The sequence below is a fragment of the Miniopterus natalensis genome, chromosome X (genome assembly GCF_054644295.1).
Source record: "Miniopterus natalensis isolate mMinNat1 chromosome X, mMinNat1.hap1, whole genome shotgun sequence".
Classification (NCBI taxonomy): Eukaryota; Metazoa; Chordata; class Mammalia; order Chiroptera; family Miniopteridae; genus Miniopterus; species Miniopterus natalensis.
In genome coordinates this window covers 215978-360156 of record NC_142103.1, presented here as the reverse complement: position 1 = coordinate 360156, position 144179 = coordinate 215978, and the positions used below count along the sequence as shown (strand labels likewise).

Sequence of the window (144179 nt, the reverse complement as noted above, 5' to 3'; positions counted from 1 at the left end):
TCTCCTGACTGAGCCAAGTAGAAAAGAGCCAGGAAGGAGCTGGGAGTGTAAGATTCTGATGGCCAGCCAGGCAGATCTGTGGGCCAGCCCCTGCACATCAGTGAATATCCTCTAGCCCACCTCTCACCATAATTAACAAAAAGGGGACTGGGCTGATAAGACAGAGGGAAATGAGAACACTCTCTCAACTTTAGATCCCCATTTTTGAGCAAAAACAGAGCAAAACTCAGTCCAAAGAGACAATGATCATGAGCCCCTCACTGAGCCTCATGTTTCCCTTCTGTGAAATTGGACTGAATGCTCCACTTTGCTTGTATCTCACAGATCATAGGTCCTTACTCTGAACTGGGCTCATTCAGGTGGTTTGAGACTGAAGAAGGCAATGAATGATGTCATTTTTCTTTCAGCCCACTCTTGGCCAAGCCTCAGCCTCCACCTGCAGTGCAAGCCAGTGGTGGATCCGGCAGCTCCAGTGACTCAGAGAGCAGCTCAGAGTCAGACTCGGACACTGAAAGCAGCACCACGGACAGCGAATCCAGTGAGGTGCCTCGTGTGGCCACTCCAGAGGTGGGTGAAGTGGCCAGTGCAGCAACCATCACTTGCCTGTCACCGAGGCTGCACCCCAAACACCCAGACATGCACACACACTTTCAGCACAGTAATTATTTTAACACAATGAATACTTCAGAATAGTATTCAGGTATTTGATAGCATTTTTTACTTCTGAATTGTATGCATCGTTTCCATGGCTTAACAGCAAATGCTAACATCGGCATGCATGCCCCCATACACCAAGGAAAGTGCAGTGGTTTTTCAGAAGTCAAATCTTTACATCCTTCAGTAAAAATACAAAAGACCTATTCTTTTTGCAGTGAATTACAGTATCATATAGGAGGCACTGGCACTTTGGCAGATAGAAAACTTTTTCTTTTGAATTATGCTTGAGGCATGCTTACATTTATTTTCAGGACCAGAGATCATTACCTCTGCCTCCTCGTAATAGGTTAAGTAATGAGTCTCACAAAAGGATTTGGGGACTAGTACCCACAACCCCAGCCCAGGTCTCCCTACAGACTCTTTGAAAAAACCCTCTGTGAATAATTATTTCCTTCCTGGCCAGAATGGATAATATTTTCAGAAGAGTGGAAATTAGTTTAAATGAGTAGATCTGGGCTGACTTGTGGTGTATTTGGCTCTCTAAGTAATTTGACTAAAGTGGATTCTGTGTGTACATTTGTAAATGTATAAATGGTCACTTAACATCCAAAGCTTTTACCAGCAGTCAGTGTACAGAGGGTCCTCCTGAATCTTTCCCAGATGTGAAATTCATTCTTGCTGCTATTTCTCAATCTGTAGCCTGAGCCTCCCTCAACCAACAAGTGGCAGTTGGATAAGTGGCTTAACAAGGTGACATCCCAGAACAAATCATTTATTTGTGGCCAAAATGAGACCCCCATGGAGACGATTTCTGTGCCTCATCCAATCATCCAACCAATGGAAGTCCAGGTCAAAGTAAAGACAACCCCCAGCCAGATCCTGGCTGAACCCAAAGAGAGGCCTCTCCTCAGTCTCATCAGGGAGAAAGCCCGTCCACGGCCCACCCAGAAAACTCTAGAAACAAAGGCTTTGAAGCATAAGTTGTCAGAAACTATTGAGACAGCTTCTCAAAGGACAATTGGGAAAAAACAGCCCAAAAAGGTCGAGAAGAACACCAGCTTTGATGAATTTACCTGGCCCAAACCAAATACTACCAGCAGCATTCCCAAAGAAAAAGGAAGTGTGGAGCTTCCTGACCCACCAAGAAGCCGCAACAAAGCCACTGCCCACAAACCAATCCCTAGGAAAGAACCAAGGCCTAACATCCCATTGGCTGCCGAGAAGAAGAAATATAGAGGGACTGGCAAAATTGTGCCAAAATCCCGGGAATTCATTGAAACAGATTCATCTACATCTGATTCTAACACAGATCAGGAAGAAACCCTTCAGATCAAAGTCCTGCCTCCTTGCACTGCTTCTGGGGGCAATTTTGCCAAATCCAAGGAAACCTGTGGTGCTGACCTGACCCTCAGCACCTTAATCAGTGGCAGCAGCAATAACAATTTATCCATCAATAATGATGAGCCAACTTTTTCACCCATCCTTGGCATGCAAACTGACCTTCCATCCCCTCTAAGAGAGCAAGAGAATCCAAAAAATCTCTGGGTAAAGATTGACCTTGACTTACTATCTAGAGTACCTGGCCACAACTCACTCCAAGCAGCACCAGCCAAGCCAGAGCACAAGGAGACTTCTTCAAAACCCAAGCGTCAGATTGCTGCTGCAGCTGTGGAAAAACTCACTCCTAAGGGCAAGAGGAAGCACAAGGTAAGCTTTATAATGTGATCATGAGCAGTGACTGTCCTTTGGCTAACTTGATCTTGAGTCTCATTTTTAAGGACACCAATGGCAGTGTATTGAAGTCTTTGGTGAAGGCAATGATGCTTTCCATGTGAAATGCAGTCTTTGACACAACCAGAGAGGAAGTGTTAGAAATGATCAGGCTTTGGCAGCCAATGTCAAGAGTATCCAATATGTTACATGGAGGATTATGACATTTCGGAAAGAAGACTATGAAGAGAGTCTCCTTCCCCAGGCTGTCAGTCACTGGGGCCAGCTTCTTAAGCAATTCCTGCTTTCATGGATTCATGGGTCATTACTCTACAGTCCTCCACCCCAGCAGCAAAAGGGAACCCAAGTGTTTCTAAAGTCAAAGGGCATTCTCTGGGCCTGGTTAATTTATCTGAACAAACATCAGCATCCTTACAACCCAGTCACAATTTATTTTGGCTCCTGCTAGACATATGTTCTGCCCAGATCACTGGACACCCTGAGCTGTATGAGTGGCTTGGTTTGTGAAAATCTCTCCTACATAAGGTTAGGGCCGAATTCCAGGGCTACAAATTGTAGGTGAAATGCTCAATAGCCTTTTTGATTTCAAATACATCTAGGGAAGTGAGTTTGCATGTAATAGATTCTTCATTAGGGAACAGCCTTACCAGTGGCCAAGCCATACTGCTGAAATGTATGATTTACTGCACAAATGATTTAAGTTTTCATTTAACATTAGCAGTTCAAAAACAGAGGGCATTATCTCTGAGCTGTGCACCAACTTATCCAAAAAGAGTACTCCAAAATAGGGTCCAAAGTCTGCGGTCCTTGCCCTATCACTGTTTCCTCACTCTTAGTGACAACAACAGTACAACCAGGGGTAAAGATATACCTTCACAACAAGCACATGCAAAGGTCAAAAGGCCTTGCACGTGGTTAATTTCCTTGCATGTTGTTGATTGTAAAAGTGACCTTTATAAATTATTGATTTGTTGATGGGAGAAGTATCTGAAAAGTATAGATTCTCTTTACTTTTAGTATGAGATTCCTGTGTACCCAGTCTTTAATCAGAGGTTCACATCACAGCTCAACTATCTCAAATTACAACTTTTGGCTGGTATGACTCAGTTGGTTAGAGCATCATCCCTTACACCAGAAGGCGGCAGGTTCTGTCCCAGTCAGGGCACATACCTGATTTGTAAGTTTGATCCCCGATTGGGGCATGTGCAGAAGCAACTGATTGATCTCTCTCTCCTTCCTTCCCTTTTTCTCTTCTTTCCTCTCTCTAAAAAATCAATTTTAAAAATTCTAATTTTTGGTAGGAGTAAGCTAGTCAAAGGTGCATATTTAACTCCCCTATCTAATATAGCTGTTGAAAGAGAAACAAACTGTCTACCTTGCTCATTGTTTTTAAAAGTCTGCATGTGCCACATATTTTAAACTGTGCATTTTTTTCCTGTTAAAGCCAACAGAAGTAGCAGAGAAAATTCCTGAGAAGAAACAACGCCTGGAAGAGGCCACCACTATCTGCTTGCTCCCCCCTTGTATCTCACCAGCCCCACCCCACAAGCCTCCCTACACTAAAGAGTGAGTTTTCCCTGTCTTTGTATGATACTTCCATTGTTCAGAATCTTAAAAAAAACTTTTTTTGGGGGGGGGTAGGTCTTGTCCCAAAGAAATGTTAGGTAAAATATAAGAGTTGCTAAGTCCAGTTTTGACAGCTGTCCCTGGTGTAACAAGGGTAGGCTAAGGGGTGGAATATAGACGGCCAGATTTTGGGTGACACCATAAGCTTTTTAGCAACATTTCTTTAGTCTAAGTTAGATTGATTATCAAAATTGGCCAACAAGAAGTTTTAGCATTAAGTGGAGGATAAAAGAAAGTAAATGAATTAAAAATGGGCTGCATCAAGAGACTACTATCACTTGAACCAAATCACCTGATTCTGGGCATCTCCAGTTCTGATGGTGATTAAACAATTTCCCTGGAAAGCAACCCCTTGGGATTCACAGGATAACCCAGCTGCTGCTTCCTCTATGGTGTCATTATTTAACCTTAATATGAAGCTTGAGGATCAGTAGCTATATCCTGAACTCCTCAGAGGCTAGGGGAATGACATGTCTGGGAGGGCCAGAGATGAGCAATCTGGGAGTGGCCTTCCCCTACACAGTTCTGTGTTTGGGAAAGCCAGTTAAGAATAGATAGGTTAATTCCAATCAGCTGGTACCTCTTCACCCTTCTCCTTTCTTGTGGAAGGTGCCAGAGCCAGACAGGAGGCTCTCTTTGTTTCTTCCTCACTCAAATAGCATTATGACTGTTCTTCTGTCTTATAAATATCGCTTAACTAACAGTTATATCAGTTACTGGAACCATTCCGTCTGGATAATTATTGCCATAAATTCATTCAAAATTAGTGATTACTTCCATCAGAGATCAGTTTTGGAGCCTATTAGCAGCCCAGAGCAGAGAGGCAATCTGGCTAACTGCTGCTAACAATTGATTTCACAGATTATTGTTTAACATCAGTGATATGGCATCAATCTGCCACAGATAAGATATCAGAAAGAAATTATTGGTTTACATTTGCTTGGGTCCTTGTTGTTTTGAGATTAAAGGTAAGAAAAGACCAATTACCATTAGATTCATTCAGTATAATAAGGTGATTTGGGCCATGGGCTGCCCCTCTCCCTGAACATCTGAAGCTCTTTGTGAAGTGAGTCTGTATTCTCTGGTATAATTTTGATCTGAAGCATCTCTTCACATACTTGGAATGCTCATAACTAGAAACTCTTACAGTGGAACAAGCCAATGCTCTCTACTCCAGGATCGACCAGGCATGTAGGGAAACGTGATTCTTCTCTAGTGGTTAAACATGGTCATCATATGGCCTTCCTCCTTTCCAAGGAAGAAGGACTACAATGGCAGTTCCCAAGCTTTGACCAGCTCAGGCCACCTGAAGGCAAAAGGAAAAGGCAGGGGACAGTGGGAAATTATCACACCATCAGTCCCCATTGCTAATCTCCTTAAATGACCCAATGACCTGTTGCTATTTTCATTTCATGGAAGAAAGATGATCACATATTAAGTAAATGTCTAAAAATTTGAATATGTTCTTATAAAATGATGATTTTTAATTCAGGATCATACAGTGTTTCTGCTTTGGTTATAGGTAGGAACGCAGTGTTTACCTAGTAGCATTTTTTATTTAGGAAGGCCTGAGTCAGGTTCTCATGCTCATCTAAAAAACTCAAGTCTGTGAAAAAGTCTTGAGTTGAGGGAGAATGAAGCATGGACTGGCCTCTCAGAGGTCTTCTCCTGGGTACCTCTCCTCAAGCTTTGTCTGCTCCTTTGTGCTTTGTTGACCCTTCAAACTAAATCCTTGGAAGTTTCTATCAGACCACATTCACTTCTCTAAATGAATATTCTAAACCTAGCAAAGAATACCACACCAGACTACGATAGCTGGAGTTCCCTTTCATTCAACAAAAGGGTCCTGCTGAGTTCCTCCTCACTTCTTTGGAACCTAAACCATTAGCAAGGCTTATGAGACACAGAGGAGGGGTGGGAATACAATTCTCTTGTCTGCTGTCCTCCTCTAGCCTACAATGAGACATGCAGAAAGTAGCAAAAGTTGTTCTTGTAGTAAGAAGCTGTAATGCTGACAGAGTGGTCTCCAGAAAATGCTCCCTGGGTATTTTTCACCAGTAAAGTTATTAAAGGCTCCATGATTCTAGGTAACTACAAAACAGAAGGAAAGGGGACCAGGTGACTCGTGCCCACTGCACAGAATGTACTGTACTGTATGCAATATATTGTTTACAATGGCAGATTATAAGGCCTAGCATGACTGTAGTAGCCAATGGCTAGTGAATCATTCACCTCCTATAGACGCCAATACTTAACATCTTTGTACATAAATTCCCCCAAATCTGATACCTCTGCAATGATTGTACTTAGTGTAGGCTGATGTTTGTGGATCTTCCTCATGAGCACAAATCTTAATCCTTATGGTCACCATTATTTTAATCAGGCATCACAACTCTCTTAAAATTGTTCTATACATCAACTCAACCTTAGAAATCCATTGACAAATATTTTAATTAATTTTAACCAATTAAGTTAATGGCAAAAACAGTTAAATTTTTAAAAATTTTGCCACATAACAAGAATTGACATAGAGCCATGTAGAAGAAGTGGAACAAGGAGACTGCATTGACTTCTACCACTTCAGAAAATCAAACTACTTGAATGCTTGTTCATCTTCGATTTGTTGCTTTGAGATTTTGTAAATCTATATTTCTAGACACTTACTGAAATTGACCAAGAAGAAAACATAAATCCTTGTTGACTTAATTTGCTATTCAAAATTGTAGTTGATAATCATGAAAAGTAAATGGCTGCACAGTGCAATATAGTTGTCTAAGAAAAGATTAAAATTCAAGTAATCTACATTGATTAGTCTAAAGAAAGTAACTAAAATGAAAATCCATTATCCGATTACCATGTCAAACAGCTGGCATAAGGGTTTAGTTGTACTATTTCATTTGAAGTCTCAGTCTATTTGATGGTGCTCATTTAATAAGCAGATAAATAAGTTTGAATGCACAGAAGTACCCTAGGACTGCAGGTGTCTTGTGGCAATATGACAAAATATTTTCCAAATGGAGTTTGGTATAGTGGAGTACATCATCAGTACTTCAATGTAAGAACTTAAGGTGAGGGGCTTGTTATGCCTTACCATTGGGGGAGAACATTTTGAACATGCAACTTGCAATGTACCACTAAAGTATTTAATGCAAAGAACATATATGCATAACCCGTAGACACAGACAACAGTGTGGTGATGATCAGAGGGAAGGAGGACTGGGGGTTGGGTGGAGGTGGGCAAAGGAGGGGCGGGGGACGGGGACATCTTTAATAGTGTCAACAATAAAAACAAAGTTAAAGTCTTTGCTAATACCCAAATTTAAAAATAAAATATTTATTCCATTACTTATTTCTAAGTAATCTATAAGTATAGTATTTCTTAATAAAATATCCTTCTACTAATTGTTTATTGTAACATTTAGTGTATGATTGTGCAATTAAGTCGTAAGGCCAAATAAATAGGAACTATTCCAAAAAATGAAGATTAAAGTATACATTGGATTTTCCATTAAAAATCTAATTATTAGTGATCTTGAAAGGTTACCAATATCACACTGAAGCACACAGCATTAGACACATATTTATCAGAGTTCAGCTTCAAACACGTTTTTATTCTTGTATACATGTTTGCATTTATCTATAGCTATATCTATAGAGAGGGACATCTCTCTATCTATATGTGTTTTTATATATATTCTTTATCACACATAAAGAGTCATTAACTAATACATTACTTCAGCTGAAAGTACCAGCATCATAGAAAAATTCAGAATAAAGACAGACAAAATTTTATGACACCCTATACTCTTTGTTTTAACAGAAATAATTCATCCAGGAGAGCAATTAGAAGAAAAGAAGAAAAGCTGTTCCCTCCTTCACTTTCCCCACTGCCAGAGGACCCTCCACGCCGTAGAAACATCAGTGGGAATAATGGTCCCTTCGGTCAAGACAAAAACATCCCTATGATTGGACAGATCACCTCTGCCAAACCTAAGAGGAATGAAGGCAAATTCTGTGCTACTTTCAAAGGGATATCTGTAAATGTAAGCATCTTGGGAGAAATATTATGATCGTCAGGTGGAAACAAGTTGATTTAGCTTATCTAACTAGCTAGACTTAACCACATGGGGATGTTGCAGGGGGATGGGAGGAAGAGGCAGAGAATAACTATAAGTGTGTGAACACACAAATACACAAACTCTCCATTATTTCAAATTTCAGTTATTCTACTTTAGGACGAATTTTTCATTTCAGCCTTACTGCTCCAAACAGATTATTATGCAGAGACTTGGGACTTTAGACATCCTTTGGTCCAAGCCTTTCATATTTTGGGGGTGGAGGACACTTCCAAAATACTGACCACAGCATCTGGTAAATTCATACCCACTAAACTGGGTGATGGAAAGATGTAACTTGGAGTTCCAGCCCCATTTCGGTGACTTTGGGCAATCCCATTCCATCTACTTGTTCTTTCATTCACTAAATGATCAGTGCCTACCGTGTGGCATTCACTCAGCTGGAAATCAGTCAAGTTCCTCATGTGAATGACAAGGCTGCTTTGGCCTTGGTCCCTGGGTAATAACTATTGCAATACAATGTCTGGTATTTTACTGCACTGGATCTGGCATTTTGCAGTGACCTTAATACTTGCCTTAGTGAAAATTCTGGCCTGGTTTACTTATCAACAATATACACATCAGGGTCATCTCTGCTTTACCCTTTCCCCCTCCTGTCCTCCCTTTCCCATTCCTTCCCTCTCCAAATCACCAAACTACTCAGGTGCTGGGATTACATAACGACATCATGGTTATTCACAGAATTCATAAAATGTACCAAGGTCACCTATTTATCCTCAAACTGTGTCCTTTGTCTTGTTTCTTTTTAAATTAAATTTATTGGGGTAACAGTGATTAAGATCATATAGATTTCAGGTGTGAATTTCTATGTTACAAGAAGTGATTTCTCCTCCTTTTTCCCAGGAGGGAGACACTACAAAAAAGGCAACTTCTGCCACCGTTACTGTCACCAACGCTGCTATTTCCACTGCCACTGCTACTGCCATGGTCACCACCCCTGTCATGGCCACTGCTACTGCCACGGCTACTACCACAAGCACTACCACTACCATTTCCACCACCACCTCTACCATCACTACTGGCCTAATGGGTAGCAGTCACCTGGAGATGACGTCCTGGGCAGCCCTGCCCCTTCTTTCCACCAGCACCACCTGTGTCCGGAGACCAAAGCTCACTTTTGATGACTCGTATGTTGTCCCCAGATTATTCGTGACCCTGTTTGAGAGTAGTGAATGGGGGGGAGAGCGGTGTGACTTTTCTAGCACCATGCAATATGTCACCCAAAATAAGACCTTAGCAGCAGTTTCTATAGCTTTAAAAGTATATCCCTCCTCCCCACATACTCCTATCCTAACCAAGAAATGTCTTTGGTCCATTTTAATTGTTACTGTTTCAAAAGGCAGTTGCTTAATTCTAGGTTTTTTTGTCTTTCTTTGCTATTCCTGTCTTCAAATAGAACTGTGTACCAACAAAGAGGTTTACAGCTAGGTTTTGTTGAATCTGTTTGGATAACTGGAATGGTGGGAGTCAGAGGATGTAGTTATTTATCCTAATGAGCCACTTACAGAATTATTTCAAATTTAGTTATTATATGAATGGTTAACATTCATTTATCTGTCCTTCTTAAAGTGTTATATAGGAATGGATTTATAGTAAAAAACATTTTTGTCTATTCAGTTTTTAATGAAAAGATGAACCATTGGTTTCTGAAAGAGGTCATTTTTGTTGTTGTTGTTTAGTCTCCACAATGCAGATTATTACATGCAAGAGGCCAAGAAGCTGAAGCACAAAGCTGATGCACTGGTAGGTTTGCTTCCTCTCATTGCCTAGTTACCATTAAGGTATTATGCTTTGAAGGAAAACAAAGAAGGCACTTTACAAATAATTCAAACTTTCTCATTGGTGCTCTAACATAGGGAGATTGGAGCTGGTTAATTCCTTAACACTGTAATTCACAAAGTTCTTTGCACTGTGATACCCTGGCATTCATGTATTTGTTTATTCACTGTTCTTTCCCTTACCCCAACTTCAGAAGGTAAATGGAATATACTATCATCATTATCTTTCAAGTGGATTTGAACTGACTTTTGAGACTGCTCTAGAGAAGTTGGGGGCTTTCTTTGAGTCTGGTAAACCAGAAACTAGTGTGGGCAAGAAGAGGGCTATGGAGAGCTAATAAAGTAGCTTCAAAAATTGGCTTTGCAAAACTCAGGTATGTAGAAAAAACTTAACTCCTTGCTGCATTTGATTACATGTTTCCAGAGTGAGGCCCACACTGAGGCTAGGACCCTGTACAAAGAGAGGAAGTTCTGTCATTTGGATTTTTTAGTCACCTAGAACAGCAATGAGCTCAGGCCATTGACTTGTTTGGTTTGATTGATCCTCCTACCATGGGATCTCAACTCTGAAGTACTGCAGAAAGGCTCTGGAGTTTTTCCTCTGTCAAAATCAGGACAAGGGACCACATAACTATTTCTTTGACAAGCTACTCCATAAGCTGGTGAAGATTGGAACACACCTGTGAGACCATATAGGTGAAAAGTTAAAAGAACTGAGAAAAATCAAAGCCACAGAAATACATATACATATGATTAAGAATAAACATCCCACCCTGGCTGGTATTGCTCAGTGGTCAGAGCATCAGCCTGAGGACTGAAGGGTCCCAGGTACAATTCCAGTCAAGGGCACCTATGTCAGTTGCTGGCTTGATCCCCAGCCCTGGTCAGGGTGCATGTGGGAGGCAACCAATCAGTGTGTTTCTCTCACATCAATCTCTTTCTTCCTCTCTCTCTCTCTCTCTCTCTCTCTCTCTCTTACCCCCCCCTTCTACTCTCTCTGAAAGCAATGGAAAAAATATCCTCAGGTGAGGATTAAAAAACTAAATAAGCATCCCTCTCTGTCATCCATGGTCTGTTCATACGTTCCCCCTATACCACCTTTGGTCTAATCCATTTAGACAATGCATTTTCAGTTAGGGAGATTCTGTCCTCATGAGGGCAAAAATGGTTCTTGGAGTGAGGTGAAACAGTCTTAGATATTTCAATGGTGTGTGACGCTTCAAAGGGCTATAGTACATAAAGAGATCATCAGAATATCATTGGTATTAAAGTTTCAGTGGGTGGGTGTGAAAAATTATCTAAAAAAGTTCCATCTGGAAGTGGTGATAATGACAAAAGAATGAGAAATGTTCATTTACAATATGATATCTTTCCTAGGTTTATGTCTATTCTAGAATTGGAAGCCCCCTTGTAGTTCAAACTCGTTATTTTATAGATGGAGAAATTGAGGCTCAGAAAGGGGATGTGATCTGACCACTAAATGGCACCATGGTCTTGAAATTTCTCTGGACTTCTGGACTTCAGTTTCTCCTTTTTGAAAAGGGGGGTGGGATGAGGTTAAGAGGTCTTTAAGGATTCTTCCAGCTATGAATTTGTGAATGAAGTCACACTTTGAAAAATCAGGATGTAAAGATTAATCTCCAAATGGGAGAGCTATTTGGAACCAGGTGACCTCAGGAGATTATTTTGTAAGGCAAGAGAAGAAGATAGTTTGCATATAAATAGGTGTTCAGAAAATCACTTTGAATTTGGTTGAAAACAATATTTTCCACAGCATCTCACAGAAAGGAAACCACAGAATTCCTGCAGTACTTAAAAGCTGAAAAACACTTATTGTAAAAGGAGTCATTTACAACAAGAGATTTTGCAGCACCTGTAACTCATCATTTTATAGTTGTACTTAATCCTTTCCTAGAGACAGCTACTCTGCCATTTTGAGAATTGAAGCCTGCACAGTTGCATAGAAAATATTTTGATAAAAGGTATACAAGAAAATTAAAATAGCTATATGTCCACTATATTGGTTCTTTTACATAAAATTCTGTTTTAGTGGAATTCTTACATCCAGCTATCAAAAATTGAAAATGTTAAATACTGTATAATATACTCACTATAAAAATGTCATAGCCCAGCCAGGCATGGCTCAGTGGTTGAGCATCAACCTAGTATCCAGGCAATTGGGGTTCGATTCCCGGTCAGGGCACATGCCCGTGTTCGGGGTTGGATCCCCAGTCGGGGGCGTGCAGGAAGCAGCCCATCAATGACTCTCTCATCATTGATGTTTCTATCTCTCTCTCTCCCTTTCCTTTCCTCTCTCTGAAATCAATAAAGATATATTTTTTAAAATGTCATATATAATATTCATTACACATAAAAAAGAAATCAGTATGTCTAAGTCACTAATCGTAACCATTATCAAGGCTTGCAATAAAACTAAATATATTTTTACTATATAATTTTACTTTTTGATACCCTATTTCAGATCATTATTTACAATGAAAGTGATGTGATTATTGTTAATAGTCACACTATAGCTTCCCACTTTTCATTACAATAGCATCAATTTCTTTCTCTTCTCTTTGGGGTAAGGTTGATGAGCTCACAAAGAATTCCAAGCAAAGACTATATATGTTAGTTTTCCAAGAAACTACAAAAAGCAGAGTTTTATTGCAAGCAGGTCTATAGGATACTACAATGACCAGTCTAGTAAATTTAATGAATAGAAACTAGTCAAGGCAGTGATTAGAATTCTGGTCTATCAAAAAGATAATATCAAAATAATACAACCACACATGATACCTTAGCTGCAGTTTTCTTTTCTCAACCAGTCTTAATGTGATGAAAATAGAACCTTAAATTAGTTACATTATTGTCAATATAAATTCATACATTCTACATCAAGATTTCTCAACCTTTACACTCTTAGGCTGGCTAATTCTCCATTTTGGAGGCTGCCCTGTGCATTGTGGAATGTGTAGCTGCATCTCTGGCCTCTGCCCATTAGATATCCCCTGTCCCTGGTTGCAACAAACAAAAATGTCTCCAGACATTGCCAAATGTTCCCTGGGGGAGGGGTGAAAAATTGTCCCAGTTTAAGAACCCTTCCTTTATATGAAGGAAAGAAGGGAATATATTGATGAGTCTTATTCCTGTTTTAGTTTGAGAAATTTGGCAAAGCTGTGAATTATGCCGATGCAGCCCTGTCTTTCACTGAATGTGGCAATGCCATGGAGCGTGACCCTCTGGAAGCTAAGTCTCCATATACCATGTACTCTGAGACTGTGGAGCTCCTCAGGTAAATGGCCTTTCTGCAACCAACTTCCTAAACTCATTTCAGTCATAATTAGAAGTTGCTATTTTTTAAAATAGCATTTCTACATAGTAATGATTTATCCAAGGCATCTTGTTAGAAATCATGATAATTAGTTCTTGCCATTTTATTAATGTGATATAAATTTTATAATTGATGGACACTGCTTTTATAAATTATCCCCTTCAGAGTTTATAATACGTTGTAAATTACAATATTCATAAAATTAAAATGGAGACATAGTATAATAATTTCACTGTTTAGCATTGACACTTGTATTTTCAAAGTGCAGTTTTATAATTCAAAAAAAATGGTGTTGGAATTTCTGTAATAAACTATGTTTTGTAAGAATTTTTCTGCATTGATTATTAAAAAGTGAGATTACACACATGTTTCCATGTGTGAACATTGCTGACTGGTCACGAGTTAACCAGTGTCTGCACTTACATTAATTTAAGTAATTTTAAACACCTTGCTGACTGATCACAAGGATTCAAGTGCCCGCTGCACGGGCGAATTCTGGCTCGAAATAGTCAGCAAGGTGTTTTAACTGCATAGATTATTGGTTTCACTTGTATTTTAAATGAAAATTTCTGGCCTGTTGGTCTTGGAAGAGTAGAATTTATGGGTAATCAAAAAATTCCTGAGAGAAGGAGAAAGAGAAGTGATATCCAATTAGTATTTTCTAGTAACTTGCAGATATCTGGAAAATAATCCACCTCTGAATAGTGGATAAGCACGATCATTTGCTGGAATGACTAAATATTTGCTTTTGATTGAGCAAACAGTTTTTAACCTAATAGGCCCTTATATTCTGGTCACCTCTGACTTGATTAATCAATAATGCCAGGCCTGGGTTTTAGGTTTTTACTATGTTGCTTACAAATCTGAGGACACTTATACGTAAACCTTTAGAAACATTGAACAAATTTAGCATGCATATTTTCACAGGAAAGCATTTTAAAATATCTGAAGAATGTGAACTATTATAAAGAAAAAAGTATGCTCACATAGAATAAGGATATTTAGTTAAAGCCACAAAAGTAAGGAGATTGTGAGGAAGGATCCAGCCTTGCGTTGCTAGACCAAGCAGCCACCTTTGGCTATTCTCTGTTCTGGGAATCATGTAAAGTACCTCTCTGACTTCATGCATGGCAAAAGCCACCACTGACATTCTGTAACTTTTAAGGGGAAATTGATTTTTTAGTGTCTATTCAAGGCTGCCTGTGATTTTCAAAGTGCACAAGATGAAAATTCTGGCAAAAATGATGAGCATTCAAAATTCAGTAAAAACAATGAACAAACATGGAGAAAATTCATGTTCTCTGTTCAACCAAAATGGAAATTTTTGAAAAGGCACTTTTTAAATTAACAAGAAAATGTAAAAGTGTCAATACCTGGTGTTAGCATGCACACACACAAATATGGGTGAACTAGGACTGTCCTATGCTGGTGATGTGAGTAGAAATTGATCATTGTAAATTGAGGAAAATTTGGCATTGTGTAGGAAAACCTATTGAAATGAGCATTTATATATTTTGAGTCAGTAACTCAACGTCTGGAAATCTGAATTTCCTCTGCTGAAGAAAATAATTGTAGGAATAGAACAAGTTATCTCTATGGTGTTCTGTTTGGCATAAATTGTAGCACACAATTAGAAGCAAACCAAAAACTCAGTAATAGAAGATTAATTAATTACATTGCAGTACACCCAACAGAATACTTTCCAGCCATTGAATTGCAACAATGATGAAGACTATGTAGCTGCATGAAAATGTTTATAACATGATGCTTAAAAAAAGAAAGTTTCAGAATTATTTATACATTACATTTCTGACCATGAAAACCATGTTCCTGCATGTGAACCAACCTGGAAAGGAAATGAGTTCATAGTTGTAATGGGGTGAAATTATGCATGTTTTCTCTATACATATAGTTTCCTTCCTTGTTAATTTTCTTTTAGGAAAATACATGCACTCTTTTGTGTGTCCTTTGTCTATATATATATATATATATATATATATATATATATATATATATATATATGTTTTACATTTGCTGTAGTATGTGTGTATAATTTTTTTATAGAAAAATTTCAGTTGGGAATAAAAAGACCTAAAGCAACTAGGTCTTCTGATCCATTTAAGCAATTGAAGCTCCACTAAGAAGTCACTTCAAAAGTGGTTGCAATTACAGGGTGACTGTAATACGAACATAGTTTTTAGTAGTGTAATATTATGTTGAAGAGATTTTTATTACTTTATCCCCAACAGTATGCTGGCTGCAGAGAGAGCCTCATTTTCTTCATTCAAGTAATTATAGTTGCTCTGAGCCTTGGGAATCTGCAGTGGAAATATATTTGTGAAAACAAGTGGGACATCACAGTAACTTGACATTTCAGTGATCCAACTGTTCAAGACAGATTTATTACATAATAAAGATCCTTTTGCTTAATATTGCAGCAATAGGAGGGACCCACATCAACTGCACAGGTCCTTTTGTTGAAAAATGTTCACTGAACAGAACTGGAGCAATAAGTGGGAGAGCAGGAGCATAGAGTATGCTGAGGGATTGCAGAGTCTTGGGGGGCAAGCCCAGGGGTGCTGCTGTTCTAAGGAGGCTGCTGAAAATGAGTTCTTGGTGAAAGCACAGAGTACTTGCTGGTTGTCCATCGCCTTCTCGTAAATGAGAACTAGTCCAGGCTGCTTGCACACTTTCAACTTCCTTCTGCAACACTAAACTTATTCCACCACAAGTACCTATGAAATTGCATAAAGCTCAGACAATGATTTTATGCAATGAATTGATTTTCAAAAATCTAAACGCCCACAATGTAATAGGCTCAACCAGAAGAAAAATAAGAATTACTGAAGCTTTGATCACCCCAGTGTGGAAAGTAACAACTAAAGAGAATGGAAAGACAAAATATATAAGCACCATAAATTAAGGGTATTTAGGCCATCAAATGCTGTAAAATTGATCTTCCTTTGAAAAAAATAAAACCATTTTCTATAGGAATATATTCCAAATCTGAGCCATTAGAAGAGATCTGAACTGTGTGGTTGCCAAGTCTCCCCACGCTCATGTCAGACATAGTTGCATATTATTTACCTCATATGTCATAAATGCAACTGAGACTGACATTTGTGTCCACCTCCCATTGAAAATCCAATGATATTTAGCTAGGGTATTCCTAGAAACAGCATTTATACACATACCAAACCAATAGTAATTTCATATAGCACTGCCCTAGAACATGGGCTCCAGATTTAGCTGGCTTCTCCAGAGTTAACTTCTGTAAGTCACATCAGTGGCACTCTTGATTATCAGTTATTTATGTTTTCAAGAAAGTGTGTTTTTGTTTACATACCCTAGTCAGTCCTCCTGCCCAGAGCAAATGTGGGGCTAATGCATTCAGAAGATGAGGATACCAATGACTTTGGGACTTTCTGAAGGGTAATACTGATTCCACTTGAGCTTGTCCTTTCTCTTCAAAGGTATGCAATGAGGCTAAAGAACTTTGCAAGCCCCATGGCTTCAGATGGGGACAAAAAGTTGGCAGTATTATGGTAAGTCTCATGGAGGCCAAGAGAAAATGCCAGAAATGTCACAGAACAATTTGAAAACTCCAGATCAACTTTAAGCTACTTAGCCCAGATCATTATTGTTTGCCATTAAACCCTTAAGAGATAATTAATGGATTTCACCAGTCCCTTACTTAAACGTTTACTCCCCTGATTTATATTCTTATCAAGATGGGATTTTAATGCTTACCCCTTCTCTTTTAATTTTTTAATACTTATGTTTCTCAGCAACTGTAGAAAGGTAACTTAAAAATATGAATCAGCATTTTTTTTACAGCTTATCAGTTTCTTTAAGCACTGGCATTAACATAATCCTTTCCTCATCACCACAGCTACCGATGTTTATCACTTCTCTATTTGCGGATGTTTAAACTGAAGAAGGACCATGCTATGAAGTACTCCAGATCCCTGATGGAATATTTTAAGGTAATCCTTATTTTGTATAATTTATAGGTGTTGAGTGATTAAATCACTAATAAGACTGAGAAGTCGTGTTATTAAATATCAAGGTTGTTGCTGATATTTAACCTCCCTCATCCCAGCAGGCCGTAGTCCTCCTACCTCTTTGCATCAGTAGAGACCTTATGTTTGATTTGATTCCGGGGAGAGAAGGTGCAACAATACTGTAATCCCCTGGTTATTCTCTGAACTGACCAAATGGCCTTTGGCGGCTTTCCAGTTACAGTCAGAGGGATGATGTCTTCTGCCCCATCCTGCATGGTGGACCCACCAGAAGACACAACTTATGTCTGTGACTGTGGCCAGTCTTGTGTTAAATGAGAAACTAGTCCAGAAATTTCTCACCCCATGGCCCCTGTGACCATGAGGAGTTTTGAAGTACAGTGGTTGAACTTTAATACAACTGATTGCTTTGGTTACCAAAACCAACAAAAATACAGATAACAAATACATAAATCTACCATCTAGGGAGCTGAAATTTTTAATTTGCAAGGTATATATATCAACCTCAACATGCAATGCCAAAATTTGGGAGTGAACCTGGATGAAAACTGCAAACAGTAGCCTGGTGCTAGGCCTGGCCACTGTAACAGAAATAACTGGCTTGAGCATCCGTGGAGCTTGTGCTGCTTCTGTCCCCCAACACTGGTTATGATATAGAATTGAGGAGACTCAGGGCTCCTGTTGGGCTAGTCTAAAAAGAAAATATCTATCTGTCATCTATCTATCTATATCTATCTATCTACCTATCTAGCTATCATATCTATCTATCATCTATCTATCTATCTATCTATCTATCTATCTATCTATCTATCTATCTATCTATCTATCATCTATCATCATCATTATCTATCTATCTATCTATCTATCTATATCTATATCTATCTATCTATATCTATCTATCTATCTATCATCTATCTATATCTATCTATCTATATCTATCTATCTATCTATCTATCATCTATCTATCTATCATCTATCTATCTATCTATCTATCATCTATCTATCTATCTATCTATCATCTATCATCTATCTATCTATATCTATCTATCATCTATCATGTATATCTATCTATATATCTATCTAATCTATCTATCTATATCTATCTATCTATCTATCTATCTATCTATCTATCTATCTATCTATCTCTATCTATCTATCTATCTATCTATCTATCATCTATATCATCTCTCTATCTATCTATATCTATCTATCTATATCATCTATCTATCTATCATCTATCATTTATCTATCTAATCTATCATCTATCTATCTATATCTATCTATCATCTAACTATATCTATTTATCTATCTACCTCTATCTATCTAATCATCTATCATCTAATCTATTTGCCAACTACATGGGACCATTTGGCTAAATTGCACCAAAGAAGTTGTTTGAAATTGAAATGAGCTAAATCATGACCTTATGTCAATCATCCAAACCCAGTGAGTGGCAGGGCACAGGCAGCTATGTGAGAACACTGACTGGGTTGGGGAAAAGAGCAAGTTCACTAGCTATTATGTGGTGTGGCCATAATGCCATAATGCTAGTGCTTATGTAGGTGGACAGGTTAAAATACAACTGCCTATTCCTTCATATGTATGCAGTTGCTGATGCTCTAGAAAAGTGAGCATCCCAATTCCCTAGAGGGCTCATGAAACCAGAGTACTGGGTCCCATCCCCCAGAGTATCTGATACTGTAGGTCTGAGATGGGGCCTGAGAATTGGCATTTTAACAAGTTCCCAGGTAATGCTGATGCTGCTGGTATTGTGATCACAGTTTGGGAACCAGTGCTGTCCTCTTAAGCCTGTCCTGTGTAACTTTCAGGGCATTGCAAAATACCAAACAGATGTTTAATAACTCATTCCTTTGGCAGTGCATTGACATTCTTTGAGATTAAAACCTGGAGTATGCAGAATGTAACTTAGGCATGGGTCTCTGAGCTCCAGAAAAGTGTTGCATTCTCACCAGGCTCCTGAAAGTGCTGACTCTCTCCCTACCACCCCATTTGCAAAGGGGGCTGGATGCTAACCTGAGAGGCAGAAGAGGAGTGTAACCTGGGCCTTGAGACCAGAAAGGCAGGCCTGAATCAGGCTCAATGCCACAAGTATCCTGGACCTGTGCTACTTGGGCTCCAACCTGGTAAAGTCATTATAATGAATTAGATATGTGTTCTATTGTGGTGATGCTGAGTATCAGGTTTCCCTGTACTCCACATGTGCTTGGCCACTAAAATGCAGCAGACACATTCTTTAAACCAGCCCAGATCCATCAGAGGAAAATAGAATGTTGAACATTCCATTGCAATGCTAAATATTGAACACTGTCAGCCACAAGGATTTGCATGTAAAGATAGCAAATCAGGTCAATTCATGAAAAAAAAACACCCACAAACCATTGCCTGGTCCTAGCACATTCCTAAGATATCAGAAATTACAGCCAATCTTGCATCCTAGGGAATATGTTTGCAATTGGAGCTAAAGGTGAAAAGCTTGCCTATACTCTGAAGAGCTTGTTTTGCAGAATAAATTTCAGATGACGATAATTAAACCACCTCTTGGAGAACTGAGTCTGATTTCACTGGGCCTTTTACTATATAATATCTTTCATCAAGTGACTTTCATGGCCCTGATTGAAGCCCACTAATTATCCTAACAAGCTATTTTCATCGAGTGTGTGTCCTGGTGTGCTGACTTGCACATACATCCCTGCTCTGCTAACGAAACAGGAGGCATCCCAAAATGCTGCAATCAATACTAAAGTACTCTAAATCACACTTCCATCTGTTTGTGAATTAATAAAACACAAATAGGTGTCCTTATTTCCCTCTTTTTCTCTCTTTTTTAGCAAAATGCTTCAAAAGTCACTCAGATACCATCTTCATGGGTAGGCAATGGAAAGTAAGTATCTTATGAAAATTGCTTTTTCAGAAAATCAGTGATGTAATAGACCCCAAATATTTTGTATTGACAACTCAGAAGCAATGGTCAATTTTATGAATACAGTAATTTTTGTACACACAAAATTCTAGTCAGGTTTTAGCTAATGGCAGGACAGAAAAGTTCAACATGATCTGATTCAAAATTTCTTTAACTGTTTAATCTTTAAGCCAAATTATGGCCTTAAAAATATCTGTTAATGAGATGGCAAACCCCAAGCCATTTCAGGGAGGCAGGATAAAAGTTAACTTTAATGTAGTGATTTTTCAATAATTCACTCTAATGAAAGGCCAATGAAATATTTATTGATATATGGTAAGTGCTATTTAATAAAACCAAAGACATAATAATGCTGAAAATATGAAGGCCCTTAGCCAATTACCTGAGCCTTCATGATGATTTTTATATTAATACTAAAATACCCTGACCTAAAATATAAATGCATCTACTGTAATGCTGATTTAAGGCTCAGTGAACTCATCCACTCTTGCAGCCATATTTAGAGCTCTATGTGCTTGGGGCAGCTCAGTCTTCCAGGAGTAGGGTTGGTATCTGGAAATCTGTTGACCTGGTCCTGATGCTGCCCTTAACTTCCAAGGTAAGCTAAGTGAATCTCTTCCTTTTTCTAGATTTGTTTCTCCATCACTAAAATCAAAGGGCTGGACCTAATGACTTCCAGGCCCATCTGAAGAGCTATTTCTTCCAAGAGGGAGATTCTGAGTCCTAGTTCTGGCTCAGCCATGAACTGGCTATGTGCCTGAGCTTACTTGATTGAGCATTAGTTTCTACTCTGATGCCAATACCACCCTCACCACCCCAAGCTAGTAGTAAAATGGTGAAATAGATGACTGTGGACACATACTTTTGAGCAGAATAAATCAAGGGCAAGTTTGGGTAAGCAGCCATTAAAGGATCACTGAGAATATATTTATATATATAAATTCTGAACTGAAAGAACTCAAACATATCTTAAGCTTGTGAAGTCATATGAAAAGCCTCCTGAAATGATTTTTTAAGCAAACTAATGAGTGAGGGAACTCAAAACAATCCCCCAAAGGTTGCATCCTGTTCATTCAGGAAACACTTCAGGTGAAATTCCTTTTGAGGGGCTGAGGACACAACTGAATTCAGTGTGATTCCTGCACTCCAGAAGCACATAGTCCAGTGGAAGGAGGTGACAAGTATGAACAAAGTTATCTGGAAGCCCAAGAAAAAGAGCTCAGGCCTCTCTGTTTAAGGAGGCCTTCATGTCTGCAAGCAAAAGCTGGTTTCCGCAGTGAATGAGGATAGCTGGACCAACACAGGGCCTCTCATAGCATCTTCCAGAAGCAACACCCCTGACCTTGAGGGCTGTAGGGGAAGAAAGAGCAAAAAGCAATTGGAAGAAGATAAATCAACTTGGTAGAGAGCAGAGGTTGGCAAACTTTTTCTGTAAAGGGCCAAATTGTACTTATTTGGGGATTTGCCAACTAAGAGGGAAAACTAAGGTATTATATAAAGGGTTAGAAGAGAATGGATATGCCCATTTGTTTGAGACATTGGTCAGTAAAAGGATTATGAGGAGACTGGTGCTCATTGGGGGAAACATTCACAATAAACAAAACTTGAGCTACTATGCCTGTATGAACATAAATGAGATACCTATGAGCCTGGGGAGAGCAATGGAAATAAGCCAATGTGTACAGTGAAGGGTAAGACTTTTTGGTTACATGGTGGAATGGAAGGAAAGTGGACTTTGAGAAAAACAGACCTGCTTTTTAATTTTTCAATTACTGTTGACATTTAGTACTATTTTGTATTAGTTTCAGATGTATAGCATAGTGGTTAGAAAATCATACTTTACAAAGTGCCCCCCAATACTTCCAGTACCCACCTGGCACCATACAAAGTTATTACAATGTTTTTGACTATATTCCTTATGTTGTACTTTACATCCCTGTGACTATTTTGTAAATTCTGATTTGTACTTCTTAATCCCTTCACCTTTTTTCACCCAGTCCCTGAACTCCCATTCCCTCTGGTGACCATCATTCAAAACTGACTTGCTTTCAAATTCCTGTCCTTGTCAAAGTTACATCCTATTGGAGGAGAAAGACAATAGAAAATATGCAGTATGCTAAATGATGATAAACATCAAAGAGAAAATAGAAACAAGGAAGGGGGATAGAAAGGGCTTCTGGGAATGGGGCAGGGAGCAGTAGAACAATTTTGAATAGGATGAGGAATGCCAAGCACTGGGGAAAGCCAAGTTGGAGTTGGAGTCACAATTTCTCAGGCATGTTATCATTTTTTAATTTCATTAGTACAGTGAGGTATGCAGGCATGCTCATGGGAAGGTCAGCTCATGGAACCTCATGTGAGATCAGCAATAATTGAAAGCAAACCCATGCCCTTACTCTCCTCGACTCCACTACTCATTACTTACAGTAGACAAAAAGCCCTGCAAGTGGAAGAGACTCTCTTAAGAGCACACGGCAATTTATGACAGAGCCCAGGATAGAATTCAGGTCTCATGGAAGTCCATTACTTTCCAAGGACACATGGTTCCCTTTCAACATTTGTGACACCTGAAAGCTTTGCAGTTTTTTCTAGAAATTACAAATGGGGACATATTCTTTTCTTGCTTTAAACTGACATTTAAGAATTAATGACTAACACTGGGGGAAAAGGCTAGAAAATAGCATTTGCAACTTACCATGACAAAGAAATCCAGCATTCTCTGCTTTTTTGTGTATGTCATTAGCTGACTCTTCTGTGCCTAGATCCCTTAGCTTGGACTTCTCTCTACTCCACAGTCTGGATGAAAGAGTATAGTGAGCCCAAGGGTGCACACAGACCTTATCTATGGACACAGGAAGCCACCCATGCCTTTGGAACTATCCCCAGGGAAGTCTGTAGCAGAGCGACTTAATGTCAGGCCTTCCATACTATAAGCAGCCAGCAGGTGACTCCTTGTTGCTAACATTAAAGAACTTTAAAAAATTATCTCCAAACATTAATACTGCCCAAACTAGGAACACCAAAAATTTATCTTTATAAACCAGCATGCGTGTGAATAGTCAGCAATTAATAGCCATTAATAGCCTGTAACATGTCTTAAAGAATACTAAAGAGATCTTCAGAATCTTACTTTTTCCAGCTTGCCTAATACTGCTCCTTGGCAGACTTTTAATAATTGCACTTTACTCATTGTGGTGATTGTATTTGGAGCAATTGGCCATTGTGGTTTCCACAAAACACTTTGATAATAGACCAATATTGTACATCAAATGTTTTCTAGGCACTGATAGCCTTCTGGCAGCAGGTAGAAAAATTGTCATATCTCTGAGCTATTTCTTTCTCTGAAACATCACAACACTTGTTATATATATATTCAAAGTAAGAGCTACATTTATAGGTAGAATTAATGTCAGGAAAATATTTACCAGCTCTTTCTGGTATTTAAAAATGTAGCAATGCGCATGGAGTCATCAATGCTTGTCAAAGGCAGTGCAACTTCAGTGTTTAACATTAGAAAAGTAGAAGGGTTCATTCTACAGTCTGGCATTGTAGCCCTGTGTGGGTTGGTCAGATGAGGCAGGAATGGGGAGATAATAAGCTCTCTCTATGTTGGGGCACCTGGAGAAACCTACTGTGTTGCCAAAACTATAGGATGTCATTCGATAAGAGTCGGTGGGGATGTGGAAACAAGTTCCACTCTACTTGGGCTTCATATGTGTTCGCCATGCTAAACCTCATTGTGGCAAATTGTGTTCTCATGAGGTCCCAGTGTGATGAGGGAGTTCTAGAGCCCATTGTCACTCTTCCCAACCAAACTAACAAAACCTGTCTCTTCCAATTCCCCAGGAACACTCCATCCCCAGTGTCTCTCAACAACATTTCTCCCATCAATGCAATGGGGAATTGTAACAATGGCCCAGTCACCATCCCCCAGCGCATTCACCACATGGCTGCCAGCCATGTCAACATCACTAGTAATGTGTTACGGGGCTACGAACACTGGGACATGGCTGACAAACTGACAAGACAGAATAAAGGTATGCTCATCTCCTCTACCCATTGTTCACAGACTCTGGTGAAGAGAAGAAGGGGTTAACTCTGTGCTAACACAGTGATCAATTTTTTTCTGAAAAGGTGAAAAAAGCCTGGGATTTAAGTCTCTTTTAAAGTTTAAACTAATCGGAACTGGAATGTCTTGGCAAATGACTATTTCAGATTTTCACTCAATGGTAAGGATCAACACAGAAAAGCAGGCAAAGAAAAACATAATGATTTGTAAATTAATTAAGATCCTATTGGCTTCTGTTGTCAACTTTAATCTTTTTGGGGGGAGAGAGGAGGTTCAACTAAGGCCTTCTACCTTCATTATAATTGATAGCTTCAGTGAGTACATGATACTGTATTTTGAATTCAGAAGCAAGGGCCAAAGCTCAGCTAGTATTTTTAATACACTAACAGCTATCTGTTCATGATAACACATAAGGTTTGCTACAAAACAAATGCAAGGAGGATCCTGCTTTACCAGAGAGTGAGTCAGTTGTCTTTAGTAACTCATGCTGCCATCTGTGACTCAGGCTGTCACATAGGTTCACAATGAAGCCTCACTATACTAGTGAAGGTGGAAAATAAAAATAAAAAGCACTTTTGCCCTGGCCATTCATTTGACTTTGCTGAATCTGGCTCAGGAACCATAGACAGTGCAACCCCACTCAAGGTGGGAACAGATGTGGGCCTCTTGGAATCAAACTGCAAAGAGGTGACTAGCAGTTTGGAGTAGTAAAACTGTCTGGTCAAGAATAGGGAGGCATTAGCATCCTGCTTGGTCCAGTGGCTGCTGTTGTTGCGTGATGTGGTACAAGTTGCATGGAGTATACTTGGGTGCTACTACATCTCCATCAGTGAATGATGGGGTTTTCCTGGATTCAGGTTGGGGCTGCAGTCCACCTAGATGCAGATGGAAGTTCTTTTGGGTTTGACTACAAAAGACTTACTGGGATTCCTAGCCCAATTCTCCCAAGCCCCAGAGTCCTCACAGCCCAGGTAGCTCTCCTTTCCTTTCTACTCTGACTCCAGGGTTCTGGTCTGCTTCTCTTCTGTCTGAAAAGCTGCTGTTCTAGTCTCTGGGGTCATACTCTCCAGTGTCTGATTATGAAATGAAGCTCAGCTTTCCCACGCCTCCTCCATGCTGCACCCTTACTACTATTGCTGGGTGTGTGGGGAAACAGTCCTAGTTGAGTAGGGAGGTTACGGATTTTGAAGCCTGATCATTTATGTTTGAATCCTGCCTGGGTCATGCACTGGCTGGGTCACCTCAGGAAGTTATTTAAATCTGTGAGCTACTTCATAGCTTCCATCTCTATAATGGATATAATAATATGATGATGATGAAAATACCCAGAAGGATGATAAAGATGGGTTGAATGAAATAATATGTGTAAAGCAACTAGCATAAAATATCAGATGCAAGGTAAAAATCCTACAAATATTTATTATCTTCCCTTACTCCATAGTATTATACAGGATGGGGCAAAACTAGGTTTACAACTGTTCATATGGAAAATAATATAATAATTAATAAATACTAATACAAGGATAAACTCTGTGTTTTGCTTACTCACAATTGTAAACCTACCTTTGCCACCCTGTATGTCTATGTAACTCAAAGACTCTGTGGCTGTTAAAGCATATTCCATAATTTGAGACTTTGACCCTCAACTCAGCTATAAATTTATACTGACTTCTGGTACTATTTGCAAATATTGGTTACATGTGTTTATGTAGCAATTTCTATATGCTGGTAACTATACTATTTGCTTTATCATTTGTTGACTCTTTTATCCCCATTTCCTAGATGATGAAACTGAGGTTCAGTGAAGTTAAGAAACTTATCCATACAACACAGTTCTTAATGTTAGGATCAGGAATTGAATCTAGAACTGTCCAATATCAGAGTCTGAACTCTTAACCGATAGGCTATACTGCCCATCTAGAGATCAATATTTTTTTTTAATATGTTTTTATTCATTTCAGATCGAGGAAGGGAGGGAGAGAGAGAAACATCAACTTCAGGGATGAGAGAATCATTGATTGGCTGCCTCCTGCACGCCCCCTACAGGGGATGGAGCCCACAACCTAGGCATGTGCCTTGACAGAGAATCGAACCATGGCCTCCTGGTTCATAGATAGATGCTCAACCACTGAACCATCCCAGCCAGGATACAAATCAATATTAATAATGGGTCCTCAGATACCTTCCATGAACTCCTGCTCTCAGTTACCTGAGTAGTGAGCAATTTTTAACTTGTCTACTTTTCTAGGCTTCTGGAAATCCAAAGACAACTGGTCCAGGCAACCAGGCCTAGCCAATGGTTCTAGAATTGCAAACAAAGGCACAAGCATCTTAAAACTTGGCTACCTTGTCTGCCTCCAATACTATCTTATTTTGTATCAGTAACTGGAGGGCAGTTCAATATTTATAGATTTCCTTCATAATTACATCAATTTTCAAAATCTGTTAAGATAATTCCTTTTATGTTTTTATTTTATTTTATTTTATTTTATTTTATTTTTCCATCACCATTTATGCCTTCTTCCACCTCCACTCACTCCCCACCCCCCAATCACCACATTGTTGTTCAATGTGCTGGAGAGAGGGCCTGTTTGGAATTTTCTGTTTGCAGCCTTGATTTTCACACGTGTCATTTCTGAACTACTTAGAGCTGGGGATTTTTCCCACATCTGTCTTGTCCACAAAGAGATAGGGAAACAGAGGCATTAGAGACAACTGTGTACTTCTACCTTTTTCTTTTTAATCATGTAATGGAGATGAGTGAGGTTGGCTTTCTCAGTGTAAGGTCTCCATTTCTGCCCTGTGCTTGCCCACCCATGCAGCTGCAGATGACTTACTGCAGAAGATTCTAATGCTAAAATGAGCCAATAAGGCTGATGCTACTCTCTGGCCTTTGGTCTAGAAGCCCTGTACCCTACCTCCCTAGCTGCTTACTTGAAACAGATATTAAAATGGTGACCTGGATATCTAGTTAAGAAAGTCACAGCAGGCTTTCTATAGAATACCCGTGGGAAATCCTGGCTCATATGCAGCTCACATTCATTCAACAGTTACTAGGTCCTTTAACATTTCCCTTAATATTGTATTGCATAAGAAAGTATTATAGATGCCAACAATAATTTACTCCTTTATCAGCAGAAATTACTTTTATTGTATAGTACATGTTAAAAAGTATCACATAGTCAATGAAGTTGATACCTAGAGAAGGTGCCCATATGCTATGCATAACTTGAGGAATAATTGCACGGTTTAGTGAAATACCATCTGCTAGAAAATCAAGCACATGTAACCCATGCATGGAAATTGCTTTCCAAGAAGGCAAGAGAGCATCCTGACCACTTTAAGACAGTCTCCAGCCTCCCCCCAGATACCTCACCCCCAACCACCATAGGTGTGATTTCTTCATGGCTGAAGCTGCCTCCTCTGTGGGAAGCTAACAAATAACCACGAGAGCCCTCACATAACCACGATCAACAAGTGCTATACAAATCAAGTTAGACATGGAAAGGAGACACCTAGTTAGTTTCCAGACATCACAACCCCCACCCTAAACCCCATCAGAAATTATAATGCTCTGGTTACATTGGTTAGTAGGTGGCCTCAATGTTTCCCTTTCTCCAAGTCAGCTGGGGGAGAATCACCTGGGCATTCTTGCCATCTGTGTCCTGGGGGACAGGGAGAGTTATGTAACACATATTTGAAGGTCATTTTCTTTCCCTGAAGGAATTAATAATAAGTCTTACTTACCAAATCAGATGCCTCCAAGTCGTTTATTTGGCCTCAGATGTTGACGGCTATAATTGCTGTCCATGTTCACTGGCTATGTCTACATCATGCCAAGAAAATTCACTAAACTCAGTTTATTTAGACGAAAAAAAGAGAGAGAATATTTTCAATTCAATACCATATAGAATGACTAACAGCTTGATGTCATATAGACCATAGCTCTCTACCATTTTGTGTATAATGATCCCTTTCCAAATTATAAAACATGAAAATATAAATTTAATACATAATACAAGTATGTAAAATATATTTAAATACATTTTTATTTTATATACATCATTTATGTGTATAGTTTAAATGTATACATAATATAATATATATTTATTATATAAGCATAAATATATAGGCAAGTATATTTTAATTACAATATATGCATATTGTGATATGTGTGTGTATGTGTGTGTGTGTGTATCTCACAAACCTCCACGAGATCGTAATGTACTTTTAGAATTGCTAAGAAAGTATATAGTAATTTGAACAAACTTACTACAAATTAGTAGATTTAAATGAATTCGTGTTTTATTAATCACGATAACACAAACATTATTTATGCTTCAGAGATCTAACTAAAGATTAAAATAATAGTGCTTCATATACATATGGGGTTTTAGTCCCCTAGTAGATACTCTATAAATTTTCATTGAATGAAAAGCAATGAATAACTTTTCCAATGTCCGCATGGTTATGTTGTTGCATGAAGTCAACTTAAGCAATCTGGCGTATATTTTCATGATATAATGTAAAGACCTGACCAAGATCTGCTCTGATTTTCAGAATTCTTTGGCGATCTGGACACATTGATGGGGCCTCTGACCCAACACAGCAGCATGACCAATCTTGTCCGCTATGTTCGCCAGGGACTGTGTTGGCTGCGCATCGATGCCCATTTGTTGTAGTGGGTGCTCCCCCCATCGCCAGTATTACCACCCATCACTCTTCTACCTCTACCAGATTACCAATGGCTACTGGTAGAAATCCACTCATTTGGGAAAGTTCTCTTTATGTTTGTTTTTGTGCTTCTCTTGATATCTGTGAAAAACAGAAATCATTGTAAGTGGACACTACAACTTGAGAACTGTATGTTTTATTACTTAGTCATTTTTAGTATTTTGTATGCATTTCTTAGATTCCACCATCCTTTTGTGCTGGATGGAATGACACAGTCCCTACAGTATTGTTTTAAGTCCACACAACCCAAAACAAAGAATGGAAAGTACTTGTGATAATAACAAGTTTCTGAGAAATATATATATGACACGAAAGACCTACAAGTATTCAAATTTTCAGCAATAGTCATTCCCCAAATTATATTCTTATGTCCAGAAAAGAATGTATTTCAGAATCCATTTTAAACTTTTGTGGTTCCCACAGACTCAGTCTTCAGGTGAGAGTTTTCATTGTCAAAATCCACTAGTTAGATGGTGTAGTAATATCATAAAATCAAGAGTATTAAGAAAATAAATAAATATAGCAATGCCACTCTTAAAATGATACTGTGGCACACCACCATAGGACATTTTTGTTAACATCCCCTTACCTGATTCCCTATTTAAAATTTTTTAATTATGAGAAGGAGTGGCAACATTTACTTCAACAACTTTTAAGGCATCAACTGGCATAAATATTTTTTAACTCCATGATTTTAAGTGTAAATTTTCACCTGGGATTATCTTTGTGTAAAGCTCTCCTCTTGAGGGGCAGTTTAGTGGATGCACTCCCTAGCAGCCAAAGTGCTACACTCCAGTTTTAGAGATGAGAGAGAGGAAGTCTGGTAAACTACCAAGGAATTCATACCTCTGCTTCTTTTGCAGCTGGTAAGCAGGTCCATAACTGGCAAGATATTTTACTACGTTTTGCTCAAATCTCTGGAAACAAAAGTCAAATTATCACTACCTAGAAGTAATAATATATAGTTTGCTTTCTAGGGGTTTTAAAATATGGACTTCCCCAATTATTATCCCTAATCTCTATTTTACAGGGTTTCTTTTTTCTATTCTATTTCTTTTCTTTTCCTTTTTTGGGGGCTCATTAGATTTTGACTGAAATCCAATCACTGATTTTATTTAAGTCTCTATTAGTATGAATCATTTCCATTTAAACTTCAAAGATAAGTTCAAACTTTCTTAGTAGAGCTAGCCTTTTAACAAAACATTATTCTTGGGGCAATGCTTTAACCTACATAATTTTGAAAGAATCCTGAAGTTTAGGGATGGTTCACCTAATTTGGACATTTCCAGATCAGCTGCAATTATCCCCACCCGTTATGTTCGTTTTATGGCCCTAAACATTACAAAGCAAATATCATCTTTGGTGTTCCAGCTCATCAAAGAATCCCCCACATGTACTAGACACTATCCATACATTAGTTCTTTATAACTACCTGTCAGTATATAATTCCTCATAGCCTTTAATTTGCTGAGTTATTGAATTCTGTTCACTGAGTTGTGACAAGTTAAATAATAGATATGTGCACATGAAAGATGTGAAGTTGTATGGCTTTTAAACCAAGTCATGCAAGTTTGTGATTGAAACAGCAAAGGATCACTCTGCACTCTTATTGTCAAGGTTAGATATCTCCACAGTTGCAAAAGAGCCAGACTTAAGTTCTGCTCTCGTCATCTTTGAGTTTAAGGTCCTTTGTTATATAATAATGTTGTGACAGTTTACTCCAATGGCTGAGGCCACATTGTTAAAATGATGTCTGGGAGTGTCCCAGCATCTGAACCCAGAACTTTTTATGCTCCCAGTGTGGTTGAGCCTTATGTTCACAGTTTCAGCAACAACACTAACACATGCAGACACACACACAGTTAAATGAAACCTAAGAGAATCTTTTCTGAGTCTCTTAAATGTGGAAAATAATAATATGAAAGAGTCCAACCACCTAAGGTGGGTGTCACATATACAAATTAAGCTGATGGCTTTGCATTGACTCAAGTTCTCTGTTTTTAATAGCTTACCAGGTAGAGTGCCTGACTATTACTATACAGGGTAGGGCAAAAGTAGTTTTACAGTTGTTTGTATGGAAAATAATACAATAAATAATAAATAAGAATAAACTTTGTATTTCACATACAACTTTAACCCTAATTTTGCCCTACGTGCATAATGAAGTCCACTGGCTTGACTTACAAGTTCAACCTAGACCACATTCCTAGACCATCACGGATTTAGGAGCAGATTCTTCTAGAAATTAAACCTCCAGAAACTAGATGTTAGAATGCTAGAGACAGTTTCCCATAAAAACAATCATATTGACTCATGGATATAAGATTGTAGCTCTAGTTTCAGTGAGTTGCTATGTCTACTTTACATACAACAGGGAGGTAGCAGAGAATCCTGCTGCCTGATGTCACCTCTGGTGACTGAGTGTAGTGTGTGTCAAGTCAGCAGCACAATTATCAAATCTGACAGTTGAGCTCAGGATTACCACCAGATTATTTACTATACCCATTTGTAAAGCAGTTTAGAAACAAATTAAACACGGAAGATGAATTGCCTTCCTGTCTCTGGAAATGAGATATCTTTCACTTTCAGGATTAAGCATTGTTGCTGTTTTCTAGGCACTCTATTCATCACATTGTAAACAATAATGTGTGTTGTAAGTGTGCAGGTATTTGAGGGATTGAGATAGTTTGTCAAGTAAACCTCTTCAGTGTACCAGTTTGTGGACAGGATGCAGGGCATGTGGATGGCAGTGAGATATCCTGCCTTGAGACCTTGCTGGAAGCTTGGTGAGACACATCTCAATAAGCACACGGAGGTAGGGTAATGGACAGAACAAGCAGCTCCACCTGAGCAGTACAAAGAAGGATCTCAGCCCTGCAAAGTGATCCAGGTAGGGCCACCACTATGGCTTCATTTGTCACCCAAGCTCCAACCACAGAGAGTTTGACAAGTTTGTGTTACGACGTTGGCTTGGCTTTGTATGTTTATTTAACTTTGGATTTTTTAGTGGTTTTGTCACATTATTGTCTTAGTTTCATAGGTAGGATTGATTTGAAAAGGTTATAACTAGTATGGTCCTCAGGATAGAATTTAGCCACAAGCATGTTGTTAGCCAGCCTGTAGACTGTTAATTATTTAATAACCTCATTGGGAAAATACTAGTAGTTTATATTTGGATGATATAATTGGAAAAGCAGATTAGCTGCTGTTAAACTTTTGAAAGACTTGAGGTTGGGATGCCTTTTTTCCATATAACGACATAAAAAGATTCAAATCTTCAGTCAATAACCAAGTTGCTAAATTAAGAACCATTTGCTAAAATGTGTTTTGTTGAATTTTCAAGTGAATGGATTTTCATTTGGACATTACATTATTAAATGCATTGGGTTGGATCTACATTGGAAAGATACTTGTTTTATTGTATCTTTCCCAAAGGTTTTTAATTCATATTTTCTTTTGTTTAATGCATCCCAGAGGTTGAAGTTGGGTTATTAAGTGGGAAAGAATTTTTTAAGGCAAAATCAATTTAGCTGTGAGGGTAAAACCCTCATGTACTTGTCAACAGACATGATAAAAGTCATCTGGATGAGTTGGCAGGTGGAAGAACCAAACTGGATCACTGGGTAGGACAACTCAGTAAGGCAATGAACTTCTTGCTTAGAGAAGCATCACCATACCCATTAAGGAAATGTGTGGTGAGGTGATATAGCTACACAATATCAAAGTAATGGGTTGATTCAGTGCCCCTAAATTCAATTCTGTGGGGAAAAATATTGAGCCAGTTGTCACTGCTATGTTATGCAACTGGCAGACTAAATTCTTCTTCTTCCTCCTCCTCTTCTTCTTGTTGTTCTTGTTCTTGTTCTTCTCCTTCTCCCCCTTCTTCTCTTTCTCCTTCTTCTTCTGTTCTTTGTTGTTGTTGTAGTCTCTCATTTCCACTTGCACAGCCTTGTTCTCATAATTAAACTCTGATTCATTTTCTCTTTGGTGTTAATAAACTGCAACAATAGAAATGGCATCTGTGTATTGATAATCAGCATTTACCCTGGCAGGAGGCTAATTGGATAGGCTGGTCTCAGACATTAATGCTACCATCTGATATTTTCTGGGAAAGAAAAAGTATTAATTCCCTTTCCATTCTCCTCCTCACAAATGTAGAGGCCCTCTTTACCAAGACCATCACATTTTCCTCTGTAATCCATTGACTGAAAGAAAATTGCATTGTGGGGAGGGTAGAGGGGGCTGGGGTGGGGGGAAGAGGAGAGGGAAGCCCTTCCAGACCAGGCTGCAGTTCTTGCCCCTTTCTGCTTCTGACATGAGATGTTAATGAATCATTCATCAGGCTAACATTGGGTTAGGGAACACTGAACTGCTTTTCTGATCCATGATCAATCATTATTCTTCTAAGAGATCAGAGCTTTGCTGTTTCATTAACTGTGCAGTGTAGACTAATGGTGTTTAATAAAATTTATTCAAAATTTCAAACTCTTTTGCCAGTGACCTCAGTTTTTTTTTTTGCTCTTTGATTTGTACCAAACTTTGAGGAGGGAAGAGGGAAGCAAAGAAAGCCTGCCTGATACCAGGCCTCTGGCAAGATGCTGCAGTGGCAAACCCATTACATGCCAGCACTTGCAGCAGCAGCATGCAGACTAGCTATGGGAAAACTCCTGAAGAATGTCCCAGTGGATGCTTTCAGCTGGGGATAGCTTGATCCTACTGACGGATTTGTTCTCCAGCCTCTGCAGCAGGAATCCACAGCTGAATAAGAATTGCAAATGCTTAACCTATTTGGTTTTGGCATGCATCACACATGTGGCTCCCCAATAGAAGTGTCTCTGAGAGCAGAGCTCAGTGGGGTGACAATGAATAGCCAAATACACCCCAGATGCTCATGCCTTTCTGTGGCTTTGTAGTACTTGTGAAATTAGTGGAAGAGGAGCCCCCAGGCAGGAGGCAGAATTGGAAAAACTCCCAAAAATGCTGAGTTGGTGCCGTATTGTCCAGATCAAGAGTCAGCTTCTCCTTCGGTGAGCTGGGTATACAACCAGTAGTGAGCTGGTAAAATATTTAACAATCAGCTCTCTGAAAATATAAAACACTTGATTTGTGGCATTTGCCAATTTCTGTGGTATAAATACTCCCACCACAGATTATTTCAAACTGCTGTGCTATCACGGAACACAGAGCTGGGAAGAAATGTACACAACTTGGGAGACTGGGCCTGTCAGCTGTAACACAGTACTGAATATAGCAAGTCAAAGAGGATTTGGATTTCACATTTATGTTAATGTGAACACACACAGAAATACACATTCACACAGGTGCACACACATACCCTTCAATAACAAGCTATTACATCATTTAAAAAAATGAATCAATCTTCTGTAAATGTAGATAGTTTATGATGAGGCCCTAGAGATATGACTTTTAACCAGTGGATAGCTGAAAAGAATGAAGCCCTTTTGGCCTCAAAACACATGTGGATCAGTGGGGGTAGTTTGGCTATCTCCACATCCTGAAGGTAAAATGGAAGTGAGATAAATACTTAGAAAACCCTCATGGGTGGTTTAAAATAAGCATAGAAGAGAATGTTATTATTTTTACGTGTCCAAGTGGTATTTCTAACATTTAAATCTAAATTGGATAAATTATTTACTATTGTTCCTTATAATTGGTAGCCTTTGCGTAGTTAGGGAACATGAGGGCTTCTATGGAAAATAACACAGTCCAAAATGTATTGGGCTGTTTTCTCATAATATGGAACCTCAGTAATTCTCTCCATCTCCCCAGTGTTGTTTAGAAGGTTTTTACATTAGTTATTAGGTATTGAAGTTATTCATTTAACATATGTTTTTAGTTAAAAGTACCTACTTACTGTCCTACCTCTGAATTCAAACCAGAATCTCCTGTATCAATTACATGATTAATATTCAGAAATAATCATCAAAAATAATTCCCTTTTCTACCCAATATAAACAAAACCAAGGTCACTAACAAGAAAGTATAAACTTACATATATTTTCTAAGAGAATGAGGTTTTCATTAAAGACACACACACATCTTTTTTATTAGAGCTCTTCATCATAAATCACCCTGAGAATAGAATAGAAAGTCTCAAAGGACCCTTTCTCCTGGTTCTGTGCATCTTTTGCAGCTAAATAAGAGGTTTACATCTGGAAAGGTTGAAGAACTTGTCCTGAAATCCTATTTTTCTTTACATTTCAGTGTTATGCCCAAGCCTGTGTCCATGGTCAAATGTAATCCCTGGAGGAGATCTGTGTCTTACTTTTTCTGTCTGGCCTTTCTTTTGCCCCTGTGCAATAACAAGGTTTGTGCTGATTGGAGAGTGATAACATCTGGGGCTGATTTAATTGACATTACACTCACACAGGGACTTGGAGTCCGCCTAGGCAATGGACTGGTTTGCATGCATATAGAGAGCTGTGGTTGTGTTTATCATCATCATCCAGTGGTTCCCTAATTCAAAACCATCCTCACTAATCAATCACATTCACCCACAAATATTACAAATAACATTGATTCTGTGTCAAGACGATTTGTCATGTAGTTTTCTTCCTGGATGATTCTACTCTGGATATTTTACAAAGAGGAATGTCTGCGATGAAATCCCTTACGATTATTCAGTTCTACAAATTGCTGTTTTTATTCCTATTTTCATCAGAGTGCTTCTGAAGATTGTTAGATGTAGTAATGTTTTATGATAAAACATCAAAAGTGAGCCCAGGACAGATACCAAGAAGGCTACCTGGCACTGGAAGACACCTAAAATTCTCCCCTTTGCACACTTGGTTAGTTGAGTGACACATCCTTGGGATTCTTCAAAGAAGAGACTGGTTTCTTCTCTGTTCTTGTGGTGATAGTTGTGGTGGTGGTTGTTCTGGTTGTGGCTGAAGTTGCTGTCTCTCTCTCTCTCCCTTCTCCTCTCTCTCTCTCTTTCTCTGGCTCTGGGTTTTGCTTTCCCTCTTGGGTTTTTTCTCTCTCTAAAAAATATAAATAGTTGAATTAAATGTGAGCTTCTGAATTGTACTTGTTCATGCTTTTAAGACATAACAAATTAATTTTAAAAAGCAGATGTGTACTTATTTAAAACATGCCACCTGGAAAGATATGCTGTAATATGAAACCATATTCTAATAACTACATTATTACATGGCAGTATAAATATTAGTCTCTTGAACTCATATGTCCAACTGTATAACTTTGTGAAGCAGTGTTTTTACCTTTATGACATAATTTTGGAGCAAGTGGTGTTGTTGCAGGCAGATGAGAGAGTTTATATCAGGATTTTTCAACCAACTTCAGTTGATTGAAATGGCAATGGCAAGCATCTTCAGATGTTGCTGTAACCATTATAGATATGAAAAACACATTTCTGTTCAAGAAATTTCCCAGAACACTTCAGTCAAGCTGCCGGTTTTTTAGGTTCATCTTTTTCTTTTTTATTCCTTTTCCTTTTTCTTTTCTGAAGGGGTTCCTTACAATTTGACTGAAGAAATAGTTTGATTGATTGCTTTGTGTATTTCTTCTCTCTCTCTCATTAAAATATTGAGATCTGGAGTCTTTGGTTAATCTGCATTAGACCATTCTACAGGCCAGAAATGATAACTGAATATAAGTAAACATTAATGGGTTTTCAAAAAGGAATACCCCATGTTCATGGGGTATTTCTATACCCCACACTGACAAATGCTAAGGACAGACGTAGCTTTTGCAGAGAGGAATATTTATAATATCCTGAGGCCTAATGCAGTTTAACAAATGAGTCCACCTGTTTTTTCAGTAAGTCACTTGAGTGAGACTTGAAAAATATCCCTGAGACTTGCCAGAGCTTTCTTCTGCCTGGTCTGCAGTGTGTGTGTTTGCTTGGTATCTGAGAGGCACATTCATGTCTTGTGTGCTCATTTGAACTATTTCCTAACATTCCCATTAGCTTGTATATAAGAACCAGAAAGATAATCCCAACATGTTATAAATGAAGATGTGACTCTATAAATCTGTTTTGTTCTTAAATAAAAGAAGACATTTTCATGCATATTTTAAACAGAAACTTCATATATTTAAGTGCCATGGAAAATACTTATTGAGTAACCTGGATACAAATGGAAATTTAAATGTCATCATATGCTTTGTGTGAGTGTGTGTGGGGGGGTGCTTGCCAATATTCATGTCACTTGACCATTGTGGCATGCCACAGCTGTACAAATAGAACACGTCATCTGTGTGTATGTGTGTGTGCACATGTGCAACATGTCTGACTTACTGTCCTTCATGGGATTTTGGCTTTCCCTTCCTGAAAAGCATTCTTGTAAGGTTCCAGGAACCATGACTACATTACTATATGAATGCAGTGTTTTAAATGAAAACTCCTTTCCTCTTGGAAGCTTTTATCATAATAATATTATGGTTCAACCACATGGATTCCACTGGCCTTTGTGAGGGAAGAGGCTCTGTTCAAATCCAACTGAGTTTCCAAGAGAAAATTTTAGGTCAAGACACATGGGAGGGAAGATGACGGCCACCTCATCTGCGACAGATGAGCTGAGTTGAGCCCTCAGGGTTGGAGTGAACTTGCCCTGAGCTGCAACTCAAATCCCTGGGGTCAGTTTTCTGGCCTGGGCTCCCTCCGCATCTGTAGACAAGCAGAACCATCAGAAATAGCCTGGCCTGCTTCCTGAGAAGAAAGCTTCCTGAGTCCCTGCCCGCAGTGGAAGACTCTTTTCCACACTGGTGGCACCCCAGGTGGCCTTTAAATGTGATTATTCATAAACTGCCTCCTTTGTTGTACCATAATTCAATTGGCCTTTTAAACCACTTTTTTTGAGGGGTTCAGATTTCCAATATTCATACCCATTGCAGATTCACCAACTGTTACAAGCATGCTTATCTCACCAGAATTTTAGTAAGTTCAGGTGTTCTGTATAGACCAAGGTAGCTGTTCTAACATCAAGCAATGAATGAAATGATATCTGGTTCCTAAAAGCTGGTTTCATGTGCTTTATATGTATAAACCTGTATCTGCCTTTGTTATTTTGCATTTCAAATGTGTGGCACACAAGCATTTTGTTGGTGTTTTGTTGTCAGTAGAGTAAGTCTGTATAAACATTTTAATGTAGTTTTGTTGTTTTCCAATATGATGCCTCTCTAAAAATTATATTGGCTGAGCTAGTGCATTGGTTTTTCTCATAGAGGCATTAACAATACTGCCAATGCACTGAATTATTTAAAAAACGCAAAATAAAATTTTTATGTAAATCTCATTTTAGACATGTAGATTATTTTGCTTACAGACTTTCCATCCATAACTACCTTGTTACCACTCCTTTTGTATTATAGTACATAGTCAATGCTCCCACTTACCTAAACAGCTTTAAAACTGAGGTTCATAAAGAAAATAACTCACAAAGCCAACTCATTTTTTAATAGAGACTTTTGGACCATCATTCAAAACCCATTTAAGAGGAAATCATCAAATTTTTAGTAATCTGGATTCCTATTACACAACACACAAAAAATTTACAAAGTGTAAATTAATAGTTGTACTAGTTGCAGAGTGAAGAACAGAGGAAATAATAAAACTAGACTGAAAACGAAAGCACAGCCAACTGTAGCCATTTACTGCAGGAGCACGAAGCCACTGGCCTGGGAGGGTAGCCTAAGTAATAATTTAGGTCATGCCATATATTTTTAAACAATTTCTTTCAAAATGTTAAACATTTTCCAGGCAGTAAAAGGAGGTTTCAGATATCTAGAATATTCTTTTATATGGAATGTAGTCTGTGGCCATGTGAACTGTGAATTCACAATGCTAAGACATTATACAGCACAGAGCACTTGTAAATGAACACAACATTAACAATCAGCTTACCTGAATTTCCTGTCAACAAATGAACTACATTTGATTTGGCTAGATATTTTGATACTGCATTATTGTAGTCCAAATGTGAACACAAATGTAGCTAAAAGTGGTTGAAACATGGTTGTAGCGCTATCATTAAGAATTCCAAATCCTTCCCAAAATTTTAAGTCTACTATATCTGTAAATATCAACATTTTTCTTATGAGATAATGAAGAAATATTTGATCTGGGTAAATCAAGTTAAATGGATTATAAATTTGTTCTCAAGCAACCAAAAACCAGGTGAATAAATTATGATCATGCCTAGGTAAAAGTATTCATGTGTGCAGATAGGAACTGGGAAGAAATATGCACAATGACATCTTAAAAATTAGAGTGATGGAATTATGCCAGTTTATCAGCTTATGCAGCACTGTGCACCAGGCACTGTTCTAGCACTTTTTCACCTATTAATTTATGTAATTATATGTGTATGGCACTGTGAGATAGGTACTATTATATCCCTGTTCTATAGATAATAAAATAAGGGCACAGAAGGGTTAAACAGTTTGCCTAAGGTCACACAGCCAGGTTTTTGACAGTGTGCCCAAAGGACCTTGTTCTTAAGCACTTCCCTCTACTGCTTCTCACTATTATACAGAATGCAATTTTGGCCATAGCATCATTTCATTTTAGAAACAAAAGTAAAGAAGAAGAGACCTGAACCCTCAGGAAGTGATGTCCTCTTAGTACTTCCAGAAGACTCTAAAGGAAAGGCATCGCTCTAGCCTTCCAGAAACACCTCTTTCCATGAAGACAGAGAGCAGGGCTCAAGTGGAGTCAGCAACTGAGGAAATGTTTGGTGAGGTGGGACCCCTTGTGCTTGGAAGCAGCAAGTAGAAGAGATTGCACCATCTCCTTAGCCTGGCCAGGCGTTCTGGCTAGGGTGATGGTCATGCCTTGGATTGGCAGAGCTTTAAATCAGTTTACTGAGAAAGCTTAACCGCTTGTCTCTGACATGTGAATACCAGTTCAGAAGGGAAGTAGAGCATGCCAGAGGAGTGAATGCCCTGGGTTTTGAGGCAGGATTTTAGAGCAGGTTCTTACTGCCTGACTTGAAGGAAACAACCTTTCCATGGCGTAATTCCTTTCTCTACAAAATGGAGTCAATAATATCAGCTTTCTCCCTGTTTCCCAGCGGTGAGCAAGATGTTCTTATAAACACCCGTGTTTCTCATTTTACATCCCCCTTGGCAATTCTGAGGAGTATGTTGCCCCAAATAATCTCCCCTGACACACTGCCATTATCAAGGCCAATAGTCATCCCATGAGAGCAACTGCAAGGTTGCATTGCTTGCAGGAGATATGCCACAAGTGAGTAGGCAGTGGTAAAGTGTACTTCACGGAGGCCTGGGAGTGCACTGAGCCTCATGCTTTAAACAGAGAAAATGCTTAACTTTATGAGTTTCTGAAGACACATTTTGGGCTTGGGTGTGCTATATTGCTCTCTCTCTTTTTTTTTTTTTTTTTTTTTTTTTTTTTTAGAAAAGGAAATAAAATTGTAAAACCTATAGCTGTGATATTTGTTAAGGGGGATTTTGCCCCTAAGTTTCAGTTATAGTCATTTGAAATTGACATTTTCAGGGACCTTTGCAACTAGTTATGATTAGTTATGATTAGTGATGATTAGTTATGTGCTGATCTCACTGTGAGCTGGAGATCTATTGGGTCTGACAGTAACAGGACCTAGTATGTGAGCTCATGAGGCAAGTGAGAGTCAGGAAATGACCATTAAGCCCTATCTTTGCAGCCCTATGACTCCCCATCCTGGGGAAACACCAGAGGGGTTTTTAAAACTGCTAATACCTCGCTCGGCTGGGTGTGGCTCAGCGGTTGAGTGTCAATCCATGAACCAGGAGATCTCAGTTTGATGCCCAGTCAGGGCACATGCCCCGGATCCATCCCCTGTTGCGGGCATGCAGGAGGCAGCCAATCAATGACCCTCTCATCATTGATGGTTCTCTCCCTCTTCCCCTCTCCCTTCCTCTTTCTGAGGTAAATAAAGATATATTTTAAATAAAAAAATTAAAATGCTAATACCTGGCTCCTTGGAACCCTGAATATTCGTAAAATCCCTCTGGAATCTGTTACCAAGAGAAATAGTCATCCACAAAATAATTGCTAACCCAACTTTGAAGTGCAAGCTGTACCCCTGTATGAGTTAAGACATGCCTTAAAGCAGTGATTTTCAAACTTTTTCTTCTCATGGCACACATAAACTAATTACTAAAATTCTGCAGGACACCAAAAAATATAGTTTTTGCAGTTCTGACAGAAAATAGGTATAATTTTGATTCATTCACATGGGACAGCTATTGCTGTGTTGGCTGTTGTCATTTTTTTAAATGTATCTTTATTGATTTCAGAGAGAGGAAGGGAGAGCGGAGAGAGAGATAGAAACATCAATGATGAGAGAGTCGTTGTTGATCGGCTGCCTCCTGCAACCCCCACTGGGGATCGAGCCTGCAACTCAAGCATGTGGCCTGAATGGGAATCGAACTGCGCGAACTCCTGGATCCTAGGTTGACACTCAACCACTGAGCCACACCTGGCCAGGTTGTCATTTTTTTTATTTGACAATCTAAGGGAAAAGAGGTCAGTGCCCCTAACTGAATAGTTAGGTATTGCACATTTTAGAAATTCTTGCAGAACACTTGTTGAAAATCTGCCTTAGAGTATAACCTTTAGTTGAGGCAAAGAGGAGGCCATCTGAGCTCTGAACAAACTCCCTGGCCACTGACCCTTTTCTAAACCTCAGTGTCCTTTGAGTACAATGAGAATGACAAAAGCTTTGCTTGATGCCCAGTAGAAACAAGGATTAGGACTTGGCATGCAGACTAATATGGGACCTAGGCTGGTTCTTCTCTCTAAGGATGAAGGACACTTAAAATGTACCCTTTTTTCCTACACATCTTCCCCCAAACTCTCAGGCATCACCTAAAGAAACTTTTGAAAGCAGACACTTTCTCTGAAGCCCCTGTTTCATTCTAAAGCTTTTGTGTAGCTTGCATTATGTTCCATAATACCGCATGGCTTCTATATTTGTTTTAATATAAAATTACTTTTTTCACTCTAAAACTTTTAAATATATGTGCCATGAAGATGTTCCTTGTTTATTCAAGGATCATCAACCTTTCAGCATATTGCCTTGAGCTGGATACCTTGCAAGGCTCTTTCTAGTTGAAATGCACGATCAGTTTATGTCTGAGAGTGGCTCTCAAATCTTACCCTTTCACCTCATAGCCCTGGCCACTGCCCCAGTTGAAGTTGTCATCGTCATCATGTAGACAACTTCATCAACTTCCCACCTAGACTTCCTGTATCCCTCAGGTTTTTGGCAGAACTCATTTTCTTGCAGCTATAGAACTCATATTACCTTGCTTTGTCAAGACCAGCAGAAGAGGGATTCTGTCCTCTAGATCCATTTTTAAAGGACTCATCTGATTAGGTCAGGCTTACTCATGATAATCTCCATTTTGATTAACTCAATTTAAACTGATTAGAAGTCTTGTTTCCACAAAATCCTGGCACCTATTCCGTATAATGTACCTTAATTGCACAACTGGTGTTCATTCTATTCATGGTTCCTGCCCACTTTCAAGGGAGCTTGCACAGGGCATGAACACTAGAGGTGGGAATCTTGGGGGCCATCTTGGAATTCTGCCCACCACATGCCTCTTAGGCACCAGAAAAATTCACCTCCTGCCTAGCAGACTTTTCCCCTCCCGATGATCCTTGGAGCAATGGATCTCAAGCTTCTTGAACTGTGGCCCTGACACCAACATTGTCCTTTTCTCCCTGACTTCATTTCTCCAAGCAGAAAATTATTCAAGCAATCTTTACTTCTGTCCTGCTTAAGGAAGCATAAGAAATTAATGAATTAATTGTTAAGCTCATTAGTCAGATGAAAGATGTTATTGAAATGCAAATTATTATTATTTTGAAATCTTGTGGCTGTCATTGCAAAGATTGCACTTAGTTATTAGACACTGTGCCTTTGCCGTCTATTAGCCTCCAGTTCAATAACAATGCTCATATTTTGCTTTAAACCATTAATTTGAAAAGAACCAATCAGAAAGCAAGAGGCACATATTCTCACTTGTTGCCGCTCTTACCTCCCAGCATTTCCCACATCCCCAGGGAGTCCTTGTTTCCTGATAGGCAGGGTTCAGCCCAAGGGCTCTTTCCTTTTGACTGTAGCTACAGCTACCCCAAGATGACTTGGGTCTTCTCACCCCAGTGACTTGTCAAGGGCAACTTCCCTTCCTGGTTAAGCCTTATTCCACTGAGCCTCTTCTCAAGTCAGTGTAAATTTTTGTTCCTTCCTTTTGGGTGGTATATACCTTCCTGAGCTGTTTCCTTGCAACATCTTTTACCCCATTTTGGTCATATGGGCTCTCTCTTCCACAGACTTAGCATTTATCCCTTCAGGAAGCCCCAACCCCATTCTTAGCCAAGCCTCTGCTTCCATAGCAGACTACAGATGGTGCAACATGACAAGATGGGACAAGCAAGTTTTGTCCTGAGGAGAGGGTACCTCCCATCATGGCCAAGGCCAATGGGATGAGGATGTAGTAGCCAAAGGGAAGAAGAAAGGCCAGGCTCCCTCCCCAAGGCACCAGGGAGCTGGTCCTTAGACCTGTCCTCAACCCAAACTGGTCCTGGCCTACCACTTCTGGTCATGTGGCTATATTTCCTTTCTGCTTTTCAGGGACTATAATTTATGGCTTGGCAAATTCTGACTTCTTTGTGGTAGAGCCATGGTGTTTGTTAGCATAATCATTTCTCAGAAAGGATGTCAATAAAGGCTCAGGAGTGAAACACAAAACCCCCCACAACACCAACTGCTAAATAATTTCTGGAATGAGTTGTCAGGAACCTTTTATTTACTGATTTTGCACATTTCATTTATTTCTGGCACAGAGCCAACCTTCTCTGACAGTTAAGATTTATTGATTTAATTGCCTAGGGTAACCATGCAATAAAATCATCTCAAAGATAAATTTTCATGGCACTGTGCAGGATGGAGGTAATTTTTCAAATGCTACAGCTATATTTCTGCAGGTTACAGGTGCAAAATTTGCTTAAAGCAAGGATGTCTCATTATTGCAGTTCAGGTACATCAGGGGCTAGCTCTTTGGTGGAAATTCTTTAGTGAGTGAAAATGCAAGTTAGAGAGAGAGGGAGAGGGAGGAGAGAGAGAGAGAGAGAGAGAGAGAGAGAAACAGAGAGAGAAACAGAGAGAGAAACAGAGAGAGAAACAGAGAGAAACAGAGAGAGACAGAGACAGCAACATAGCTTTTTTAGGAAAGAAATAGTATTTCCTTAATTGGGTCATATATTCAATGCCCATGAGAAAGTGAGATTTCACATTAATTAGAAGTGGGCTTGGAGGTTATTTACAGTGTTCCAAGGAATCATTTGTTTCCAGCTGTGTGAAGCTTTGTACCACATGAGCTTCACAAGGTAGATGATTGCCACTTGTAACATTCACTGTTATTGCTTCTTTAGATACTTTTATTTACCCTGTTAAAGTGCTTATTATGGCTCCGAACAACGGGTTAATGAAAAACTCTGATTAACTCCCAGGTTAACGGTAACATTTTGGGAAGTCAGAAATAGCATAAACTTTTAACAATGTGAAATCTTTTCTTATCTCTCTTGATTTATTTTACTGTGTTTTTGCTTTGATTGCAGGTTTCAGATGGTGCCGTTTAATAGCTTATTAAACTTGCAACCTAGCAGATTTGCTGTTTGGATAAAATTTTATTTTTGCTCAGGTGTAAACTTTTGAAGCAGGCAGGTTTTTTCACCTTATTGAATTTCTGTGGCCAGGGTCTGGCTGGTTTTCTCAGTTGCTCTTTGTGCAACACAGGATGATGCAGGAGCTGCAGTTTTTTCAGATGAACCTGGATGAGGAGCAAAGGTCCACATACTATATTTGAATCCCAGCCCAAGCCCCTCATTGCTCAGATAGGGAAACTGAGGCCCAGGGAGTTAGGAGCAGATATAGGTCTAAAAGCAGATCTCCAAATGTTCCAGTCAGATTTTCCCATTTTCTACTACCTGTGTTGTCCCCTTCCTATTGCTCAATCATACAGTCCAACTATGCATTGACCTGGGAAATTCACTGCCTCTCTCTGTACTTCAATTTCTGTGTTGGAAGATCAAAGGATTTGGAGTAGATGTTCCCTAAGTGCTCACCCACTCTGAAAGTCTGCAGCTCTAGACATGTGCACATCTAGCCAGTCTCACCCTCACCACCTGGCCGTTACTACAACTGAACCTTCCTCAAATGTTGTACCTCATGAATTCAATATCCACACTCTTCTGTCGCCCAAACTCAAGTCATCCAGTGTTCATGGCTACATATTTTCTTCCATTGGGATGGACTTTGTATAGTTTATAGGCTGTGATTTGCAAAACTACAACAAAGTAAAGTTAGACTATGACTAAAGAGGCAGCAATGGGAATATGAAATAACATAAAGTGGTGAGTCCAGATGACTATGTGGACCTGTTGCCCTGCCATAGCCAATGTCTGTGTGGAAACTAATCCAATGAATGGAGTGTCCTTGGCAGTGCATCTGAGGCTCAGTAGCAGGACTGGTTGCTAGGCACAGGGTCTGTGTGTGTGTGTTTGCACATTCACTTAACCAACACAAATGTGTGAAGAATCCATTATTCCCAGAGTCCTCTGCAGGAGAGAATGTGAAGAACAGGAGTGATGTTAGCATTGAGGGTATCAGGCATACACCTGGTTCAGGTAGTCTGACTGGCACCTGCTTGGCAAATTCTAAAGTTCAGAACTCTCCATCCTTGCACTATAGAAGCAGCCTCCTATCTTTACTCTCTGCCTCTGTTCTTGACCCTTCCAATATACTCTGTCCACACAAAAGCCAGAGACATCTTTCTAACATACAAATCTGATCATGCCATCCCCCCACTTAAAATCCTTAAGACTCCACATCAGCCCAGGACAGAGTCTAGAAGACATAGCATGTCTTGACAAGGCTTTGATGACTTGGTTTCTGCCTTGCTCTCCAGCGATCCTCCCTCTTCTCACCCTACCAATTACCAACTCCTTTAGAGCTTTGGTTAATGGGCCACCAATCAACCCAGGTGCTCAAATTACACACACACACACACACACACACACACGCACACACACACGATCCTTGATTTTCTCCTTTCCATAATCTTTTATATCTAATCCATGAGGAAGTCCTTCAATTCTACATTAAATACATATCCATAACCTGTTTCCTTCTCTCCACTTCCACTGCCTCCACCCTAATCTAAGCCACCATCATCTTTTATTTGTATGTTAGCATATTAAAGACTCTTAGAAATCTTTGGAAAATGAAAACTGTTCAACTATGGTTAACACTCAGCTTCCCAGATATACTTGCCAGTGACTTTTGTTGAACAACTATTAGCATCACTCATTCAGCAACTATTGAGTGCTGTCTTTGTGCTGTGAATTGTCTAGGTGTTGAGAATGTATCATTGAAAATGAAAAGAAAATGTCTCTGCCATTATGGAGCTTATGTTCCAGTGAAGAAAGTGCACAAAATAAACCCATATACTTAGAAAATAGGTAGCAAATGCTGCTAAAGTAGGACATAAGGATGCCTGGGGAGGGTTGGTGCTAGGTAGGAGTAGAAATAGCCTATTCTTTGTGACAAAAAGGAAGGCAATGCACATTGGCACACACACCTTAGAATGAAATGTTCTAGTGCTCAGAAACATTATTCAAGAAATGCTACCTAGGGCATAAGTGCCTAACTCAAGAAACGCTTTGTTCCAGTTGAGTCTCTCATCAATCTTAGGTCTCGCCACTAACCCTCCAATTTGCTCCTTTAATACACACTCATACACTTCTCCACTCCTGCCATACCCAAGCACTTCCCATTTTCCCCTACAAAATATCCTGTGACTTTCTTTGTCGATGCTACTCTCTTTACCTGAAATGCCTAGCCCTTGATCCTTGTTTGGCAAATCGAATTCATTTTTGTGCCCCTCATCTCCTTCTTCTTGGCAATTAGTACAAGGCTTTGCTTGGAGTTGATGCTCTGAAAGTGACTTTTACCTTGAATTATTCTACCTTTCCCTTCGTCTAGTTAATGCCTCTCTTCCCAAAACTGCACTACTGCCTTTATTTTTCAAAGGAGAAAACTAAGCTTCCCCAGAAGGTTGCCAAAGCCAACAGGATGTAATGTCCCCTTTGAACATAAATGATATTTTAAGACCTCTGGCCTAGCAGAGCCCCAAATACCCCTCAGAAAAAGTCCTGTATGAGGCATGGGAAGCTCAGAGTTGCTATTCCCCATCCCCTCCACAAATGCTGAGAGTGAGGGTTCAGTCAAAACCAGCACATCTGAATCTGTGGCTCTTTCCGCTCATTCCTAGGTTAATGCAAAGGGACGTTTGAAAGCAATCAAGGTCCTGCCACAGGCAAATAAAACAATGGCCAATAAATGGTTAGTTAATGCCAAGAGAGTAGTTTAGGGACCACAGAAGGGCAAAGTAGACATTTGACCTCCTGTGAGGATTTCTGTGAGCTTGTTAGGACCCAGTTATTTCAAGGGGGGTGGGGGGTGGAAAAATGAAGGTCTCTTTCATATGGAAGATGTTAAGATTATAAAGCAGGAAGTTCATGGTGGGGAGGATATTAAAAAGCATATACTAGTGCTAATTTGGAAACAGTCATTTGGGAGAATGTGCAGGAATCAGACAGATCTGGCAGTGCTCATGTCTCTCTAATTAAACAATTCCCATTTTCTGTGGTGCAAGACTGGCCTGGCAGAACCACTAAAGCTCTTTCCATTGTAGTGGTCAATCTGCACCTACATAGAAGGAATGGCCAGGTTCCTTGGCTTGTCTATGCAAGAGATTGACCAACATATTTGGTCTGTTGCATATGACAGTGGCAATTACAAAGTACAGTGATGAGTATAAATTTAGGATGTACAGTGGTGCATTGTAATGCCCTTTCTTTTGCTGAGCAGGTTCTGCTCATAGGCATGTGTCTACGAAGACTCCCATGGTTGACTGTCACCTTTGTGAGCCTGGTTAGTGTGGTGACAGCAGCCAGGACAATGCACATTTACCTTTGAATTGGGTTATTGCTATGTAGCCAAGCAAAACACATCATTTGAGGTTTCTTTGTCCTATAACAATCCTTCCCCAGGGTTTCCATGACTCAGCCTGGCCAACTGGATCAGCCTGAGAGAAGTCAGGGAAATAAGCCCTGACAACTGGTCTTGTAGCATATGCAGACCTTTAGAAGGAACTGGACTGGGTCTCCAGGTACAATATCATTGTTTAGTTCCACCCAGGGCTGGCTTCATGTTGAATTAAACTGCTCTGCCTGACTTCCCAGCCCCCTCTTCTCTGAAGCTATTCAGTGTCTTATTGACTCATACCTTCATGAGCTCAATAGTTACTGTATGTGTACTATGCATCAGGCACACTGCTGGGCATAGATGATACAAAAATGAATGCAGCAGACTCCTTTCATCAAGAAGAGACAGACAAGAGGGGAGGGAGGTGGGCAGGAAGAGATTAATCAAAGAACATATATGCATATAGGCATAGCTCATGGACACAGACAATAGTGTGGGGAATGCTTCAGGGGCTGGATGGAGCGGGGGCAAAGGAGAGGAAAATGGGAGACATCTGTAATGCTGTCAATAATAAATAAATAAATAAAAATAAGTAAATAAGTAAATAAATAAATAAAATAAAAGTGATCCAAGAAGGAACAAAGCAAAAGAAATAATATGAAGACATTCAAGGGAATTTGCCAACACAATTTACCAAAAGAAGAAATTTATGTGTTAGATAGGTCACATGACTTGAACATGATGCAGAACAGAACTCCTCCTTTCCACATTTCCTTCCTAAAAGGGACCTTTGGAAAGTTATAGGAAAGAGTTGGAGGTCATTGATATATAATCTCAGTGGAATTATTCCATAAATGATGATAAATATTAGTCAGATAAAGTTTTGCTTTCTTATAAGTATTTCACTATGACCTTCCCTTTCAGCTCCATCAAGAGAAAAACAAAGGAATCAACATTTTCTGAGTGAGAAAGGCCTATGGAGAGGCCAGAGAAGGAAAAAATTCCTAAAGGGTGCAATTAAAGAGGGAGTAAGGATTGTCAAATGACCAATCAAGATAAAACAACAATATATTTAGATTTCAGAAAAGAAAAAAACACTGCAAAACAAGACAAGACAATGTAATAAAGACATACTTTCAAATTCTTACAAAGATTATCTCTGGGAAATGTGATTACTGGTGATTTTTCTTTTCTTTTTTATGTATTTTATAAATTTGTACAGTAATAAAATGTTTTGTAATAATAAAAAGATGTTGCTTCAAAATGAAAGAAAGGTAAATTAACAAAATAACTTTTATCTTTTCAGTTTTAGGGGCTTGTCATAGTGTGTTGGGGATAAAGATGTTGAACATGGTACAGAAAAATATTGCAAACTGGCCTCATCCCTCAAAATTAGTTTAGGATACCAGATTGCATATATCTTCCTGTGGGAGTCATTAGTGATCCTCACCCAATATTTCTTCTAGGACACATGATAGGATTGTATACTTCCTGATCCTTCTTTAAAGTCTGGTTTGGTTACAGGACTTAATTTGCCCATCAAATACAAGTGCAAGTTAAACACTTGTCACTTCTGGGTGCAATGTGTTGAGCTGTCTTTTCTTACTGAAGTAATGATAAGATCACAAACCAAGGAGGTACCCCTATTGGCCTGAATCTTTGAAGGGCTGCAGTGAGCAGGGTCCTTCTGCTGACTCATGTTGGATGCATAGCAAAGGCAAGAAACAGACAACGGTTATGGTCCACCACTCAGATTTGAGAGTTATTTGTTACTGTAGCACAAGAGCTCTGCTCATCACAGTCCTCCAGAGATCCTCTTGAGAGACCTGTCTAGGTAATATTGTATTGTTGTTAGGGTTTCTCATTTTTCTCCTGACAAATTTGAGAACCAAATGAATCGGAGCAGAGAATAGGCCTTCCCTAACACCTTTCCAAGGCTAAGCTTAAAATCACTTGATGACTTCAGGTAAAATTTTTAACACTTCATGCTTAGAAGATTTGTTCCAATGGCCAGGGATTCAGAAGTATCTACTCTTATTATTTACTCATGAAATGCCTCCAATACTCATGGAGAAAATAATCTCAGGATTGCTGGACATTAAAGCCTCTTTTTTCTCCACCCAATTGGCTAATTGCATTGGAATCCCAGAGGCAGTGCAAGGCAGTAGGGAGAGGGAGAATAGAAGAAAATTGCTTTAAATGGGCTAAATATATCTATGAAGAATTAAAAGGAAAATTTTCCTACAAGGCAAGTGCATCAATTAAACCTTTCAATGGGGAGATTTTACTTATGCCCTCGGCATTAGTCTGGAATACATATTATGGAACTCTATTTACTTCTTTAATATAAATGAAAGGTTACTATAGCAATTTTTGCAGTATATGATGCAAAAGTTTAGGTATGCTTAAAAGCTAAGGTCAACATTTTAAATCACTCTTGACTCATCATGAATCAAATGTCCTTTTCTGAATATTCCAATGTGCAAAGGTTGAGCATTTATTAGTAATAATGGAATGTAGAATTAATGTAGCACATTGTGTTTTCAAAGTGCTTTAACTATATTAACTAGCTAAACTCCACAGCCCTGCTAACTGCAGCCCTTCAGAAATTCAGGCCAATAGAGGTACCATCTCAGTGTGTGCTCTTATCCACAGTGTCTCTTTTTTGAGCATCTGTCTTGCCCATCTTTCAAATAGGAAACCAAGATGAGGCCTGCAGAGGGGCCCAGGAGCCATTGCCAGAGAGAGGAATGGCACATTTTTCTGCAGTTTAGGACTGATGTAAGAAAAAAGACTTTAAATCTAACCACAATTTCAGATATCTTTTTGGTATGTGTCTAAGGAGAAAAGTCTTAGAAAATGTAAGAAACCTAGAGTAGCCAGTTGGGGGTATCAGGGCAGGGGAGTGTTGGGAAGGAATTTGGCCTGGAATGCAGGCTGATGGCTTGAGGGAGGCTAGGGAGGTGAGTGAATGCCCTCCTCTCTGTTCTCATGTGACTGCCTCTTAGCACCCTTTTCATGAAAGATTCATTCCAGGGCCCTTAGGCCTACACAGCGTTCCTCATAGGACAAAACTGTGCTGCCTCTCTTCCAGGCAGGCTCCGAGTCCTCTCTGTGGTCACTTTGGCAACTGCTAAACAGTCTTGTACCAAGGAGGTGCTCAGTCAGGGCCAGCTTCATAGGCATGTGGCCAGGGCAGCTGCCTGGAACTCTAAGCTCAGGAGGCCTCTGGGCTGGTTGAATGCTCTGTGGGCACTGTGTTGAAATTCTAAATAATTTTATCTTTGACTTTATATTTTATAAGCAAAGTCTGTTGGGACAGTAAGGCTAGGAGGCTCAAATCATCTCCCACCCCATTTACTTACTTGGGATGGATTCTCAGCTACCTGCTCTCTTAACCTGGTACTCCTGGGCACCAACTGGCCTTTCTCTCCTCATCAACTTGCAAAGACCAATGTGACCCTCTGTCCCTGGCAGGAGCCAGGATGCAGGCATGGGGAGGGTCAGAGTTAGGCATGCATGCGCTGCCATGTGTGAGGGTGGGACATTTCAGCAGCTGTCCCTGTCCCAGGCTGGCAGTATCACCACACATTCAGCAACTAGGCAGAGGTGAGCCTTTTATCTACTATGAACCAGGTATCTAGTGTGTCCTAAAGTGTAGTTCCCTTTTTTGCTATAGGTTGGGATGGTGATCTGGTGGGAAAGAGAAATGCTGGTCTTGACTTCCTTGCACTAAAACCCTCAGCTGGGGCACTGGGGCCATCTGGCATCTGGCAGCAGGAGTGCTTTGGCAGCTGGTGGGCCTCAAGGGGCCCCTTGGGCACCTTTTAGAGTCTATACTTGCCTAGCAAGTATCTCTGTGCTCAAATGTATATGATATTAAACAGGAAAAAAAAATCATCGGGATACATCTTGAGAGAGATGGTGGAAGGAAGAAAAAAATGTTTTATATTTTTGTAACTTCAATAGCACCTTTTTCCTGACATTTGAACAAGGGCTTCATATTTTAATTTTGTACTGGCTCTTGCAAATTATGTAGCTGGCTCTGTCCTCAATAAAGACTTGTTTGTAATAGTAGCTATTATTTATTGAGCAATAACTCTTGCTAGGCACTATCTTAGGTGCTTTATATGCACCATCTTACCTAATCCTTAAACAGCCTTAGGAACTAGATATTGCTGGTTACTACTGCTATAACTTATGAGTTTGAGGTCCAAGTTACTCAGCTTTTATTTTCCTTGGTTATTCCATCTGTAAAATGGGCCATATTAGATTACAGTATATGAAATTGCCATTTTTAAGTCATAAATGGTAAAATATTGATAATTTTGTATGATTCAACTTAGTATTACCTCCCTCATATGAGTGCAGGGAAGATTCAATGATGTAGTACAGGAAAAGTACTGAGAACAGTGTGCAGCTCATAATAAACACCTGATTAATGTCTACTACTTGGCTTATATTAAGAGTGATATCTTGTTAGTAATGTAAGGATCTTCTTTCATACTAAACTGGGACTCCTGGAAGTTAAGTGACATGACCAGAAAGTGAAGGGTCTGAGATGAGAGGCCAGGACTTCACTATTTCAGCTACATTGCCCTGCTTACATGGGCTGTTCAGAAAAAGCACCAGGCTCTTCCTATCCTGGTACAACCTTGGTTTGGGGAACTGTGTCCTGTACTGACATGTGTCCTGTCTCTGTGGCTGACCCAGAGCTTGGAAGCCAGCCTTAATGCTTTCCCTAGAAGCGCATGGTAGTATTATTTTTTCCCTCATCTCTAAAATTAAAGAAATTTCTCCCACCTGAAAATACAATGTATTTCCATGCATTGAAGGTGGGAGGGCAGCTTGCCAGAAAGTAATTATCTAGAGAAAGAGTGGGATTCCAAGATGGTGGTGGATTGAATAGAAGCTACACTGACACTCTCCCAAGACTAAACTGGAATTACAACTAAAATAGAGAAAAACCATCCTGAATAACCAACTGCAACTGAAGATGAGCTGGAGAGCACCCTCATAACCATGGAGGAAAAGGGGAGACCACATAAAAACTGGTTGGAAGTGTGGACACGAGAAGGCTGGCTGGGCTCCTACAGGCAGCAGCTGAAGGTTCAGAGGGAGATCTCAGCTGTGGGGGTTCCCACTGAGGACTCTGGGGCTTAAACCCCAAGCTGGGCTTCCCAGACCAGAGCACCAGACCTGAGACAGGTGCCCACATAACATCTGGCTGTGAAAAGCAGCCTCATTTCTATCTGCCAGAGGGAAATGCCTGAAAATACAGGCACCCTCTTAAAGGGCCAACGCACAAAATTTTGTGTGCAGCCTCTCACCTTGGGCTCCAGCAGATGGAGGGCAGAGTGGACTACACCTGTGTGAGGAGAGCCAAGGGATACTGGCTTGAGGGATAGAGCTTGAAGGGCAGCCATCTGGGTTACTGTGTTGAGTCATTTCCCCATACACCAGAGAACATCTCTCTCTGGCAAACATTTATGGTCCAAGTAGCTTTTGCCTGGGTGGGAAGCAATTACCCCACCCTGTTGGAAAACCTCTTGCTCTACCTTGTGGACTTTACACCTTGCTGTGGTCTACAGACTGAAGCTCATTAAGAGACTCAGAATAACAATCAGCCTGAAGGCAGAGGCAGACCTCTGGGTGCTTTATGTTTTTGCCTGATTTGCTTCTAGACTTGGGGCTTGGAAAAGCACACCATGCTGCACATCTTGGTCCCTTCCAAATGCACCAGCCCCAGCAGAGGGATTCACAAGCTGTAGATAGCTGCTAGCTCCAAACAGGGTGCCCAAGGCCAGTCACAAATACCTTCTGACATTGGCCTGCACCAGAAACCCTCCAAAAAGATTGGGAGTCAAGCAGATCTGTCTAATACATAGAAACAAGCCCAAATAGGCAAGCAAAATGGGGAGACGAAAAACAAGCTCCAAATGAAAGAACAAGAGAATTCTCTAGAATAAGAGCTAAATGAAATGGAGATAAGCCATCTATCAGATATAGAGTTGAGAATACTGATCATAAGGATGCTCAACAGCATGAGAAAAGATATGGAAACCATGGAGGAAATTAAGAATGATATAGAAGACTGGCCAGCATGGCTCAGAAGTTGAGCATTGACCTAGGATAGAGGAGATCGAGGTTCGATTCCCTGTCAGGTCACATGCCCAGGTTGCGGGCTTCATTGCCAGCAGGGGGCATGCAAGAGGCAGCTGATCAATGACTCTCCTCATTGACGTTTCTATCTCTCCCTCTCCTTTCTTCTCTCTGAGATCATAAAAACATTAAAAAAAAAAAAAAAAGAGTGACATAGCAATAATGAAGAACACACTGGAAGGAATAAACAGCAGATTAGAGGAACCTGAGGATTGGATCAGCAAATTAGAAGACAGGGTAGACAAAAAATCACTCAATCAGAGAATCAAAAAGAAAAAACAATTAAAAAAGAGGAGGACAGCTTAAGGGAGCTGTGGGACAACATAAATGTAACAATATTTGTATCATAGGAGTTCTAGAAGGTGAAGAAAATGATCAAGAGATAGAGAAACTGTTTGAGGAAATAATGGCAGAAAACTTCCCTAACCTGGTGAAGAAAAAAGTCACACAAGTTCAGAAGGCACAGAAAGTACCTAGCAAGAAGAATCGAAAGAGGCCCACACCCTGACATATAATAATTAAATGCCAAAAATTCAAGACAAAGAGAATCTTAAAGGCAGCAAAAGAAAAGCAATCTGTTACCTACAAAGGAGCTCCCATAAGGCTGTCAGCTGACTTCTCATCAGAGACTCTACAGGCCAGAAGGGAATGGCATGAAGTATTCAAGGTAATGAAAACCAAGGATCTGAAACCAAGAATGCCCTATCCAGCAAGGCTATCATTCAAATAGATGGTGAAATAGAACTTCCTATACAAAAAACACACACAAAAGGTTAAAGGAGTTTATCACCACCAAACTAGCATTGCAAGGAATGTTAAAGGGACTGCTGTAATAAGAAGTAGAATGCTTGTGGGGGGGCTCTCCTGTGAGGCCATCTGGGCCAGGGCTATTTTTGCTGTCTTTTTTTTTTTTTTATTACTGCTTTGATTTCATAAGTTGTTATTGGCCAATTCAGGTTTTCTGATTCTTCCTGATTCAGTTTTATATGCTCTCACTTACATGTGGAATCTAATGAACTTAATAAACTGATGAACAAAATAGATCCAGAGACATAGAGGCATGGAACTGACTGAAGAATCTCAGAGGGACAGTGGGGGTGGGGGAGTGTGTGGGGAGAGATTAACCAAAGGACTTATATGCATATATACATAACCTATGGACACAGACACTAGTGTGGAGGTCTGGGTGTGAGGTAGAAGGGATCAAGGGGGAAATAGGAGGACATCTGTAATACTTTCAACAATAAAGACAAATTTTTAAAAAATAAAAATAAAGAGAATGAGTGTTTTCCTGTATTTAGATTCAGTTTTCCAAGGACATATGCATCTTAAGATTTGTTCTCTCTGATGGCTTCCTTCTTGAAGGACTCATCAGGATTATAACTGCACTTGATTTTTTTTATTAGTTGAGGATGAACTAAAAGAAAAGGGTAAGGGTTCATTTTGGATAAATCCTCAAAAGTTCAGAAAGCTCACAAGACTCCCACTGAACTTTCTTAATTTCTCTACAGCTTTGTGTTCTGTATAATTATCCATACTTGTGAAGGGTAAACTTCTCTTGCCTTCATCTCTGTCACTGTCGATTGCCTATTGATCCCAGAAGCAGTTCCACCCTTCTGTGAGGGCCCTGCACTACTTTCTCCTGGCTCACACAAGGTTGACATTGTCTTGGAAGATGCAGAGGCAGCTCTTCCTTGAGTATGCTATACCTCAGAGTGGATTCCATTCAAATTACAGAGCCCATAGGCAGGGGCCAGTGGGGGAAAAGTCTTGAAATTAAGATTTTAAAAAGGAAAGACCTTTTGAAAGTGAATGTGCTAGTAAATCTTCCTGGTACAACTTGAGTAATGGTCATCATTTCTCTTACTCACAGAAGAGTGAACAAAAACATTTTCCACTCTCACTTCTAAGAATTTTCTGACACAGTCATTTCAGCAGTCTTACTGGGGAATTTTCAGAAGTGTTTTCTAATCTAGCCTCACTCCTAAGGCAATGTTGCCCCTGATAAGCAAGAGGAAAAGGGAACTAAAGTTACTTTAAAAGGGTTCATGTTTCACCCAAGGAAGTCATACAGAGGATGGAAAGCTCACCACACCATCGGAGAGTCAGGAGTCCTTGTTTCATGTCCTGGCTCTGGCACTCATCTGCAGGCACACCTTGCCCCAGCCATTCACTTTTCTGAGTCTCAGTCCCTCCTCCATCAGGAAAGTGAGGGTTTGGATGCAGCCTTTAAGGAGCATCTTATATTAAAACTTTTAGTGACAATAATATCCATAACAGTTATATAGTAACACCACCTATTATTGAGAATTTATCATGTGCAATGCCACTTTCTAGCTGTGTGAATTTAGGGCAAGATACTTAAGCTCTTTGTGCCTCAGTTTCCTCATTTGTAAAATCAAGATAATACAACTCATCTCCCACATAGTGTTGTCATGAGAATGAATTAGTTAACCCATGTAAAATCCTATATGCTTGCCCTAGGAAGGCCTCAAGAAATGTTATGTCATTATTATGTTCTGGACATTATGTCAAAAATATTATGCAAATTTAGAGTATTTACAGCTCTCTCCCAATGCCAAAATCACTGCTTAAGTTAGTTAATCTGGAAGTGGGAAAATAGGCTGCCTGAAAAATAACAGAGAGGTAACAGAATCAGTGAAAATAAAAAGGGGGATACATTAACTACCTGTTTTAAAAATCAGAATTTTAACTAAACATTTTTAATGTCTTTATTATTATTATTTTTAGACAGATAAAATGTATTTAACTGAGGTTTCTTTAAAAATGATCACATGATCTCATTTATATGTAGAATCTAATGAACAAAAGAAACTGACACACAAAACAGATTTAGAGACATGGAAGCACGGAATGGACTGACAGATCTCGGGGGGGGGGGGGGGGGCAGGAAGAGATTAACCAAAGAATTTATATGCATATATGCATAACCCATGGACACAGACAATAGTGAGGTGAAGGCCTGGGGAGGGAGGGGGCAGGAGTGGGGTAGAAGGGGGTCAATGGGGGGGGAACATCTGTAATATTTTCAACAATAAAGACAAATTTTTTTAAAAAAAAAAAGAGCCAATGGGAAAAAATGAACTTCTGAGCAGAATTTTACTTTTGCTTTGAAATAAAAAGCCAAGAAAAATTGAAGATTTATTAATGCCTTCCCAATTTACCCTTCTTTATTTTTGATGACTAGTTCTTTTTAATTAGTTGTTTTAATTTTTCAATTACAGTTTAAATTCAATATTATTCTGTATTAGTTTCAGATGTACAATAAAGTGACTAGAAAATCACGTACTTTACAGAGTGGTCCCCCTACTGCTTCAAGTATCCACCTGGCCCCATACATACTTATCTTGATATTACTGACTATATTCTCTATTCTGTAATCCACAACTCCATGGCTATTCTGTAACTGCCAGTTTGTATTTCTTAATCCCTTCACCTTTTTCATCCAGCCCCTCAACTCCCCTGCCGTCTGACAGCTGTCATTCTGTTCTCTGTGTCTATAACTCTGTTTCTATTTTGGTTGTTAGTTCATTTTCTTCATTAGATTCCACCTATAAGTGAGAGATCATGTGATACTTGTCTTTGTCTGGTTTATTTCACTTAACATAATACTTTTCAGGTCCCTCATGCTGTCCCAAAGGGTAAGAGATACTTCTTCTTTACAGCTGCATAGTATTCCATGGTGTAAATGTACAACAGCATTTTTATCTACTCATCTACTGATGGGCACTTGGGCTGTTTCCAGAGCTTAGCTATTATAAATTGTGCTGCTATGAATATAGGGATGCATAAGTTCTTTCCGATAAGTGTTTCAGGACTCTTAGGATATATTCCTAGAAGTGGGATCACTGGGTCAAATGTCTACGGCCATACCACACAGATCCTTTCTTTGGTCCCTTGCTGCCCCTTTGAAGATGTGCTGCTTACAGAAACCACAGCCTCATCCCAACAGGTTCAAAAGAAAACAAGCCCCAAACTTCTGAGCAAGGTCCTGGGGGTACACTTGGAGGGGTCTGAGCAGTGCTCAGGGCGTTGCCACTTGCCAGCAATCACTCCACAGCCATGTTTCTCCCCTTCCCAAAGCAAGGCCTGAATCTGCATGGAGTTCCGTCCCACCTCTCCAGCAGCAGGTCCCTCCAGACAGCGTCTTCCCCGTCCCTGTGAGCAATGTGTAATGGCCCCTCTTCTGAAGCAGGCTGCCTCCGTCCTATGCCACTTAGCAGATGGGGTGGCCCGAGTCTTAGGTAGGCCTCTCTGGAAGGCCCCTGGAACTTGGGCTAGAGATGCTCAGCTGCTGATCAGAAGCCTGTGGACATAGGGGGGGCTGTGAGGAAAGACCCTCCTGTTTCAAGATGCATGACTAATGTCAGGTCATTCCCCCAAGGTCAGGGCCCTGCAGTTCTGTCTCCTGACCAGCAGGCAAGGCTCAGGGGACCAGATCTTCCTGGGCTTGCCTCAGGACCCCCTAGCCAGGTCTTTGACAGAGTGTGTGAAACTGAAAGAGGACAGTGGGACAAAAGCCTGCCTCAGGCCAGGATTTCTAGCCTCAGGCTTATCTGATGAGGTGTGTGGCGTGGAAACAAAAGAACACTGACTCACAATTCTCATTGCTTTGTTTATTTACTGCCATGTAGTTTTGCTTTTTTTAAAAAACAAAATGGATTCATGGTTACAAAGTGGTGATTGTCTTCCGACACTTGCGACTACGGACCTGCATTGTCCTTGAACTGCTCACAGAGTGAGCAATAGCAATGTACGGAGACTTCCTGCTCTTCCTCAGGTAACAGGGGTAGAGACATCAGTGAAAGACTAGCTATGAGGGTGGAATAACAGATGTTGTACAAAGACTTTACTGGACCACGTAGTGGGTAATTTGGGGACCTGGGGGGCAGAGCCCCCATGCTGTCAGTTCTGGCAGTAGCTGTGGGCACAAGCATGTCATGCCCAGATGGACCCTCCCCACTTGGGCCACCTGCCTCACTTGGACACTGGATATCCATGGCACTGCTGGTGGGCTGCAGATGCAAGTGTTTGAAAAACTGGGTGGCACTGGGTTCCCAAGAATTTGGGGGTTTCCTCTGGGCCTTTTCCTCGGCTTCTTTGGTGTCTCCTTTCTGCTGAAGTCTCAGGGAGTATCTTATTGGGGTCAGCCTCTTGGTTCTCTTCAGAGGTGTTGCACTGCTCTCAGGCCAAGTGCAAGTCATCTGGTTTTCTTGTGTCTTAATGTTCTGGACGAGTCAAGGCTGGTCCCTCTGGAAGTTACAGTTTCTGTAGATCTGAAACAAAATTAATTATTTTAGTCCTTTGGGGAGAAAATACATCTATTTGACATTAACTGGCCTCTCAGAGTCTTTAGTGATTCCTGCAGGTTATCTCTAAGGGGTTATAGTTTCCTATGAAAAATCTATACTTTCTCGTCTTTCCATAAGTACTGTCTCATATGAAAAAGAGTTATCCCCTGAAATGAAACCCTTTCAGTATATCATTGTTCTTGGTCTACTGGGAAGATGTTTGAATAACAGAGAACATGGGAAATGGGAGGACTTTCTACTTTACCATCACGTTATTTCCTGGATAGCAAACGGAAGAGTCGCCTGGGCGTATTTTGTTGAATCCATGTAGGTTCAGCAGGCGGATAAAACTTTTCAGGCTGTCTGATTCAAAGATTTTCTCGTTGCCCCTTCGGCAAAGAACCTCCCTCTGGAAAAGGTCTTTCTCGATGATCACGGTGTCTCCATCATCTTTCCAGTGCACAGACGTGAAGCAATCATCCTCCACTATCCTCCAAAGCTTCCTTGGGAAGGACAGTCCCAGAAGAATGTTTCCTTCCACGTTGGTGATGCCTTGGTTTGGTGGTTGTGGGTTGTCTTGAGGACTTGGATTGTGGTTCCTGGCTCGGTCCCCGTGGGAGACCAAGGTTTCCAAAGCCTCCCTGGGATCCACATGTCCATCCTCTGATGAGGCCAGGCTGGCTTTGCCCATCTCATTAGTACTCTGACTAGCCATGGAGCTGCTCTACATCAAAAAGCATTTGCTACCAGGGATCCTATCACTGATCACTGGGGTCAGAAATGCCTTTGGTCACAGCAGGGATGCCCTATATATACTGTCCTGAAAATTCTAGAGTCTCGGTTGTGGGGCAACCAGCTGCTTAAGTCACAGCCCTCATTACTGGTCATGTGATGTCACAAAGCTGGCTCTCAACTGCTCTGGAGTGTGGGCCCTGGCCAAGTGTGGGGGAGTGGATGTGTGTAGAGCCCCCAGTTTCTCTGTTTTCAGAAAGTACAGAAAAATAAAGTTCATGTTACAAGGAAGGGTGCTCATCTGCTGCCAGGCACATTGTTTCTTGTTGCTAGGCACTGGATGGGTTGAGAAGTCACGGTCCTATGTCCACTCACACCGCTACAGCTGGGGGAGGCCTGTTGATGGCCAATTTGCTCAGGGGCAAGGTCCTGGTTAGTTCTAACTTGGCTATCACCAAGACTACCTGGGTCAGGTGGGCTCCTGGAGGACTGTACCTCCCAGAAGATGGTGGTTGGCCCAGGCTCAGTTGGTAGCCCCCCTCTTCACTGCCTCCCACCAAGCTTCCACTTTGGTCTCTTCCAGCTGCTCCTCCTGGTTGGTGGGTCCTGCTCAAATGGGCCCAAGAAAGAGTCTTATTTTCTTACCCCTGGGTCAAGTTGTCCCTTAGGTAGGGCTGTGCTCCAGCACAGTTGGGAGTGGTCCTCTCATTCCTCAACCTCAGTGCTACCCCAAGCAACTCAGACATAGCATTACCCACAGTGTTGGTGTGTGAATGGACAGCCGCACCCTCTGCTGTGCTGGGGAGCCCTCTATTAAGCTCTGTTTGCCCTCAAATCTCACCCTTCTCAGGTCACAAGAGGATTGACTTTAGTTTCCATTTCTTCTCCATAGGAACTCTTTTCACTACCCAGGATGGTCTCACTTTGGGGCACCTGCATTTGCCTTCTCAAATCACCCTCCCCAGACCCTTGGGTTCAGCCTCCCTGGAGGCCTCCTCTATACCCCATTTCTTTTCTTCAGTGAGGTTGGTGGGCTTGTGCTTTCCCAGATTTCTGGCCTCCCATTTCCAAATTGGATCTCCTTTGGTACTTCCCCTTTTCATCACTGAGTTGGGGGCTAGGCATATATTCAGCTCTGTAGAAACAAAGCATTCCACTGACTCACTCTCCTGCCAGCCCTGTTCTCTTTGCCAGAAGCACACCGCACCCTCACTTGTGTGTCCCTCCCCTGCGATAGTCTTGACAATAAGCACATTGAATCATTTCGTTTTCTCTTGGTTTAGATACTTTCCAAAGACCCGACTTTACACAGACTCACTACCAAGGAAAATTATGACTTGTTTAACTAGCCATGACTGAAGGAAGCCAATATGAAGATAATGATAAATATGTACTTGAACGTAAATGAGTGTCTGGATGTGAGATGGGACAAAAGCCAGATTCAATTCATCTTCACCATAGAGGAGCAGATACTACAGTGGTTTCTGTGACCCATGTTCTCTGGCTGTTGTGGACAACTTTGGACAACTCTGAATAGGGAGGTAGAGTGGTACCGTGGAAAGGTCCCACCTGCACCGGTCCTAGGTCCTTGCCCCAGCTCTGCCACTAAGTGGGGTCCTTTGTTTTCTCTGAGCACCAATCCTTTATTTCTGAAGGGGAAGTGCAAAGGCATTTGGGAAGGGGCCCCGCAGCCTAAGGACTGCATCCTTAATGGAGCCCCAGGTCCAGATTCAGGCTCATGGTCTTTGTGCTTCTAAACAGGCTTACAAAGCATTTATTCAAGAAGCCAGTTTATTCTGGGAGGATGTGCCCTGGAGGCTAAGAATTGGTGGCTTTTCAGAGGGAGGATCCTAGTGTCTCTGGTTAAACAGCCAGCTCCCTTCAGTTGCCTACCAAAGTATTGTTTCTTAAGCGAATTCTTTAAAGACTGAAAATGATGTGTCCTTGTGGCCTTTGCTAGCTCATGACTCTGCTGATTACTGATTTGAAAGGATTTGCCCATTTTATGGGTTGGAAATTGGAGAGAAGGCTCTGGAAACCACAGTTGGTCATTTCATGGAGAACAGATATTTATTTGCTGTTTAAGGCACTCTTGAGTCCCAAGGCTTCTGTAAGAAAATTAGCTCGTGTTCTTTGATTCAAGAGCCACCGAATTTCCACTGTGGTGAAGAATCTAGGACATCAGGCTCATCTTGTCCTCTGAAGACGAAATATTCACACTGCTGACTTCAGTGGAGTTGACGAAAGGCATTATGGAAATGGTCTCCCTGGGCTAAGCCTCCTCAGTCCTGGAAAATCAGTCCTGGGTCCCGTGGCTGCCAGTAAGACAGCCCTTATTAGGTACCCTGCTCAGGACCTTTTGAGAAGGAAGAACAAAAAGTTGGAGGAACCACAATACCTGATGTTAAACTGTACTATAAGGCCATTGGAATCAAAACAGCCTGGTACTGGCATAAGAACAGGCATGTAGATCAATGGAACAGAACAGAGAGCCCAGGAATCAACCCACACCTATATTGTGAATTGATATTTGACAAAGGAGGCAAGAGCATACAATGGGGTAAGACAGTCTCTTCAATAAGTGGTGTTGGGAAAATTGGATGGCTACATGCATAAAATGCAACTAGACCACCAACTTACACCATACACAAGAATAAACTGAAAATGGATAAAAGACTTAAATGTAAGTCGTGAAACCATAAAAATCCTAGAAGAAAACATAGGCAGTGAAATCTCAGGCATCTCTCAGAGCAGTATTTTTCGTGATGTCTCCTAGGGCAGGGGCAATAAATGGAAAAATAAGCAAATGGGACCACATCAAACTAAAAAGTTTCTGCACAGCAAAAAAACTCTCAGAGTCAACTGCATGGGAGAACATATTTGCCAATGATACATGGCATAAGAGGTTAATCTCCAAAATATGTAAAGAACTTATACAACTCAACACCAGGAAGACAAACAATCCAATTAAAAAACGGGCAAAGGACCTGAACAGACATTTCTCCAAAGAGGACATACAGATGGCCAAGAGACATATGAAAAAATGCTCAAGGTTGTTAATCATCAGGAAGATGCAAATTAAAACCACAATGAGGTATCACTTCACACCTGTCAGAATGGCTCCATCAACAAATCAACAAACAACAAGTGTTGGTGAGGATGTGAAGAAAAGAGAACCATAGTACACTGCTGGTAGGAATGCAGACTGTTCCTCAAAAAATTAAAAATGGAACTGCCTTTTGACCCAGTGATTACACTTCTGGGAATATGTTGTAAGAATCCTGAAACACCAATCAGAAAGAATATATGCACCCCTATGTTCTTAGTAGCATTATTTTCAATAGCTAAGATCTGGAAACAGCCCAAGTGACCATCAGTAGAAGAGTGGATTAAAAAGCTGTGAGACATTTCATCATGGAATGCTATGTGGCCCTGAAAAAGCAGAAAATCTTACCTTTTTGGACAGCATGTAGGGACCTGGAGAGTATTATGCTAAGTGAAATAAGCCAGTCAGAGAAAGATAAGTAACACATGATCTCACTTATATGTGGAATCTAATGAACAAAATAAACTGATGAACAAAGTAGATCCAGAGGCACAGAAGCATGCAACAGACTGATGAATCTCAGAGGGAAGGGGGGAGAGGGGTGGGAAGAGGTTAAGCAAAGAACTTATATGCATATGTGCATAACCCATGGACACAGACAATAGTGCTGTGAAGGCCTGAGGAGGGGACAGAAGTGGGGAGGAGGAGGTCAATAGGTGAAAAAATGGGGACATCTGTAATACTTTCAACAATAAAGATAAATTTAAAAAAAATAAAGAAGTTCCTGTCTATTCCTAGCTTTTTTTAGAGTTTTTGTTATGGAAAGGTGTAGAACTTTGTCATATGCATTGTCTGCATCTATTAGTATATTCATATTGTTTTTCCTATTCAATCAGTTCATATGATGAATTACAATAATTTATTAATGTTAAAGCATCCTTACATTCCAAGATTGAACTCCACTTGGTTATAATGCATTATCTTTTTCATGTATTTGTTGGATTCAATTTGCCAGTGTTTTGTTGAGAATTTTTACATCTGTGTTGATGAGAAATAGTGGTTTGTAGATTACTCTCTTGAAATGTTTTTGTCTAATTTTGGTATTAAGGCAATGCTGGCTTTTTGAGTTGTAAAGTATTCCCTCTTCTTTTATTTTCAGGAAGAGATTGTGTCAAGTTGTTATGATGCCTTTCTTAAGTTTTTGGTAGAATTCCTCAGGAAAACCATCTGGGCCAGGTGTTTTCTATTTTGGAAGGTTTTTAACTACTAATTCAATTTCTTTTAATAAATATATCACTTTCAGGTTAACTGTTTCTCATTGAATGAATATTATTTGTTAGTTTGCGCCTTTGAAGAAATAGGTTCATTTCATGGAAATTGTTAACTCCTTGTGGACCTAGAGCTGTTCTTAGTATTTCTGTACAAGTATCATGTTTTTAATATCCATGGGATCAGTACTAATATTGCTAATTTGTGTCTTTTTTGTCTTTATTATCCTGGCTAGAAACTTATCAAGTTTATTGATCTTTTCAAAAAAGCACCTTTTCATTTTCTTGATTTTCTCTATTATTTTTAAGTTTTAAATTTAATTGATTCCTGGCTTAATTTTTATTATTCCCTTTCTTATGCTTACTTTAGTTTAATTTGTTACTCTTTATCTCCAAAAAAAAGATTGGTTATTATTTTAGATCATTCTTCATTTCTAATATTTGCATGAAATTCTATAAATGTCAAGCTAAGCATTATTTTAGCACTATAACAAAGTTTGGTAAGTTGAATTTTCATTTTGATTTTAATTCAATATATTTTCAACTTCCTCTTGATATCTGTTCTTTGACTCATGTTATTTAGAAGTGCATAGTTTAATTTCCAAACATGTAAGAATTTTCTAGCTATCATTTGTTATTAATATCTAGTTTAATTACATTTTTGTCATAGAGCATACTTTATATGATTTCTATCCTTTTTAGATTTATTAAAGTGTGTTTTATCACCTAGAATGTGGTCTATCTCAGTGAATGTTTAATGTGAACCTCAGAAGAATGTATATGCTGTTGTTCTTGGATGAATTATTCTAAAAATGTCATTTACATCAAGTTGATCGATAATACTGTTTAAGGCATCTATATCTTTATAGATTTTCTGCTTGGTGAATATATCAATTAATGACACAGGGTAGTTGAAGTCTCCAACTGCAATAGTGCACTATTTTTCCTTTCAGTTCTATCATATTTTGCCTCATATACTTTGATGCTCTGCTGTTAGGTGCATTTATGTTAAGGATTGCTATGTATCCTTGTAAAAGTGACTTTTTTATCATTATGTAATATCCCTCTTTATTTTATATTCTTTATTCTGAAGTATGCTTTGTCTAAAATTAATATAGCTAATACAGCTTTCTTTTTATTAGTGCTGTCATGATACAATTTTCTCCAACTTTACTTTTAACTAATTTGAATCTTCATAATTAAAGTGAGTTTTTGTACAAAAGATATACTTTGGGCGTGTTCTTTTAAAAAATCCATTCTGACAACCTCTGTCTTTGACTGTATATTTAGACAATTTATATTTAGAATGATTATTAATCTACCACCTTTGTAACTGTTTTCTATTCATTCCTTTCATTTTTTTCTTTTCTCTCCTTTCTGTGTTTTCCAATTTTGATTGAGCATTTTATATTATTCTGATTTATCCCCTTTCTTGATATGAAATGTATAATTCATTTGTAAACATTTTTAGTATTGCAGTGTAATTTACAATATACACTTTTAAATAATATATGTTCACCCCCCTCAAATAACACTATAACAGTTCACATGGAATTCAAGTAACTTAGAGCAGAATATTCTCATTTACTTAATTCTGGCTCTTGTGACATTGTAGTCATTCATTTAGTTTATCCATTTGTTATAAATACTCAATACATTGTTACTATTATTGCTTTAATCAAGCATTTATCTTTTATTAATTAAGAATAAGAAAAATAAAACACTCTTCCTTTCTTTATTTAGGTCATAGTTTCTGTCCAAAATAACTTTTCTTCTATGTGAAGAACTTCTATTAACATTTGTTACAAAGCAGATCTGCAGAGAATTAATTCCCTGAATTTTGTTTTCTATGAGAATGTGTTTTTTTCTCTTTTATTTTTGAAGGATAATTTTTCTAGACCTAGAATTCTAAGTTGATGGTTTTTTAAAAATTTTTCCTTTCATGACATATAGTTCACCATAACTTTGCCATGTTAAAGTGTACAATTCAGTGATTTGAAACTTATTCATAAGCTGTGAAATCATTACCACTATCTAATTCTAAAATATTTTCATCGCCCTAAGTAAGATATACTGTACTAGTTAGCAGTCACTTTCCATTTCCCCTCACCCAGCCTCTGGCATCCATTAATCTACTTTCTTTCTTTAGGGAATTGCCTATTCTGAACATATTTATCCATATAAATGGAATAATGCAATATGTACACCTTTGTGTCTGGCATCTTTTAATTAAGGTAGTTGCTTCAGAGCTATAGCATGTTGTAGCATGTATCAGAAATCCATTATTCTTATGGCCAAATAATATTCCATGTTATGTTTTTCTTATTCATATACCATTTGATGGACGTTTGAGTTATTTCTACTTTTTGGCTATTGTGAATAATGCTACTATGAATTTTCATGTGCAAGTCTTTGAATAAACACATGTTTCCAGTTCTCTTTGGTATATACATAGATGTGGAATTGCTGGGTCATATGGTAACCCAATGTTTAACCTTTTAAGGAACTTCCAAAGTGTTTTCAACACAGGATATACCATTATACCATTTTATATTCCCACCAGCAAAATATAAAAGTTCCAATTTATTCATATCCTTCTCACACTTAATGTCTCCTCCCTTATTATAGCCATCCTTTAGATGTGTAGTGCTTATTTGCCATTTGCATACATTTTTTGGTGAAGTTCCTGTTCAAATATTTTGCCCATTTTTGTCTTACATTTCACATATTTTATAAAATGTATCCCAATTTTTTTTTTTATATTTTGATGCTATTATAAAAACTCTTACTTTTTATTTTAATCTTCAATTGTTTATTCTGGTATATAGAAAAGCAATTAATTGAATTTTATATATTGACATAGTTTTGCAACATCATTTTAAGTACTTAGTAGTTTTAGTAGGATTTTTTTGAAGATTAGATGGGATATTTTACATGGATGTCATCTACAAAAAAAGGTTTATTCTTCTTTTCTAAACTGGTTGCCTTTTATATCATTTTCTAGTCAGATTTCATGGACAGAACTTCAGTATAATGAAAGCAGACATCTTTTTATTGATCCTGATCTTAGAAGTAGAGCATTCAGTCTTCTACCAAAAATTATAATGTTAGCTATAGGGTTTATTGTCTTTTTCCAACTGAGGAAATTTTCTCTTTCTAGTCTGCTAAGAGTTTTTATAAAGAATGGATATTGGATTTTATCAAATTATTTTTCTGCATTAATTGAAATGATCAGGCTCAGGAACAAGATGGCAGCATAGGTAACCACAGTCCCTACCACCTCCCACAACCACATCAAAATTATAATTAAAATACAGAACCACCATCACCCAGAACCTCCTGAAATCTAGCTGAACAGAAGCCCTGCAACCAGGGAACTGAAGAAGCATCCAGACCAGTAGGAGGGGTGGAGACACAGGTGGATCAGGACTGAATCCCGGAGACCCAGTCCCAGTTCCACACCTGGTGCCATGGTTTAAACCCAGGAGGGACATCTCAGTGGTGGAGGTTTCCTAGAGGAGTGAGGAGTCCCAGCCCCATAGAGGCCCCCAGCCCAGGGCTCCAGGGCCTGGAAGAGATGTCCCCACAACTTTGGGCTGTGAAACCAGCGGGGACTGTGGCTGAGGGATGCAGAGGCTGCTGGGTCCCAGGCTTTCCTCTTAAAGGGCCCATGCATGGACTCACTCAGACATGCTCCCTCTGGGCTCCAGTGCTGGGTAGCAGCTTGAATGGAACCTGGGACCCTCGGGGAGGAACTAACCTGCCTGAAATCCAGGCGAGAGGTGGAGGGGCAGCTTCTTCACAGGGAGAAGAGCTGGCAGAGGCCATTGCTCATTTGGCAAGCCCTCCCCCCAACAGAGTCCACAGGCAGGTACCATATTTGAATCTCCAGCACCTGGCTCACACCTTCGGGTCCACCCTGGTGATTCCCAAGGACCCTGACCCTCCCTACTTGCAAGCTCATCCAAGCCATTTCCAGAGGCTTTTCTGTGCAAGTGGCCTCTCAAGCCTCATGCTTAGGACTTTCCTAAAATCTCTCATACAAGCAGAAGCTGTCCTCAGCATGCCCCATACCTCTCAATAAGTGGTCCCAGGCCTGGAACTAGTGGCAGCCTGCATTGGTTCATAGCTTGGCCTCTCCTGGACACCTCCAAGCCCAGCACAAGTAGTAGCCAACTATGGTTTGCTGTGTAGCTCATGCTGGGTGGCCCTGGGCAAGGTACAGAGGCTGACTTTGCACCTCCCGGGAGGCCCCAGAGACAGTGCACCTGGTGGTCAGACTCAACCACGCTGGATTATAACCCTACCATATCCATGAGTGACACATTCAAGGGGCGCACTTGGTGAACACCAAAGCCCCACTGAAGTAAATCCTGCTCCATAGGGGTGTCTCCAGCACAGCAGCTCTTTGGCTGTAGTTGCAGCTGGTCCTCACAGCTGATTGTCCTGGGGGTCAATTCCTCCCAGTGATGCCAACAGCAACCAAGGCTCAACTACAATAGGACAGTGCACACAGCTGACACAGGGGAGCACCTAGAAGGCACAGCTCAGGTGACTGGGGAGGCTGAGCCACTGGACCCTACAGGACACCTACTACACAAAGCCACTCTACAAATTCCAGGAGACATAGCAGCTCTACCTAATACATAGAAACAAACACCTGGAAGCAGCCAAAATGTGGAGGCAAAGAAACATGTCACAAAGGAAAGAAAAGAAGAAATGTTCAGAAAAGGAACTAAATGAAATAGAATCAAGCAAGCTACTAGATACAGAGTTCAGAATAATGGTTATAAGGATGCTCAAGGATATTAGTAAGATTATTAAGAAAACAAGTGATACCATTGATGACATAATAAAGTACCAATCAAAAATGAAGGCTACAAGAAATGAAATAAAGAATAATTTACAGGGAATAAACAGTAGAATAGAGGACGCTGAGAATCAAATCAGCAATTTGGAACATGAGGAAACAAAAAACACCCAACCAGAAGAGCAAAAAGAAAAAAAACCCCAGAAATATGAAGATGGTGTGAGGAGACTCTGAGACAACTTCAAGTGGCCCAACATTCGTATTACTGGGGTGCCAGAAGGGGAAGAAAGAGACCAAGGAATTGAAAACCTATTTGAAAAAATAATGACAGAAAACTTCCCCTACCTGGGGAAAGAAATAGACTTACAAGTCCAGCAAGCACAGAGAGTCCCAAACAAGAGGAACCCAAAGAGGCCCACAGCAAGATACATCATCAGTAAAATGCCAAAGGTTAAAGACAAAGAGAGAATCTTAAATGCAGCAAGAGAAAAGCATTTAGTTACCTACAAGGGAGCACCCATATGACTGTCAGCTGATTTCTCAACAGAAACCTTGCAGGCCAGAAAGGAGTGGCAAGCAATATTCAAAGTGATGAAAAACAAGAACCTACAACCAAGACTGCTCTACCCAGCAAAGCTATCATTTAGAATTGAAGGTCAGATAAAGAGCTTCTCAGACAAGGAAAAGCTAAAGGAGTTCATCACCACCAGACCAGTACTACAGGAAATGTTGAAGGGTCTTCTTTAAGAAGAAGGTAATGAACAAAAGAATCTGACAAACTAAGTAGATCCAGAGACATTGACACATACAACAGATGATCATATTTCAGAGAGAAGAGGGAAAGGGGCCGGAGAGTAGGAAGAGATTAACTAAAGAAGTTATATGCATATATTCATAACCCATGAGCACAGACAATAATGACTGAAGGCCTGGGGAGGGGGTGGGAGCGAGGTGGAGGGGGTCAATTGGGAGGGAAAAATGGGACACTTATAATACTTTCAACAATAAAGAAAAATTTTTAAAAAATGATCATATGACTTTCCATTTTTACTTTATTAGTAAGGTGAATTACACTGATTTTCAATCTTTAACCAATCCTGCATTCTTGGGGCACAAACATCATTTGATCATAGCGCATTGTACTTTTTGTATATTGATGAACTCTGTGCTTCATCCTGACCAGTTTCCATTGCTGTGCCTTTGAGTGCACAAATTTTTGCTTCTGCTATGTCTAATATGCCATTAATTTTCTCCACTGTGTTTATAATATGATACTATACTTTTCATTTCTATAAGATCAGTGTGGGTTTATTCTATAGTGCCCATGTCTTTACTTCATTTTTGAACATATGGAATACTGTTATTATAATTATTTTAATGTTCTTGCCTGCTAATTCTAAAATCTGTGCCAGTTCTGGGTCAGTTTTGATTTTTCAAGGGAATTTTAATTTGATTTTTCTTACCTTAGTGAGGTTAAATATCTTTTTAATATGGTTATGGGATAGTTTTATATCTTTCTTGTCAATTGCCTAATTGTTTTAAAAATCATTTAATATGGTTAAAGGCCAGTGCTACAGCTTGTAAATCTTGTAAATTGTCTTCTCATGTCTTTTTCACACTTTTTGGGTCCTTTGTTATAAAAATTGGGAGAGTCGTTATATATTAGTGATACTAATAGTCCAGGTTACAATCTTTCCCCCCAGTTTGCCAGTTGTCTTTTGAATTTGTTTATGGTGCACTTTGTTCTATCTTCTAAATTTTTAAGCAGTGTGATGCATCCTAGGTGAGTAAGCAACCAATGAATGCCAGAAGTGAGTGCTTCATTAGACAACCCAGAAGTCCTTCTAAGCCAAAAGGCTGTGTGCCTAGCTGAGCTCTTCAGCATGGCTGAACCTGCTAATCAATTAGGAGCATAAAGATTGTGGTGAACCCTACCATGACTTTCCTCCATGCCCATAAACCCAGTTGAGAGATCCTCTACCTAGGTAGTAACATAGACAGTACATGATCACACAGTGTCTCCTCCAAGAAGCTGGAAGCTTGTTGCAGCCAGATTCAGCTTCATGAGTATGTGACCTGTGTATTTACATGAGGCCTAATGTTTAAAAGGGCTCCATGTACTTGGTTTCATGCTCTGCTGTTGAAATGTTAAAATTTGTAGTAATTTTTGAACAGGGGACCTGCATTTTCATTTTACACTCAGCCTTGCAAATGATGTAATCAGTTTCATCCCCACTCTCAGGCATCTGGAATCAGAATTTCTGTGGTGAGCCTCAGACCTCTAAGTAAAAGGGCTTGAGTTTCATGGCTGTACTGCTTCCTGGATGCAAAGAATTTTCTGACTCTCTCATCCTATTTTACATGGGAAAGACATAAAGACATAGATAGATGCAGTTAACATAAAGGGCAAAGAAGTGCATGGTTCTGAGGACACTACTTCCATTAGGTCCTCATGTTGGCCTACTGTGACTCCCAAATCCAGCATGCATGTAAAACCAGGACAGCAGTTGCTGAGGCCTCCTGTCTGCATCTGAACAACACATATGGAACTCTTTCCTTCATTTGCTAATTGAACACATACCTTGAAACTGAGGACAGCCCTGCAAGTAGGCAACACGGGTGCTTGCCACAGTTGAAATCCATGAATACTGTTGATTTCTAAGTTCTGAAATGATACCATGACCTGCTAGAGCCTTATGGCGCCCTGTGCTTCTGAGTCAGAGGAAAGTGCCTGGCAAAGGCTTTGTAGGTTGTAAGGACATCAAAAGGCCCTTACAAGCTTTTAATAATTATAAAAGATTCAGCAACATCTGGATGTAATTTTGCCTCAAGCAGTCACAAATTCTAACATGGGGAAAAGGTGATGAGCAAAATCTGTTGGTCAGATTCCTAAAGCAGCAAAAGATGTGGGGGACCCCAAATGAAACCTCACTTGTCTTGCACATGTAGAGTTCAATCCCAGTGAAAATGCTTTGTCTTTTTTGGAAACCCTGTTTCTCACCATCTATTCCAACAGCTATGGAGATCTGACAAAGCAGATTTCAAACACTGGTGACCACATGTTGTGGAGGATGGTATATTCAGGGCACCAGAAGCTGTTCCCTTCCTACCTTCCTTTTCTAACTTGCTAGCTACAAATACGAGCTTTTGCCTGCCATGTAGAACATAAGCCATACCATCTATTTCTTTCATAGTCACTCCAAGTCAAAGTGACCCAAGCACTAAAACAGGCATTTTGCACCTGCCAGTAATTTACCCTGGAGAAGTTCCTTTCTGCGCTGTATCCACTGCTAAGATTCTTTTAAGGACTAGGATGCGCATGAGGGTTCTAATTCCTAAATGGCTTGTGGCACAATAGCTCCAAGTCATACAGGCATATCCATGTCTGCTCACATTTCAGCATGGTATTTTTAAGTGGGTTGAACAGGAACTTGTAAAATTTGGAAGATAATGCATTTTTGTCCCCTGTGAGTGTTTAGAGCTGAAGCATCATGATAGTGGACTTAACAGTGATGGGATAGGTACTGTGACAGGCATTTCAATTCTGACCTGTGATAGCACTCCTGGGAGCACTAGATGAATCGGCCTTCCTAGTCCTTCATCTATGACATGTAGTCATAGAGCCTTATTCACAGAGAACTGAGAACTAAGCATGTTTTGCTAATGAAATACTAGCTGATGTACCGCATTAAAGAAATGGAAGAGCTCGTTTTTTGGGGTGTTTCACCCTTTAGGGCCCTTGTGACTCATCTGTTACTTGGTTTGCGAACCACTAATGTTCATTTCTCACCAACAGGAGCAGGCCATTAAATTTAAAAGACTTCCAAATACCAGTTATCAGAAAACAATCTCTGAGGCAGGCCAAACCAGTAGCTGTTCCCAGCCTTCATCCCAGCTTTTTCTCATTGGAGAGACCAGTTCCCATAAGTACATGGATCACTGGAGTTCAACAAATTCTAATAAAGAATAACTGAAAGCCTAGCCAGTTTGGCTCAGTGGTTACAGTGCTGGCCTGTGGACTGAAGGGTCCCAGGTTTGACTCCTGGCCAAGGGCATGTACCTCAGTTGTGGGCTTGATCCCCAGCCCTGGTCAGGGTATGTGCAGGATGCAACCAATTGATGTGTCTCACATTGATGTTTCTTTCTTTCTCCCTCTCCCTTCCACTGTCTCTGAAAAACAATGGAGAAAAATATACTCGGGTGAGGATAAAAAAAAAAAAAAAATCAATCAAAAGAATAAGTAAACATATTTCCTCTTACAAATAAATATGCTCCAAACTAAGAAGGCGAAAAAGCAAACAGAAGACAGGTAAAGCCTTCAAATCATGTGGTGTTCACATTGGTGTTTTGTCTTTCTTGCCTCTAAGGATGTTGTCCCACTCCTGCAACATGTAAAAACACAACATGCAAAAAAAAGATAACCCATCTCACACCTGTTAGGATGGTCACTATTAAAAAAACACAAACAATAATTTTGAAAATAAAAACTTTAGAAAATAACAAGTGTTGGCAAGTATGTGGAGAAACTGGAAAACTTGTGTGTGGCTGTTGAAAATGTGAATTGTTAGGTCCACTATGGAAAACAATATTGAGGTTCCCCTCAAAATTAAATATAGAACCACTAGCCATAGCTAGTTTGGCTTAGTGGTTAGACTGTCGGCCTGTGGACTGAAAAGTCCAGGGTTCAATTCCAGCCAAGGGCATGTACCTCTCTTGCAGGCTCAATCCCTGGCCCCAGTCAGTGATCAAGTAGGAGGCAACCAATCAATGTGTTTTTCTCACACCGATGTCTCTCTCTCCTTTCCACTCTCTGTGAAAAGCAATGGAAAAAAAAATATCCTCAGGTGAGGATAAAAAAAAAAAAAGAGAGAACTATCATATGATTCAGCAATTTTAGATATATACTAGGTATGTATTCAAAAGAAATGAAAAGATGATTTTCACAATTGCCACAAGGTAGAAACAACAAAAATGTCCATCAACTAATGAATGGATAAAAATATATGGTATATACATACAGTGAACTACTATACATCTTTATAAAAGAAAAAAATTATTTCATGTGTGACAACATGGATGAACGTTGAGCACATTATATTAAGTGAAATCAACCAGTCACAGAAGGCCAACTACTACATGATTCTACTTATATGAGGAATCTAAAACAGCCAAACTCATAGAAGCATAAAGCCAAATGGTGGTTGCCAGGGATTGGGGGGAGTGCAAAATGGAAATTGCTGTACAAAGGATACAGAGTTTCAGTCATGCAATATTAAAAAAAAACAAAAAAAACCTCTAGATATCTGCTGTACAACATTGTGCCTATATTTAACAATACTGTATTTTGCACTTAAAAATATATTAACAGGGTACATTTCATGTTATGTGTTTTTACCAGATTAAAAAAGAAAATGTTTTATTTGCAGAGGAATCAACAATAGCTGCAAGTAGCAGGTTGCAGGGAGCTGGTGATGGTCCCAGATGATGTATGCCAACCCAGAACAGTTGGGGGACATAGGGGACCTAGAGCCACTCTAGGACAGATTCCACAACCCTGCCTCCTTTACCCATTTTTATTATCTGTTAAGATATATCACTTCTCCTCTTAAATAAGTTAGATAAGACTATATGTCTAGCATCATCTTGAAAGGCCACTTGAATCACCTATGCCTTCAAATTCAGTTCAAGCAAAACAAGGACCCCAATAAGCCATGAGGAAGAGACACTGGTAATATAGAAGACAAAAAAAATGTGGAAGGCCTTGCCCTTCACCAGCAGACCTCCCAGGCTACTGATTCTGCTGAAACTAGGGTTATCACTTAACAGGACTGCTTCTAGTAGGATTTGCTCCACTCTGCTGAGGAGAGGACTTGCATTTCAAGAGTTAGAACACCATAGTTGACTGAGCTCATTCATCTAACATTCATGACTCTGTCCCCTCATGCAGTTCCTCAGACATCAATCCCTCACACATTTGCATACCATTTGTGTGCCTGATGATAACATCCTGGGCCCAGAAGGAATGGCAGAGAGAGGTGGCCAGAGGTGCACAAGAGGAGGAGATCTATTGGCCTGGGCTCTAGACCAAAGTTTCCCAACTTGCATTAATGCAGAGGGTACAACTTGGAAAGCAGACCCTCAATTCTGGACTGAATAAATAGTTCCAATTCTTTATAGAGGTACTATAGTATAGAAGTCAAGAGCAGGGGCCTTAGAGATAGACTGCCTAGGTTAAAATCCAAGTTCTGACATTTCAGAAGGTTTGTCATTTTGCCATGTCTGTTTCCTCATCTATACATTAGGAATAAATAATAATATTTACATGAGTTAGAATATGTGAAGCATATAAATATTTAGTTATTATTACGTCTACCATGATTTTTCAAAAGTCTATTTTATGTATAATATATATATATTACAATAAATAAAATTTAAGTTGTAACTAACTAAATAAATAAAATTTAAGTTGTAACTAAATCTAAAGTAGTTCATTGTCATTTTGCATTTTCTCAATTAACTGATGCTAGAAAGAATAATTATAGTGAGGGAATCATGATTTATTTGGAGGTGCAAAATAAAGGACAGCAGGCCTCCTTAAAGCATTGCTGCAGGACTATGGTATTTCTCAGGCCAGTTCTCTATCTGGATAGAGTCTGAGATTCAGGACAGGTTAGGCTCAACTTTTCATCCTAGCTCCACTCTTCTGTCAATCATTTAAAAAACATTTATGAAGAAACTAATTACACTAGCCCCAAGATGAGACACTACCTCTTAGCTGGGAAACTTACTTCACAGGCCTAAATCTCATTTTCCTCACCTTTGAGGTGGACAGCTAACTCCCAGTTTGTTTTGAAAATTACAAGAGTAACATGTTAAATCATCTAACACAGTGCTTGGCACAGAGAAGATGCTCAATAAATGTCCGGTTTCTAAGTCATCAAATGGCAATTGAAAAATGGCTGTATAACTCACCTAATCTCTTACATATGAGAAATCATATATAGTTCCATGGTAGTCACAAGAGGTGAAATGTACCCTGGCCTCTTCCCTGGTTTGGGGATATTATAAAAATTAGATCCCATAAAGCAGATCTTAGCCAAAGGTTGCTGCTGTCCTTTGTAGGAAAGCCCAGCACACAGACTTTAGGTGGAAATGCTCAATGGTTCGGAATTTAATCAGGTTATGGATATGACTCCTAAAGAATCTCTAATCTATATCAATATCTTTTAGATAAACATGTGGAGCTCCAATTCCAAGAGGAGGAGGAATGAGGCTCTGAGTGCTGGGATAAAGGATGGGAGGATGGTTGGAGGCAGACCAGGAACTCAAACCCAGGCACTGAATATTCCTTTGTAATCTGATCCCTGTGGTTTACATGGCATTCAGGAATATGCATAAAGAACATTGCACTAATGATGATAAATCCCCACCACATCAGGCATCAGGGTGATATGTGCTATCGCTCAAACATTGCACAGAGGATATAGGAGTGAACGAGTTGAACAAAAACTCTGCTTTCATGAAGCTTGCAGTCTAGTAGTGGAGGCAAATAGCAAACACATGAACATATAATACCAAGGGGTGATAACCATTATGAAGCCAAAATGAATCAGGGTAAGGAGTCCATGAGTGACATAGTGAGGATGGGGGTAGAGGTGCTGTTTTCAGACAGAGTGGTTAGGAAAGTGTTTCTGAAGAGGTGGCTTTGGAACAGAGGGGTAGATGCGGCAGGGGTGTAAGCCCTGGGAAGATCTGGGGAAAGTGTTCCAGTCCAATGTCCAAGCACATACAAAATAGCTGGTAAATTAGAAGCAGTAAGAAGAGCTGCATGGGGGTTGTAAGGGAAAGGTCAGAGAAGAGATCAGACAGGTAGCCAAGATATGATCACTTCTAACCATCAGTATTGCTACCATCTTGTTCTATGCCTCCACCATCTCTTGCCTGGATTTCTATAATAGCCTCCTTAACTGGTCTTCCAGCTTCTTACCTTGGGTTCCTTAAGTCTATTCTGGTTCCCAAACTTTGCTGCACATTAGAATCATTTGAGGAGCTTTTAAAACTTCCCATGCCCTTGTTGCATTCCAAACTAATTAAACCAGAAAGCCTGGATGTGGGTGCCAGGTATTATCATTTTTTAATGATCTCCAGGTGATTCCAATGTACAGCAAAATTTGGAAATCACTGGCCTATTCTCAACACTGCAACTAGAATTATCCTGACAAAACAAGCCTAATCATGCATTACTCCCTGTTTAAAACCCTTCAATAGCCTTATTACACTTAGAATAAAGTCATACTTTTTCCTATGACTTACAAGGTCATACCTTTACCTTGTGGCTTCTGAACATGACTTAGCTGGTTCCTGTTCATCTCCCCATTCTCATCTAGAGGCATTCCACCCCTAACTCTCCATGCTCCAAACATTGATTCTGTTCCTCAAAACATGCCGAGCTTCTCCTGCCTCAGAGTTCTGGTACCTTGAAATTGGAACACTTCCTGATGAGATGTGCATGGCTGGTTTCTTGCTAATCAGGACTCAGCCCTAATATTATCTCCTCCAAGATGACTTCTCTGACTCTTCTAGCTAATTTTGTACACACACACACACATAATCCTATGGATGCTGTGATGTGCAATCCAAACTCTCCTTTAGGAAAATTTATTTCTCCAGCTGCTGGGGATATTGCCAGCACTTGACCTTGGCTGGAAAGATCACACCTTTTCAGCCAAGGTTAGACCATACCTGCATACAATGACTCGTTATTGGTGAATTTTTAGGACACAGACACCTCATGGCAATATGAACAATTCTGAAGGGCCTTCACAGTCTCAGCACTCAACAAAGGGGAGTGACTGAAGCCCTGACTGAGGATATGTCACAACCCATAACCCAACATCTCCCTCTGTCCACTTCTGATTCCTGCCATTCTGCAAGAGCACCTGATCCCAAGAACACTCCTTAAAAATATTCCAGCACATTAATTTTCATGTCAGAATCCAAGATAACTCAAACTACAGAAGTTGGTGCCAGTAATCTGAGGAAGCAAATACTAAAACAGCTGCCAGACAGCTGGCAGTGAGGCCTCCTTCACTGGAGATAGGTGGCACAATAATAACTGTAACACAGGGTTATAATTCAATTGTAGCACTTGTACCTGTGGAAACAGGCATGTGAAATGGTGAAAGAAAATTCACTAGTAAGAATGGAATTGGGTGGCTTTTTATAAGCATGATTGATGCTTTGGAGAAAGATAACAAAAGGCTGTAACAGATTAATAGGCAATTTAAAGCTAAGTGTGAAAACCAGAGGGCTTCCCTGGTAAAAGGTAAAGAGGTTCTCATCTCTTGCATCTAGAGAACAGAGAAAGCTGAGGTCCAGGCCTAGAAATCAATCATCTGAGTAGCAGAGTTCCAAAGAAGCTTAAACTCCCAACCACAGATCTGTTAGGACAAGGTCAGGGCCATGGTTGGGAAACAATGGGGCCCCAAATCATGAAATGGGATATCTGAGTTAATGAACCTGAAAACCTTGACTCTTCAGGATTCCCCTGAAACTTCTGCATCTGCAAAAGTGGTCCAATAGTCTGTAAATGTCCCCCCTTTCTTGAGGATAACGTAGAGGCTCCTCCTGAAAGTGACAATTGTGCCCTAAGGATCTGTATCTGCCTCCCCTCCTGCCCAATAGGCCAATAGCTAGGAGTACATTACAGTATAAGCTCCCTGGGTCTACTAAGAGAAAAGGGATTGACTTCAAAGGAACAGCTGGATCTAGTCAGCATGAACCAGCAGGAGCCAGTAAGGTACCATGGGACTAAATTCTGAGTGCACTGGATCAAGGAGTATGCAGATGTAAAACTGTATAAACTATATTGATATGAGAGCACTCAGTAAGATACAAGATTTAACAACCTGATAAGGGCCCTGGGAGATGATATGGAAATGCAGCTTAACATGAATCTTAGCAATATAGAAAAAGCAATGGTCCACACCAAGCAAGGTAGAAATGCCAGAATTGTTGAGGCAGGCAGTAGAAAAAGGGATTAAAGGCTTCATGGAAGTCTGGAATTCTTACATGATGACTATGTTTCCACAGGAGGTCCTGAAGGATACATAATTTCCCAAGGCCATTAGGAAAGGCACTGGCATCACTAAGGTCAGTGGTGGATCTCCCTTGTAGGGCAGGGCAGATGGTAGGACAGGTGATCATAGAGGTGAGTTCACTGATAACAATGGAGATGACACTAAAGGCCAGGTGGTGACTTTTTACCAGGAGAAACCACATGTGTGTAAGTACTGTAGCAAGTAGCAAGATCAAAGTTGCTTGGAGGGCCTGACCCATAGACAGTTATAAAGATAGTTAACAAAACAGAATTCCTAGAGACAAGATAGAGGGGCAGCCAACTAGGGTAGTACTTGATCTATACAATCAGAAGAAATCAAGGATGAGTAAGCAAGAGGATGTGGACAGTGACACCAACAAAAAGTCAAAATCCCTTGCTTGGTTTCCAGATGTGAGCTGCTTTTCAGACCTGAAACTCATTGAAAGAAGGAGACTAGGTTTCTAAGAGGGAGGATCCTGCAGCACCATGCAAATACATATGGTAATTGTTTACTTCGGGTTTTTTCTAAAAGAACAAATGGCCATTTACTTGTGTGACTGGATACTCATGAAAGGGGGTTATCCAAATGTTTACAGAATCTGAGTTTCCATTGATACTCAGATATTTGAAGCGTCATTGTGATCCACCACGCCCCATAGAGTAGAGGCATATGATGACTTAGATAATAACTGTAACCCTGGTCCAGATATGACTGTCTACTGGATCCACAAATCCATCTAATGATAATTTCTCCAAGTGGATAATTAGAATAGATATATTTGGTATTTGGCCCAAGCCTCACATTGGTTTCTTGTAATGCAATATAAGTGGGCCAAATGGAAGCCTCTTGTGTCAATTGGGTTTACGGCAAGACCAAATAGGAGCATCACAACAAAGACCTCTAGGGTTCCAGAGTAAGGCCATGCCATCTATGGTGGAGAATTATAACCATTTTTTAAAACAGCCCCTGGCATATCACTGGGCCTTGATAGAGATGAAGTGCCTGACCATGAATCAGCAAGTGACTCCACAGCCAGAGTTGCTCTACGTGAGCTGCCTTCTTTCAGATCAAAATGACTTCACCAGAGAATACTACTTTCAAGAAATGTTTCCAGTATTAGATAAACTATTCAAGAGAAAAGAAAAATAGGATATACATCCAAACTTATTTTATGAAGATATCATAACTATGGTATAAAATCTGACAAGTATAGTACAAAAAATACATGTCAATCTCCCTCATAGGCACAAATGTAAAAATCTTAAACAAATACTAGTATATAAAACCCAGCAATATGTGAAAAAAGTATAATATATCATGGTAGAGTTGAATTTATCTCAAGAATTTAAAGTTGGTTCAACATTAGAATATTAATTTATATAAGTCATTATTAATATAGAAAATTAATATTAATATATGAATTACAATAAATATAGAGAAGAAAAATAATATGTTATTAATAGATGAGGAAATCATGTTTGATAAAATTGAATATGTTTATGATGAAACAAAAAATGTTTTAAGTAGAAGAAAACTTTCTAAATCTGATAGTGTGTTTCAATAAACCTACCAGAAACATAATGGTGAAACACTCAAATATTCACTTTGTGATAAAGAAGACAAGGCTGTCCACTATCACTACTTCTACTCAATATTGTTTGGAATTCCTAGTCAGCACAGTAAAGCAAGGGATAAAAAAGAAATAAAACAAAAGTATAAGGATTTTAAATAAAGAAAAATATAACTCATAGATGATATAGTTATATATATTGAAAATCCCAAATTATTTACAGGTAAATTATTGGAATTAATAAGAGTTACCAAATTTACTCAATTCAAAAGCAATACTCACAAATCAATTGCATTTATATATATACTTTTAAATAGATATATTTTGAAGTAGCATTAAGTCTAACAAAAATGTGCAAGTCATCTGTGCAGATAGTTATAAAATTAATATTGAGAGAAATTGAAGAATATGGAAACAAATGGGGAGATATTTCATATTTGTGGAATGGAGATATTTCATATTTCTATATTGCAAATGTATTAATTCCCCCAAACCAATCTATAGATTCAATGCCAATTCAACTCAACTGGTGCATGTGTATGTGTGTGTATGTGTGCATGTGTAGAACCTGACAAGATGATTCTAAAATTTAAATGAAAATTCATAGAGACAAGGACATACATTGAAAAGAACAAAGTGAGAAGATTTGCTATTTTGGATAACAATACTTGTTATAAATCTATAGTAATTAAGACTGTGTGGCATGAACACAGAGAAATAAACAGTGATCAAAATACAAAGCCCAGAAACGGACCCATGCATATATGGATACTTGTTTTATTTAAAAGGTGTCACCACAGAACACTAGAGAAAGGATAACCTTTCTAATAAATGGTGTTGAGTTAGCAGGATGTATATTTAGAAAAAAAATAAAATTGGGACTGTTTGTTATTTATACATAAAAATCAATTGTTAGTGTGTTGTAGAGCTAAATGTGAATGGCGAAATAAAAAATCTTTTAGAAAGTAATATAGGAGAATGCCTTCATAACTTGATTAAAATTAATTTTAATTGGGACACAAAAACTCTAAACAATAAAATAAAATAATATTTTTGTTGAGACTTCATTTAAACAGTGAAAAGGTAAGCAACTCTTTCACCCTTACCCTTTATACTCCATTATGCATATAACAGAGTGTTCATTGAAAACTATAAACTGAACCATATCTCTTCCCTGCTTAAAATCTTCCAAACTTCTTATCTTAGCTTATACTTCATCTAGTACCACTCTCCTTTGTCCATTATAATCCAACTATACTCCAAACTCCTTTCTTGCCTCTGTAACTTTACACTTATTGTTTTCTCTGTCTTTCTCTCTTCTACTATTCATTTGGCTCTTTCATTCTAGTCCTTCAGATTTCAGGCTTAAATGATTCCTCTTTAGAGAAGCCTTTTTTGACCATCTAATTTAAGTAGGTCTTCACATTATCTCTTTGAACATCCTAGCCTTTTCCTTCATAATATTTAGTATGTATTTTCTTTATATAAATCAGATATTTATTTGCCCACTGCCTTTCTGTCCTATTAGAATTATGTTCCAAATATATGTTAAAGATGGATGGATGGATGGATGGATGGATGGATGGATGGATGGATGGATGGATGGAGGGATGGAGGGATGGAGGGATGGAGGGATGGAGGGATGGAGGGATGGATGGGTGACTAAACTAATAATATAGTCATCTTCTTAATGCAGAATTTGTTCTACATATCTGGTGAAAGGTCTCCATATCCAGATCCCAAATACAAGACTTTTCTTTCACTAAATATTTTTTCAGTTGTATAAAGGATCAATCTTTTATTTTTTATTCACTTATCTATTCAATTATTTATTCAACAAGAAAGGTTTTTGAAGACGCTATTTGAATAAGAGAATATGGGTCAAGCCATTGAATGAGAAGATTTATAACTAAAAAGAGAAAAACGAAGGACCTACAGAAATATGATTTAGGGGAGATGTTTTCTCTGTTTCAGTGGTTGCTTTCTTGGCAATTGAGATGGTGAGAGTGATGACAACATGCTCTGTAATGTCAACAACTTTTTATTCCCATATTTGCAAATGAGTCATCAGTTACTTCTGTCATTTTTCTCAAGTATCATATAACAGCTGTAGTTTGGAAATTAAATTTTTACTGAGTCAACTATTATTTCCTGTGAGTGTCTGAAAGCGGTCTGTGAACAATTTTGGCAGCATCTCCCAATATATTCTATTTCTTCAGCTGGCACAGAGAACAACTAAGAGAAACTAAGATGCATGGTACTTGTAAAACATGGCTGAAAATTCTTTGACACTTTTCCCATTGAGATATGGGGTCCATGATCCCTCCTTTTGAGTGTGTGTGGGCTTGTGCCTTTTTTGATAATTAGTGTATGGCAGAAGCAACTCTATGTTCCAAGACTAGGTCATGAAAGGCTACACAGATTCTGACTAACTCTCTTTAAACATTTGCTTTCTTCGAAAACTCCATCTCAGGATGCTCCCTCTCAGAAAATAGCTGTCATATTATAAGAGGTTCAATTCATATTGATAGGCTGCATGTAGGTTCTCTATTCAATAGTTACTGCTGAACCTAGACTTGAAGACATCACAGCCTACTGTCAGATGTGTGAGTGAAGAACCCTCCATGTAACTGGAGTCCCCAGCTCTTCAAGTTACACTGGTTGTATGAGTCTTCCCAGCTGAGGTCCCAGAGAATGTGGAATAATCGCCACTGTGCTTTGTACAAATTCTTAATCCACAGAATCTTTGTGTATAATAAATGAACAGTTTTTGTTTCATGGGTTAGAAATTGGAAGTGAATGATAAAATGAACATTTTGACTGAAACACTGGAGGTGGCAACATTTTAATATGGAATGTTGATAGATAATAAATAAAAAGGTGGACTGTAAAGAGATTCACAAGGCAGAGTGGGAAGGATGGTTTGGAGGTAATAGTCTCATTTTCAAGGTTAAATTATTAGACAATGTCTTTGGGTTATGAGATTATTGATATCTGACACATAATTTAGGAAGAATCAAACACTCTATTACTTTAATTATCTAAAGGTCAGCGTTCTGACATCCTCAGGCACCTGGAACATAGCCACCAATCTAGAAGTGAAAAAGAAATGTACCCATAAAAAAAACACACAAATAAGACAGGTTAATGGATGAATAGAAGGATGGATAGATGGACAGACACAGCAAGTATAGTGATAAGGCAATTGCAGTTGCAGTATAAAAAAATAACTCCAAAAATTAGTGCCTTAAAACAGCACACGTTCATATTTTAAATGGATCAAGAATGTGGACAAGCATAGCTGGATCTTTTGGCTCAGAGTCTCTCACAAGGTTGCATTCCTCACAGACTGATTTTCAGAGACCTCCGTTGGTTTCTTGTCACATGGCAGCTTCCTTCCTCAGAGTGAGCCAGTGATAGAGTGAGAGAGTTCTAGAAAGACAGAAGTCACAGTCCTTTGTAACCTAATCATGGGAGTGACAGCCTATCACTGTGGCCATATTCTATTCACTAGAAGTGTGGATGAAAAGGGGCCACATGCCAAACCTGAAAAGCTCAGGGCAGGCCTGCGTGGTGGCCTTGCAAACTCAGGGACCTGAAGCATCGATTGCCCCCCTTTTTGCCTGAGAAAATAGTTATTAGCTAAATGATTGTGCTTTTCAAGCCTTCTCTACTAAAAGCCCACAAATTATCATTGATCAAGGGCTTTCATTAAGTGCATCATTAAGCAAACACTATCCTTTAACACACCACAAATTTATCTTTCCCAGAAGAAGGGAGCAGGGGAGAAGACCAGAGCAATTATTTTGCTAAGCTCTTCATATGAATGCAGCATGAGGAGCGGCCCTTCATCTTGATGGGGCCTGCTCTATTCTCCACAGGAGCACATAACTGGTAGTGACATAAATGAATTTTGTACAGATTAACACAGGCTTTCATGCAGAAGATAGGCAGGACACCTAGTGACTTTCATCTAAAGAATGCTCCCAGTTTCTTTTCTTGCCCCCTTTAAGATAAAATAAATGCAGACGCTTGGATTTGAAAGTCTCCTGAATGCTAGAAAACCTCTGTCGAATGAAGCAACTTGCCATGCACTACTGAACTGTCCTTGCTCTCAGAAATCCCAGTGGAGCAGCCTTCCAAACCTCCACTTCTGTGGCACCCCTTTGAAAAGCCATTGTTTCTATTTCAACTGCTAAATGTAGCCACTGACTCCTCATTTACCCCTTTGAAAACAAGCAAAAAAAGGGGAAGCTGGAGGGAGGAAAGCATGTGGGGAAAGCTACCCAAGAGCAAACATCAATATGCCTACACCCTGCATGTGCTTTAAAAAAAATCAAGGAAACCCAGTGGGTGCCAAGAGCCAGCGTTTCTTATTTCTAAAACTCTAGCAGGCTTCACTCTGCCCAGACCAACTTCTGAAATAGAAAAAAGAAAAAAAGAAAGAGGGAGTGATTAACAAAGAATAAAAGCCATGCTTAAATGATTATTTTATTTCCCAGATATGCCTTTCCTGCCTCATTAACATACCTCTGGAGTGGATGAAAGTTTTTGGCATCCAAAGCAGGTAATTATGGCCCATCAAAACATACCATGTCAGTTTCCTAATGCCTTATCAAAGGTTTGTTGAAGAATATACTCATCATGCTACTCGCACTGGTTTTAAAGAGTTACATGAAGACAAATGAAATGCCCCTTTCCTTCATGCATTTTTCCCCGACCATTTCTGACAGTACCTTTCATGTATAAATCATACTTATCTGACAGCATTTGGCTGGGCCTATCATATTAACAACAGAACCAAGACAAGGTCAGAGGCCCGAGTAAATGTATTATGTTCATTTAAAGATGCAGAAACATGTTCACAGCATTTTAAACCCCACCTTGGCTGGTGTTGCTCAGTGGTTAGAGCACTGGCCCACACACTGAAGGGTCTTGGGTTCGACTCCCGGTCAAGGGCATGTACCTGGGTTGCAGGCTGGATCCCCAGCCCCTGTCAGGACACATGCAGGAGGCAACCAATCAATGTGTTTCTCTCACACTGATGTTTCTCTCTTCTTCCCTCCCTCCTTTTCACTCTCCCTAAAATCAGTGGAGAAAATATCTTTGGGTGAGGATTAACACCAACAACAACAATAAAACATTTTTTAAAAAGCGTATTAAACCCCAGGTAGCAGTGGGCTATGTGCATGCTACAGTTTTACTGGTGCTGGAACTTAAGATTTGTAGAGTGGTAAAAATACTATTGGAATTCTCAGTATAGATCTAGTTGAGACTCTATTATAAAGAACAATAAAATGGAATAGCTGTCTTTACCTGTGGTTTTATTTAACCTACACTTAAGTGACCTTTTGCTTGTTTGTCCCTATACAGTAGCAGAAGCAGATTCAGTGCTCTAGACACTAGCAGTGGGTCTAAAGTCCCTGTGTATTAAAGACTGCTGCCCCATCACCACCCTGCCTGTTCCTCAGGCCCCAGGCTTTGAGCCATCTTTGGCTCCTTCTTATCCCTTGTTCTCTGCCTCTCATCAATTGTCATGTCCTGTTGATTTCCTGTCTTATGGACTCTTCTATCTGTTCCATCTTCTCTGTAGCTGCCCCCACTCAACACTTCATTACTTCTTGTTGGGACACTGTAATGATCTGAGGGTTTATACACCCCTGCCATTCCTCCCAATAAATGCACTTGTGCTGTTCTACCCCCTACACTGTGGCTGAGTGCCTATCCTGAAACACAGCCCTAATCACATGCCTTCTTACCACTCCATTGTAAAACATTAAAAGGTTTCAATTTGTTTGCATAAGAAAGTTCTATAGCTTTGTCCTGGCATTTGAAATCCTCCTTCATGAGATTCCAGATGGACAACCAGTAACACATTTCTATGCCAATATATTGCTACTATTTCCCCTTCATGTATCCTATCTTCCATCCAAATTAAGCTACTTGCTGTTCCCCCTACGCATAGCAGACTTTCCAAGCCTTGGCTCCTTGCTTAAACTATTCTTTTCATCTTTCACATCCTGCCCTCACCCCATGACTACATATCCAAATCTTACTCATCCTTCAAGAGCCAGTTCAAAGGTCAATTCTCCAATGAAGTTTTCTCTGTTTCCCACAGCTGCAGGTGATTGTTTCCTCTTCTGACCCTACAAAATACTTGCTCTTTGCCTATATTGTGCTTTGTCCCTCTTTGGCCTGTATTAGAATAATTCCTCCTTATATACATAATTTTTTATTTTCAAAAATTGTCATATATCTTAACTCATATGATCTTCTTAATAACTCTGTGACATAAGTAGGTTTCACTATCCCTATCCTACAGATAAAGAAACTGAGGCTTAAAACAATGAAATTACAGTTTATGGCAGAGTCAGGAGTCAAACCCAGGTTTGCTCCTCCAATTCCAAGTCTTTATAAACTCCTGCTTGTCAAAATTTTTAAAAATATGGTTGAAATTTCTTTCTGTCAAGGAGAGATAGATTTTAACCTGGTTAAAATCATTTTTTTTACTCAATCCAGCTAGTTATCTCCTCCCTCTAAGTGACTTGGGTGTATAGATAGGATAGCGGAAATGATAAGTTTTAACCTGTGTTCTGCCACCTTCAATTTATATGTTCTTTGCAAACAACTTTCCTACTCTGGTCTTCATTTTCCTGATCTGTGAAATAGACATAATTGTGCTTGCTGAAACAGGATTAAGAGGAGAAAACACTTGCTAAGCACATATGAGGTATTCAACAAACAGCAGAGGATCTGTCACCACCACCCATTTGCTTACGTGCCTGGGCATTCCCTGAGGTCAGAGGAATTCACCGCAGTTCTCCATCACTTTTGGGAAGTGGAGAATGAGGAGATAAATACACCTACTCTTGCCAGAAACTTCTACTTGATGTCTATCCTAGGCTAAATCAATGGAGAATATTGTTTCTGGCCTTTTCTAAGTGAGATGAGCTCAGAATTATCCTGAAAAAGCAATTTCATGCAAATGATAAGGCTTTTCTCATAGATCTGGCCAGAGTACACCCAGGGATGGGAACCAATCATTTGGATTTAATGCAAAAGGGCAATCTGTGACAGTGCCACTTTGGGGTGACTAGCTAACTTAACTCAATCATCTAAAGAGTACAGTGCTCAACATACCAAGGGTTCCAGATTGATCTACATGTGGATCACTTGTCCACGTAGCACACTGTTCCAATAATTCCATCTGGCCTCCCACTACTTTGCCATTGGATCTTTCTTCTAGCCAGTTACCAGGAGACTGAATGATTGATTAAAAGTGGAAATAAATAATAGAGGCAGAAATCAGGGACAAACAGGGTAGGGTATTTTTTAAATACAGCATATATTTCACTTAACATAATACTCTCCAGGTCAGAGAAAGACAAGTGCCATATGATTTCACTTATATGTGGAATCTAATGAACAAAATAAGCTAACAAACAAAATAGAAACAGATTAATAGGTACAGAGAACAGACTGACAACTGTCAGAGGGGAATGGGGTTGGGTAGCTGGGTAAAAGTGAAGGGATTAAGCAAAGAAAACAAACCTCATAGACCCAGACAACAGTATGGTGATGACCAGAGGGAAGAGGGGTAGGCAGGTAGAAGAGGGTAAAGGGGGATAAATGGTGATGAAAGGAGACTTGACTTGGGGTGGTGAACACACAATACAGTGTACAAGTGATGTATCATAGAATTGTATGCCTGAAACCTATATAATTTTAATTACCAATGTCACGCCAATAAAAATAAAAATTTTTAAAAAGTTAAATAAAAAAACACAATGAATATTCAAAGTGAACATACCCATGGAACTCTAACCAGGTGAGGAAATAGAATATTACCAAATGTTTCTCTAATGCCCCTTCTAACCACTAGTTTCTCATCCAGGGAAGATTAATTTTGCCAAAAAGCTAGATCACAAAGGCGTGAAACTTCTAGAAGGCTATCAGTATGGAAGGCAAAACAGAGTGGTAAGTAAGAAGTGACCATATGGTTCTTATCTGTAAGGCTGGTCTGTCTCTTCCTAGCCACACTATGACAAAGAGCACAAGTGAGAGGGACTGGGAAAAGGAATGGGACGGGGTGGAATGGGTCATTAGGGAGAAAAAGGGATATCTGTAATATTTTAAACAAAAATAAAATTTAAAAAAATAAAAATATGATATTAAAAAAAAAAGCACAAGTGAAATGACAGCCTGGAATAGTAGAGTGAGAACAGGAAAATATGGCAATGTGATTGCAGATGAGCTCCTTCACTTTTCTAATTTCTCCCCTTGTAAAATGGAAAAAAGTAATGTCTACCTTAAAAAGATATTGTGACAATTAAGTGAAAACATGCATTTACATTTTACTATAGAAACATAGTAGGCTCTCAATACATAGGAGCTGCTATTTTGCCACTGTTATTATTGATGAGTTTAGATGATGTAGCGTAATCTCAAACTCAAGGCATGTGTGCTGATGAACGGATCAGCTATGGTTGCTTTCATCATTACTACAAAAAGCATGTTATTTGAGCAACCTATTTCTTTACTTTTTATTTAAAATCATATCGAGTGTTTTGATTGAGTAGAGAGTGCCTAGTTCAATTTGGAAGTTGTACAATAACAACTGGTTTGTATATTTTATTTAGCAAGCAATAATCCTTATTAATTGCTAAGAAAAAAGTTTTAATTCCATTTCACAAACATTGTTATTTGAGGACCGGTCTTCAGGGTGACACTTGTGAAAACAACAGTGACCCTCCCTACACACTTGGACTTCTTTGACATCTTGGAGATTACCTCCCTTTGTTTCAATAGTCCTCAGTTCCAACCCCTGAAAGTCCCCTTTACAAGAGCTGTGAGTTTACTTTAAGTGCCACCCCACCTTTAATCTATGTCAAAAGTAGTGGCTGCAAGAGGTGAAGCTTTGTGGTCACACTCACAGAAAGATACAAGTCCAGTTCTTACAAACAACCCTAAGGACCAGGGTACAGATGTTCAAGAGTTAATTCTACCTTCATCAAATAACTGACATGTTTCTGGGCAATCAAGGCCCAATTCAGCTTTATCACTTGCAATTAGTTAGGACTACAGGTAAACACTGAGCATAAACTGATGGCCGGTCCCCATGGGGAGCTCGGCAGGGCTTGGGAAGAAAGAGAATATAGTGTGTCCAAGGGCTGTAATGGATAAACTGAGAAAGAGTAGGAACTCATGTTCAGAATGCCCTCCTCAAACTATTTTTTTGAGTTGCACAGATCTTTTATGGCATTTTTTAAGTCACATGAATAATAATGGTTTGAGAAACATGTTGCCTTTTCTGTTCTTCTAAATAACACTTAGAAGAGGTAGGTGTTGCTATTGGTTCAGACACATTTTAAAAATTAATATCAATAATCATGGCTTCCTTTTCAACAAACAGTACAGGAAAAACTGACTATCCACATGCAAAAAAATGTTGAACACTTACCTAACACCATATACAAAAATTAGCTCAAAATGGATTAAGGGCTTAAATGTAAGACCTGAAACAATAAAACTCTTAGAAGAAAACATAGGATAAAAGCTTTACAACACTGGATTTGGAAATGATTTCTTGGATATGATACTCAAGGCACAGGTAGTAGAAAACAGAGACAAACTGGACTACACAAAAATTTTAAAATTTTGTTCATCAACAGACACTCTCCACAGAGTAAAAAGGCAACCCACAGAATGGGAGAAAATATTTGTAAATCATATATGTAACAAGAGATTAATATCCAGGATATATAGAGAATTCCTAAAGTTCAACAACAAAAAAAACAACCTGATTCAAAAATGGGCAAGGAACAAGAATAGACATTTTTCCAAAGAAGATAATATGAATAGACAATAACATGAAAAAATGCTTAACATCACTACTAGTTTGGTAATGGAAATCAAAACTATGAGATACCAGCTCACACCCATTATGGTGGCTACTATCAAAAAAGAAGAAAAAGACCTTTGGCAAGGATGTGGAAAAAGTGGAATCCTTGTGCACTGTTGGTGGTATGTAAAATGGTATAGCTGCCATGGAAAACAGTATGGCAGTTTCTCAAAACATTAAAAATATAATTGCCATATGATCAGTAATTCCACTTTTACTTATGTACTGAAAAGAATTGAAAGCAGAGTCTCAACAAGATTTTTGTACACCCAGGTTTATTCACAATAGTTAAAATTTAGCAACTCAAGTGCCCACTGACTGATAAATGGGTAAACAAAATGTGGTCTAACCATAAAATGGAATATTATTCAACTTTATAAAGGAAGGAAATTCTGCAATATGTTACAACACAGTTGAACCTTGAGGACATTGTTTTAAGTAAAAAAACCAATGACAAAAAGACAAATACTGTATGACCACTTATATAAGGAGCTCAGAGTAGTCAAAATCATAAAGACACAAAGTATAATGGTGGTTGCCAGGGGCTGTGGGAGGGTAAAATGGGGAGTTATTGTTTAATGGGGACAGAGTTGCAGTTTAACAAGATGAAGAGTCATGAGGATGAATGGTGGTGATGGTTGTACAACATGTAAATGTATTTAATACTACTGAATAGTACACTTAAAAATGGCTAAGTTGGTAAATTGTATGTCATGTGTATTTTACAATAAAAAAAAACCTTGGCTTCCATGATCCTTTGCTCCAAGCCTTCAAAAGAAGTACTTAGTAATATCTGGTAATATCTGGTAATAAAGATGCCTCTTGCCCTCAGAACAAAGGAAAGATTTCTTCTTTACTTTCTGGCTTCCTTTTTACAATGCGAAGGCTTTTCTCCCTGTCTGATTCCATCTTATGTTTGAGCCCATCCAACTTTGATGATTCTAAAGGCACCAGCACTGTCACCTCCCTCCTATCTACAGTCTTTAATCTGCAGGGCAAGACACTTTGTGCTTTCCAGTCAGGGCACACTGGAGGCTTCTTTTTATAAACTCTGTAATCACCAGCAAACCACTGTTCTTTACAGAGGCAAGATCCAACTCATGCTTCTACCCACTTGACCCTTCTCCTCCTTCCTGCCACATTTCCATGTCCTGGAGCCCAGCACTGACTCTTTTGTGTGAGAATGGATTGTTCATCCCTTGGTCTCACACTCCATGACCCCCTTGAGAGCTAGGGGCAGAATTTTATTATTTTTCTCCACGACTTTTCAGCACAGTGCCTGGCAAATAAGAGGCACACAGTTATATCACAGATTGATGAATGAGTATTTGTGTTGACTGTGTTTCAGTTACCAGCTTCTTTTGTCTAAATTTTTCTCAAAAGTAATAATAAAGTAATAATTTCAATCTTTTCTACATTCAACCTAAAGTAGTTTTACTGACACATCTACTTGCATTAAAAAATAACCAGAAAACCCATACCACATTACTTTTCTAGGACCCCTCTGCCAGCTTCCCTTCTCTTTTGCCAGCTTTACTTTCCTCTTTCATTATGGTTCCCCCAGTGGACATTCTAGGACCTCTTCCAGGCCCATCACACAACTTGACTTTAGGTTAAACTATTTGACTGTATGTTTGGGGAGCTAAAAGGGTTGCATTCAACCCTCACTTTAGCTGGGCATTCAGACTTGTCCTAGAACTAGCACTCAAACTACTTATCTAGGCTCATATTTTAATACTGTTTTGGAGTTTGAGTTATATTGGACAACTACCCTTTTATTATATATTTTATTAGCTTTCATGCCTTCATATTTTTCTTTAAACTGGTCACTCCTACAATTTCCTTCCATATCTTTTTGGCACCCCATTTTTTTATTCAGGTTCACACCAACCTCTGTCACCTCCACAATAGGATGAGCTGCCTCCTTCTCTTTGCTCACATAAGACTTTTTATATACTTCCTTGTTTACACATATTGTTTGGTATCTTACAACATTATTATTTTTGTATTCACCCCTCACTAGTCTCCATACTTCTCTATCTTCTCCATGTTTGTTTTGCTAGTACCTGTTCCACATGGATACCCAATGAATGTTAATTAAACCAAAAAGACTCATAGGTTGTCCTCCAAATGTCATTTTAAGTAGTGTAACTGGAAAGGGAATAGAAGCTCCACATACCTCCCTCTATACCTTGTCCTATGGACCTCTCCCATTAGGCTGTTCCTGAGTTGAGAACAGGGCTCAGGTAAAATTCAGCATTGCCAAGATGCAGCCTGGACAACAATATTTTCTAGAAGCTCCCCAGAAAGTACTTAGGGCAGGGTTGGTAGAAGCTACACTCACTTCTTCCCAGGACCAAACTAAAATTACAATTAAATTATAGAACAATCATCCTGAATAACCAACTGAAAACTAGCTGAAGAGAAGTCTTATAACCAATTATTTACAGAAGAAACCACACTGAGACTGCTCCAAACAGGTTGCCGAGGACCACTCACATGCACTGTCTTACACTGGCCTGCACCACAGTCCCTCCCAAGAGACCCAGAACTGATGATACACCTAGTGGCAAGCTTCAGATAACAACAGAGGAGGATCCAATAAGTTTCACAAGTGGCATACCCAAAGGGAGATATTGGCAGACACCAAACCCTGCTGAGGTGAATTCTTTGTGTGGTCAGCACCTGCACGGCAGCTCACACAGCATGGTAGGGGTTGAGCCTCACAATCAACCAGCCTGAGGGTTAACCCCATTCACAAATGAGCCAACAGCATTCAAGACTCACCTACAATAGGAGGGCTCACCTAAACCACACAAAAGATGTTTCTGGAGCACCTAGCTCAAGTGATCTAGAAGATTGTGCCACTGAACTCCACAAGACACCAACTACATAAAACCACCATAGCAAGTTTGTGAGACAGTAGATCTATGTAATACACAAAGACAAACGCACACACACAGAGACAAAATGAGGAGACAAAAAAATATGGTTCAAATGAAAGAACAAGAGAAACCCCACAAAAAGAATTCAATGAAATGGAAGCAACCAAGATAGCAGATGCAGAGTTCAAAACAATTGTTATAACAATGATCAATCAACTTAGGGGAAGAATAAATGATCTCAGGACTTACATGAAGAGATAGTAAGGACATAATAACAATAAAAAAGAACCAATCAGGAATTAAGAATACAATATCAAAAATGAATTATATAATAGGAGGAATTAACAGCTGGTAAGATGAAGCAGAGGATTGAGTCAGCATTTTAGAGGACAAGATAAACAGAAAAACCCCAGAGAGCAACAAAAAGAAAAACTTTTAAAAAATAGGAAAGTCTAAGAGACCTGTGGGGCAAAAACCAAGTGTAACAATATCCACATCATAGGGACACCAGTAGAAGAAGGAGAGCAAGGAATCGAGAACCTATTTGAAGAAACAATGACTGAAAACTTCCCTAGCCTTTTGAAGAATAAAGACACACAGGACCAGAAAGCCCAGAGAGTCCCATACAAGATGAACCCAAAAAGGCCCATACCAAAACATATCATAATTAAAATGGCAAAGGTTAAAGACAAAGAGAGGATCTTAAAAGCTGCAAGAGAAAGACAGTTAGTTACCTACAAAGGAGCTCCTGTAAGACTGTCAGCTAATTTCTCAACAGAAACATTTCAGACTAGAAGAGATTGGCATAAAATATTAAAAGTGATGAAAAGTAACCAACACTACTTTACCCAGCAAGGCTATCATTTAAAACTGAAAGAGAAATTAAGAGTTTCTAAGACAAGAAAAATCTAAAGGAGTTTGTTACCACCAAACCAGTATTACAAGAAATGTTAAAGGGCCTGCTTTAAGAAGAAGACGAGAAAAATAACAGAGAAACACAGTTAAAAGAATAAAATGAGAACACATATATACCTATCAATAATAGCTTTAAATGTAAATGGCTTAAATGCTCTGATCAAAACGCATAGGGTAGCTGGATAGATAAGAAAATAAGACTCATATATATGCTGTCTACAAGAGACCCACTTCAGAACAAAAGATACACACAGACTAAAAGTAAAGAGATGGAAAAAGATATTTTATACAAATAGAAATGAAAGAAAAGCTGGGGTAGCAATACTTATATCTGAAAAAACAAAGGCTATAGCCCTGGCTGGTGTGGCTCAGTTGGTTGAGTACTGTCTCATGCCCCAAGAGGCTGCCTGTTCAATTTCCAGCCAGGGCATATGCCCGTGTTGCAGGCTCAATTCTCAGTAGGGGGCGTGCAAGAGGCAGCCAATCAATGTTTCCTTCTCTCTCCCTCTCCCTTTTTCTCTCTCTAAAATCAATAAAAATATGTTAAAAATAAATAAAGGCTATAGTAAGAGACAAAGAAGGACACTACATAATTATAAAGGGACCAATGTTACAAGAGTATATATCCTTTGTAAATATTTATGCACCCAACATAGGAGCATGTAAATATATAAAGCAAATCTTGATGGATATAAAGCGAGAGACTGACAGTAATACAGTCATAGTAGGGGATTTTAACACCACATTGACATCAATGGATAGATCTTACAGACAGAAAATCAACAAAGAAACAACAGCCTTAAATGATACACTAGATCAGATGTATTTAATTGATATCCTCAGGTCATTTAACCCCAAAGCAGCAGAGTATACAATCTTTTCAAGTCCACATAGAATATTTTCTAGGATAGATGACATGTTAGGACACAAAACAAGTCTTAATAAATTTAAGAACACTGAAATCATATCAAGCATCTTCTCTGACCATAATGGTATGAAACTTAAATCAATCACACAAAAAAACCCTGTAAAACACATAAAGACATGGAGGCTAAATAACACATTACTGAACAATGAATGGGTTAACAATGAGATCAAGGAAGAAATCAAAAGATATCTTGAGCCCTGTCCAGGTGGTTCAGTCATTTGGACCTTCGCCCCATACACGAAAATGTTGCAGGTTTGATTCCCAGTCAGGGTACATGCTTAGGTTGCAGGTTCAATCCCTGGTCAGGGCACATATGGGAAGCAACCAATAATGTTTCTCACATTGATGTTTATGTCTCTCTCTCCCTTCCTCTCTCTACAAAATCAATAAAAAGATATCCCCAGGTAAGAATTTTTTTAAAAACATTGAGCCCAGCTGGTGTGGCTCAGTGGTTGAGTGTTGCCCCATGCACCAAGAGGTTGCTGGTTTTAATATCAGTCAGGGCACATGCCCAGGTTGTGGGATCGATCCCCAGCAAGGGGCATGCAGGAGGCAGACAATCAATGTTGATGTTTCTCTCATCAATGTTTCTATCTCTCTCTCCCTCTCCCTTCCTTTCTCTCTAAAATCAATAAAAACATATTTTTTAAAAAAAGATACCTTGAAACAAATGCAAATGAGAACAGAACACCCCAAACTGTATGGACCACAGAAAAAGCAGTCCTAAGAGGGAAGTTCATAGTATTATATGCCTATCTCAAGAAACAAGAAAAATCTTAAATAAACAATCTAACTGTACACTTAAAGGAACTTGAAAAAGTACAACAAACAAAGCCCAAAATGAGTAAAAAGAAGGAAATAACAAAGATTAGAGTAGGAATAAACCAAATAGAGTCTTTAAAAACTGTAAAAAGGATCAATGAAACCAAGAGTTAGTTCTTTATAAAGATAAACAAGATTTACAAACCTTTAGCCAGAATCATCAAGAAAAAATGAGAAAATCCAAATAAAATTAGAAATGAAAGAGGAGAAAAACAACTGACACCAAAGAAATACAAAGGACTGTAAGAAAATATTACGAACAACCATATGCCAACAAATTGGAAAACCTGGAAGAAATGAATAAATTCTTAAAAACAAATAATCTTCCAAGACTGAATCTGAAAGAATCAGATAATTTGGATAGATTACAGCTGGTGAAATTGAAGCAGTAATAAAAAAACTCCCGACAAACAAAAGTCCTAGACCAGATGGCTTCACAGGTGAATTTTACAAAACATTCAAATAAGAACTAACAGCTATCCTCCTTAAACTATTTCAAAATATCCAAAAGAAGGGAAGACTCCCAAGTTCATTTTACAAGGCCAGCATTATCCTAATTCCAAAACCAGATAAAGACTCTACAGAGATAGAAAATTACAGGCCAAAATCCCTGATTAACATAGATGCTAAAATCCTCAAAAAAATATTAGCAAACTGGATCCAGCATTACATTAAAATGGTCATACATGATGACCAAGTGGAATTTATTCTGGGGATGCAAGGCTGCTACAATATTTGCAAATCAATAAATGTGATACACCACATAAACAAAATGAAGAACAGAATCACGTGATTATATCAATAAACACAGAAAAGGCATTTGATAAAATCCAGCACCCATTTATTATAAATACTCTCAGCGAAGTGGGGATAGAGGGAACATGCCTCATCATAAAGGCCACATATGAAAAACCCACATCTAACATTTTGCTTGGGGAAAAACTAAAACCATTTCCCTTAAAAACAGGAACAGGACAGGGATGTCTACTTTCACCCTCTTATTCAACATAGTACTAGAAGTCCTAGCCACAGCCATCAGACAGGAACAAAACATAAAAGGTATCCAATTTGGAGAGAAGAAAGTAAAACTGTCATTATTTGTAGATGACATGATACTGTATAGAGAGAACCCTAAAGACTCTACAAAAAACTACTAGAACCGAAAAGTGAATTCAGTAGTAGCTGCATACAAAATTAATATTCAGAAATCAGTTGAATTTTTTAAAATATCTTTATTGATTTCAGAGAGAGGAAGGGAGAGGGAGAGAGAGATAGAAACATCAGTGATGAGAGAAAGTCATTGCTCAGCTGCCTCCTGCCTCCTGCCTCCTGCCCCTACCCCCACCAAGGATTGAGGCTTCAACCCGGGCATGTGCCCTGACCAAGAATCAAACCACGACCTCCTGCATCCTAGGTGGGTGCTCAACCACTGAGCCATGCCTGGGCGTGCTCAGTTGCATTTTTATATACCAATAATGCACTATCAGAAAGAGAAACTAAGAACATAAATCCACTCACAATTGCTTCAAAAAGTATAAAACACATAGAAATAAATTTAACTAAGGATGTAAAAGACCTGTACTTGGAGAACTATAAGACACTGAAGAAATAAATAAAAGAAGATACAAATAAATGGAAGAATATGCTGTGTTGATGGACTGGAAAAATTAACATTATTAAAATGCTTATACTACCCAAAGCAATCTATAGATTCAACACAATTGCTGTTAAAAGATAAATGGCATATTTTACAGATCTAGAACTAAGAATCCAAAAATTTATATGGAACCACAAAAGACCCCAAATGGCCACAGCAATCTTGAGAAAGAAGAAGAAAGTTGGGGGTATCACACTACCCGGTGTCACACTGTGCTAATATGGCATGGTACTGGCATAAAAATAGACATCAAGATCAATGGAACAGGATAGAGGGCCCAGAAATAAACCCCTATCTATATGGTCAACTGATATTTGACAAAGGAGGCAAGAACATACAATGGGGTAAAGACAGTCTATTCAATAAATGGTGCTGGATAAATTGGACAAATACTTGCAAAAAAATGAAACTAGACCACATTCTTACACTTTGTACAAGAATAAACTCAAAATGGATTAAAGACTTAAATGTAAGACCTGAAACAAACAAACAAAAATCCTAGAAGAAAACCTAGGCAGTAAACTCTCTGACATTTCTCATAGCAATGCTTGGGCAAGGGGGACAAAAGAAAAAATAAACAAATGGGATTACATCAAACTAAAATGTTTTTGTACAGCAAAGGGAACCATCAAAAATACAAAAAGAAAACCTAATAAATGGGAGGATACATTTGCCAATGATACATCTGATTATGGGTTAATATCCAAAATTTATAAAAAACTTATACAGCTCAACACCAAATAAACAAACAATCCAATTTAAAAAGTTGGCAGAGAACTTGAATAGACACTTTTCCAAAGAGAATACAGATGGAGAATAGACATATGAAAAGATGCTCTATGTCACTAATTGTCAGAGAGATGCAAATTAAAACCACAATGAGCTATCACCTCATACCTGTCAGAATGGCTATCATCAATTAATCCACAAATTACATGTCCTTCGAAGATGTGGCGAAAAGGGAACCCTCTTTCACTGCTGGTGGGAATGCAGATTGGTGCACCACTATGGAAAACAGTGTGGAATTTCCTCAAAATATTAAAAATGGACCTGCTTTACTACCTGGGGATTCCACTTCTGGGGATTTATCTGAAGAAGTCCAAAACACTAATTCAAAAGAATATATGCACCTTATTTTTATGGCAGCATTATTTACAATAGCCAAAATTTGGAAGCAACCCAAGTGCCCATCCGTAGATGAGTGGATAAAAAAGCTGTGGTGCATTTACACAATGTAATACTACTCAGCTGTAGAAAAGAAAGAAATCTTACTTTTTGGGACAGCATGGACGGACCTGGAGAGTATTATGCTAAATGAAATAAGTCAGTCAGAGAAAGACAAGTGTCACATGATCTCACTCATATGTGGAACCTAATGAACAAAATGAACTAATAAGCAAAATAGAATCAGACTCATAGATAAAATGCATGCTGACAGCTGTTGGGTGGTGGCATGGGGATGCTTGCTGAGTGGGTGATGGACACACGCAACAGTATGGTGATTGATGGTGTGAGAGGAGAGGGGAAGGTGTAGGAGTGTACTGGAGGAGATAAATGCTAATGAAAGGAGGCTTGGCTTTGGGTGATGAACACACACTACAGTGTACAGATAATGTGTTATGGAATTGAGCACCTGAAACCTGAATAATTTTGTTAACCAGTGTCACTCCAATAAATTCAATAAAAAGAAAAACTGATATAAATAAAGACAATCCTTATATTTTAAAGATTAAAAAAATATTTATTTGACATTTGTATTTTAGGAACCTAAAAATGTGCTCAGATAAAATCAAACAGGTTGTAATTTTAAAACAGTGTTTATCTCTATTAACATTTCTGAAAACACTTTTTCTTATCAAGAGAATGCAAGTCCATCATAATTAGCTGGGAATTCTTTTGTAATATTTTTCAAATTAGCAAAGATGTTGTTAGCCGAATCACATGGACCTTATTACTTGATCATGTGACAATGATTCAAATGTCATTAAATTAGAATTAAAATATTTTTCTGATGATCTTGATTTTAACATGCATTTTTATATGTATTGATGGCACCCTAACATCAGATCACAAGCTTCAAAACAAGAGCCAGTCGAAAGTGACTGATTCCAGCCATGATGATATATAGAGATCTTGAGTGATGTGAGGTGGCAGCCCAGAATGTGATGGCTCATCAGTGAGGAAGAAACAGTGAAGAAGGGTCAGGAAAACAGTAATCTGGTTATGACATGTAATGCATGCTTAGAAACACATGTCAACTTCACCCAGACGGCCTTTTTAGCCTTGAAAAATTGGATCAACACAAATGAATGGAGTTCTGAAAGTTCAAAAGGTTTTATTGAGGAAAAAGAAAAGATTGCTTCCTTAAAATCAAGCAATCACTCAGGAGGCAAACAATGCTATTATTTCCAAATGTCTCTCATTACCATTCTGAATATTTTTGTCTCAGATTTACGGCAGTTCAAGTTTGTTTTCCTTCAATTATTTCTTTATCCAACAAACCCCTTTTAATTTGGAACTTGGAAAATATTAACTCCCCACAGACATTCGAAGGCAGCTGCTACATAATGTTGCAAATTCTACTTTCAAATGGGATTCAGTTTTTGCTTGTTTTCAACCTGAATCCTTTTGTTCTGTACAGCAAAATCATGCATTTCTATTCCCATGCATTTCTATACTCTTGTTAAAATTTCTAGGCCCTGAATATGAAATTTAAGCTTTAGAAGGCAGGTTAATAAAAATCAGAAACAAGAACAGATTTCTGTTCTCAAGAACACACATAGTAATGTTGAAGTCATCTAGAACAGTGTGTATCAGAGAAGAGTCTGACTTGGCAGACAAATACAGAGGTGGGCAAAAGTAGGTCTATAGTTGTGAATAACATTCTTTTGAGTTAATCAAGCTATTGTAATAATCATAACCTGCATGTCTTTTTCCATACAAATGACTGTAAACCTACTTTGCCCACCCTTGTGTATTTATTGCATCTACATCTAGGTCACATGAATTGAACAGGCAAATTCACTTAGCAATTCAGTTATCATACCAAAACCCCAAGGCTTCTTTCATCTTGGAAAATATTCATGTGCTTTCCAGATGCTGACAACATGAAGTGGTAACCATGATGTCTGTTGTATGTGTGTGTGTGGAGTGGGGGCTGGGGGTAGTGGATACTGTCACTCAGAAAATTTCTCATGAGAGTGGTTTTTACATGGCAGTAAGTGCTATATGCATGCAATCTTTGTGTTTCTTGGAAGGGTTTAAAATGAAAAGTTTTCAGAGAGAAGATGGTAAGACAGAGTAGCCTTAAACAATCCACTGTATAATTAGCTTCTGCTGGAATCAAAGACTGGTACATGATATGTGATTTTGTCAACTTGAATATGTTTGCAAAAGATTTAATACAAATCGCACAGGCCCCTCATGCACCCATCACCCTCCCAACCACATAACATAGGAAGGCTTTGTAGATTCCATTTACAGTAAGGCTGCCCTTCCCCCATCCTGCTGAACAGAATTTGCTACTTAGTTTACAATGTATTATTTTTAGTGAGCTTAATATAGATGAAAGCCATACACTAAGAGTCCCATGTAAAATTTCCCTGTGAGTTTTAACTTATATTATTCTCCATATATTTGGTTGGGGAATGGGTACACTTAGGATTTGACACTTTGAAATGTGTCCTTGTGTTCAGTTGCAGGTTGAGGGTAGGGCAGGGTGGGGATGGGAGATGGATCCAGGCTAGTTTCCAATTCAATCCTGTTTGCGAGAAACCTGATCCCACATACACATGGCTCAATATAAGAGACCTTTGCTTTTTGAGGTGGGGGTCTCCAATTTCAACTCTTATTAAAAGGGAAAACCTAGACACAATCCATTTAAGTAAAGGGCAAGTTTTTAGTTTATTTAAGGCTCAAAAGAAAATAAAAGCCTCCTTAGACATATCCCTTTGGTTACAAATTTATTCTAAACTTTTCCAGGCAAGACACATTGCACTCCTCGGTTTTCAATCTATAAATATAAGGGGTGCACAGGAATAGCCCTTTCTACATCATTAAAGCATAAAATTAGTTGTTCCTCTATAAAATATTGACCATGACGGCATCCTATATACAGGATTTAGTCCCCTCCCCTCACTCCTATCACACATACTACAGTAACTCCTAATGGATTGTTGACCTTGAATAAGATCATCTGTCCCACCTGTGGGATTATATGCTGCTCCTTAAAGCACATGTTACTGCAAGTCTTGAGAGTTAAACATGTCCACACAGTAGGTAACCTTAAAAAAGGGGCGGGGGGGGGTGGAAGGGGAATGAATTAGCAGAAAATCAGCAAGAAGCAAAGAGAAATCTAAATTGCATTCCATATGGCTGCAGTTCGCACTGCTCAGCCTGGAGCTTCTCTCTGATTGAGAGGGGAGAGCATATGATTTTGGAGGATCCCAGGGTCCTCCTTGGGGAGAGGCTGCAGGGAGCAGCCCCAACTCAATTCCTCGAGGCCATGGATGGGCACACAGGCCCCATTGGTGAAGATCCAGCTCTACCCACGCCACCTGAAACCATAGCCCAGCACGCCTGAACTAGTGCCCTTGGTTGGACAGCTGCATTGCCTAATCGATCTGGCATGCATGGGCTGCCTGACTGCCTGCCTCCTTAATGGGGTATGCCTGGCTTGCCTGCCAGTCTGACTGCTGGGTCTCCTTGACAGGGTCTTCCAAGCCTGCCTGTCAGCCTTACTGACTCCTTGACACAGCACAACTGGCCTGCCTGCCTACCTGGCCTACAGCCTTGACGTAGTGCACACTGTCCTGCCATCATGACTCAACACCTCCCAGATACACAGGCCTGCCATCAGGACCTGGCTGCTTGATCCATTGTCCTGGGACTAGCCTGCACAAGGCCTTGTTCACACACTGCAGCCTTGACCTGCTGTCCCCAGACAACCAGCCCACTAAAATAGGGAGACAAAGAAACAACACCCAAATTAAAAAAGAGGAGAAATCACCAGAAAAAGAGCTAAATGAAATGAAGTCAAGCAATTTATCAAATATAAGTTCAAAGCAATGGTTATAAGAGTGCACAAGCAACTTAATAAGAATCAATTAGAAATGAAAAATGATATAGCTGAAATAAAGAATAAACTGGAAGGAATCCACAGTAGGTTAGAAGAAGCTGAGGACCGAATTAGCAAATTAGAAGACAAAGTAGAACAAAATACCCAATCAGAGCAGCAATTTAAAAAAAATTTAAAAAGCAGGACAGTTTAAGGGAGCTTTGGGACATGAAATGTAACATCCCCATCATAGGGGTACTAGAGGGAGAAGAATTTAAGGAAAGATTAGAGAACCTGTTTGAAGAAATAATGACAGAAAACTTCCCTAACTTGGTGAAGGAAAAAGTCACTCAAGTTCAGGAATCACAAAGAGTCCTGATCAAGATGAAACCAAAAAGACCCATACCTAAACACATCATAATTAAAATGGCAAACATTAAAGATAAAGAAAGGATCTTAAAAGCAGCAAAAGAGAGACAGAAAGTTACCTACAAGTGAGCTCCCATAAGGCTGACAGCTGATTTCTCACTAGAAACACTTCAGGCCAGGAGGGAATGGTATGACATATTCAAAGTAATGAAAAGTAAGGGACTGAATCCAAGACTACTCTATCCAGTAAGGCTATCATTCAAAATTGAAGGTGAAATAAAGAGCTTCGTAGAAAGAAAAAAAAAAGAAAAAGGCTAAAGTAGTTTATTACTACTAAGCCAGAATACAAGAAATGCCAAAGGGGCTGGTGTAAGAAGAAATACAGAGAAAAAGAGGAATACAGACATAAAGAAAGGATGGCAATAAATAAGTGCCTATCAATAATGACCTTAAATGTAAATGGATTAAATGTTCGAATCGAAAGATATAGGAGAGCTAAATGGATAAGAAAACATGACCCACATATATGCTGTTTACAAGAGACCCACCTCAGAATGAAGTATTCACACAGGATGAGAGTAAAGAGATGGAAAAAAATTGTCCATGCAAATGGAAATGAAAAAACAGCTGGAGTAGAAACACTCATATCTGAACAAAGAGACTTTAAAATGAAAGCCATAACAAGAGACAATGAAGGCCACTACATAACACTAAAGGGGTCAATCCAACAAGTAAATATAACCCGGGTAAACATATATAAACCCAATATAGAAGCACCTAAATATATAAAAAAATTCTGGAGTACTTTAAGGAAGAGAGTGACAGCAATACAATCATAGTAGGGGACTTTAACACCCCACTGACTTCACTGGATATATCCTCTAGAAAAAAAATCAACAAGGTTATAGCAAGCCTAAGTGACAGTCTAAATCAGATGGATGGAATTAACTGACACTGATAGAACATTTCACCCCAAAGCTGCAGAATATACATTCTTCTCAAGTGCACATGGGACATTCTCAAAGATAGACCACATGTTGGGACACAAAACAAGTCTCTACAAGTTTAAGAAGACTGAAATCATATCAAGCATCTTCTGGGATCACAATGGCATGATATTAGAAATCAACTACAATAAAAACACTAAAAAACATTCAAACACATGGAGGCTAAACAATATGCTAGTAAACAATGAACGGGTTACCAAAGAGATCAAGGAAGAAATAAAAAGCTTCCTGGAAACAAATGAAAATGAACACACAACCAAAAATCAGTGGGACACAATGAAAGCAGTCCTGAGAGGGAAGTTCACAGCATTATAAGCCTACCTCAGAAAACAAGAAAAACTTCTAAAAAACTATCTAACCCTACAACTTAAAGACTTAGAAAAAGAACAACAAGAAAAGCCCAGAGTAAGTAGAAGGAAGAAAATAATAGAGATCAGAGTGGAAATAAATGACAGAGACTAAAAAAAAAAAAAAACAAACAAAAAAAAACAATGCAACCAAGAGCAGGTTCTTTGAAAACATATGATTGATGAACCTTTAGCCAGATTCATCAAGAAACGAAGAGAGAGGCTACCCAAAGAAACAAAATCTGAAAAGAAAGAGGTGAAGTAATAACTGACCCAACAGAAATACAAAGGATCATAAGAAAATGCTATGAACAACTATACACCAACAAGCTGGACAACCTGGACAAAATGCACAAATTCCTGGAAAAATAAACCTCCCAAAATTCAATCAGGAAGAGTCAGAAAACATGAATAGGCCAATAACTACTGATGAAGTTGAAGCAGTAATAAAAAAAAATCCAAAAAAACCCAACACACAAAAGCCCTGGCCTGGATGGCTTTACAGGCGAATTTTACCAAACATTCAAAGAAGAAATAACACCTATCTTCCTCAACCTATTCTAAAAAAATCCAAAAGGAAGAAACATTTTCAAGCTCTTTTTATGAGGCCAGCATTATCATAATTCCAAAAACAGATGAAGGCACTACAAAGAAAGAGAATTACAGGCCAATATCCCTGATGAACATAGATGCTAAAAACCTCAACAAAATATTAGCAAATTGGAACCAGCAATATATTAAAAAGATCATACACCGTGACCAAGTGCGATTTATTCCAGGAATGCAAGGCTGGTACAATATTCACAAATCAATAAATGACATACATCATATTAAACATTTGAAAGACAAAAATCACATGATCATATCAATACATGCAGAAAAAGCATCTGACAAAATCAAACAACTTTTTTTTTTTTTTTTTTAAATCCTTATTGATTTCAGGGAGAGGGAGTGAGAGATAGAAACATCAATGATGAAAGAGCCATTGATTGGCCGCCTCCTGCAAGCCCCTGACTGGGGATCGAGCCTGCAACCCAGGCATGTGCCCTGACTGAGAATGGAACCACGATCTCTCGGATCCTAGGTCTATGCTAAACTGCTCAGCCACACCTGACCAGGCAATCCAACAGCCATTTTTGATAAAAACTTTCAGCAAAGTGGGAATAGAGGGATCGTACCTCAGCACAGTAAAAGCCATATAGGACAAACCTACAACCAACATCATACTCAATGGGAAAAAACTAAAACCATTTCCCTTAAGAACAGAAACAAGACAGGGTCCATTTTCACCACTCTTATTCAACATAGTACTGGAAGTCCTAGCCACAGCCATCATACAAGAAGAAATGATAAAATGAATTCAAACTGGAAAAGAGGAAGGAAACTGTCATTATTTGCAGATGACATGATACTGTACATAGAAAACCCTAAAGACTCCACCAAAAAACTACTAGATTTAATAAATGAATTTGGCAAGGTAGCAATATAAAAAATTAACACCCAGAAATTGATGGCGTTTTTATACACCAATGGTGAACTCACAGAAAGGGAAACTAAAAAACAATCCCATTTGCCATTGCAAAAAAATTTTAAGAAACTTAGGAATAAACTTAACCAAGGACGTAAAAGACCTATACTCAGGAAACTACAGGACACTGAAAAAAGAAATAGAGGAAGATATAAACAACTGGAAGAATATACTGTGTTCATGGATTGGTAGAATTAACATAATTAAAATGTCCATACTAACCAAAGCAATCTATAAATTCAATGCAATCCCTATTAAAATACCAACGGCATATTTCACAGATCTAGAACAAACACTCCAAAAGTATATATGGAAACAAAAAAGGCTGTGAATAGCCACAGTAATCTTGAGAAAGAAGAACAAAGCTAAAGGGATCATGATACCAGATATAAACTATACTACAAAGCCACTGTAATTAAAACAGCCTGGTACTGGCACAAGAACAGACATTAGATCAATGGATCAGAACAGAGAACCCAGAAATCGATCCAAGCCTTTAAGCTTAATTAATATTTGACAAAGGAGGCAAGAGCACACAGTGGAATAAAGACAGTCTCTTCAATAAAAGGTGTTGGGAAAATTGGACAGGTACATGCAAAAAGTGAAGCTAGACCACCAACTCATACCATATGCAAGAACTCAAAATGGATATGAATAAACTCAAAATGGATAAAATACTTAAATGTAAGACATGAAACCATAAAAAGTCTAGAAAAAAATGTAGGCAGCAAAATCTCAGACATCTCTCATAGCAATATGTGTGCTGATACATCTCCTAGGGCAAGAGAAACAAAGGAGAAAATAAACAAATAGGACTGCAACAAAATAAAAAGCTTCTGCACAACAAAATAAACCATCAACAAAATGAATAGAGAATGCATATATGCACAACCCAAGGACACGGACAATGGTGGGGAGAGGGACTGGGGAGGGGGAAGGGACGAGGTGGAACAGGTCACTGGGGAGAAAAAGGGACATCTGTAATATTTTAAACAAAAATAAAATAAAATAAAAAATGAATAGGGAGCCCACTCTATGGGAGAGTATATTTGCCAATGATACATCCTATAAGGGGTTAATTTCTGAAATATATAAGGAACTCAAACAAGTTTAAAAACGGCAACAAAAAATCCAATTAAAACATGGGCAAAGGACCTAAATAAACACTTCTCTAAGGTGGACATACAGATGGCCAAGAGACATGAAAAAATGCTCAACATCACTAATCATCAAAGAGATGCAAATTAAAACCACAATGAGGTATCACCTCACACCTGTCAGAATGGCTCCATCAACAAATGACAAGTGCTGGCGAGGATGTGGAGAAAGGGAACCCTAGTACACTACTGGTGGGAATGCAGACTGCTACAGCCAATGTGGAAAACAGTATGGAAGTTCCTCAAAAAAATAAATACGGACCTGCCTTTTGACTCAGTGATCCCACTTCTAGGAATATATTGTAAGAATCCTAAAACACTAATCAGAAAGAACTTTGAACCTCTATGTTCATAGCAGTGCAATTAACAATAGCTAAGATCGGGAAACAGCACAAGTGCCCATCAGTAGATGAATGGATAAAAAAGCTGTGGAACATTTACACTATGGAATACTATGCAGCTGTAATAGTGTCAACAATAAAAATAAAGTTAGCTCTGACTGGGTGGCACAGTGGTTGGGGCATCATCCTATATGCCAAAAGGTTGTGGATTTGATTCCCAATCAGGGAACATACCTAAGTTACAGGTTCAATCAGTGGTTGGGGCATGTATGGGAGGCAACTTACAACTGTTTCTCTCTTACATCAATGTCTCTCTCTCTCTCTGGATCCCTTCCTCCCTCTCTAAAATCAATAAAAACATATCTTGGGGTGAGGATTAAGAAAATTAAATAGCCCTGGATGGTTTGGCTCAGTTGTTTGCATGAAATCCCATGCACCAAAAGGTTACAGGTTCCATTCCTGGTCAGGGCACATGCCCAGGTTTGGGGCTTGGTCCCCTATTCCTGTTCTGGTTGCACATGGGAGGCAACTGATTGATGCTTCTCTCTCACATTATGTGTCTCTCTCTTTCTCCCTCTCCCTTCCTCTCTCTATAAAACCAATTTTTAAAAGTGTATTTAAAAATAAATATATAAAGTTTAAAAAAGACGTCCCAAATCTGATTTTCCAGTTATTTTTTTAAACTTATAATTTATTATTGTTTCCGTAACAACATTATAGAAGTTAAAAGCAAAATAATTCACCTGTGATTCCATCAGCTAAATAAATCAGATTGTCATAGTCAAAAGATAATTAGTTCTTTCTTTAAATTTATCTTTATTGTTGAAAATATTACAGATGTCTCCCCTTTTCCCCCATTGACCCCCTCTAACCCATTCTTGAGCTTTAGTTGTGTTCATTGGTAGAAAGAGCATAATAATAGTGCTGCCCTCCCAGGGTTGTTGTGAGCATTAAATGAAGTAATGTGCATGAAGCTACCTCATAACGGTAAATTACTGGGTATTTGGTTATAATTATTTTTGTCTTTTATATTCTCTTCCAGTTATTATCCACAAGCATACAACCTTTCCCAGCTATGATAGTTGCACACACAAGTTCGTTGCTTACCTCTATCTCTTACCATGGAGTTGCTTGCCTGTTTCTATGTCATCACTATCATCATCTTTTAAGGCAGTGTGCTATCTTAAGTGAATATGTCAAAATACATCAAACCATTTCTCCACTGTTGGGTGGTATATCTATTCCTGAAGCTTTGCTATAGGGATAACAATGAGCAACTTTAATGGTTTATAATTTTTGGACAATTAACAGGGAATTTTAAACTCAAGGTCTATAAGGGCTAAAGAAGGTCCTCTTCTGAACATAACTGGCCAAAGTCAGGCTTTCTGCCAGTTAGGCTTTCACAAGCCAGAACGGTCCCACCACAAAGACAGTGCCTCAGGACCCATAAATTGTAGTTGGCATCCCTGCAAAGACAGGAAACAAAAACAGAGAGGGGTTTGGGCATCAATTTTTCAATGTAACTGTGTGGATTGCTATGCATACTGTTGGGAGCAATTATTTAGAGATTGGAATAGATGTACACTCAACTTTCAAGTACCAAAAGCCAAAGTCATTGCTGAAAGAGGTTACAATTCAAAACATTGTAATTGGATACAGGAACAAAGAGCAAAGTGGCCCAGGCTTATAGTCATAAGGAGTCTGAAGATGGAATTGTCGCCATAGAAGTTTTTGCCAGGAGGAACATCTGGGGCAGGCTAGAGTCAGAGGAGCAGTCATAATGAAAGGAAGCCAACACCAAGAGCAACTCAGAGGAACAAAAGAGTAGGAGAGCAGAGTTAGTGAGGTTCAGCAAGAGGAATAAAAAACTTACCATAGGGGAAATGGCCTTTTCTAAGCTGATTCATTAGGAGACACAAGGTGGAGTGAAGAGAAGTGGCCTCTCCTGGTAATGGCAAGAAAATCAAATGGTGGTTGGTTTCTGGAGCAAGAAGTGGGTCAAGAGGACACAAGTGCTGACCATCAAATAAACCCAGGGAGGGTCCAGACTGGGCCTGGCCCTGTTATCTGTGCCACATGGAAGATGAGATGAGGGCAGAAGCAATCACAGGTGAATGTGAATGTAACTTCCATGCATAAAACACTTCAAAGCTTCCCCTTTGCACTTACGGCAAATTCCGACTCCATCCCATGGCTTAAGAGACCCTGAATGGGAGATCCAAGATGGTGGTGGATTGAGTGGAAGATACACTAACACTCTCCCAGGAGCAAACTGGAATTACAACTAAAATACAGAAAAGCCACCCTGAATAATCAACTGCAACTAAAGATGAGCTAGAGAGCACCCTCATAACCAAGGATGAAAAGGGAAACTGCAAAGAGATTGGTAGGAGATGTGGAGGCATGAGGGGGCTTGTTGGGCTCCCCCAGGCAGCAGCTGGTGGTCCAGATGGAGATCTCAGCTGTTGGGACTTCCCACTGAGAACTTTGGGGTCTAAACCCCAAGCTGGGCTCCTGAGCTCAGAGCACCAGAACTGAGAAAGGTACCCATATAACATCTAGCCTTGAAAAGCTGCAGGGTTTCTGTCTGCCAGAGAGAGATGGCTGGAAATGCAGGCACCCTCTTAAAGGGCCAATGCACAAAATTTCATGTGCGGCCACTCACCTTGGGCTCAGGCAGAGGAAGAGTGGACCAGAGCAGTGTGAGGAGAATCCGGGGGGGGGGGGCTGGCTGGGGGAATAGATCTCAGAGGGCATCCATCTGGACCTTGGTGCTGAGTCATTCCCCCATCTGGCAAAGGACATGTTTCTCAAGCATTTACCTTCTAATCAGCTTTTGCCTAAGGGGACGCAATTGCCCCACCCTTCTAGAAAACCTCTGGCCCTGCCCCACGGAGTTTCTACAGCCTGAGGCTCCTTAAGAGACTGAATAACAGCCTCTGGGTGCTTTGAGTCTTTTCCTGATTTGCTTCTGGACCCAGGACTTGGAAAAGCAGACCTTGGTGCACACCTTGGTCCTGTCCAAACACACCCAGCCCCAGGAGGAAACCAGAAGCTGTGCAGTATGGAAAACTTCAAACAGGGTACTCAAGGCCAGTCACAAATACCTTCTGACACTGGCTTACACCAGAGACCACCCAAAAGACTATAGGTCCTAGCAGATCTACCTAATACATAGAAACAAACTCAGACAGACAGCCAAAATGGGGAGACAAAAAAAAACAAGCCCCAAATGAAAGAACATAATAATTCTCTAGAAGAAGAGCTAAATGAAATGGAGATAAGCAATCTATCAGATATAGAGTTCAGAATACTTACCATAAAGATGCTCAACAGCATGAAAAAGATATGGAAACTATGAAGGAAATAAAGAACGACATAGCAGAAATAAAAAAATTTATTAAAAAAAAACATTGAAAGGAATGAACAGCAGATTAGGGGAAGCTGAGGATTAGATCAGCAAATTAGAAGACAGGGTAGAAAAAAATCACTCAATCAGAGAACCAAAAAGACAAAAACAATTAAAAAACAGAACAGTTTAAAGGTGCTGTGGGACAACATGTAACATAACAATATTCACATCATAGAAGTGCCAGAAGGAGTTGAAAGTAAGCAAGGGTTAGAGAATCTGTTTGAAGAAATAATGGCAGAAAACTTCCCTAACCTGGTCAAGGAAAATGTCACACAAATTCAGGCGGCACAGAGAGTCCCAAGCAAGAAGAAACCAAAGAGGCCCACACCCAGAAATATCATAATTAAAATGCCAAAAATTCAAGACAAAGAGAGAATCTTAAAGGAAGCTAGAGAAAAATCAATGTGTTAGCTACAAAGGAGACCCCATAAGACTGACAGCTGACTTCTCATTAGAAACTCTACAGGCCAGTGGGAATGGCATGATGTATTCAGGTAATAGAAAGCAAGGATCTGAAACCAAAACTACTCTATCCAGTAAGACTATCATTCAATATAGATGGTGAAATAAAGAGTTTCACAGACAAAAAAAAAAAAAAAGGGTAAAGGAGTTTATCACCACCAAACCAGCATTGCAGGAAATGTGGTAGAAAACTGGTGTCTATTCTTTCACAAATGAAACCATAGCACACGATGGGTACATTTATCTGGAACTGACTTATTTACCAGCAAGTAAAACATGAAATTACCTGGTCCCTAAAGGCAGTTTTGTCCTTTTCTGCTTGATGCTTTAATAAATCACCCCAATCAAGTAGGTTGGGAGGCTTTGGGGGAAGGTACTATGTTTGCTTTCCATATTCTCACATTCTGCATGAGTAATCATTTTCCATTTAGGGTCTGTGATGATCCCCTTGAGACTGTCTGCGTAATCCTGTGATTTCTAGTTTCTAGGAGACTGGCCATGTGTTTGCCTTGGTAGAATATAACAGAAAATTTTCTTTTGCTTTTTTTATTATTTCAAAACTTAAAGTCCTGGGAATATTTTAGAAATAGGCCCCTGACCAGGACAATGTTTCTACTGTTTTAGGACATAACAGGGATGATTCTCATGAGCATAATCCTTCTCCTTCTCCAGCCACAATTTTTAAGAGTCAAAGAGACTTGATTTGATTGTTTATATTTCCTTTCTTTTTTTAAAATATATCTTTATTGATTTCAGAGAGAGGAAGGGAGAGGGAGAGAGAAAGATAGAAACATCAATGATGAGAGTCATTGACTGGCTGCCTCCTGCATGCCCCCACTGGGTATCGAGCGCACAACCCGGGCATGTGCCCTGACCAGGAATTGAACCCTGATCTCCTGGATCCTAGGTCGACACTCAACCCCTGAGCCATGCCCAGCCAGGGGTTTCTATAAATTCCCTTGCTGTTGTGAGAAATGTGAGTGTGCATGAAACACTCTCCCCTTGTGCTGACAATCCATGAGCCCCATAAGATACCAATTTTTCTACCAAACAGTAAACCCACAGCTGCTAGAAGAAAGATGGACTTAGCATGGAGCTGGTACTAAGGATGAGAGGAACCATGGTTTATTGTCCAGTGACAGTTCAGTGATGGTGGTGGGGAGGATGGTCATGCTAGGGCCAGAGGGGCCTTTTTTTCAAGCTGAGGGGATGAGGAATGACTTATAAACTGTGAGTCTTAGTGATCCATCTGGAAATGAAGGCAATGTACAATCTTGCCCATGGCTCCCAAAGCCAGGAGTTCAAGAACAGATGTAGATCTCTTGTAACTAGCTTGCTCTGGAATGGAAGGGAGCACTAGAAATCACAGATACCACCTGAGACTTTTAAAAGCCAACAAGACATGAAAGCAGAAGGTCCTTGGCCTTCCTTGGTTCCTCTTCTTATGTTGGCATTGCAAGAGCTAAATCAGAACTTCCTTATTATTTGTATTTTCTTCAATTTGTATACTTTCTCTTTTCTTTTTTTAAATTTTATTTTAATAAATGAATACCTCTGATGCTAGGATTTGGAAATAAAGTAGCTCATTAACTATTAGGATCTTAGAGGACTTTTTTAATTGTTAAAAATTAATGACAAAATCTTTTTAATGCCTTCTATGGAATTTCACAAATTAACCACTTATTTGTAGCTATTTCCACTGTTTACCTGAGTGAGAAACCATGAGGGAGTTAAAAATTTTACTGTTTGCTTTCAAACAGGATTGTAGGACATTAAAAATATGAAACTATTACCTCACATTTTGTGCTTTTCTTTAAAAAAAAAAAAAAAAAAAAAGATTATTTGTGATGTCCCTAATGGAAATGAAGAGAATAAAATTAGCTTTAGCATTTTATCATGAAATTAAGAAATTGAAAGAACATATCAAAGTGCCCATTCTAGCTATAGTCCAAAAGAGAAAGACAGAGAGATGAGTCCTTGAGCCTCACAGCCTCAGTTGTTTCAGTTGTAAAATGGGGGTGTTAAAACAGGTGTTAGTGCTGATTAGTCAATGTAGAGGGAGCCTAATCCATGTTACCTCCTCTGAAGGAGCTATTTGAGGCAATAAGTGGAACATCATTGTCTAGCCATTTTCTGAGAGCCTAGTATGCATTACATGGTGAACAGGGTATGGATTACCAAGCTTTCTCAAATCTTTTATGGAACCACCTGAGAAATAAATAAACAAAAACATTATCTGGTTAATGCTTCACATTAACGCTATGAAGTAGATACTATGATTGTTCCCATTTTATGGATAAGGAAACTAAGGCTGAGGTAGGTTCCAAGTAATTTGTACAAGATCACACACAGTAACTAGAAAATCTGTGCCTTTAACTCAGGACTGTGGGTGCCAAACTCCATGTTTTTCCTATAATCCACTTTCCCCAAGATTAGTATGACTAAAATTTTTCAATGGCATCCTTAAATCATAGATACATCACAACTGGAAGGTGTTTTAAGAGATGATTTAATCCACCCATCTCTTTTCACAAATGAAAACATTGAAAGTCAAATTGGATATGTGATTTGACCTAGGTCACACAGAAAATTGGTGGAGCTGGAACAAGAACAAAAGTTTGCAAGCCCAGGACAGATGCTCCCTAGGAAATCTCCAGTCCTTTCCAAGGCCAAACTGCTCAGAAGAGGGAGAGGAGGGAATTAGCAGCCTTGGCTCCTGCCACATGGCCCAGAGATGGGCCTCAGCAGGGGTTCTTGACTTGCAAATTAGGAGCAGGAATTAGACAAAAGTTTCACTGTTGATTTCACTAACTTGTGAATAAAATTTAGAATTTCCCCCAATCAATGAATGTAAGTAATCACCCACAATGGTATTATTGGTAGTCATTATTTGTGACGTTACCAAAGAAATTAGAGATATTTGCAAATCACATTAGAGTTGTTGAACTCAAATGTCATTTATATTTACTACTCTAAAGTTACAGTAGTTGTTCAAAACTCCTTGCTAAAAAGTACATATGCTACTGTATCAAAATTTTGTTTGGTAAAACATCTTATAACTATATTGCAGCATTATTGATTCTTTTTTGCAATCTCATATATTTCATGGATTTAAAGTCTGTTTTCTGATATGGGTATAGAGGCTTCAGCAGACCACCAAGGGTGTAAGGGCACAAACCAGGTTAAGATATCCTGCCCTGAAATCAATGACACTCACTCCAGGCAAGGGTAACCTCCAAGGGTTAACAGTTCAACACAAACTCATCACAATAACTGTACAATTTAGAGTTATTCTGAAATAGCAAGCCATTTGTGGGCTTCAGCAGCAATACTGAAGGAATTGGAATCATGTTATCAGTCACACCAAACCTCAGCCAAAGTTCAGTCCCTTCTTAGTAACCTCAGAGGCTGTTCGCTACATGATCTCCTGGATTGTGGCATCATTGACCTATGTAGACTGATTTCTGCCCCTCAGTAGGCAAGAACAAAGCAAGTCCTAATTCTTCATTCTAGCAAGAAATGATTGGCCCTGAATTTGTACAAAGAAAATTATATCAAAATAATTTGTCGAATATATATCAATCCATGAGCTGTAAAAGCTTTCCATCAGCATTGGACATTGGAGGTGGTTTGGGGAATGTACCTAACTCTAGATACTCTGGAACACTTCTTACTTACACCATCACCCTGTCTCTTACTGCCCCTTCCCTGCTCCTTTGCTGAATCTGTATACATTGCAATTGGTCACACTGAGAGAGATACCACACTTATAGGGCATTGCCCTGGGATGAACTTAAAACTGAAAAAATGTGCATTCTATCTGATTTACACTCATGTTCAACTACTCATTTTTGATCCAAGAAATAATGCTTTGTTCCTGCATTTTTTCAACACATAGATTTATCTGTGTACATTTGTACCAGGGTCTGTGTTCATATACACTATTTCCTCACCTGGATAGAAAACACTATAACTTTCATATGAGAGAAATACCCACAGGGTCAGAATATAACAGTCTCTGTAGAGTAAGGGACTGGCCATGTTCAAAGTACTGGAACAGTAATTCACAGTTTACACAGTATTTCATAAGCATCATTTCAATTAATCTCCACAACTCTGTCTGGGAGATAGTATTATCTCCACTTTAGACAGACAAGGTCAAGTGCCTGCCCAAGGTCACAAAGGCAGCCAGAAGCAAAGCCAGCATTTAGATCTTCATTCATCAAGGCTCTTCACACTGCTCAACAGCTCCAGTTTATTTTAATTGTTAAGAGAGTGCAAGGTGAGAGGACAGTAACAATGGTTCTGTCTCACCAATAGATGATACTCTCTTCCAAATCCCCAAAGGCTAGTCTAGTGAGACACCCAAAGACAAACCTGGAAATTAATTCTCCTTGTGTTGGATTTCAGTTTCACTTTGCTTGACTTTCCCAATCAAACACAGATGGAGGATCTTAATGAGCCAATGAAGTCTGAAAGATGAGGAGAGATCTTGCTCCATCTCCGAATTCTTTCAAAAGGCAGAGAGCTGGCTTTTCTTCTTTGAACACAACTCCACCAACCAGCAACAAAGTGCATGTTTCAGTTCCAAGATTTCTGGGACACACAATCGTTGGGACCTCAAAATGGCAAAGTCGATTAGACAGGATTCTAAGAATTTCCCATTTGAAAATACAGAAAATGAGCAACTGAGTAATTAAGGGACATGTTGTTTAAAGGTCCCTGCCAAACTTTCTCTCTGAGTTTAACTGTGGTTCCCACAGCAATCTGATGCTAGAGATGTCCAGAATACACATGTAAATACTCAACTGATGGTGCAATTATGGGAGATAGCTGACCATCTGTCATTTGGGGAAACAACTGCTTAATGGCATCCTTAACTGAGTAGTTTCAGATGTGTTCCATACATTCAAAAGGGAAGGCCACTCAGAGCTATAACCAGGGGCTTCATTACCACATTATTAAATCTTACAACAATCAAGATGAGACCTGTAAGTCAGCAACTTTCCCTCAGATTGCCCATCCTAGTAGGACAGAGAGTAACAGAGTGAGAAAGACAATGAGAGCAAGCCAAGTTCTTCTTCCCCAAGGGCCCGAGCCAGGATTCTGGAGTAGACAGCTTTAACCAGGCTCACTTACTAGAAGAGAAGTAGCCTCAAGGCATTGGCTGGGGAAGGAGAGAAGGAGGACAGCTGGCTTCCCATGTCCTCAGACCTGACATAATACTTGTCCAATACATGTAAAGTTCAGTCATATCCTCCAGAGCAACTGGCCTTACTTATTAACAATGAACCACACTGATTTAAATGTGGCATTTGCTGGATCTACCTACAGAGCAGCCTGGGAGCATGTGATATTTTATTTACTATTTTTTTATATTTATAGAACTGTACATATTTATTGAACAAAATTCCATGTTGTTCAAGGATAAACTGTATTTCCAAATTCACCCTCCAGATAGTCTTGGGCATGTGCCATGTGAGGCTGGGAGGGAGAAGCCACTGGCTGGCTGCAGGCCATGAGTGGTGGGCATGATGGCTCTCCTCAGTTTTACACTTTGGGACCAAAGAGCTCACTAACACCTGGTGACCCAGAGCACAGGTCAGAGCAGTGTTAGCCTGCTTAAAATGATGGCAAAGCCCAATATTTGGTGCAAGTAATCTCTTCTTTCCTTTTATGGTTATGAAAACAATTGTGGAAGGGCATTTGCTCATGTCTCTTAGCACCATTATCAAACTTACCTGTTGGTCAGAAAGTTGCTGCCTATCCAGAGTGACAATTAAGAGAATTCAGAATTCAGAAGTGTCAGAGCTGGGAAGACCTTTGGCAAGCAAGTAGGCCCACTCTCATTTATTTTGCAGATGAAGATGTAGAGGTAGGAAGAGAACAGGCTTATCTGAGGTCATATAGACAGGGGAATGACCAAAACTAGAATACAGATCTCCTGGGGCAGGAGACCACCTGCTGCCAGTTGCTGTTTAATACAAAATACACATAGATGGCCCCTTTAAGTAAATGGTATATGTGATGGATCCTTGACAGAGTCAACACATGTCACTTCTGCCCCCTCCCACTTCCAAACATGTCCTGAGGAGCCCAGAAACACACCTCAATTCTAATTAATATTTGGCAAATGGAATTTCCTGTACCTATGTTGTCCTAAATATTTCCTAAAGCTAATGGCAATGGAAATATGCATAAGTTAATTATGGCTGTAGGTGTCAGAATCTTGTAGCAGGCAAAACTATAAAAATTGAGAACAACCTTTACTCGGTAGAAATATAAAACTCCTCTGGGAACATATCTGAAGGAAGAGTGTTTCTATAACACTGAGTTAAAAATCTAAATTACATTATTCAAAGCTATACAAATGTGCATTAATAAATAACATATAAAATAAAACAGTACTTTATGAGGAAGGCTCATCCTATATTTCAAGCATTTTCCCACTCTTAAACTCATTATTTAATATGGACACTTTTAGCCACAAAATTTCTAGAGTTTATTCACTATATTTTATGTGATTTACAAGGTCATTAAAGAATTTATTTGCTCTTTCCCTTACAGATTGGAAGGTGGGCAGTGATATATGAGGTTTCACATTTTATTTATTCACCAAACTGTTCCAGATGTGATCCCATCATTTATCCACTGACACATCAAACCTGCTGGGTGCCCTCCACACTGACCTCCTCCCCATGTTCCCTTTCATGCTCTTCAAGTTATAGCAGGCCTCACTTCGATGAGAAGACAAGAGAATTGCTATTTGGGGAGAGGTGGTGGTGGGAGGGAGGCAATCAAACTTCAGTAATAAAAAATTTAATTGCTCTGCTACAATTTGAAAATGATATCCAGGTGGAAAAGTAACCCAGTACCATTCCCCAATACATTGCTTTCCACTTGCCCTCCAAACAGGGTTTCATGCCTCAGATTTGGAATGCACAGGATCTGAATAAATGGAACTGAGCAGGTACTAAATCATTTCCTCCTTCTCCTAGTGATTTGTCACCATAATAAGCATTCTAAGGGTGATAGAACTTTTATTACTACACACTGTTAAGCAGGAAGGAGACTGCAATGTATTCCTGGTGCTCTTTAGGGAAAATAACCCATGCAGGCATTTTTAAAATATATCAGTTTAACAGAGAGTTATATTTAAAATCAAGTACTTATTTAGTGCAAAATATGAAACATTGTTATGTTTGTTTTGGAGAGGATAATGGTGGCTTATTCTATGACACCCACAGTCCCTGAGATGCAGTTCATACTTTCTCAACCACCTCCCAATCTAATTTTTGCTATGGGCAAAGAGAGGAAGAAGGGCTCTCATTTGAGGAGCCCCTCTATAATGCCAGTTCTGCACATACTACATTTAAATATTGATATTATCATCTAATATTTAAAGAGCATATCATAATTTGCCAAATAATGTCATATGTACTATCCCATTTGATCACAACAGCCCTGTGAGGGTTTCAGGGCTGATGTTATTGGCCCCATTTTCCAGAGTAGGAAACTGAGAATCAGAGAGACTGATATGAGAATGCAAAAAGTATATATAGAACCTGCAGTACAGCTGTGGTTTCCAAATTTAAGGGGGAAAGAGCATATTGCACAGGACATACTTATACTAAAATATATTCATTGTTTATTTGAAATTCAAAGTTAACTGTGTATCCTATATTTTATCTGACAACCTTAAGTATGGTGAGACGCCAAAATGGGAAGTCCTAATCCCTTACTAACCCCACCAAAAAATAAATGTATGGGTTAGTTTAAAAAGTGTGGGTGATTTTGTCACCTTCCCATGGCAAGTAAATGGCAGAGTTGGAAATATAGGTCATTTTTGTGACTTCTTAACTGAATGATTTTAAACCCTTCTTTGCTTCCCTGGCCTTTTACCTGGAACCAGAGGCAGCACACTCAGTCCAACTGAGATGGAAAACTTCTCTCAGGTCTTTGAGGTCCTTAGGCACAGGGGAATGCAATGATCCAAAGACCACCTTTGACTGGTATCTCCCACACTTAACCCCATAGAGCGCCATCTGACTGCAACTAACCCCAAAGCCACAGTACCAAATGAATGGTTTTCTTAAAGTAGGCATAAGAAAATATGATGCATCACTTATAAGAAATGTACATCAAAGCAATGCAATATCATTTTCTGCTTAGAAGATCAACAAAACACAAAGCTATATTATACTGTGTGCTGATGAAGATGAGAGAAATAGGCATCTCATATAGTGTTGGTGAGAGTGTAAATAGATGCCATCTTTCAAGGGATCAATTTTGCACTATCCACAGCAATTTAAAACTCACATGGCCTTTGACCCATCAATTTCACATTGCTGGAAATTAACTTGGCCATAATACCACCCAAGCAGAAGCTTACACAGTTCAGCCCTATTCAGTGGCCCTAAGGCCTAACTGAGCAAATTCAACACAAGTTTGCTCATACCAAGAATTAGAGCACCCAGCATTAGCACCAGGCACTGAGCCCAGTTCTCCACTCACGTTTGTCATTTAACCCCATAAAGTCAATATTGGTACTAACCCTATTATATTCATATGAAAACTAGGCTTGAAGAGATTTAGTTACTCACTTTGGACCATAGAGTTAGTAAGTGGAGGAGCAGGAATTTTAATCTAAATCAGGTTTACTCTAAAGTTCTGTGTCTTTTCACCCTTTTCCACACTGCCATTCAGAGAGAGAGCAAAAAGGGAGCCATGACAGACTCCCACAAGAAAGCAGGAAATACATGTCTGTCTCCCTGGTTGAACTGTGGTATTTTCTACCATGGTTCAGCTGCTCAAACTTCTGGAAATAGTCATTATCGGGAAGAGGAAATCTATACAGAATCTAGGGTCCCCAGTGAACCTCCTGGGGTAAAGACTATAAATGAATGTATGCATCAGTAAAAGTAGCTTTCTGCTCATCAACGGAATTCATTTATTTGGTTTCAATCAAAATGTATAACAATCTTCTTAATTTTTTTTGTGTAGTCAAGTCATTCCATCAAAAGCAAATGACAACTGGATGGTATAAATTGTAAGTTTGGAAGTATCACATGGGGGACACGAAGAAATTGAAACATTTCTTTTTATTTTAATATGTCTTTATTGATTTCAGAGAGAGGAAGGGAGAGGGAGAGAGAGAGATAGAAACATCAATGATGAGAGAGTCATTGATTGGCTGCCTCCTGCACATCCCCAACTAGGGATTGAGCCCACAACCTGGGCATGTGCCCTGACTGGGAATCAAAATGTGATCTCCTGGAGCCTAGGTTGGTGCTCAACCACTGAGCCATGCCCGGCTTAGTGAATTGAAACATTTAAACTCTCCTCCCAAGCAAAAAAAAAAAGAATAGTTATTAAGTACCTACAGTATGTAAGGAGGACAGTGTGGTAGGCTTATGCCCCTATGAAACTGTCATAATCTTGCTCTGCCCTCAGAGATTAGAGACGAGTCTTAAACGGCATATCAAAGCACGGGAATAATAATGCCTGTCTTATACCTCACAGGGCCATCACTGTTACAAGTAGAATTAATAGAGGTTGACAAAGAGTGTTGACAAAAGTAAAACCATAGCATAAATACCTGGTGCTGTAGTAATTAGGCTGGTACTGAAGAGGACATTAAGGTATGTCTCAGTTCTGCATGGGTTGGACTCATGCCTTCGGAAAAGTCACTTCTTCACCTCCAGGGCTTCCTGAGTGGGGGGAGAACAAAAGGGCCTAGTTTGGCTACTATTCAGTTGCAAATATGTGCCCTGTAAAAATGGTGATTTCAGCCTTGAACTACTGCTTCCTCAGAAAAATTTTCCTTAGAGCTAATAAAATGCCATGGTCACAGAAGATGTCATTTATAAGTGGTGGGTGGCTCATGTATGAAAATTGCCTATGCTTCCCTGAAGACTAGTGTGTCATATGTTACCTGCTCCTACTCATATGGTCTCCCTCTTACCAAAGTGCCCACAGAGAGCACCTTGTCGGATGACTAACTCTATAATTTCCTTTTCATGTTATAATTAGGGCATAATTGACATACAATGGACTGTATTTATTTGAACTATACTCTTATTTTGGAATATATAAAATGCTTTAAATGTTGCAAGAACTTCATATTATGTCTGCTTCACCTGTTGAGCCACCTTTCTATGTACATTTCTTCATCACAGATTTATATTTTTTCATGAGTAGCTTGCTCAGGGATACTTTGATCTTTGTAGTTGTCTACTTTGTATTTAGCTTTTCACTCTGATTGAGTAAAAGAGAAGCATTTTTGCATATATTTTTCTTCATCAGTTTACAGATGTTTATGTTTTTTGTCATCTCTATAATAATATTTTAATCTTTTAATATCCACACTGTATCATCTACCATTAAAAACTGTAACTGTTGTTCAACCACAAATTGAATTTCCTGAATTTAGTAGGTCTTCTTTAGGAAATAATTTAAGCACACACTGAAGAATATAAGAATTTAGTTCTGACAGTTTAAATTTTTGTTCTATGAATAATAAAATATTTCTGAGTTCACTCCAGAGCTATTCAGCCAGGCTGTCAAGAGGTTGCTGGGGCCTATGTCCATCTCAGGGCTGTTGTGAGAATTACATGCAGCCATGAAGGGCAGTCTTTGTGGTCTGGACAGAGCTGTCCACATTTGGACAATCATTTTTACCTATGTCACTCCTACTATCAGCAAGAAGAACCAAACTTTCAACTTCAAAAGACCAAGATGGTGGCTTCATAGAATGGGGTATGCCCCTCTCAGATCACAGATGCTGAGTTCTGCAAAGTTTTCTCTTGCACAGAGTCATTGACTTTTGATGTGTTTGATAACTCACCAATCCATATGAATATGATCCAGCTTCTTTTGCCCTGTAGCCACTTGTGGTACACTCCCTTCTCACTTGAAGCAGGAAAATGGCAATTCAATGGCTCAAAAGCACACTGATTTAGACAGCGGATAAGTTGATACTCTCATTTTGTCCAGTGATGAAATACATGTTTAGCAACTGACACTCCAGAACACAGACAAAATGATTCTCTAAGGAAAAATAGGACCTGGGTAAACCTGAGTATAAGTGATTGACAACATAGCCAGAGGCCTGAAAGCCCCTTGTAATGCTAGCCAATTTCTCTTACCTTCAAGAAGCCCCTTCATTGTCAGTTTTGTTGTCCAAAGACAGGCTACTTCAACACCCAGTTGAGAAGCAATGGTGGCCCTGACATGGCCAGCCAGCTGTAGGGACAAACAAGACAGGATCAATATGAGAGATATGTTGATGACAGCAGTACAAATCCTCAGCTGCCTGTCTGTACTGTCAAAATTTAAATAGATCTGAGCATGGAACATTTGTTCTTAACTCATTTTGTGGCAAAACTGACTTGAACTGGGGGTGGGAGGAGATTTATAGTCTTTATTTATTCTACACAATGTGAATATTCATACATTTCATTGCAGAAAAATTATTTGATTATGGGTGCTGCACTATTTTATGTAATATATGATATATGCAATATATTATATTTTTAAAATTTGAAATTTTTAAAACTCTTAACCACACCTAGCTCCACAGGTTTCAGGTAAGAGATGGTAGATGTGTATAGCATAGTGGTTAAAAAGGTGGTCTTAGAAGCCTGATTCTAATCTCAGCTACATCACCTAATAGCTGTATGACCTTTGGTATGTTACTTTACTTCTCTAAGACATAATGAAAATAATGGCACTACTTCATTGGGGCGTTGTGAAAAGTGAGAAGGTAAACATAAAGTGCTTAGAAAGTGCTTGATGTTACAAAGAATGACCTAGGGACAACTAGCATAAACCTGGACTCCCCAGGAGGCCAGGTTACTATACCTTCAGAGTGATCAACCATTAACAAAGAGGTAAACTCTATAGGATCTGGTGACCCTGGATGCTGGAAGAGAGTGAAGGGAAGCATTTACTGGCCAAACTAAACATCACTGCCATCACTTGGGGCTACAATGTTTGAGACCAGAAAGGTTTTCTGGGATCTAGACTTGACTCTACTGTCAACTTATGTTGTGGCCTTGTACAAACCACTTGCCATCTCTTGGCTTTTGGAACAAGAAAGCGTAAATTAGATGATTTCTTAAGGCTGTCCAGCTTGAACACATTGACTTCAACAGGAACATACTACAGAAGAACAACTCTGAGGGTTTGAAAACCTCTGGCTTGCTAATTCCTAGGGGTTAAGGCAACACAGTCCTTGTTTTCATAACCCACAGCTAGGTGCACTGTCAGACCAGAGTAGCAGATGGACAGACCCAAACCCTAGATGCTTGTAATTGATCAGGGCACATTATAATGAAGTAATTTTCTTGTCTTCATTCTCCATGTCAGCAGGGGTCGGCCTGCCACACAGGAAAGGTGATAGAGTAACCTGAGCTGCAGCTGAAAACCTGCTTTTTCTCTAGTTATTTACCCTGCCATGAGATGTGGCAGGCAGTGGGAAAGAGTCCAGACAAGCAGGGGGATTTGGCTGTTTTCAAAATATCATAAAGGAACTTTCAAAATTGAACTGATTTATGCTTTTTAATGTTTTCAGTAATGTGTAAATTAAGTTAGAGTTTGAATCTGAGCTAAAGTAAAACTTTTATGTTGTCAGCCATCCAAGGGCCATAGAAAAATTTCAGTGTACAGTAGTGTTCATTCTGCTGTACCAAGAGTTGCACTTTGCATAAATAATGGGTTCTGGGAAAGAATATCTAATTACCTGGAGAACTGAAAACTCTTCTGTGGATTATGAGCCTCTGGGTTGAGGCAAAAGCGTTGCCATTGCACACCTGGTTTACAAGCTCTGCCATGGAAAATTGACACAAGCCTCAATATTCTCAGTTGAGATATGGATAACCCAGGCCCAAAATCTGCCCCAAACCAGACTCTGAATTAGGAAATAAACCACATTCCCAGTGGGGACCTCTGTGGAAGATGATACCTCCCCTCATACAAAAAGTGCATTAAAGGCCAAGTTGTGTGACTCAAAGTAGTTAAGGCCATAGAATGTCCTTCACACACCCATTCTCTGAGCCAGTGACCCACTTTTTCCATAAGGTTTTTATCTTGCACTTTTTTGACCTCAGAGAATTTTATAATAGCTATGTTTGTGACAAACAAAACAAAAACATGAATACAACAAAACTAGTCACAGATAATATTGAAACAGAGTTAGGAAATACAAGTGTATCACAGATCTGAATGTTCCAGTTCATTTGCTAGTGTAGCACCCCACCTCCCATCTGTAAACAGCTATCAAGCCCTCCTGAAACCCAGAGATCCTAAGATGGTCATTAAAATCCATTCCATTTGTTATCAATCTGATTTGATGAGTATAACAAATATCTTTGGGGGCATCTTGTTTCTGCTTTGCAGAATCTTTAGCACAGCATTTGTTGGTCCTATGGGAAACTTCTAACTAATGGGAAACAGATCCTGTAGGGTCTGTCTAGCTTATCAAAAGACAAGGAGAATTTGACATTTGGATTACTAAAAGGCTTCTCTAGAAGTTGACATTCTGGCTAGTTCTGAGGAGTACTACTAGATGTTCACACTTGAAATGCTGTAAGTGAAAACACACTTAGTGGAGCACAAATTACTACACAGTGTACAGATGTTACATGGAAGCTCTAAAATTGCACAAGTTACTCCAGTTATAATTTTATATCATAGCATTTAAGTTAGTTACAAGATGTAGAGGAGAATAGTAAACATCATTCAAGGACTTTCCCTCCTCTTCTGGATAAGGGGTTAGTGTGTTTTAGTTTGCACTAGAATAATTAAATCATGTTAGATGGATTTATGACCTTGTTATTATCTTTATTTGGGGAATAAGCACAGTTTACAAAGAAGTGTATGGGTGCCAACTTGACAAGGGGTGGGTCATGATGGCTAATACTATGTGCCAACTTGACTGAGTCAGGAGGTACTCAGATATCTTCTTTTTTAAAAAATATTTTTTATTTATTTCAGAGAGAGGAAGGGAGAAGGAGAGAGAGATAGAAACATCAATAAAGAGAGAGTCATTGATTGGTATGTCCCCTGCTATGGACTGAGCCTGCAACTCAGGCATGTGCCCTGACCAGGAATCAAACCTCAATCACCTGGGTGTGTCTGGGTGTATCACTAAGCTGAAGAGATGTGTTCAATGCAGTATGAGCCAGGACATATGGAAATCAGAGAGAAGGTATTGACCACTGATGGAGCAGCCAGAGAAATGGGGTACTGGCAGTGGGAGTAGTACATCCAGAGTTGGGGTGGCAGATTAACAGCAATGTGCCTGGGAAGGATTAGAGTTTAGGTCACTGCCTCAAATATACCAGTGAGGCAGGTCTGGTAAGGTGAAGGCTGAATGGGCAGCCCTTGCCAACAAGTCTGTACCTGGAAGCCTAGATCCACCCAAACACTGGCAGATCCAGACCAGCTGAGACCCTGAGGCCCCAGCCACATGGCTGGTGGCCCATTTTTACACACCAAGATTCTAGTCACACTTACAAGCAGCCCATCAGATGCTAGAATGATTACGAATGGTAATACAATCCTGGCATAAATATAGAGCTTGTGCTTTTCAAAGCATTTCTTCATCAATTAATTAATTTTTGCCTTTACAGAAAATTTTAGGCAGGTAAGGCAGGTGTATCTTCACTTGTATAGAAAGAGAAGTTTCTTACCTATGGTTACCCAACCAGCCAAGGACAGAGAAAAGTGGTCTAGCCCTTAGTATTAGGTTTTTTCAGCAGCCTCATGCCCCTTTTAAGGACTGACTGGCACAAAATCACCCAGGTTTCCACTGGTGAATAGCTCATTTCCAAAAGGCCTCCAGATCCTGGACTGCTTAGGATCATGGCCCCTCACTTTCTAACATATCTGCAATTTGAAAACTGGATTCTGATGAGAAGTATCTGGAGTCTGATAAAGGCTAATTACAGTTAAGAAATATGAAAATTGGCAACTCGAAAGAAGATTGGCTTCTACTACTGCCTAGGCAGAATAATCAAGAAATTAGCAGAAAGTGATGGCAACTATAAAGAGGCACTAGAGGATAACTGAAGTATTCAAATGAAAGATATGTTGGAAAGTGGCCTATCCCTTGAGAATCCAGGCCATCTTCTTTGCTGTCAGGCCATTACACAACTGAAAAACTTCAACAAGGCAATGGAGGCTCTATAGAGGGGTTGTCTCATAAGCTATGTCTGGGACTCTGGTTGAGGGATGCTGGCTAATGGGGAAGGCTTCCTGCAAGATGCATGGGGGCTCTGGCTGGGCCACACACTTTTAGGGTTGCTCTGAAAAATTAAAGCAAATACAGAAAAGGTCAGTTAGAGAAATAAAGGGTCTGAACTCACAGCCTTTGAGGATGGTCAGGGCTTTAGCTAGTGAGGCTATGGCTCCAGGTGAGCACAGTCAATATTTTCATTAATTTTAGTAGTGATATCAAAAGAATAAGGGATTGGACATAGTCACTAGGCTCCCAAAGGAAGAGCTAAAACTACGTTGAAAGTACATTAGTATTTTAAGCCAAGTATTCTTGAGCTCCTTTCCCATACCACACCATGGACATACAGTTTTCATATATGATCTCATTTAATCCTCGGGACCATCCCATGAAGTAGGATCAGACCTGCCTCATGGTCAGTGCTTTTTCAATTATACCACACAGATCTTAATTCAATATAAGAAACACTCTCAACATTTAGAGATGTGCAAAAATGGAATCTATGCTTCATGAGGTAGTGGATTCTCTATCATTTGAGACATTCAAACAAAGCTGAATAAAAATTGCCTGGTATTCAGACATTGGGTATGGGTTGGACCACACAATCTCTAATGCCCCTACCAACACTGAGCTGTTTGGACCCAGCACTTCAAAAGCACATGTGAAGTGGGTGGGGCACATGTTGTAAATAAATCTCTGATTGATCCAGAGTAACTGGAAAGAGGAGAGATCAATGACCCACAAATCATTCTAAATCTTTTTAAGCCTCCTAATCCAGAGACTATTTACTACCCACTTCACAGAGTTTACTAATTTGATAGCAGTCTTCAATTTTCTTGCCCTTTAAGGTAGAAAAATATCCATAGAGGAAAAGAGGGACAGATGGTTCAGCCTGCATATGCAGTTTAGCATTGAGAACAATTATAAAAGGTCCAGGGGGAAAAAGTGAGATGACCCATCTTAGCATAGGAACTACCAATATTTTTACCAATTGACCATTTTCCAGAAGGCACAGGGTCTTATTCTAGCTAATAAATATTAATCTCCACCCTCCAGCTTCACACACTTAAGGATCCTTCCAGGATCGTTAAGAATAATGCCTTTTCCTCTAAATTACTCCAGCAAACATTCCTGTCATCCTCCCAAGGAATTGGGCCCCAACAGTTTCATCTGATCTCTGGCCAACCTTAAGTCTATGAGCTTTGAATGCACTTTCTGGCTGACCTTTAATGTGAATTTTCACACAATTTCATTTGATAATGTGATAGAATCAGATACACCTAAATAATTAGCTTTAGAAATACAAATTCTTATGGAGGTATATGTAATGTCTTTATATCTTTATGCATCGCATCATCCACTTCTCCAGAAGGATTTTAGGCTGCCTAAATACAATATTTTAGTAGCAACACAATAAAACCAAATTGTTTAAACAAGAGGCAAAAATATAAGGGTCAAATTATAATAAGAGTAGAGGGGAGGAAAAATGGGTATATGGGAAGATTTGAATCAGAGTTTGCAAACTCAGATGCTTAAGGCAAGAAGTATAAATTTGTGGATCAGGCAAGATTTAAGACAATTTGGAAAGGAGGTGAAGAAAAAACATATATATATATATATGTGTGTGTGTGTGTGTGTGTGTGTGTGTGTGTGTGTGTGTGTGTGTGTGTATACACATATATATACATATATATGTATATCCAAAAACCATGTGAATATTTTTAAACAGGCTAGTTGAACATAATTCATCCATAGTTCATTTACAGGCAACATTTGGACCTCAGTGTGTGACACCTAACCCAGATGAAGAGAAACTATTTAAAATGAACAATAATTTGACTCTTAGTTTCTTGTAAGACAAAGATGGACAGATGATGGCCTAGAGGATCTTTAGCAGCTCACAAAAGCAAGTAGACTAGTCTGTCAAGAAAGACAACCTGTTTCTTCTTTCAGAACTCTCAGACAAATGTATTGCCTAGGTCTTTGCCTAAAAGAACTTGAAAACATCAGGACAATCCAAATGTATAATGTTAATCTATAGTCCTGTGAAGCTAATTTCCACTGAGGAACAGGGTGATATACCAGCTCTGTAGCTTCTTGGAGCTCCGGTATGATATAGGGATAAAGCCTTGAAAACTTGGAGAAATTCCCTAAAACTGGCACTCTTGAATATCAACGGCTTCCTCCGGGTTTTTGACTGGAATCATAATGCAGATAATTCAAACTAGAAGTCCCAAGAGGTAGCTGGAAAGAAGGGGAGGTGCTTTTCAATGTTTACAGAAATGGGATCCATATCTAACTCAGCATGAAGTAGCCAGAGTATCACGTGCAGGCTGGGTCTATGCTTGTCTCAAAGGGCAGCTTCATTCATACACTTGGGATGTATTTTCTCTTCCCCCAGTGAGCCTTTAGCTACAACACATCTGTGCATACCACAAACACACAAGGGGCCATAATCACATCTATTCCTATGGCTTTAAATACCAACTCTATTCTCAAGGCTTTCAAATTGATATCTCCAGTCTAGACCTCTTCCCTGAACTGCGGACTTGTATAATCAACCACTCTCTTTACATCACCCCTTGGATTTCTCATAAGTATCTTGAATCTTGCATAGTCAAAACTCAACTCAATTTTTTTCTTTCTTCAAATTTACTCCTCCCCCAGTCTTGTCTACTTTAGTAAGTGGCATCAACATCTCCCCACATGCTCAATCCAGAAACCTGGGAGTCATCACCAATGATTCTCACTTCTTGAGATCACACTAGCGCATAGAGAAGAGTCTGGGCCCTGAAGTCCATTGCATGGGTTTGAATCCTAGGGTTACTTTCAACCAGTTGTGTGAACCTGGGCAAGTCATTCAAATTCTCTACAACCCAGTTTTCTCATTTGCAAATGACAATAACAATAACACCTATTTTACAGAGTTTTAGGAGGATTGAATGAGATAGAGCATAGTAAGCTCTTGGGATAATAGTTGGTACTTAGAAGTACATATTCAATAAATGGGCAACATTTTTATTCTCCTCATCTTGTATCCTATCTATTAGCAATCTTCTTCTTCTGTAAAATATAGATAATACAGCCTATCTTACAAGGATGTATGAATGAGATAAAGAACATATAGCATGTGAGTGGCATAGCCTCAATAAATAATTGCTTTTATTAGTGAATTATTATTTTTGCTGAGGCATCAAGGAGTAACAAAAAGAATTCACTTATTGATTCATCAAATATTTTCAAACATCTACTAAGTGTCAGGCATTGTGATAGACACTGGGAATAGAGTGGTGATAAAAATGAAGATCCTTGCCCTCCTGGGAATTTATTTTCCAGTGAAGGCTTGGACAAACAATAAATGTAGTGAATAAGTCATTACATAGTATGTTAGTTAGTAAAAAGTGCCACTTGGAAAAATAATGCAGAGAAGAAAAATGAGAAGTTTGGAAGGGGGTGGAATTATCATTTTAAACAGGATAGCCAGGGAAGGCATCCCTGAGAAAGTGACATTAGAATAAAAACATAAAGAAGAGGAAAAGGAAATCAAGTAAACATCTGAAGTAATAGAGTTCTAGGCAGAGTAAAAAGACTTGCTACCACTCTCTTCCTCACCTTCTCCACTTGAGCCACACTTGCCTCTTCTGTTTCTCAAAGAAGCTGGCCATTTCCCATAACTATTTTTCAACTACTAATTTGTACTTCTTTCTCTTTTCACCTTTTTCACTCATCCTCTCACCTCCTCCCATCTGGCAACCTTCAGTTTGTTCACTGTATCTATGAGTCTGTTTCTGTTTTGTTCATTTATTTTCTTTTTTAGATTCCATATATAATTGAAATCATGTGCTATTTGTCTTTCTCTGTCTGACTTATTTCACTTAGTGTAGCACCCTCTAGATCTACCCATGTACTACATCTTCTTTATCCAATTGTCTTTTGAAGGGTACTTGGGTTGCTCCCATATCTTGGCTATTGTACATAATGCTGCAATGAACATAGAAGTGCATATATCTTTTTGAATTAGTGTTTTGAGTTTCTTTGGATATATTCTCAGAAGTGGAATTGCTGGGTCATAATATAGTTCTATTTTTATTTTTGTTAAGAACTCCATACTGCTTTCCACAATAGCTGCATCAATTTGTAATCCAACAAGCAGTGCATGAGGGTTCTCTTATCCCCACAACCTCACCAACACTTGTTGTTTGTTGATTTATTGACGATAGCCATTCTGACAGGTGTGAGGTGATATCTCATTGTGGTTTCAATTTGCATTTCTCTGATTAGTGACGTTGAGCATCTTTTCATATGTCTGTTGACCAGCTGTACCTCCTCTTTGGAGAAATGTCTATTCAGGTCTTATGCCCATTTTTTAGTTGCATTGTTTGTTTGGAGTTTTTTGGTGTTGAGTTATATGGGTTCTTTATAAATTTGGGATATTAACCCCTTATTAAATGTATCATTGCAAATATCTTCTCCTATTCAGTAGGTTGTCTTTTCACTTTGTTGATGGTTTCCTTTGCTGTGAAAAAACTTTTTTTAGTTTGATGTAGTTTCATTTGTTTTTCTTTTGTTTCCCTTGCCTGAGGAGATATATCAGAAAAAAATATTACTAAGAGCAATGTGAGAGAATTTACTGCCTATGTTTTCTTCTAGAAGTTTTATGGTTTCAGGTCTTACATTTAAGTCTTTAACCTATTTTGATTTTATTTTTGTATATAGTGTAAGAAAGTAGTCTAGTTTCATTTTTTGCATGTATCTGCCCAATTTTCCCAGCTCCATTTACTGACTAGACTGTGTCCTTTACCCCACTGTATGTTTTTGCCTTTGTCATACTGTAATTGAGAATATATGCATGGGCTTATTTCTGGGCTCTCTATTCTATTCCATTCACCTATGTGTCTGTTTTTATGCCAGCACCACAGTCCTTTGATTACTATGGCCTTGTAGTATGTTAGTTTGATATCAGATAGGATGATACCCCCAACTTTGTTCTTCTTTCTCATGATTGCTGTGTCTATTCCAGGTCATTTGTGGTTCCATATAAATTTTAGGATTATTTGTTCTAGTTCTGTGAAAAATGTCATTGGTATTTTGATAGGGATTTCACTGAATTATAAATTGCTTTGGGCAGTAAGGACAGTTTAACAATATGTTTTCAAAGGTTCACTTTCCCTGCTATACTGAGATTAAACTGAAAGGGGGCTGGGGTAACAATGGAAGCAGGGAGTCCAGTCAGGAGGCTATTGCAATAAGTTGAGTCAGAGATGATAGCAGCTTAGAGCAGAGTGGTATCAATGGAGGTGGTAAGTATTCAGATTCTTAATATATTTTAAAAGTAGGGCTCACAGAGTTTGCAGACTGGCTATGAGGTATAAAGACAAAGTCAATAATGATTTCAAGTTTTGGAATCAGAAAGGTCTGGATTCAAATCCAGCTCACAACTAATCTGCTGTGTTTGAATCCAAGTAGCAAATTACAAACACTGAAGCAGAAGCCCATACCACACCTAAAACCCTGAGAGAGGTGAAGCTTCTTCTCCATTCCGAAGTGCTTTGATTCAAGGGATAGGAAACTAAATGAGAAATCAATAATAAAGTATTTGGAAAATCCTCAAACTTTTGGAAATGAAATAGTATCATGTTAAATAATCCATGAATCAAAGAGGAAGTGTCAGCAAAGTAATATGTGTGTGTGTGTGTGTGTAAATATATTTAACTGAATGAAAATAAAACATATCAAAATCGTTGGATGCTGATCAAAGAATGCAAAGAGAAAAATTAATAGTACTAGCAACTTATTGTAGAAAAGAAGATCTCAAATCAATAATCTAAACTTCCACTTCAAGGTACCAAAACAAAATCAAGCAAAAGAAAGGAAATAGTAAAGATAAGAGCAGAAATCAATGAAATTAAGAACTAACAAAAGAAAAGATCAATGAAGCACAAAGTTTATTGAAAAGATCAATAAAATTGAAACCTCCAGTAAGACTTTCAAAGGGAAAAAAAAGAGAAGACACATACTATCAATATCTAGAATAAAATGGAGGATAGCCTTACAGATATGTAGACAATAAAAGGAAAATAAGGGAATTGAATGAACAATTCTATTTACATACTTCAACAACTTAGATAAAATGGACCAATCCCTTGAATATCACAATTTACCAAAACTCATCGAATATGAAATTCATCTGAATAATCCTAGAACTATTAAAGAAATTGCATCTGTATTTTTAAAACTTCCAAAAAAGAAATCAGTGCTCCTAGATGGATTTATTAGTGACTACTTCCCGACTCATTTTATGAGGCCATTATCATCATGATACCAAAATCAGGCAAAGTAATTGCAAGAAAAATAGAGACCAATATCCCTCATTAATGCAAAGTTCCTCAACAAAATATTAGCAAATCAAATTCACGAGTATGTAAAAATAATAATGTCACAACCAAGTGGGATTTTTCCTGGAATTGCAAAATTGACTCAATATTCAATAATCAATGGATAAAATCCACAATATTAATAGTCCAAAAACGAACACATGATCCTTTCAATAGGTTCAGAAGAACCATTTGACACATTCCAATATATATTTATACATTTATGATAAAAGCTTCAACTAATAAAGAATGCCTACAAAAATCCTACAGTTAACATCACACAATGATGAAACACTGAATACTTTTTCTTTAAGATTAGCAATAAGGCAAGAATGTCCTCTTTCACCATTACTATTCAACATCATACTGAAAGCTGTGGTACAATAAAGAAAGAAAAACAACTAAAAGGCATACAGAACTATGGAAAACAGTATGAAGGTTCCTCAAAAAATTAAAAATGGAGCTGCCGTTTGACCCAGTGATTCCACTCCTAGGAATGTATCCTAAGAATCCTGAAACATTCATCAGAAAGGATATATGTACCCCAATGTTCATAGCAGCACAGTTTACAATAGCTAAGATCTGGAAACAGCCCAAGTGCCCATCAGTAGGTGAGTGGATTAAAAAGCTGTGGGACATTCACACCATGGAATACTGCGCAGCTGTAAAGAAGAAGAATCTTGTACCCTTTGGGACAGTATGGATGGGCCTGGAGAATATTATGCTAAGTGAAATAAGCCAGGCAGCGAAAGAAAAATATCACATGATCTCGCTTATACGTGGAATTTAAAGAACTTAATAAACTGATGAGCAGAATAGATTCAATGACATGGAAGCATAGATGAGACTGATGAATGTCAGAGGGATGGACGAGGGCGGGTGGGTGGAGGGGGAGAGAGTAACCAAAGAATTTATATGCACATATGCACAACCCAAGGACATGGACAATGGTGGGGAGAGGGACTGGGGAGGGGGATGGGACAGGGTGGAATGGGTCATTGGGGAGAAAAAGGGACATCTGTAATATTTTAAACAAAAAAAAAATTTTTTTTAAAAATTGTCCCTATTTGCAGACGGCATAATTGCCTGTGCAAAAGACACTGTAAGAAAATGAAAAGACAATCTAAATACTGGGGAAAATATTTTCCAAATCACATATCTGATAAAAGATTTATACTGAGAATATGTGAAAAAACTGAACAAAAGAGAACAAGCAATCCAATTAGAAAGTGGGTGAAAGACTGAATAGACACTTCACCAAGGAGGAAATGTGGGTTACATATGTGCACATGGGAAGATGTTCAGCATTACTAGCCATCAAGGAATCACAAATTAAAACCACATTTAGATATCACTGCACACATATCCGGATGTCTAAAATAAAAAATACTGATGAAGTATTGGTGATTATGCTGAGCGACTGGAGCTGTTCCACATTGCTGGAGTGAATTCAAAATGGTACAGCCATTCTGGAAAATGGTTTGGTAGGTGTGTTTTTTTATAAAGTTAAACGTTTAGTAAGTATATGACCTATCTATAGCACTCTTGGGAAATTTTTCCCCTCAAAATGAAAACTTATGTCCATACAAGAACATGTACATCTATGCTTAAAGAAGCTTATTTATAAGAGTCACAAACTGGAAACAGTCCACATGTCCCTCAGTATGTAAATAAATAAATAAATAAATAAATAAATAAATAAATAAATAAATAAATAAATAAATAAATAAATAGTAAAGGTTGTTGGATGGGATAAGACTGACTTCAAAATTCACATATGGAGACACAGGTGGGCAGATTCAGAAACAGAACCCAGGTCCTGGCCATACACACCCATACATCCCCAGCTATCAATAGCCAGAAGTAGCAACTATTCCAGCACATCTTTTCTCAGAAGATTAAGCACTCTCTCAGCTACCTACATTATAATTGTTGCCCACAACAACCAATCTCAAGGATAATTCCATTACAGAAGTGGCCTGGCTCTAAGCAATTCCAGATCTTGACGAGCTGAGCTCTTGCTGAAATGGCTGAGGGGATTTTTATTTGTTTACCTTCCTCTTCGATGCGGAACTGTGTGGTGAACTAGCAAGGCACCCTCCACATTGCAAACATTTTAAAAGAGCTGCCAGTGGCAATTTTCAGATGGGTCTTCTATCATCTCAGATTCTTATGATTTCAGACCAAATCCTTATAGAAGTTAGAGTGTCAATTTTGTGAATCTTGGCAAGTCATGTGTTGTTTTATCTTTGCTTAGAAAGTTAGCATGCTTTACTCTTTTGTAGATTAAAGGCAAAATTTCTGCAGTTGTCCATTTTCTCATGATTATAAGATTGGTAGCTGATGGTTACATACATTCATCACATCAGAATTTGTGGAAATTGTGGCAATCATATTATAACCATATTATGACATATCAAGCAATCAAAATTCACTTGACCATCCAAACAAATTTTATGCCTAATATAAATCAAAATAGGCTCTGGTTCTAGTCTGTTGTCAACACATTTGAACATGTTAAGCTAAATAATGCAAAATAAATGAATTCAGCAAAATAAATCTTTTGCAAATTAACATTATAGATTCATCATTTGCCCACTAAATAGCTAATCCTACAAACTACTGTCTCCATGGAGCACCTATCATGTTTCCTGCTCTGTGCTGCACCACTTCATCCACTTTATGGTCAGAGGCTCATGTGTGTGAAACTTGGTGGTGCCTGCCTGCCCATGCATTCAGGCTATCTGGGTCACCACACTGGGACAGGGTTATGTGTGCCATATGGTAAGAGTGGTGAATTGAAAGAAGTGGAGACTATAGAATCTCCCAGGTTATTTGTCAACTTGGCCTAGGTCACCTGCTCTTGCTTTGCAATTATCTTTAGCTCAATGGTTCTCAACCCTGGCTGCACATTAGAATCACTTGGGAAATTTTTTAAACATGTCATGAATCCACATCAGAACAGTTAATTTCAAATATGTGCAGGTGAGACCAGGCATTTATATAGTACAAACTCTCCATGTGTTTCCAGTGTGCATCAATGGTTGAGAAGTAGGGGTGTCCCAAAAAAATGTATATACTTTAACAGTGGATAGCTCAATTTTGAAAATGAAATGTGTTTTAATAAACACTGCCTTTATAATTATTCAAAGTGTCTGTATACATTTTGGGGGAACACCCTATATTTCTCTGGATCAACCACAGTTACAAACTCTCCTACTCAGTTATTGTGACCCTTGCTTCAACTCCAATTTCATTCATAATCTTTGGATTCCTGAAGGACTTTGTGAAAATAGGTTCACTTTTTAGGAAAAGCTTGCCCTTCCAATGGAATCTCTATCTGTAGAATTGTTGTGGAGAAAAGGAAAGAAATCTGTGGTCAAATTTCAGCCCCCAGGCTCTCCTTGAGGTCAGTCCTCCAAGGTGAGTGTCCCTCATAGGCATAGTTCTTTCACTTCAGGTGTTTGGGACAACTTTTCAACTGTGGCATAGGCTCACTCTGCCCAGAGATAAGAATGGCAAGGGTATAGAAGTTTTCCTCCAAGGTCAATACTCAAAATGGTATCCTTGGGAAGCCTCAAAGAAAAAGTCCAGTACCCTTCCAGGCTGAAAAGTGAGATGACATTTTGTCTTGGTCCCTTTAAATGGCCTTGGCTTACTAATACAAACATACCTTAGGAGCATGCAAAACATTAGCTTTAACAATAACTAACACATATTGCCAGATATTAAATGTTGTATGTATATTAACTTATTAATCTTCAGTAGGTAATACTGCTATCCCCATTTTACAGTTGGGAAAATTGATGTACAGGGGAATTAAGTAATCTGCCTGAGATAATTAAGCGATCTTGTGGCAGAGACAAAATTCAAATGCAGGCAATTTGTCTCCAGATCATGCAGGCTTAGCAATTTGTTCCCCACACACAAATCCTACCCCTTGCCTCCCTGTCAAGGGGTGTTTTGGAGTCGAGATCCCCAGCATAAAGAAGGCCCACAGAGACAATGTCTAGAGAATGATTCCGAGAGAACGATTCCTTCCTTTATTGCATACAGCGCTGGTTATACAGACCATAGAAAGCAGTGCGCTAAAGTTGCATGCGCAGTTGAATACTGCTGAATCATTACATAAGACTAAGCTGCATGCACAGATGCATTTTGCTGGATCATCATTACATAAGGTTACCATCATGCGCAGGAGCAGGATGGTCGGGGTCGTGGATGGGACACCCAGACCTATCAGCCCTTACCTGACACGCCTGAAACTCCCCTGGATTTGAACACTGTTTGGCTTGATAGTTTGGCTCCCATTCCCCTCCCAACCCTGTTTTAGACTTGTTTTCTGTTTTGGCCTTGGCCCCTTCCTTTTATAACAGCCCTTTGGATGCTTACCCTTTAGCTCCACATACGAGGACCACACATCACACCCATTTCTGGTGCAACCCTGTACCACCCCTCACCTTGGTCCTTAGGGCCTGACACCTTTGGGACTGCTCTCTGCTCAGCCTCCCCACTGAGGATGAGATAATTAGTAAAAAGCAACTAGATCTCACCAAGCCTTCTCTTTTCTGGGTTAAATATCCTCAGATACTTCAGTTTTTTTTGTTAGCTCATGAACTCATCTACATCCTGAACCTTCTGCTTCAGACATGTTTCAGTATGTCCCTAATGTTTCCAGAATGTTGTGTCCAGGACTGACTCTACTACTCAGTGAATCTAATCAAGGTGCTGTGCCTCTCCCCCCACACAGTGCTCCCAAAATGCCCTTTGGATATCCCCATCACCACACTTGCTACATCGTACATGCTTGGCCCTTAGGAGCCACTCAAAAAATATTTTTTGAATGACTATTTTAATTTCCTGTTTATGTGTCTGTCTCCTCTACTAAACTATAGGTGTCTTGAGCTACCTTGCCTTATATACATTTACATGCATTATTCCACACATATTGTGGTCAGTCAATAAACACTGAATGAAAAAAATATTTCCAGGAGTCTTATTAATAATGACTAGTACCAACACTTTGGAGAAGTATGTATTCAGGTCCTTTGCCCATTTTTAAAATAGGATTGTCTTCCTAGTGTTCAGTTGTATAAGTTCCTTATATATTTTAGAAATTAACTCCTTATCATCAAATGAATCACTGAATATGTTCTCCCATACTGTGGGGTCCCTTTTCATTTTGTTGGTGGTTTCTTTTCCTGTGCAGGAGCTTTTTATTTTGATGTAGTCCCATTTGTTTATTTTCTCCTTTGTTTCCCTTGCCCTCAGAGACATATCAGCAAAAATATTGCTCTGAGAGATGTCTGAGATTTTTCTGCCTATGGTTTCTTCTAGGATTTCTATGGTTTCACAACTTACATTTAAGTCTTTTATCAATTTTGAGTTTACTCTTGTGTATGTTGTAAGTTGGTGGTCTAGTTTCATTTTTTGCATGTACCTGTCCAATTTTCCCAGCACCATTTATTTATTTTTTTAATCCTCACCTGAGGATATTTTTTCAACTGTTTTTCAGAGAGAGTGGAAGGGAGAGAGAGAGAGAGAAACATCAATGTAAGAGAGACACATCAACTGGTTTCCTCCTGCACAGGGATCAAGCCTGTAACAGAGGCATGTGCCCTTGGCTGGAATCAAACCTGGGACCCTTCAGTTTGCAGGCTGATGCGCTAACCACTGAGTCAAACTGGTTAGGGCCCAACACCGTTTATTGAAGAGAGTGGCTTTACTCCATTATATGCTCTTGTCTCCTTTGTCAAATATTAATTGACCATAAACATGTGGGTGGATTTCTGGGTTCTCTGTTCTATTCCATTGATCTATATGCCTGTTCTTGTGCTAGTGCCAGGCTGTTTTGATTACAATGGCTTTGTAGTATAGTTTGATATCTAGTATTGTGATTCCTCCAACTTAGTTCTTTCTCAAGGGTGCTGAGGCTATTCAGGGTCTTTTTTGGTTCCATATAAATTTTTGGAGTGTTTTTTCTAGGTCTGTGAAATATGCCATTGGTATTTTAATAGGGATTGCATTGAATTTATAGATTGCTTTGGGTCGTATTTTAATGATATTCTTTTAATCCATAAATATGGTATATTCTTCCACTTTTCACATCTCCCTTTATTTCTTTCTTCAATGCCCTATAGTTTTCCACATACAGGTCTTTTACCTCCTTCATTAAGTTTATTCCTAGTTACCTCAATTTTTTTGTTGCAATGGTAAATGGAATTATTTTTTTAAATTTCCCTTTCTGAGAGTTCATTATTGGTGTATAAAAATGACATCAATTTCTGGGTGCTAATTTTGTATGCTGCTACTTTGCTGAATTTATTTATTAGATCTAGTAATTTTTTTAATGGAGTCTTTAGGGTTTTCTATATACAATATCATGTCATCTGCAAATAATGACCATTTTACTTCCTCTTTTCCAATTTGGATGCCTTTTAGTTCTTCTTGTCTGATGGCTGTGGCTAGGACTTCTAGTGCTATGTTGACTAAGAGTAATGAAAGTGGACACCCCTGTCTTATTCCTCATCTTAGGGGAAACATTTTTAGTTTTTCCCATTGAGTATGATGTTGGCTATAGATTTTTCATGGATGACCTTTATTATGTCAGAGACATTATCTCTGGCCTTGCTGACACATAATAGGTATTTAGGAAATACCTGTGGCATTAAGGTGGTCAGGGCCTGAGAAAGGGAGCTGCCCTCCAGCTTTGTTCTAATCTCAGCCCTCCATTCTAGCAGATGGCTGCAGAATTATCTGGGGTCTGCTTAGCAATCACCAAAGCTTTCTTCCCTGTCACACCAAAGCTGTATGTCTCTTGTTTAACTGGGGCACAGACTACATAAGCCTCCTGATATTACTTGAAAATAGTACCCTTTGTAGGAATTGTGCCATCAATTCAAAGGACATGATGCCCTCTGTGAAGAGCAAGGCCAGAGACAAATAAATGGCCAGTGAACATCATGAATACCCCCTGTGACAGGGCAGCCTAGAGAAAGGGATGGAGTTCAGCATATTTGTATAAAAGTAAAAATGGATGTTATCTGTTTTGCAGCAACCTGAGTTTGAGCTGCTCTGGCATCTAAAAATGCTCAATGTCAGCTACCTTAGAGCACAGGCTACTTGACAGGACATTTTAGTGGAAATATAAGCCTAAATGAATAAACCTCCACAAGAATTCCCACATCTTTAACAGCAAGACAAACAGACCTTTCAATTTCTGTAATGCAGGGCTTACTTACAGACTATTCTTATTATCTACAGAAAGTGGGGGAAGCACCAGGGCACTAGACAGGTGTAAGAGTGGTGCATCCAATTGTCATACCTTGAACTTGCTCCTCACTTGTCATTTCTTCATTTATGTTACAAACATTTGTTGTAGCCACAGTGGCAGGCAATTCTGTGATCTCCTTGTGGACAGAAATCATGTCTTATTTTTCCCTGATGTGGCTTTGTACTTCCAGGAGATCACAAGGTAGCAGGGAGAGAGAGAGAGACATATAACCCAATTAAAAATTCATTATAAACAGTGTGGTGATAGGGGTGGTGAAATAGATGCTGTGCTAACACTAAGAGAAAGTACTTACTCTCAGGGTATGGTGGGAGGCTTCCTAGGTGAAGTGGTATCTAAGAAAAAATCAGAGAAAGGAATAGCACTATGCTAGATGAAGGGGAAAGGCTTTTGCAGTCAAAGAGAAATACATAGTCAAAGGCCTGGGGATATGTAGTAACAGGACATTTTATTGAAACCTAAAGAAGCTTAGTCTGGTTGGAGAGCCAGGTTTTTAATCTGACTGATGAAGAAAAATCAAGAGATGAGGCAGGAGGAACAGGCAGGAACCTGATTACCAAACCATGTTAAATAGTATGAATAATTATTGCAGCAATGAGAAGCTATTGAAATGTTTCAATTAAGAAAGTAGTTGGTTATATTTGCATTTTGGAAAGATCATTCTGACTGTAAATTGGAGAATGGGTTGAAGGAAGAGAGACTGTGTCCACATGGAAAAATTGTTGAAATACTCGAAACAAGAGGTGATGCTGGAGACAGTGGAGAATGGAGAAAAAGTAGACAGATTGAAGAGGTATTTTAGGAGCTATATTCATCAAGACATGCAGTGTAAAGGAAAAGAAACTGGCCTGGGTATCTCCATTACCCAGGTTTGAAGTGAGAGATAAGCCAGTCTAGGAGAGAAAGCAAGCTCAAATATGGATCAAGGGGATTGCTACTACCAAGAGTTCCAAGGAGGCAAATGGGAATAGCAGGCATCCAAAGAATAGGCTTCCCTTCTCCCACAGAATAGGTGGAGCCAGGGAAACAGTGCTCTGGGTAACAATTATGGGGCAGAATTTAGCTGGCAGGAGCTTGAGGATGTCAAGAACTGTGTCCTCAATGAAGAGCTAGCTCTTACAGGCTAAGTACCAGGACCCAAAATCACTCCATTATGCTTCCATTTTCTTTGTTCCCATCAAGATAATATCAGGGACAGGAGCAAGCTAGAGCCTAAAGTGGATGTGCCCAAGTAGATTCAGTTGGAGGAGACAAAGATAAAGCAATATTTTATCCCTATGTGGGTACACAAATAGCTGCAAGGTTCAATTGAATTGGAAAGTTTCTCCATAGTTCTCAAATTATTGTGGCTTTTCACTAGTTAATACCATCCCTTCCGGTCATATATTCTAATTTCAATCCTTTGAATAGTTTTATAATTACATTTTCTCCCTCTTTACAGTTTTTACTGAGATCCTCTACTGAAGAAATAAGGTTGTGGTAGAGAATAGGGACCATGTGAAAAAATGAAAATCTACATGTCTGTGTCCTCAAAATCTGTGATCAGGAGGTAGAGAGGCAAGAGAAACCCAGGGTATGCCATGGCAAAAGATGTGGGTTCCTGAGAGTCCCTGACACACAGAACTGAGATTGGTCTTAGGTATGAATGCCAGATCTATGAAGATGTCCTGAGACTATGAGGCCTCTTGCTGTCAGAAAGGGCCATGTGCCTCACATAGTGGATACCCTCCTAAAGCAATCTTCCCATCCAAATGCCTTCTCATAAATCCCAACTCAAATGCAAAAGTAAAAGCTGTCAACTCTAATAGGAGGACAATTCAAGCAGCTGCTATTTATATTTTATTTTTAGACATTTTCCCTTCAGACTCAACACAATTTCTATAATATTATTTCTTCTAGGTCAAACAACATCTGTTTTATAAAGAATAAACTGTATCACATTTTCAAGTTTACAACTTCCATTTTTATTGTGCTGCAGAAATATCATGAAGTTATTTTATCTTCCCTCTGAAGAAGTCATTATGGTTAATGGTGTCAATATCCCATGGATGAAAGGGTCCCCAAACAGATTGAGACACACTGTTGAGGCTTTTCCTGTCAATAATGAGTAGACTCTGATATGATAAACGACAATAGCTCCAAATGAGAAGTTCCTATTTATCTTTAAAAAAGGATACCTTCAGAAAACTTCTTATGACCAGATTTGTTTTTGTCCCTGTCTTAGAATTTCTGGTAAATAAGAAATGTGGACGAAGTCATTCCTGCAGCTTGGTGTTAATAATGAGGAAGGGATGCTATTAAAAGAATCAAATGAGCAATTTTTTGACTAATGACCAATTCATTATAACTAAAAATTACCAAAGAATCAACCCCTCTGGTCTCCTTTTAGTTTGGAGCACATGCTGTTTGCTCCTTCTTCCTGAAAAGCTCTTATCTCACTAACATCTACACATTCTTCAGATCTCAGCTCAGCTCTCATTGCCATCCTTAACCCCTTCCCTCACAGGATAGGTCAAATCCCCTTACCATACATTCTCATCACATCATGTACCTTTCCTCCTTAGCACCACAGTTTTAATTATATTTGTGAAATCATGGAACTGAAAGTTCTGAGTATAAGGACTATGTCTGATTTGCTCATCAGTATATCTCTAGCACCTAGCATGGTACTGGGAATATAATGGACACTAAATAATTTTTGATGAATCATCAAGCTCTCTGTTCCTGTATTGGTCAGGACAGACAGTATTAGCTGCTGTGATGTACAACCCCAAAATCTCAGTGGCTTAACACAAAAAAATTATTTCTCATCCATATCAGGATCTAATGTGGATTGGGCTGTTCTTAGTGGTGGCTCTTTCCCATGTGATGATCCAGAGATACAGGTTCCTTCCATGCAGTGATGCTGTAGTCCTCAACATACAGCTTCCACGGTCTTTAAAAAGAGGAAGAGAGAGTGTGGGCAGTTCTGCAGGAGATTTTAGGGCCAGGCATAAAAAGGGTATACTGTCACTTCTGCCACATTCTATTAGCCAGAACCCAGTCACATGCCCCACCATGATCACAGTGGTGGGGCTGGGAAATATAGTCTTCCTATGTGCTCAGGGACAGAAAACAGGATTGGCAACTATCCAGTTCATCTTTGCCCTATTCTCTGCTACAACTCTCCATCTTCTACAACCATGGGTACTATATTAGTCAGAGTTTGTCAGAGAAACTGAACCAATAGGATTTGGCTCACAAAGTAATAGAGGCAGAGAATTTCTATGATCTGCCATCTGCAAGCTGGTGGTGTAATTCAGTCTGAGTCCAAAGGCCTGAAAATCCAGTGGTTGATAGGGTAAGTCTTGGTCTGAGTCCAAAAGCCTGTCCAAGGGCAGGAGAAGATGGATATCTCAGCTCAAGCAGACAGAGTGAA

At 39.1% G+C, this 144179-nt stretch overlaps 1 protein-coding gene and 1 long non-coding RNA gene across 8 annotated transcripts in view; one reads left to right on the top strand and one right to left on the bottom strand.

Moving 5' to 3' along the window:
• Positions 1–30069, top strand: part of AFF2 (ALF transcription elongation factor 2) — a 383765-nt gene extending 353696 nt beyond the window's left edge. For all 7 annotated transcript variants that reach the window (XM_087829415.1, XM_016203682.2, XM_087829414.1 and 4 more), the window contains 12 exons: positions 408–567; positions 1357–2364; positions 3833–3954; positions 7835–8057; positions 8994–9277; positions 9830–9893; positions 13087–13223; positions 16736–16807; positions 17155–17248; positions 20134–20186; positions 24072–24262; positions 28855–30069. In XM_087829415.1, the coding sequence (XP_087685541.1) occupies positions 408–567; positions 1357–2364; positions 3833–3954; positions 7835–8057; positions 8994–9277; positions 9830–9893; positions 13087–13223; positions 16736–16807; positions 17155–17248; positions 20134–20186; positions 24072–24262; positions 28855–28976 (2530 nt within the window). In that variant the 3' untranslated portion in view covers positions 28977–30069. The remainder of the gene's footprint in view (positions 1–407; positions 568–1356; positions 2365–3832; positions 3955–7834; positions 8058–8993; positions 9278–9829; positions 9894–13086; positions 13224–16735; positions 16808–17154; positions 17249–20133; positions 20187–24071; positions 24263–28854) is intronic.
• Positions 30070–59373: 29304 nt separating this feature from the next.
• LOC107530068 (uncharacterized) lies at positions 59374–123089 on the bottom strand. The gene is made up of 3 exons (XR_001602501.2): positions 123006–123089; positions 121457–121568; positions 59374–59530 (listed from the first exon to the last, which is right to left on the bottom strand). It is a non-coding gene; the product is annotated as an uncharacterized LOC107530068 (long non-coding RNA).
• Positions 123090–144179: the final 21090 nt, after the last annotated feature.